This window comes from Quercus suber, unplaced genomic scaffold, assembly GCF_002906115.3.
Source record: "Quercus suber isolate HL8 unplaced genomic scaffold, Cork oak 2.0 scaffold_128, whole genome shotgun sequence".
Lineage (NCBI taxonomy): Eukaryota > Viridiplantae > Streptophyta > Magnoliopsida > Fagales > Fagaceae > Quercus > Quercus suber.
Window position 1 is genome coordinate 1,129,471 of NW_027069591.1, and position 139,467 is coordinate 1,268,937.

General features: G+C 34.5%; 8 protein-coding genes and 2 pseudogenes across 10 annotated transcripts in view; 6 read left to right on the forward strand and 4 right to left on the reverse strand.

The window, feature by feature from the left end:
* Positions 1–26,620: 26,620 nt before the first annotated feature.
* LOC112021868 (uncharacterized) lies at positions 26,621–33,925 on the reverse strand. 2 transcript variants are annotated; one of them, XM_024054443.2, is made up of 18 exons: positions 33,268–33,379; positions 32,825–32,912; positions 31,346–31,665; positions 31,022–31,099; positions 30,696–30,916; positions 30,276–30,368; positions 30,047–30,130; positions 29,710–29,826; positions 28,992–29,097; positions 28,838–28,900; positions 28,642–28,695; positions 28,343–28,400; positions 27,944–28,020; positions 27,676–27,746; positions 27,537–27,594; positions 27,374–27,433; positions 27,189–27,251; positions 26,621–27,050 (listed from the first exon to the last, which is right to left on the reverse strand). In XM_024054443.2, exons 3-18 carry the CDS (start codon positions 31,634–31,636, stop codon positions 26,928–26,930), a joined length of 1,617 nt encoding a protein of 538 aa, XP_023910211.2. In that variant the 5' UTR covers positions 31,637–31,665; positions 32,825–32,912; positions 33,268–33,379; the 3' UTR covers positions 26,621–26,927. The 2 variants fall into 2 exon arrangements, with proteins under 2 accessions (XP_023910211.2, XP_023910203.2); XM_024054435.2 differs by lacking the exon at positions 32,825–32,912 and having other exon boundaries at positions 33,268–33,925.
* A 4,379-nt stretch (positions 33,926–38,304) lies between these two features.
* Positions 38,305–39,853, forward strand: LOC112021612 (agglutinin-like; annotated as a pseudogene).
* Positions 39,854–42,952: 3,099 nt separating this feature from the next.
* LOC112021623 (agglutinin-like) lies at positions 42,953–50,745 on the forward strand (annotated as a pseudogene).
* A 2,116-nt stretch (positions 50,746–52,861) lies between these two features.
* Positions 52,862–60,732, reverse strand: LOC112021677 (glutathione S-transferase T3). Of its 2 annotated transcripts, none has more exons than XM_065776114.1 (7): positions 60,389–60,732; positions 57,229–57,356; positions 57,092–57,151; positions 55,640–55,744; positions 54,832–54,943; positions 53,709–54,166; positions 52,862–53,622 (listed from the first exon to the last, which is right to left on the reverse strand). In XM_065776114.1, the coding sequence occupies exons 1-7, from the start codon at positions 60,648–60,650 to the stop codon at positions 53,020–53,022; spliced, it is 1,728 nt and encodes a 575-aa protein (XP_065632186.1). In that variant the 5' UTR covers positions 60,651–60,732; the 3' UTR covers positions 52,862–53,019. The 2 variants fall into 2 exon arrangements, with proteins under 2 accessions (XP_065632186.1, XP_065632185.1); XM_065776113.1 differs by lacking the exon at positions 60,389–60,732 and adding an exon at positions 58,573–58,782 and having other exon boundaries at positions 57,229–57,340.
* A 27,640-nt stretch (positions 60,733–88,372) lies between these two features.
* On the reverse strand, positions 88,373–97,627 carry LOC112021561 (thymidylate kinase). The gene is made up of 5 exons (XM_065776087.1): positions 97,515–97,627; positions 96,796–97,152; positions 94,900–95,011; positions 94,764–94,823; positions 88,373–88,474 (listed from the first exon to the last, which is right to left on the reverse strand). Exons 2-5 carry the CDS (start codon positions 97,068–97,070, stop codon positions 88,373–88,375), a joined length of 549 nt encoding a protein of 182 aa, XP_065632159.1. The 5' UTR covers positions 97,071–97,152; positions 97,515–97,627.
* Positions 97,628–107,247: 9,620 nt separating this feature from the next.
* LOC112021917 (uncharacterized) lies at positions 107,248–110,956 on the forward strand. Its single transcript, XM_024054483.2, has 7 exons — positions 107,248–107,481; positions 107,570–107,677; positions 107,755–107,885; positions 108,221–108,321; positions 109,967–110,026; positions 110,356–110,534; positions 110,645–110,956. Exons 1-6 carry the CDS (start codon positions 107,262–107,264, stop codon positions 110,438–110,440), a joined length of 705 nt encoding a protein of 234 aa, XP_023910251.1. The 5' UTR covers positions 107,248–107,261; the 3' UTR covers positions 110,441–110,534; positions 110,645–110,956.
* A 1,725-nt stretch (positions 110,957–112,681) lies between these two features.
* Positions 112,682–114,865, reverse strand: LOC112021857 (uncharacterized). Its single transcript, XM_024054424.2, has 2 exons — positions 114,168–114,865; positions 112,682–113,437 (listed from the first exon to the last, which is right to left on the reverse strand). Exons 1-2 carry the CDS (start codon positions 114,547–114,549, stop codon positions 112,809–112,811), a joined length of 1,011 nt encoding a protein of 336 aa, XP_023910192.1. The 5' UTR covers positions 114,550–114,865; the 3' UTR covers positions 112,682–112,808.
* Positions 114,866–118,806: 3,941 nt separating this feature from the next.
* Positions 118,807–126,015, forward strand: LOC112021788 (DUF21 domain-containing protein At1g47330). The gene is made up of 12 exons (XM_024054355.2): positions 118,807–119,179; positions 119,931–120,007; positions 120,097–120,180; positions 120,488–120,601; positions 120,753–120,839; positions 121,049–121,188; positions 121,277–121,364; positions 123,566–123,639; positions 123,811–124,001; positions 124,639–124,835; positions 125,257–125,303; positions 125,624–126,015. Exons 1-12 carry the CDS (start codon positions 119,005–119,007, stop codon positions 125,742–125,744), a joined length of 1,395 nt encoding a protein of 464 aa, XP_023910123.2. The 5' UTR covers positions 118,807–119,004; the 3' UTR covers positions 125,745–126,015.
* A 1,528-nt stretch (positions 126,016–127,543) lies between these two features.
* LOC112021178 (probable methyltransferase PMT28) lies at positions 127,544–132,142 on the forward strand. Its single transcript, XM_065776115.1, has 6 exons — positions 127,544–128,906; positions 129,009–129,158; positions 129,804–130,074; positions 130,239–130,331; positions 131,375–131,549; positions 131,860–132,142. Exons 1-6 carry the CDS (start codon positions 128,031–128,033, stop codon positions 132,125–132,127), a joined length of 1,833 nt encoding a protein of 610 aa, XP_065632187.1. The 5' UTR covers positions 127,544–128,030; the 3' UTR covers positions 132,128–132,142.
* A 2,622-nt stretch (positions 132,143–134,764) lies between these two features.
* Positions 134,765–139,467, forward strand: part of LOC136068674 (probable methyltransferase PMT28) — an 11,119-nt gene continuing 6,416 nt past the window's right edge. Inside the window, exons 1-7 of the mRNA XM_065776116.1 lie at positions 134,765–135,680; positions 135,781–135,930; positions 136,575–136,845; positions 137,009–137,101; positions 138,135–138,309; positions 138,616–138,858; positions 139,123–139,317. Of these exons, the coding sequence (XP_065632188.1) occupies positions 134,805–135,680; positions 135,781–135,930; positions 136,575–136,845; positions 137,009–137,101; positions 138,135–138,309; positions 138,616–138,858; positions 139,123–139,317 (2,003 nt within the window). The 5' untranslated portion in view covers positions 134,765–134,804. The remainder of the gene's footprint in view (positions 135,681–135,780; positions 135,931–136,574; positions 136,846–137,008; positions 137,102–138,134; positions 138,310–138,615; positions 138,859–139,122; positions 139,318–139,467) is intronic.

Below are 139,467 nucleotides of genomic sequence, written 5' to 3' on the forward strand. Positions count from 1 at the left end.
GGAAATTGAGTGATGAAAAATGTGGAGCCAAACAGTCTCTTAGAGGGATTGAACAGACCCAAGCCCAGCTGCCGCCCTCTGCTGGAGACAGTCTTCAATCACACCATGCTTTCTTCTCCGAGCAACAGCCACTGCCATGGTGACCTCCCTCCTCCTCTCACATAGCCTCACCATTCCTTCCTCCTCCCATCTCAAGTATTACACTTCCTATGGTTGTGCAACCCAATTCCATTTTAGATTTGGTACCTTACCTCGTCTTTGATTAGGTCCACGTAAGATTTTTTTTTTTTTTTTTTTCTATGTCTCTATATGTTCTTAGATTGAGAATATGAAATTCAATGGTAGGAGAACAGATTTGGTTATGATGGATAAATCTAATTTTCAGAAAAAATAAAATAAAATTCCCAATTTCAATTTCACCGTAAATTTCTCTAGTCTCCTATTTGTAGTGGAACAATAAAAAATAAATAAAAAAAGGAGACCTCCATATGAACCTTTTGATTAACCAAATTGCAAGGCATGAAATGATTTTAACATGAATATATCAAGTGATTTAATGAAATGAGTTTTCTCCTTTTGGCATACCTTTAGGTGTTTACAGGAACAAGGAAACCATTTTTTTGTACTGACATGAAGGGTAATTTGATACTTAATACTAAGCCTGAATGAAAATTATAAGTTGCATTCCAAATTTTTAACCACTTACTGATTTTTTTTATGCTTATTATTCGTATACTCACCTTATTGGTAGTTGGGTGAGAGACTCATGGATCACAAGAAATTCATGGATCAAAAGGCATTGTCGCTAATCTTCACACTTAGACACTGATTATCTTATTATACAACTCCCATCACTTCTAAATATGTATTGAAATTTTAGAATAACTTCCTTGCTCTTGTTGTAGGGATGGACAACTTTGACTTTACAATCGCCCTTTACTATTAGGGGGAAGATTAGGAATAATCCATACAAATACGAAGAAAGGGAGGTAAAGATATATGAAGATAATAATTCTGATGAAATTTCACTTGTTGAGATATGGCTGCTACAAGTGAGACATCCAGAAGAATTACAAAGTTCCATAAGAATGCACAAGTGCATAAGTGAACGAAATTTCTTGTGGATAAATGTGCAAAAGTGAAGGTGCTTGTGGAGATAATTGTGTATTTGAAGTGGATTGAATGCTTAGATATTTTGAAACAGTTCTAGGGAATTTAAACATGTGGAATAGTGGAATTTAATATGATGCTTATTAGAAACTTTTATGTAGTTGGCTAGTCTCTTGTTCACCATGATTTCCTTATCTTGTAACCTTCGGCTAGATATTTACTACTCAGTAATGCTTATCTAATTTTATCAGTGGGTATGTAACTAACATGAAATGTGGACCCTATCTGGTGTCCATCAGATATGTAGTGGCTTCATCAAAACCTTTTAAAAGCTGATGTTACAATATGTATATATGACTTTTGGAGTGACTATAACTCTGTATACATGACTTTTAGGGAGATTTTTATTCGTTTCCATATTGTCTATGATGGTGGCGAACTTTTAACAATCATGATGGCTTCTCTATTGAATTAAGCTTCAATAAGTTTCTCATTCCATGAACTGCTAATTACAAATGCCACATGTATTAATGGTACAGGTATGCCTATGATAACAAATTGAAGCTGGAGTTAATTCAAGATGTTGAAAAATGGTCCATTATCAATTTACTTGAGATTATGATGCTCTACTCTTACTATGTCTACTGTATATCAGAAACTGCCCAAGCTAGAGAAACGTCTGATAAGCTTGAACCCTGGTGACAAGAATGCAATCAAAACAAAAATTGAAGTTACTCCATATATCAGCTCCATATCAAGAATATTATATAATTTGTGTTTCAGTTTGTCGCCGCACACTTTTCCATTTACAATAAGAATCTTTTTACGTAGTATAATAAAATTATTTTGCTATTGCTTTATATATTGAACTCTAGAGTTAGAGAAGGACCAAAATGATCCTTGAAAAAAAAAAATCAAGTAAACAATATTTAATTGCTTTAAGATGGACCAAATAAAATAAATATTATTACATATTTTGAAAATCTAACTATTGAATTGTATGTTTTTTACGCTCTTAATACATATGTCAAATTTTGTATCAATAAGATATTATTTACTATATGATACATATGCTTATATTTAATGCATGATTTTAAACTACAAAAACTAGCAATTTAAATAATTTATTGATGACATAGCTATTGATTTTTAATTTTCTATAAATTTTGCAAGCATTGAGGATATAAGAAGAAGATGTAATTTAATGGTAGATTTGTCAAAATTCACCTCTATTTAAAAGATATTGAGTAAGGTTATAATTTAAGGTTACAACAAATTTTGTAACTAAAATTTGAACTTTGTCCCAAAAAGAATCAATTTAAGGCCTAATTAGTCTAAAATGGACTAAAGAGGGACCAAAATTGACCAAGTGGACCAAATTAAACCAAGTGGAACAAATTGGACTAAAATAGACCTAATTGGACGGAATTGAACAAAATGGGGTAGAACACTTAAATAGTTGAATGTGCTAGAAAAATAGCATTGTTTGGTTTGGTTGGATAACGATTAACGATATAAAAGTTGATGAATTCCAAGGCTTTGGAGATGTTCACAGAAACTAGTGTTGATTGAATTGGTCCTTTCCTTCAAATTTGGTAAACTATTCTTTTATATATATATATATATATATATATTTGAGATCTACTAAATTATTATTACACGAGAAAGTTGCAAAAAAGAGCTGTCAATAAATCAAATTATTTATGAACAACTCGGGCTTAACTTGCAAAAAAAAACTTGTAATTTATATTTGTTTATTTGTTTAATCAAAAATATGATTTAACAAGATCCAATGAAGAGTTTTAAAAATTTAAATTCATATACATCTCTAAGCATAAGAATTGCATAATACGGAGGAGTCCAAATCTTCTATCCCACTTTTCCTGCTCCACTCTATACACTACCAATAAATACTTGCCACGTGTTCACCTAATTAATTAAATACTATCATTATTGACTTATTAATACTACAGTTATTAATTAATGGTGGTATTTAATTAATTAGGTGAACACATGGCAAGTATTTATTGGTGGAGTATAGAGTGGAGCAGGAAAAGTGGGATAGAAGATTTGGACTCAATAAGGAGCGAACGCCATAGATTGAAACTATCTAAAAAAAAAAAAACCTCCACACAAAAATATTAATTGCAAACTCCTTTAATATTATGCAATTATTATATCTAAGAATAATAATTGCATAATCAACTCCACAAAAAAATATAATTGCAAACCACACAAAAATATTAATTGCACTCTCCTGTAATATAAAGAAAATCTATTATCATCATTTAATGAAAAGAGGGTCAATCACTATTTAATAGGTCACAACAAGTCTCAAATTAGATAGAAATGTGAGCATTGAACAAGATGGTGCTAACCATCATTATTGCATAATTTATTATCACTTTTGCATAATTATCTATCTTTATAATAATTGCATAATCAACTCCAAACAAAAATTTATTTGCAAAATCACGTAATATAAAGAAAATTTATTATCATCTCTTAATGGATGAAACTAGTGTTGATTGAATTGGTCCTTTCCTTCAAATTTGGTAAACTATTCTTTTATATATATATATATATATATATATTTGAGATCTACTAAATTATTATTACACGAGAAAGTTGCAAAAAAGAGCTGTCAATAAATCAAATTATTTATGAACAACTCGGGCTTAACTTGCAAAAAAAAACTTGTAATTTATATTTGTTTATTTGTTTAATCAAAAATATGATTTAACAAGATCCAATGAAGAGTTTTAAAAATTTAAATTCATATACATCTCTAAGCATAAGAATTGCATAATACGGAGGAGTCCAAATCTTCTATCCCACTTTTCCTGCTCCACTCTATACACTACCAATAAATACTTGCCACGTGTTCACCTAATTAATTAAATACTATCATTATTGACTTATTAATACTACAGTTATTAATTAATGGTGGTATTTAATTAATTAGGTGAACACATGGCAAGTATTTATTGGTGGAGTATAGAGTGGAGCAGGAAAAGTGGGATAGAAGATTTGGACTCAATAAGGAGCGAACGCCATAGATTGAAACTATCTAAAAAAAAAAAAAAACCTCCACACAAAAATATTAATTGCAACCTCCTTTAATATTATGCAATTATTATATCTAAGAATAATAATTGCATAATCAACTCCACAAAAAAATATAATTGCAAACCACACAAAAATATTAATTGCACTCTCCTGTAATATAAAGAAAATCTATTATCATCATTTAATGAAAAGAGGGTCAATCACTATTTAATAGGTCACAACAAGTCTCAAATTAGATAGAAATGTGAGCATTGAACAAGATGGTGCTAACCATCATTATTGCATAATTTATTATCACTTTTGCATAATTATCTATCTTTATAATAATTGCATAATCAACTCCAAACAAAAATTTATTTGCAAAATCACGTAATATAAAGAAAATTTATTATCATCTCTTAATGGAAAGAGAGTCAATCATTATTTAAAACGCTAGAGAGCGATAGAGTCTCAAAATCATATAGAAAAGCGAGCATTGAACAAGATGGTGTTAACCCCTCAAAAATTGTTATGGCTGACCTTTATGATTGTCCTCGCTTTTCCCACCAAATGTATAAGGCTTCCAACATATGGAGAAAAGGTTTCTTCCAACTTGGTGCCTATTGAAAATGGGAAAATGTCTCTTTTTGAGAGGGTGAAATTTGGAATGTTGGCAAAAGGTCATGTTCCTCCATCTGCGCCTAACGAGCCCCCTTCTATGTTTGTTCCATCAAAGTTTGAGAATATAGATTTTGGGAGGATCAATTTTGAGATGTTGCCTTAAAAATGGTCATGTTCCTCCATTTGGGCCTAGCAAGGGAACGTCTGACCCTCCTCCACCTCATCATGGTTTGCCAAAAAATAGCCACTACCCTCCATCTAGGCCTAGCAAGGGAACGTCCGACCCTCCGCCCCCTCCTCATGGTTTTATTCCAATTAAGGACTAAGAATGTTGGATCTCTAAGAACTAAGCCTTTTATATGTCCACACAATAACTATTACCCAAATGTCACCTCTTGCTCAAACTCTGCATTCTTAGCACATACCATTATTTCTATGGTGTAATGAATTATAAACCATATTCTTAGTATTTGCTCTCTCTCTCTCTCTCTCTCTCTCTCTCTCTCTCTCTAAAAAATTCACAATATATTGCATCAAAGTAGTCAATACCATACTGGAGGCCATGGTAGTAAAAGAAATGAAATATTTTGGTGCAAAAATTGTACTTTACCATCCTAAACTATACCTTATATTATACTTTGCACCATAAACATTTCAAATACACGCGTTTTGCACCCTAAGCTATGACTCTTGTTACACTTTGCAACACAACATTAAGTTTGTTGTCAACTTGGATGAAAATTCAAAATTTATGGTGCAAAGTGTAATTAGAAGTATAGTTTAGGGTGGTAAAGTGTAATTTATCATTTGTTTTTAAAGGATTGGGAAGATTGGCAATCAGGTCTTTTCACGTGGTGCCATCTTTTTCCATCCAAGTTAACGGCAAACTTGATGTCAGGATGCAAAGTGTAACAAAGATCATCTTTCAAGGTGCAAAACTTGCATTCAAAAAGTTTAGGGTGCAAAGTGTAATAAATGTGTAGTTTAAGGTGATGAAGTGTAATTTCTCCTATTTTGGTACTGATTAATAATGATGTATCATTTTGGGGTTAGCTTAAACCTCATATATTGATTCATCTTAATTAAGGGTTTAGGCATTTGTTAGTGAAATTTATGCGTTTTTGGATGACCAAAACTCTTGGGAGTGTGACAAGATGTAAAAATAAGTAAATAAATAAAAACTAACACACCCGTAAACCACATCTCATCACACTCCTATAAGTTTGGTGATTAGAAAATGCAATAATTTCACTTACAAATGCATAAACCTTAAATTAAGATGAATCAAAAGGTTTTTTTTTAATAACAAAAAAAGTCTTTGAGCATGCACGTAGCACATGCAAAGAGGCTAGTGTCACTTAGGATCCATCTAAAGATTTGAAGTTACGCATACATAGTGTTCCTCTAAGTTTGGTGAACAATTCACATGTTAGTGATCCTTTTAATTTGGTGCACTGATTTTGTTATTCTTTTCCAACTTGGTTTTTGTTGGTTTTTGTTATCTTAAGCAGGAAATGAAGTGATGATTAAGGCCGTGATCCAATCCATCCCCACCTATTCCATGAATGTGTTTCGCTTGCCACTAGGTTTGATAAAAGATATAGAGTCTATGATCCGTAAATTTTGGTGGGGAAATCAAGACAATACAAGAAAAATGCAATGGGTGAAGTGAAGGACGCTTTGCTCCCCAAAATCTCTTGGAGGTATGGGGTTTCGTGATCTTTGACAATTTAATGATGCACTCCTTGGTAAACAGGTGTGGAGACTCTTCCATGAAAAAGATACTTTGCTTTATAAAGTGTTCAAGCCGAAATATTTTTCTTCGGGTTGTATCCTTGATGCTGAAACCAACCAAAGGAGCTCTTTTGCATGGAAAAGTATAATGCAAGCAAGGGATGTTATTTGTAAGGGTGCTAGATGGCGTGTTGGGGATGGCTCTTCAATAGATATCTGGAAGCATAGATGGTTGGACTCTTCAAGGGGCGGAAAAATCCTTTCTCCTAGGCAGGACTCGTCTTTGGCTGTAGTTAAGGATTTGTTTATCACTGGAACGAAGATGTGGAACTCTGACCTCATTGATCAGAATTTTTACCCTTGGGAGGCCGAAAGTATAAAGAGTATGCCTGTTAGTTTCCACACTGATAGGGATTTACTCATATGGCCGTGGACCCCGGATGGAGCATACTCTGTCAAGAGTGCTTACCGGTTTATGGCTAATGAATTGCTTTTATCCCAGGCTGGTTCGTCAAAACCAGAAGCTTCAAAAACCTTGTGGAATGGTATCTGGAAGCTCAAGGTCCCTAATAAAGTGAAGCACTTCATGTGGCGGGCGTCAAATAAGTGTCTTCCTACAAAGTTCAACCTCTGTGCACAGCATGGCCTTCATGATAACAGCTGCGGTCTATGCGACGAGTTTCCAGAAGATGTCATCCATTGTTTATGGTCATGTGACCATGCCAAGTGTATTTAGCTCTCGGATCAGGCTTTTCACTACCCACGTACAAGGAAGTTTAGAAGCTTTGGTGATTTGGTGTCCTTTGTGCTTTCGGAATTATCCTCATGTACTGCTGCGCTTTTTTCCGTGGTGTCTTGGTGTATATGGACTCGACGGAACAAGTTGAGAGAAAGGCAACCAGTGTGGGATGTTGGAGAGACTGTGAAGAAAGCGAGGGAGCTGTTGCAGGAGTTTAATGACGTGCAAGAGATTCCTACAAGGCTGGTTATTTTACGGGTGGAGGCGAGATGGAAGCCACCTGACGCTGGGGTTTTCAAGATCGGTCTGTGTTTGAAGACAGGGCGCTTGCTGGTCTGGGCTTTGTCATCCGTGACGAGTCTGGGCTGATCATTGCGGCCCTTAGTCAGAAAATACCTTGGCCAAGCTCGGTGGACATGGTTGAAGCTCTGGCAGCAAGGAGAGCTCTTGTTTTCGCCCAAGAGATAAGCATCTTCAAAGCTGAAGTAGAAGGTGATTCCTTGAAAATAATACAGACTTTAAATAATCCTAAGCCAAATAGAACTCAGCTGGGTCATATTATTAATGATATCCAAAGATTAAGGGATAGCATGCAGTTTTGTAACTTCATTCACACATGTACCGGGGGTAATAGGTTGGCCCACTCCCTTGCAAAGAGAGCAGTTTTAGCTGCTGATACGGATGTGTGGTTAGAAGAACTACCACAAGACTTGATTGATGTATACCAGTTTGATTTATCGTAATAAAGTTGACTTCATTCTTTCAGTTTCGAACTGTACCTTTCAGTTTCTCTTTCAATTTCAAGTTTTTGCTAATGTAATTAGATTTCTTGCTAATGGGGTAAACCAATTAATATGATTAGTAAAAAAAAAAAAAATGTTTTTAAAATCAACATTGCACGTAGCCGATATAAATATGCATATTTTAAAATTTAAACTAAAAAACTTAAACCGTATCATTTTTTTTTTTTGAAATCCAATTGAAGAATAATGCCAAATGCCTAGCTAAATGCCGCAGTTGAATTAGAGTTTGTTTATGATTTTCATTTAAGTTTGACTATTCTGATTCATTTTTATATCATTTTAATTTGTTTATTTGTGTCCCATTTTTTTTTTTAAAGTTTATTTGTGCTATTCAAAAGGTTGGATTCTTTGCAAGAACTTGATGTAAAATGCACACGGCTGAGGACTTTGTGATGTTGAAGCTGGGTGTACTGGCGGTATATAAAAGATGAATAATATTATAAGCATAAACTATTTTACAACATTTTTACAAATAGTTGATGTAAGCAATTTTTATTGGTTCTTATTTGAGCTCACTACTAACTTCATTTTTTTACTTACCAATAACCACTCATCGTGATAGGCCACAAACTGAATGACTCCTTGTAATTAAACCAATTAATTAATTAGCCAAGTTATTAATTAATCAATTTATCATGCAATTGTGTGGAAGCATAAACAAATCACCAAAAACTAAATATGCAGCGAAAATTAAATGACACGGTGATTTCTTTATGAATAGGGAAAAACCTCGCGGCAAAAACCCCACCAGGTGATTTTAAGGTCACTACTCCCGAAACTCCACTATTATCAAATCAAGCGGTTACAAGTAAAGGAATCCCAAGTACCTTACCAACCTACAGTTGAACCCTTACCCCAATACCCAATTGGACTTGATCTGTAGTGACAATTTCCACCTTTGATGCATGGCTCCCAAGTACGTGACTAACCAATGCGCGGATCCCAGTACGCGACTTCAAAACACTAACTAAGGAGGAGAGGTTGGCTGCAAAGTTCTTCAGTTCATCCTACACGATGAAGATCAGGAAGATACTTGGTCACAAAACCTTTTAGTGCAAATACACAGCAACTTCTTCAGAGAAGATGAACTAGGTCAAGAACTTCATCTTTGATCACAATTTGCTTGAACAGAGATTGCTCAATGCTTTTTCAACTTGTGTACCACTTGACGGCTTTTAAAACAATCTTTTTATATGTTTAGGGTTTGGAGAAAAGAATGCCTAAAAGCATATTCACAGATCCCAAGAAAATCAGATCAGAAAATCTAAAATTATAAATCTCGACAGATAGTAGGTGTCGAGGTAGCTATCGAGCAGGTGTCGAGCTTTAATAAATTTGCACTTCAGCTTGCTTTTTCTTGGACAGACTTGATGACTTCAACACTTGACCTTGAAACCTTGTTTCTTGACGTATTAAAAACACCTAGAACTACCCAATTACAAGTAGAGTGCGTTTTGTCAAAAGATTTAGCCAATTTACATAAATAAGTGACATATGTTCATGACAAGTGAGAACACATATGTCCTAACAATCTTCCCCTTTGGCAATCCGTGACAAAACCACAACAAACAAATGAACATATGAGAGAATTCATAAATCACTACACTCATATTTACTTGTTGAATACAATAAAATCTATCCTAACACAAACTCTTGAAAAATTTTGCAAGAAGAGAGTTTATGGCAAGTAGACTTTGACAACCTGTATTTCTGAAACACTTTAAACAAAATTCATCAAGGCATCTTGTGTGAAATAGAAATAATAGATTGCATACAAGTATAAAGAACATGTGTATAAAGATAGGGAAAAAACAACACATGGAGAGAGAGGTGAAAGAAACATACATCCATATATAGAGAAAATAAGTACAATGTATGTAAAACTAGTCAAAAGACCTCATATACAAGATCAATGTATCTATAAAAAATAGAAAAGAAAAGATACATCAAAAACTCACTACATCCCTCAAAAATATCAACACTCCCTCTATCAAAAATGTCCTATACTAACTCTCTCCCTAAGATGACTACTCTCATAACCCAAAACTACTCCCCCTCTTTGTCACGAGTGACAAAGGGTAGAGTGTCATGTAAACATCTCATCATTAGAGCTAGCATCTTCATCATCATCATCCTCAGTGTCTGAAACTGCTGGAGAAGCCGGTAAAGGAGTAGCCTCTGGAGCAAAACCACCCATGGTCGCCTGCCGTCGTGCAATATGACCAACACGAACATTCACCTGATACAACTCAGAAGAGAGCGTATCGAGGCGAGCATCCATGCGCTGCAGTTGCGCCATGATGTCTCCAAGAGATACATCGCCCGTAGAGGAAGAAAGAGCAGATGTAGGTGGAGCAGATCTGGATGGAGCTGAACGGGAGGGAGGAGTGAAATCTGTCTGTCGCGACCTAAACTGAGCCTCACTACATTTTACGATAGCGGCATCTATGGCACAGATGTGTGTAAAGTGGTCGGACGCAGGAAAAGGGATAGAAAAATGGCGTAAGATCCTCGTGATAGCGGGAGGAAAGATGAGCTTATCACGGGACGCCGAATCAAGATGAACATCTATGATAGAAAGAATAAAGTGAGAAGGAAAATCTATAGTAAGATGCTCAAGAAGAGATAACAAAAATCGAGCACGAGACTCGGTGATGGAGTTGTAGTAAGAGAGTGGATGGAGTACAAACGTCATCACCATGTTTAGGAATCTAGGACCTTTAGCAAAAGGTCTACATGATGTGTACTGATGCTCACCCTAATCAGCAGGGTGCTGACAAAAGGCAGAAATGAGCTCATCTTTGGACACAGTCCTCAAACGCTCACAGGAAGGATAGTCAGGAAACTCTATCCTAGGAACCCTAAGCACATCTGCAACGAGCTGCGGTATGACAGGGATGCGCGTACCTCAAATGCGAGTGAAAAAGAGAGGTACTGACCGATCTATCCCATGCATGTTGAAGTAAAACTCCTGAATCAGCACGAGAGGACAAGTGACCGGGACGTCACACAGTGACTTCCATCCCCTACTGTGAATGACAGAAGAAAGGTCAGTGTCAGCGAAGTTCGCCAAAATGACTTGGCGTTCCGAATGAACACCTCGTCGAGAAAAGTTCTCCGAAAATGCCTTGTGGGCATCTCCATCACGGAACCGAAGGTTAAGAGGAGCAGAATCAGAGGAAAAGGAAGCTCCAGAACGCAAAGGGTTCCGAGCCGGAGTAGATTTACATTTGGGTGCCATAGACACTACTAACGTAAAAGAATGAGAAAGAGATATAGAGGGAGACAATCAGAAAAGACCCAACACAGTTCACATATATCAAATATATTGAACAAGAAGTACGTATGCATGGGAATGCATGAACATGTGACATGCAAATTGAAAAACATCATAGGCTCAGCCCAATCCAATCCTACCAGCACACAAACATAGAGCACACATCTAAATGCATGTGAATATCATTCTAATGCACATGAAATGCAATGTATGACATTTTGAAAACATTTAAGTGAAAACCCAACCCAAAATTTCAAGAAAAACTCATTAATTTTGAAAAACCCCAAAAATTTCCAAAAATCTCAAAACCTAAGTTTCAAAACATGAAATGCATGAAAAGGGAAGGAAAATGAGATCTTACCAAGTGATTAGAAGCAAGGAAAGACCAAAAATCAAGTGGGTTTGAAGATTTGAGTGAGTAAAGGTTGTTTGGGAGAGGAACCGCCTCAGACAGATCGAGAGAGATCGAGTGAAATGAGAGAAAATCGCTACAAGAGCTTAAATAGACACCTCAGTAAATCTCGACAGCTGAGGTGTCGAGAGGTATCGAGGATGCTGTCGAGGAGGTGTCAAGGAAATGGCCGTCGACAGCTGCAGGTATCGAGAGGTGTCGAGGAATAAGAACCAGTTTCAAAGAACAGAAGCTCGATCGATCAATCAGGTATCGAGGAGGTATCGAGGAGACAGGAACTTTCTCGATCGATCCATCAGGTGTCGAAAAGGTGTCGAGATTGCGATAAGAAAAAGGCTTGAGAAGCTCGATAGATAACCAGGTATCGAGGAGGTGTCGAGCCAGCAAATAAAAGCAATTTTTCGAGAATTGAAAAACACAGCCATGAATGCAATCCAACAAACACCTCAACCATTGATTCAATCAACATATAAAGCTCTCAAAATCATCTCTCAACAAAGAATTAAACACATGGATCCTCAAAAAAACACACACACACACACACACTAAACAAGTCTAACCAATTTTATTTTTCAAAAATAAGTCAAGACAGTTTAGTGAGCATACATCAGCATATGTAAACACTTGTGATGGTCAAATCACATTGTACTTGCACATGTATCAAAAGTAGCAAAGAATATTGCGTGTTGTGTGTGAAAAATATTGCAAGATTGCATATATGTATACATGTTATGACGATCTAAGATATGAGAAAATAACTTTAACTCACACACAATCATAACTGTTTGATGGGGACTATCACCTTTGAGGTACATCCTATAACTCCCACATCTCCTAGAATACACGCTTGCAACCATATTTAAAGCATTTTTGATCTTTTTGCTTTTTATTTTCTTTGCATATTTTCTTTTATTTTTAGCATATCATACATGAGCATAAAAAGAGAGAAAAGAAATGCCCAAGATGTTAAGCTTTTGACATCGCACTTTTGCTATGTCGAAGCATACAAATATCTTTGACACTGCACTTTTGCTATGCCGAAACATACGGGTGTCTTTGACACTGCACTTTTGCTATGCCGAAGTATACAGGTGTCATATTATGATTGGTGGGCAACAGTGATGAGATGGTTATTTATGCCTTTCTCTTAGGATTTTCTAGTCCTACCCGTCAAAAAGAGTGATACGAGTGTTAAGTTTAGGAGATAACTTAATCTTACTCATCACAAACAAGAGCCACAAAACTCACTTGCTTAGTTGTGCATAAAGATGCTCATCTAAGTTACAAGAGATACAAAGTTTAGAAACTTTGTTTCAATGGCCATTCAAGGTACACAAGTACCAAAGTACACAAAACACACATTGTTTTTGTATTTTTTTATTTTTCAATTTTTTTTTATTTTTTTATTTTTATATTAAAAAAAAAGTAAACAAAACTGAAAGTAACCACACAAAAACATGTTAAAAAAAACAAAACATAAAACTAGACTGGCTCAAAAAATGCAAAACACACAAGTAATGCAACAAACAAGAAAAACAAGAAGGGAAAAGAAAGTGATGAAATTACTTAGAGTCATTTTTCTTCCACACCTTGGAAGAACCTTTCCTTTGATTGAACCCTTGAACCGGTGGTGAGGGGAAAGAATTGAAACCGTTCAAAGTTTGAAAGGAACATGAGGGTTTTTAGAAGATCTCCAAGAGGAGAAAGAGAGGATTGAAGCTGATTTTGGCTTCCAGATGCTATCATGCCGTTGCTCTATTGAGTGGCTATCCACTTATAACAATTTGGTCGAGTATGACCGACAGCTCCACAATGATGACAGAGATGCTGCTTCTTTTGTTTAGGCTTTTGAGAGTTAGCCTTCTTAGCCCTAGGGTTTTTAGCATCTTTCTTATCTTGCTTAGGGGGTGCTCCCAAGATAGATTTACCCTTGTCTAAGTTCTCACTAGCTAATTCAGTTTTAACATCAATGTTCTCAATTTCAGTGTCATTAGCAGGAGAAACAAAAACAGTATTACTAGTAGAAGCAGTATTAGAGAAAGAAAGACCATACCTTAAGCCTGTTTGATCCGAAGCAGATTTCTGATTGCTAAGCATCTCATCAAACTTTGCACTTGAAGTCCTCTCCAATTGAGCTCTGACTTGAGACAGCTCTGCTTCAAGCTTCTTGGTCTTCTCAGCCAAAAAGTTGTTCTAAAATCTCAGTGCTCCAATAGTTTGATATGCCTCATCAAACTTTGTGGACAACTCTTCACGATCAAGTTCTACATCACTGAGCTTCTTGGTGGCCAGCCTATACAATTTCTCATGCTTCTCAGAGAGCTTGTAAAGCTTTTCATAGGCTGAATGGATATCATCTTGATCATCCATTTTCTCAAATTTGGACTCCACCAGTTCTTCTTCTTCATCCACTTCTTCAACAATCCCTTCAGTAGGATTGACTGTGGCAGTGAAGGCATTTAAGATTCCGTCATCCTCATTGTCGGAATCATCTTTGGGCTCAGTGTCACTTAAAGTTGCAGCAAGTGCCTTATTCTTCCCAATGCTCTTGAGATATGTCAGGCATTCATGCTTCATGTGACCGAATCCATGACATCCAAAACACTTTGGTCCTGCAGGAACAATGTACTGACCGCCATCCTTATCATCCTTCTTCCCTTTGTCTTGACTCTTAAACTGAGAAGAACTGGATTGTCTGCTGTCCTTGTCGAAGTTCCTCCCATTGGCATTCTTCATAAACTTCTTGAACTGCCTTGTAATGTAGGACTTCATCTTGGAATCTTCATCATCGGAAGACTCATCTGTATTACAGCTTTTTGCCTTCAACGCCATGCTCTTGCCTTTACCCGTTTTGCCAATCCTAGATAGTCCTAGCTCGTAGGTCTGCAAGTTTCCAACCAGCTCAGTCAAAGGAATTTTGTCAATATCCTTTGATTCTTCTATTGCCGTAATCTTGGCATGGAATCTCTCAAGTAGAGATCTGAGAACCTTCCTTACAACCTTGGGTTCAGGGATGGTTTCCCCAAGATTGAAGGCTGAGTTCACTATGTCCTTGAGCTTGGCATAGAACTCGTCAAACGACTCATCCTCCTCCATCTTAATTTCTTCAAAGCTTGTAGTGAGCCTCTGAAGTTTTGAATCTTTGACAACCTTTGTTCCTTCATAGGTTGTCTGGAGGATGGTCCAAGCCTCCTTAGCAGTTTCAGTTGTGGATATCTTCTTAAACTCCTCATTAGTGACTGCGCTAAAGAGGGCATTTAACGCTCTATTGTTGAAGTTAGCCACCTTGATCTTTGCGTCATCCCAATCGGCCGGTTCTTCTTTTGGCTCAGTCCAGCCAATCTCTACAGCTTGCCACACCTTCTCATCTAAAGACTGCAAGAAAGCTCTCGTGCGTACTTTCCAGTATGTATAGTTAGTGCCATCAAATAAAAGAGATATAATTAATGACTGTCCTCTATCCATGACAAACAGGGGTCAATGGATCAACAAAGCAAAGATTAAACCTAATCAGAGTGTGCCTGCTCTGATACCACTTGATAGGCCACAAATTGAATGACCCCTTGTGAGTAAACCAATTAATTAATTAGCCAAGTTATTAATTAATCAATTTATCATGCAATTGCGTGGAAGCACAAACAAATCACCAAAAACTAAATATGCAGCAGAAATTAAATGACACGATGATTTCTTTACGAATGGGGAAAAACCTCGCGGCAAAAACCCCACCGGGTGATTTTCAAGTCACCACTCCCGAAACTCCACTATTATCAAATCAAGCGGTTACAAGTAAAGGAATCCCAAGTACCTTACCAACCTATAGCTGAACCCTTACCCCAATACCCAATTGGACTTAATCTGTAGTGACAATTTTCACCTTTGATGCACAGCTCCCAAGTACATGACTAACCAATGCGCAGATCCTAGTACGCGACTTCAAAACATCAACTAAGGAGGAGAGGTTGGCTGCAAAGTTCTTCAGTTCATCCTACACGATGAAGATCAGGAAGATGCTTGGTCATAAAACCCTTTGGTGCAAATACACAGCAACTTCTTCAGAGAAGATGAACTAGGTCAAGAACTTCGTTTTTTATCACAATTTGCTTGAACAGAGATTGTTCAATGCTTTTTCAACTTGTGTACCACTTGACGGCTCTGAAAACAATCCTTTTATATGTTTAGGGTTTAAAGAAAAGAAGACCCAAAAGCATATTCACGGATCCCAAGAAAATTATATCAAAAAATCTGAAATTATAAATCTCGATAGATAGCAAGTGTCGAGGTAGCTATCGAGCATGTGTCGAGATTTAATGAATTTGCACTTCAGCTTGCTTTTTCTTGGACAGACTTGATGACTTCAACACTTGACTTTGAAACCTTGTTTCTTGAAGTATTTAAAACACCTAGAACTACCTAATTACAAGTAGAGTTTGTTTTGTCAAAGGATTTAGCTAATTTACATAAATAAGTGATATATGTTCATGATAAGTGAGAACATATATGTCCTAACACATCGTATATATCAACAGTTTGAAAAAATTATTGTAAAATAATTTGTAACTCTATAATTTTCCATAAAAGATCGACATCGATCAATTTTTCATTATAATACATTCACATGGAGGAGGGAGACATAGATACTATTAATTAATACTCCTTTGTGTGTTTGAAGATCTATTATTTACGTGAACTTTATCCATGTCATATGGGTATGGGTAAGTTTTTAATAAATTACAACTTATTTATGTCTCTAGAAGCCAATATTTGTTTTTTTTTTTTTTTATTCGACAAAGTTTTTCTACAAAATTAGTTGTAGTAAATGGCTACAACTTCACTCAATATCATTTTATTGAATTTAAATCTTAACAAATACACCATTGGATTAAATTTTCTTCTTATATTCTCCATGAATGAAAAATTTGTAAATGATCAAAGATCAATAGTTATGTTATTAATTAAATGTTAAAAGTTCAAGTTTTTGTAGTATAAAATCATGCATAAAAAATAAGTTTATAGATCAAATAGTAAATAACATTCGATTGACATGAAATTTAGTATGCATGTTAAGAACATAAAGAACACACAATCCTATAGTCAGATTTTCAAAATATATAGCTATATTAATTTTTTTTAGTGGAAATTGTAATCATTGGTTACAACTTATAGCCAAACTTTGTCCTTTTTTAATTTTTCTTTAGATATAAAAGAGGTTATTGTTTATTGATGTTCATTTTTATTTTACTTTGAGCTAAATCTCATCACACTCCTAGAGAATTTGGTGGTCAGCAAACTCATAAATTACACAACAAACATACAAACCTAAATGGAGATATATGAACAATTTTGACAATAAAAAAAAAAAATTTAAAAAGCTTCTAAGTATATTTGAACGATGCAGGAACAACATTATTTGTATGAAATTGTTTCCAATTAAAAAAAAAATAGTCTTTTTAAATCTTGATAGAATAGTTTTTTTCATTTTGCAACTACTTATATTTTCATGGTATGGCAATATATCTATTCATCTCTTGGATATAAGTTTTAGACTACATCCTTATATTTAAGTAGAGACAAAACTAAAGGATAATCCGGTAAAAATGCAACTCTAACTTCTGTTGGAAATAAAGGAGAGATAATTCTTGAATTTTCTTTGGAAATTACACAATTTGATTTTACCAAAAGAGGTGACAGAAATGAGGTGTGAACCAAGTCACTGTCTTGAGACAAATCGTGTCGTTTATAGTATATCCAATGTAGTTAGACAAATAGTTTCTACACGTTGCCCCCAAGATACAACAACCCAGCCACCTTTGCCGATTATCCTTGCGAGCCTACACTACTCGTAGGATATAAACTCTCTATAGTACTTTTTTTTCCCAAAAAATTTTGTAAAAGATAAAATATTTTTGTGAGTAATAAGAAGCAATAAATGGTAAGTATTTAGGACAGTAAAAACAATTGTTTTTTTGAAAAGTCTACAGCTTTGTAATTCAAAAATAAAATGTGTGTATCTGAAACTTTTATTTCTTTCTATATATATAGAGCCAGACATGTTGCTTGTCCTTAGCCAAAAAATCAAAAGGGTTTGATATCAATTAAATAGTCATAAAGTTATTGAAATAAATATATATAATCAATAGCTTTCTTTATATAAATATATATATATAATATAATATAATATAATATAATATAACTGGATATCAAAAGTTGTCTTAGCCAAACTTTGTACGTTGAGAACAAAAAGAAAGGATCACAATGCCATGCATTTAATGCCCATTATTACAATACCTTTTCAAAGTTTCTAAATATATGTTACAAAAATTGCTAGTTGTTTGACCACTTTCCATTAAACCAAATAGTAAATATTTGTATATATATGGTAATTTAGTATATCATAAAATAATTCAGTAATAGCTGTACATTTAAGTACTGAAATATCTTCCATATATGACGTTATTATGTCATATTCAAATAAGAATGTTTGAATACAAAACATTTAGAATGGAAAGTGTATATTTGTAATAAAACCAAATATGCTGGCAATTATGGTATTAATATCACGTTAATGTTCATAAATTTCCTTATTAAAATCATTGACAAAAGCTATTCAAATTTTGAATTTCAAAATTTAGCAATTAATGTATTTGACATTAAGGGATAATTGATACACATAAATGAGTATTAAAATAAATATAATATTTTTTATAAAAATATCCAACAACTTCCACTAAAACATTGCCTATAAAATAAGACTACTCTCTGGTTAATTTTCAAATTGTTTTATCCCCTTATAAATTAGATTTTTAAAATAAAAATTATAAATATATATATATAATTAAATAAAATAAAAACAATTTTTTTCTATAAAATAGGACTACTAAAAAAAAAAGCCTCATCCCATGCGCAAAGCGTGTGTGATGAGACTAATTTTTTTTAAATATTATTTTTTAATATTTTGGATCCATAAGAGCCAACCCCCAAATTTAAACCTCGTCTCTTCTCACTTCCCAGTTCCCACTACATTTGTATCTCTTCTCCTTTTTCAAATTGAAAAGGTCAAAAAACCAAATTCTTTCACGTTCTGTTCACCCTCAAACGTAGCAGTCTTCTTTTTTTTTTTTTACACCACCAAAATTTCGGGAAACTACCCTAAAATTAAACAGTTACAAACTTATCATTTTTCTAGATTCTCTAATTTTAAGGTTTCTTTTTTTAGCAAAACTTAAAACAAGTAACTTTCCAAATTTTTAGCGCATTGAACTTTTCAAAACTTACTAATTACAAACTTTTAAAAGCTAATTATAAAATAAAAAATAAAAAATAACTTCTCATATATATCATCTATATATATACATATATATACATATATATATGTACATATTGTTTAAGAGCCTTCAAAGTTGTGAACGCTAAGTTTTGAGTATCTCAAAATACTCTCATACTCAGGTGTTTTAAAAAGTACTAGCCTAAGAGATAGAACCGTGCGCATTGAACAAGATGGTGGTAACCACTCAAAAATTGTTATGGCTGACCTTTGTGATTGTCGTCGCTCTTCCGACTGAGGGTAGAATGCTTTCAACGGATCAAGAAGCCAACTCGGTGCATGCTGAGAATGGAAAAAGGGTTGCTTTTGAGAGGCTGAGTTTTGGGACGTTGCAAAGAGGCCCTGTTCCTACATCTGGCCTAGCCCACGCACACCCTGGGCACCCACACTTCCCCATGCTCCTCTGGCTAAGCCTGATAGGGTTCCCAGGCCTCCCCTCCCAGTCCCTCTATTAATCATCCTTGAGAACCAAGCCTTTTATTAGCCCATACCATACCATAACTATTACTTAAATGTCACCTCTTGCTTCGACTCTGCAATGCCCGATGCGATGCCTACTCTACTATTTCTATGGTACAATATATTATAAAACTTCTTATTCTTTGTATTTGCACTCCAAGCACCTACTACTATTTGTATGGTGTAATATATTATAAACTCTTAATCTAAAGTTCAAATGCTATTCTAATAATAAATTGCCAAGATTATTATGAATCGGCAAGTTGCCAAGTTGTCTTTTGCCAGCTACCTGAGTTTTTCTTTCTCTTATTTTGTTAGGTAAGTTTGTGCAGTTGCTCATGTCTTAACCTAGAAAGNTGCCTACTCTACTATTTCTATGGTACAATATATTATAAAACTTCTTATTCTTTGTATTTGCACTCCAAGCACCTACTACTATTTGTATGGTGTAATATATTATAAACTCTTAATCTAAAGTTCAAATGCTATTCTAATAATAAATTGCCAAGATTATTATGAATCGGCAAGTTGCCAAGTTGTCTTTTGCCAGCTACCTGAGTTTTTCTTTCTCTTATTTTGTTAGGTAAGTTTGTGCAGTTGCTCATGTCTTAACCTAGAAAGCAAGAATTTATTTTCTATTGTTTGTTTGGATGGTGTCTATTCCATCATGCCCAAATAATGTCTTTGCCTGATTTACCAATATCTTGATAATATTTTGGATGATCTTTTTCTCAAAAAAAAAAAAAAAAAGACTTTTTGGGAGTGTTCAAGCGAAGATAGAATATTGCTATTATCTTTTACAAGATTATGAATCTTGCAATGGCTAGAGGCAAATAATTAGTGTCTTCTGTATATATATACTTCAAAAAGTACATAATTCAGACCTATGTCAATGGTAGGTTTATGGCTTGTTTGGAAGTTTAGAGAGGGAGGAGAGTAGAGGGGAGTAGAGGGAAGGGGAGTAGTGAGGAGGAGAGTAGAGGAGAATGATTCACCTCCACCTTATTTGGATGTTTTTAAAATTAGTAAGGGGGAATGGATTAATTAGTCATTTCTCTTGTGTAATTTTGTTAATATAATAAGGGTAAATTAGGTAATTTACTTGATCAATAGTTTATGTACTCTACTCCCCTCCAAATCTCTCCAATTTGGGGGAATTAAAATTGGGGGGCTAGAGGGAGTCCAAACCCCTCCAAACTCCTCCAAACCCTCCAAACTCCTCCAACCCTCCCCTCATCCTTTAAAAAACTTCCAAATAAGGTAATTGCATTACTCTCCCCTCCTCTACTCTCTCCTCCTTTTTTAAACATCCAAACATGCCATTAATAACAAGGAGAGTAGATTCCGTTTCAGCCCAAATAATGATACCCTGTGAATCATCTACAGTAATAACATGAATAATATTAGAAAATTTTCAAACCGCTGCCATGAAAAATCCAAGTTTTTTGGCTGAATATTGCTGAATCTTAAGTTTATTTGTGTTATGGGCACTGTTCCAAGTTATTTAGGAAAATGAGGAAAGAAAGTGAATTTCGGCAACGGTAGAGAAAGAGAAAAAGTGGGAGAAAGAAAATTTGTGCAATTATGGCAATGTCATTGCCGAAAATAGGAGGAAAAAATTCAATGGCATTACCACAATTGCACTGTATTACATTGATGAGTTTATCTTATGAACTTTTCCTCTCAGGTTGTTTTTCTTGATTGCCGAGATTTGCTTGCTAGCTGGCTCGGTTAGAAATGCCTACCACACAAAGTACAGAGGAATAATAGGTGGAGATTCTTTCTCCTGCTCAACCTTAAGAAAGGGAGTTTTTGGGGCAGGGCAGCATTCATTTTCTTCACTGCCATAGTCTTTTTACTATGTGGCAATGCCATTGAATTTTTTCCCCCCATTTTCGGCAATGGCATTACCACAATTGTACAAATTTTTTTCCCACCTATTTCGGCAATGTCATTGCCACAAATCCATTCCGCATTTTTTTTTTTTTTTGAGAAATGATATGTGCACACAATTTTTACAATATTTTTACAACAAATTCTAAGTAGCAGGTTGTTACTAGTTGTTATTGTTGGATTAAAAAGTAATCTCAGTGTTAAATTCAAATTTGAACTAATAATAACTAATCACCTGTAATTTGTTGTGAAAATATTGTAAAAATATTGTGAACGTAGCACTTTTTTTTTTAATTTCTCCCCAGATTTCGGCAAACACTATTTTTTTTTCCCTCCCATTTTTGGCAATGGCATTGCCACAATTGCCACAATTTTTTTTTCCTATTTCGGCAATGCCATTACCACAATTGGTTTCCCTTTGGGCACTCACACACTTCGAGTACTTCACACCCACTCGGTTAGCATGTTCGGGCAGCAGGAATTTCGGTAATACCATTGCTGAAATTCAAAATTTTCTCTCTCCCACTTTTTCTCTTTCTCTCTCATACTTTTATTAGAATTTCGGCAACACCGTTGCCGAAATTCACTCTCTTTCCTCAATTTCCTAAATAACTTGGAACAATGCCCAATCACAAATAAACTTGAGATTCAGCAATATTCAGCCAAAAGACTCTGAAAAATCCATTACGACAAATCAATGTCAAAAATAAATTTGATGCTTCGATTCGTCATAAAGCGGCTTGCACTGGAATTGTAATATTAGGGAGTAAATATTTCAATTGATTGGCAACGAGTTTAAAATTACCTTGTAAGAGCATTTCTATCTGGAAATTCTATCTTATTCTATTTTACCATCTCAAAAAGTTATTTTATCAATTATACCATACCATTTTACAATACACCTAACATCCTAATTTTTATTTTACAATATAATACATTAAAATAATATATCTACACAATAAAATAACATATTTCAAAACATAAATAAAAGCCAGAAATGAGACACGGAGAGAGAGAGAGAGAGAGAGAGAGAGAGACAAATATTGAGACGTGAGACAAAGAGTGGGAGGAGAGAGAAATGAATAAAAAAATATTATTTCCTTTTACGATTGTGCTACAGTACCATCACAAATTTGTGATGGTACAGTAACACAATTCTAAATTTTTTTAGGATACCAAACCAATACAAGGCCAAATGTTAGGGCCTTTTAGTACTTTAATGCTAAAATTTGCTTACATATGCCATTTGCAAGGTCAATTGTGAATGCTCTTAGCCATGTTGTATAGGATGATTGATTTGAAGCTATGTATTGTGGATGTCAGAGATATATCAGCCCCAGTAATCAAGGTCCAAGTCCAGTCATGCTTGGTGTGCAAGCCAAGACATATACTTAAGATTGAATTGGATAATTTCTTATGTCCTTATTTTAAGGAAAATCCCTATGTTACAATAAAAACAATAGGGCAAAATTTAGGTACAGTACTTAGGTGCTGTTCCTTAAGTTTACATTTTACGATTCCGCCATGTCGATTTTTTCTCATGGGATAGAAGTGTATTTTTTTAGTTAAGTAGCCACATGGATGAATCTTAAGAGAGGAACCTAAGGAACAGCACCTAAGATACTGTACCTAACTTTTGTTCAAAACAATAAATTATAAGGGGCTTAACTCTACATTAACTATAGTTAATAAACTTGCACTACAAGTATACATCTGCTTGCACACCAAGCATAACTAGGCTTGGGCCTTGATTATATGGGCTGATATATCTGTAATAGTGGTAACACAAGTAGATTTTAAGGGTCTGTTTGGTTGGAAGGGTGGAAAAATGGGAGGATAAAAAATGAAGAAAAGATAGAAAAGTATGAGGATGAAAAAAATTTAGTTTTCTCTCATATGTGTTTGGTTTGTTGAATGGAAAAATTGAGAGATAGAAAACTCATTTGTTTGGCTAAGAAAAAAAATTAGAGGATGGAAAATGAACTTGGTGTAAATTGTTTCATATGCCCTTATTAAAATTGTGTCCAATTAAAAAAAATAAACAAAAAATCAATCAAAAATAAATCCCACCAAGTTTATTAAAGCAAAAATCATGACCAATTAAAAATAAAATAAAAGCAAAGAATCCAAAAAAAAAAGAGGTGCCTACTTAAAAAAAGAAAAAGAGGCAGCACGTTACACAGAGATAGAAGACAAAAACAAATAAAAAAAATAAAAAATAAAAAAGACAAAGATTGACAAAGGCATTTAATATAACTATGTTAAAGAAGGGGGGTTAATTTTGTAAAAGTAATTGGATGAACTAACAGCTAAGTTTTCCCCGTGTTTTCTCTCTATTTTGAAGAGGCTTATCTTGTAGGTTCCAGTTAGCTCAACTGGTAAAGTCTCTAATGATTGAATAAAAGATTTAGGGTTCAATCTCCACCTATACCAAAAACTGATTGGTATAATAAAAAGCTATTATCAAGAGCGAATGTCATAGATTGAAACTTTCTCTATAAAAAAAAAAAATAAGCTTATTTTCAGTGGGTCAAGGGAGAAATCTATGGGCCCTACTAAAAATCCTTCCACTTTTCTCTTTTTACTAAACTACTCCAAAACCTAATTTCTCTCATTTCTTTTATATCCTTTCTTTTTTACCTCCAACCTTGAGAGAGAGAGAGAGAGCAATGATGGAATGATTGATATCTTTGAAAGCCTCTTAAGAATTTTTAGTGCTTAGATGAAAACTTGAACCAAAGCTGAAAACTAACATGCAATGATGGAATGATTGATATCTTTGAAAGCCTCTTAAGAATTTTTAGTACTTAGATGAAAACTTGAACCTTAGATGAAAACTTGAACCAAAGCTGAAAACATTTTCCGCCTTGTCGTTAGACAAACGATTGCATTTAATTATCCTTATCTATTATGCATTCAGGGATGAGGTGTTTTAAGTTCTTGTATGCTAGTGGTGATAGCATTTGAAGGAGAGAACAAAACAGTGAAATGATTAATGAAACATTCAGTAATGGATTTCCTATCTGATATCAATTGCCCTTCATCGTTCTTTAATAGGTCAATGAAATTCTTCTTTTTTCTTATGATGCTTCATAAATGGAAAAAAATATTGTATTTAACTCAGAACTAGTATGAAATGGATTAAGCTTGTGATGCACTAGACAAGTTAGGATCGTTTAATATTGCATTATTGCACCTATCTAGCACATGTCTGACTAACTACTATCTATAATATTGGGATCGTTTAAGGAAAGAATCATACAATATCCTCCAAACAATCACTCCCATGATACCAACTTCTTGTTTGTCAACCACCAATTTTATAGGAGCCCTTTAAGAAAGCAATCACATGATCTCCTCCATTAGTCACTCTCAAGTATAATTGATTGAAATTTTTTACCATTTTTTTATATGAGATAGAAATCTTTCTCTAACCTAATCTAAGTGTATATGTGTGTAAAGCTCCTTTTTAGAGACTTCAACCCCCACCCTTGGCCTCTCATCCCACAAAAACTTATACTTGTATGCTCTGTTTGGATTAAGGGAAAGTAGAGGGGAGTAAAGGGGAAGGAGGGAGAATAATTTAATTTACCATGTTTGGATTTTTTTAAGAGAAGAAGGAGAGGAATTTAGAGGGGTTTGGAGGGGTTTGGAGGAGTTCCAACTATTTCTAACCCCTTATTTTTAATTCCCCCGAGAGATTTGGAGGGAGAGTAGAGAACAGAAATTCTTGACAAAATAAATGAACTACCCAACGTGTGATTTTATGGAGTTAATAACATGCTATTTGTGAGTGGGTTTCGAATCTAAGGGCTCTTTTTACTTAAATTTTAAAGTTTTGAAGTGTTGCTCACAGCGTGTTTGATAAAATGTTAGAGTGAGTCTAGATTGTGAACTTGCATAAATTTTTATCTCAATGGTGATTGTAGTATAGTATGGATTTGTGTTTTTTTTGTTTATTTTTCTCTAAACACTTGCAATCCTGTTAGTTATTGATATATGGATGAGCTATTGTTGGTTTTTTTTTTTTTTTTTTTGGTTGTTGTTGTTGTTGTTGATAACAGGATGAGCTATTGTTGGTTAATCCTAAGGCTTTGTGATTGTGTATATTGTAAGTTTGATTTTGTGGTCAGGTCTTTTTTTTATAGCCTGGCATAAATGTGTACAACCCTCTTCGTATAATGCTGCAGATCGAGTTGTTCTAGTTTGTTTGGCTGACTTGGTACCAGCCTTTGGGTAGGATGATTGAAAATTTCTTCATCCTTGTTTTATATTTTACAGTGTTGTGGATGTTGCAATTTGCAAATAGACCAATATTGCAAGTCCATTTTCAAATAGGGATAAAATTGTCTATGTAAATATATTTAATCATTTCCTCTTTTCACATCCTAATTTTTAAAACATCCAAACAAGAGGAAGGGTCAATTATATCCTCTCCCCCTTAATTTTAAAAGCATCCAAACAAGATGGAAAATAGCCATCTGCTCTCCTCCCCCTCCAAACTTAGCAGTAGAGTGACAATCACGCCACCATTCTTATTAAGAAAATGAGACTTAATCACAATTTACCTTCATGGAAATATACAATAATTTCCTCCATTATTTGATTTATTTGTGTGTAATGTGAGATTAACCATACGCTTGTAAAACATACTCATACAATCAAATATCACAAGTTGATTCTTAAAAAAATATATATATCAAAAGTTGACTGACGTATTGTGTGATCAGGTAATTGATGAGGAGGGTTATATCGTACTCGGAGATACCTTAATGGAATGCTCTTGTTAATTGTTTATGGGTTTGACTCTTTGTCGAGACTAATGTGTATGGAAACAAATAGCTACTGCTGTGACTGTGAGGCACTATTAATTATGGTGCCACCGCAATGACCGCAATTTTTACTAGAATTTGAGCTTGAGTTGGGCTTCAATAGCTACCTCTCTCAACAACTCAATCCAAAAAAGAGCATTATGCCCAACATTATGGCCGAAGAGTGAATTTACTGGCACGGAACAATGAGGTCTGGAATGGCCAAGCTTGCCAGAACAGCTTGTAATGGGAGGGTTCAGGTGAAAACCCTCCCACCCTTGCAATGGGTGGAAGTGGAACCTAAAAAACACATCTTGAAAAGGAGTACTTCCAGGCTAAAAGGAACATTGTTAAGCTAAAAGCTCATACTTACTATGCGCGGAACCAAATGAAACAACTAACAAATCCTCTTTTATCAACTTCAATTAGTGCAAGAGTGTTTTATTTTTCTCTTCTTTTCTCCACCTCTAAAAAATGCACAAAAGATCTTACTACAGTAATTTGTTATTGGAAGATGATGCTTCACATCATATGTAGTTTAGCAACCAATACATGTACAAGTGAGAAAAAGAGGGGGGAGGGAGGACATTAAAACGGTCTTTGGTAAAGCACATTTTTAGGCTTACCAAGGCCAAATGATTAATCATGCTTTGTAACAAAAGCCACATAATGAATTTTCAGGGTGCGAACATGCATTCACCAGGGAATTATATCAAATTCGTGGGGCATGAAATCTTCACTTGGTCTGTAGTATTTATCTGGGGAACACAGGCCTAAGTTGGATACTTGGCTACTGTAAAGGCATGCAAATCTCTCAACCTGCATCATGCAAAACACAAGAAAGAAAAATAAAACTTAGATTATATCCCACAAGCCTTATGTTACCGTCCAGCAATTATGAAAAAGGTTTTACAAAACAATGGTCTAGACAACTGCCAGAAAATGGTACAATTTTACCTGATGCGCAAAGCGTGAGTTCTGATAACCAGTCTTCATGAGTTGTCCCCAGACTTTATGAAACTGTAATTATTCACAAACAAAAGATGTCACCAGAACTGATGCAAAGTCTAATTAATATACTCTGTACCAGAATAATAAAATGTAAAGTGTGAGAAAATAATCTCCTGAGAAAAGTTTTCTACCTTTTGGTGACATTCCCGTTGGCTCTGTTGATGAGTTAGTCGGACTTGCTCCCTTTGAGACTATCAAATTAAAAAATAATAATAATAAAAAATAAAAAAAATAAAAAAAAAACTATTAATAAATTTTACACAGTGATATCACTCGGCACTTAAATGGCCTAACCTCCAATTCATCTAGCTCTGAAGAAATCTTTTTCTCATCAACATTGACATCTTCAAACCTGAAAAAGGAATGCCAATACTATGTAAAATAGCTACAAAGCTAGTAAGCATGAGATATGACTGTCCACATAGATAATTACTTGAGAGACCACTTCAAACGATGTATTTTGTCCTCAATTTGGTCGCGCTGGTTCCTTAACAATCGTAGTTGCTGCACAAAACCAATGTAAATTACAATATGATTCCGATAAATACTAGCACGCTAAGTAGTTTATGTGACAGAACCTTTTGTCCCCACCTGCTTACCAATCATTTCATAAGCATACTTAATTAACTAATTCACTTGACAATTATAATGAACTGAACTTCTATTAAAAGTAAGCAAAAGATAAAATTTGCAACAAAAACCTTGCGGGTATCCCTTAATTCCCAAAGAAGTTCAACCTCCCTCTCAAGCTCTGGTACAACAAGCATTGTTCTCCATCCTGTTCACAAGAACACAAATCAACAACCAAACCAATGTACAAGATATAATCAATATTATACTAATCATTTTACAAATGGCCTAAAAGGACCTTGATATAGTATGATGGAAGCATCATTTAATATAAGATATTCAAGAACTTTGTACAACGTTAATAAAAGTAATGGTACAAATAATAAGCAAATGAGATTTAATAAAAACAATATCCACGCCATGTAAGGTTTCTCTTGCCGTGTAGAAAATCCACAATCCTACCTTTTTTTTGTTCAATTATTGAGAGAGAGAGAGAGAGATTTGAAAGGGAAAATAAGAACATATTATACCAAGAACCTTTTTGCTGCGTAAAATATCTCCATAGATATGATCCCCAACATAGAGAACCTGCAAAAAAGTAAAACACATTTGAACAAAGTACCTAGATGTACAAGAATCAAGAGTTAGCAAACAACAGCTTAATAACTGGCCTTAAGGATCAATAACTACTTGGAATGAAATCTATCAGATGTCCAAAGCTAAGGATTCCAATGATCAAATTTTAAAATATCAAAACAGTAACCAGTTTAATAGGTAAGTTTAACATTATTCCTTCTTGCCATCTATGCTCTACAGAACTACAGTTCACCTGTGAACTTGACCCAATTGAGAGTAGTTTGTGCAGATGACCAACACTGCCTCCCTGAAAATTATAAGCTATGATTCAATCTTCATTCAAATCATAAAAGAATACCAACAATTTATTAAAAAAAAAAAATCTGGCAGTGAAGTAACATTATTATATCAAAACAGCAGCCGAAGTAGATAGCAATGCACAAGAGAACCTGGAAAACTCTGCACATCTTATTTGGCCCCTTCAATGATAATGTTGGTGAAGAACTTCCAACCTTATTAATAAAAATATAAAATGAATGAACAAAAAGACCAAAATCAAAAAATCAAATGCTAGACAAGAACTGACAACACTGTTTTACTGACCTGAGCCATAGGGGAGCCATTATCAGTATTAACCAGCATCCCAGACTCAGGTTCAACTTCAAATAAATTCGCACGATTGTCGTCATGGAAAAATCCTGGCTTTGCACTGTAAGGATAATTGCCTCTATAAGGTTAGAAGCAGAAATACTAAGCAAATAAACAAAAAGCTGTACATGTAAAATAATATTTCAATAAATCAAAACCAAAGTCCATTGACTTGCTTCATATGATCAATTTCGATAATGATGGAATTTGTTTAGATCCAGTTGAATATTACAGGATACACGGACTTCTTGTTTTAGTTGTAGTTGCTTGCTTTTGATGCAAGTTAAAAACATGTTGTAACTTCATTACTAAATAGTGGCTTGACAAACAATATTTATCCAGGTATTGATGACTGTTGCATGCTCATTATATGGTTGTAAAAACTTAATATTCATTCTCTTATAATAATAAAAACTTAACATTCATTCAAGCCAGTACCAGACTAATTCAAAATTGTTACTTAAACCCTAAACTTGACTCCAAACTCAGTGACATGTTTAAGGGATGCAAAGATGTACATTTCAAGGAAGAGATCTTGTGAGCTATCAAAAACTTTAACAAAGAAAAGTAAAAATTGATTGCTAAAGAAATGCTTAAAGAACAATTAAGAAAAAAATAACTGAGATTAAACCAAACTAGAAAAGTGTGTAGTATGTTACAGTTTAAAATATACCTGCCAGTGATTACAACATCGAAGTACTGAAGCCAGTCGAAATTGATCGGGTTACTACCATTGACAGTACGGGATTCACATAGAAAATTCATTACAATGTTTGTATAGTCCCACAAACTGCAAGAGATAATCAAGATTCCTCATCATGTCACTTCAAACAATAAATGAAAAGTCTCATACTTATACAAGTATTTTAATTTTATGTCTTCTTTACTAAACTTCGTTAACCTCAAGCATAATTCCATTAAAAGACATCTGAAAAGTGAACTAATTCCTGATTGATGTGTGCTCTAGATATAACTATAATATTTGAAAAGGGTTAAGAGAAACAAAATACCTATTTGTCACCAAGAATGTAGCACGACCAGAATCTCTGAGCATTTTCAGCATTGGCACTATTGCGGTATCTTCATTGATATATCTAGTTGGGAATTTACCAAAAAAATAGTGAGAATATATTTAATTAACAATAGACATAAGCATCTAATAATTTGACTAAACAATTGATGACAGACTGAAAACTCATGAACAACCTTCACTACAAATTAGTATAGTTCCATCCTTACCTTTTAGGATCTTTTGCAACCATTTGCTTTAAAGTTCCATCACGATGGCACAAATCAACTGCAGCTCGCACATCTTTGTACATCCGAGAATAACTGGAAGAACAATTAATAGAACATTGGTATAGCACAAAGTAAATAAGTACATAATAATGAATATAGCTAAATAATAAAAGTAGTGGTCTATGCCAGCTCATATCAGTGAACAACCCCTGGCAACATTACATTTTAAAATTTTCACGTGTAATCCTAGTTGGATGAAGTTCAAAATATTTTCAATTGCGCTTTAATTCAAATCTTATAATGACTCGTGAATATGTAAGCATATGAAGATATTTGCCACCATATAATTAGTTATGACAAAAGGCATTAAGGAAGCCAAAACAAACCAAAATGAATAAGAAGAAGAAGCAATGCTCTTACTCAGCACCCGCTGGAACTTTTCCAGGATTATTGTCCCGGTAGTCAACCAGTTGAGCAAACAAGTAGGCTTCAGCTAGTGAAAAAAGGGTATCAATAAGAGCATAGTCAGGCTCGTCAAATGAATCCCGTATCAAAGTATTTCCATAAGTCCCAACTTTTTCTTCCTTCGACAGCTCCTTGAATCCATGGTAGGCTACTTTCACATACTTATGCCGATCCATCTGCATAAGGCACACACCAATTAATTCAAGAACTATATCCATGAAATCAAACAAAAAAATTACAAATGATACCTAAGCTAAATTAGGCAACAAAACAGGATTGACCTTCAAGATGTTGCCTCTCTTTTTATCAAGTACCAAGCCTCTGACCATGTATTTCCAATCAAATGACCAACCCAGCAACTGCAGAGGATCATTGTTCTTAATAAGCCAACCACATAGTGCAATTGTAAGAGTAAATAAGTAAATTTAATTTAGTAAAAGGTACGAAAGTAAAGAAGTAATGGACACATAACATATCAACATAAGAAAGATTTGCTAGATCAATTGAAACACATATTAACTAGGCATCATTTAAACTATTTATTATGCAAAACGCTATCAAATTTTGTCATGGAACTGTAAGCATAGATGAGAAAATAGACAAACCTCACAAGGGTATCCCAAATCATTCACCAATTTTTTTATCGTGCCTTCATAAGCAAGGGATTCAAAAGTCTCAGGCTTGTATTGTGCCAAAGTGTAATCCATATCAAACCCAACAGCAACGATGCTCTTCATGTTTAACGATCTGTTGCAAAAGATACGCTTTCCTATTTCAATCTTACGTCCACCTTCGGGAGATGACCATACACATGGTTTCTGACCTTGATCAATGTTTCCCAAATGAAGAAAAATTGATGATTGATCACCAACAACAGTCCCACGACTCTTGTTCATTGGATAACTGGCATGCAATTGGCTTGATCCTGAGTTTTTAGCAGGGGAAGGGGAGGAAGAATAAAAAAAAAATTAGCTTCTGATGGTGATTGAAAATATTATTAGTATGAAAGTTGGAACAACTCCTAGGCCAAGTAAGGATCAAATATTCAAACATCATGGGTGAGAATAGGGTAAGTAGATACATAATTTTGAGTGTGATCAGACAACCAAAAAACAGAATGACCAAGTTGCTTGTGATAGATTGATCGCATAAATCAAGACTGCATAATACATATGTTTTTCATATTTACATTGCTTATGACATTATGTCCATATATTTAAAGATGCTGTGCACCAAAATTCCAAAAATAGGCTTCTAACTAAAGCCATATTAACAAATTTCTCACTTCAAGAGCTATAAAAGACAAAATTAGGTTAATCTCATCTAAATCAAATTTCCCACACTTGCAAAAGGCCAAGAAATTTTAAAAAAATTCCTTCTGATTAATTCTGTATTGACATGTTCGTATGGATACCAACCACCTCATACGAAGAAAACCAATCACATTGTGTGAATATATGATAAAGAGTCATACAACAGAACTAATTAATTTAATCCACACTCTCTTTAAGCAGCTGGGTAGGTCTGCCTACTTCAATCTAAAGGTGGAAATGAACAGTTCTATGTCCTCATTTCCTGTAACTCACTTCTCATCTGGACACATTCTTTTCTTATACAAAGATGATTAGAACATAAAAACAAAAACAAAAAACCAATTCTTTAAATTCTTTTTGCAAAAAACAAAAACCTTGACAATTTTCTCACTCCAAGGGCTATTAAAAAATAACAAAATTCGGTGAATCTCATCTAAATCAAAATGACCACATAATGCATAGGCATTTTCATATGGATACCAACCGCCACATACAAAGAAAACCAATCATATTCTTTGAATACATGTTCCATAATACAACCTACCAGATTAATTTAATTCTCACTCTCTTTTTAAATTAATTTAATCTATCAACATCCTCATTTCCTAGTCACTCACTCCTTCCTCCTCCTCGTCCGACACATTCTTTTCTTATACAAAGATGATAATAAAAAAGAAAACACAAGAAACCAAAATTCTTGAAATTTTTTTTTTTCCCCACAAAACGAAAACCAAGAAAAAAAGACATACAAACAAACTTGACTGATCTTACCTGTGTTGTCCACTCAAAAAAGCACAAAGTGCACCAAGCTAAGTTCCAACTCTAGGAATAATCCTCCAAGCTAGGCTCCAAGAAACACCTAAAAAAACCAATTTTTTTTCTCAATTAAACAATCTAAATCAATCCTATAAACCTAATATTCTAAACCAATCCCACCAACATAACTCCAATAATTTTTTATTTTTCACCCATATTATGAAAAAAGAATCCCAGGAATTAAGAATCCAGTTCCACAAGACTTCGAAAACATTGATCATCAAAAACCTCAATAAACAAAAAAGCTTAAACCCTAGCTGGCTATCTATCTATCTACTACTAAGTAATAGCTAACTCACCAAACAAAAATCAACGCATTAATTGTGCATAAACAGCCAAACACGCAGCAAAACATACGAATACGAATAGTACAAAAAATACAAGTACGTAGTACGAACCTGAGGTGTGAAAACGTTTTCTTTTTCCAGGGGATAGAGCGGATTTGGAGAGGAATTGGGAGGAGAAAGTGAGGGAGGGAGAGGGAGAGGAAGGGAGGAAGGGAGAGAGGAAAGAGAGACAAAATGAAACGGAAACGGAAACGGAAACGGGGTTCCTGGAAATTCGCATGGTGGGAATTTATATAGGCATTGTGTTGTTGGGAATGGTGAGGAGGGAGTGGGAAAGACTAGAAATAAAAGAAGAGAGGAATATGATACTGATGGAAAAGATGAGATTGGGATTGGGATTGGGATTAGGATTGAGAATAAGAATGAGATACTATTTCTATTACTACAATAATAATTACATGAGGAAGAATAATAATAATAATAATTACAAGGAGTTGGAAAGTCGAACATTTGGTGGGAAAATGGGAAAGAGGAATTCTTGGGGGATTTAGGATTCCGATTCGTGTCCAGACTCTGGAATTGGAAAATCCATTTTGACGGAAGGGGAATCAAATTCCAGTACGAGTGTGGGAATATGCGATTCGTTTTCCGGGCTTGGGTTTTCGTTTCCTTTTTTTAATTAATTAAAAGAAAATTGTTCTCTCAGCGGGAAAACGTTGAAGGACAACTGGGAATTTGGTTTTCTTGGGGGTAATGGATTGCTCTGCCACGTGGGATGGTTTGGAAATTTTTATGAATGGTTCTTCTTTCTTTTCTGTTGTTATCTTTTCCGGTTTCATGCAAACAACCAAACAAATTAAAAGACTGGTTAGTGTGTAAAGTAAACTGGCGGGTAAACTAAACGTTTTCGTTTTCTTTAAAAATAATTGGGAGTAAAAAGATTAAAAAATAGAAAATAAAATTTTAATTTATAAATCTTGCGAACTGTTATACCTAAAATATTTTCACAACACTTTCACAAAAAATTATAAGTAGTTAGTTATTATTGGTTCTAATTTGAACTTATCACTAAAATTATTTTTTTTCCCCCACTAATAACAATCTATAACAATATGTTACTTAGAATTTGTTATGGATATAACATTTCTTTTTAAATTTAGAAGGATAATAAACTAAACTTACATTCTTTCTCAAAAAAAAAAAAAAAAATAAAAAAAAAAAAACTAAACTTACATTTTAAAAGTAACCAATTAAATTTTAGTTCATTTAATAGAATGATGCTATTTTTATATTTTAATATTGGTTGAGGGTTCGAGCCAGGGAGAAGGGGAATGTTGGGTCTCAATTTGAGCCTCGAAGGAGAGGGGTGGAGTGTTTATGTGGTAATATTTCTAATCAAGTTAGAAAAAAAAATAAAAAATAAAATAAAATAAAAAGAAAGAAGAGGATTGAGGGTTAATTTGCAATCTTCTCAAACTGTGATTTAAATTGTTACTTTGAAACTATAATGTTTTTAAATAGTTATAGTTAGGCTCTTAATTTTTTTTTTTTAAGAAAGAAGATAAGTATTGTTACCTTCCTACATTTTTTTAAGAAGAAGATAAGTATTGTTACCTTCTTAAATTTTTTAAGAAGAAGATAAGTATTGTTACCTTCCTAAATTATATAATGTTTAAAATGTAATTTTTTTCAAAAAAGTTTAACTTAGCATATTTAGTCTTCAAACCTTTATATGGCGTTTGGTATGGAGGAATCCACATTACTCCTAACATCCAAATTCTTGGGAATGTGATTCCTTACAATCTAGATGCCTAGGAATATAGTTATACCTATGTTTGGTTTCATTGAGAATCTCTTAAGATTCCTAAGAATGTGAGATGATAGTGTTTAGTTTATTCTCGTAGATCTTAAATGAATTATTTATTTTTCTCATTCTATTCTTATATTTGAATGTGAACTACCAAGTCCTTTAAAAAAAAAAAAATCTTCCTCTAAATAAATAATGAAAAAAAATATAAACTATTAATTATGACAAATTCATTAAAACTGTAGGCTAACATTTCAAAATGACAAGTACAATACAAAAATAACTATTTAAATTCTCAAATGTTTTATTCTTAATAATAATTTTTAAAACAGCTTAATCCATACTGGCAATAATGGATGGTCCCTTTTAAATTTTTTTTTTTCCCACACATGAAACCTAAATGGAATATATCAACAAAGTTGTCTATCCTGTTTATGTTGTTTTGGCCGGAAAAGATAAAGACAATGGAAAAGATATTGATGATTTGTTTTATATCTTATCTTAATTGCTTAAATGATAAGGAAAAATGGTTAAAATTGTTAATTTATAAAAAAATACAATTTCCTTTAAGTTTTGAAATCTGGATACCCACCTGTTTTAAAGGGAATCCACATTCCAACTGAAAGGGACTTAAAAAGTGAATCCAGATTCCCTTAGCATCTGATTCTCTAGCATGATTTGCAACCAAATATGAAAATCTTTAAACATTCTTGGGAATCCTAAAACATTACTCCGTACCAAATACCACATTAAGGCTTTAGTTTTTGTTTTAAAATTATCATTATACTTTAAAATATTTCACTTTAGTCCATATTGTTTCAAAAATGTTCTTAATGTGATTTGATTGATAGAAAATACTAACTTTGTAAATGAAATTCATACTACATCATAAGCAACATGTTATTTAAGTGACGTCAGTTCCATGAATTTCGTTTGGTAGATTAACATTTTTATTCATTTGATAATGATAACGGCATTTTTTTTTTTTCAAAACATTTCAAAGTATAATGACTGATTTGAAATAAAGGTCTTAGGTTTACGACAAAAATATGTGTATATATATATAAAAGATTTTTCTCTTTCAACTGGACTTTTATGGGTTCAAAAATACTTTCATTAATGAATGGTAACTTCATTTAGAAATATGGTCATAAATGTCAAATAAAAAATTTCATTTTGAATTCATAAAATAAATTACAATTATTGTTTATCTCTAAAGTTTATCATTTTTATTTGTTTGAAAAATAAAAAATATATATTTCTAAGTTATAACTTCAAATAGATGCAAATTATTAACCTTTACTTGAAAGAAAAAAAAAAAAATAAAAAAAAAAAAAAAAAAAAAAAAAAAAACATCTTAGCACGTACGTGAGCATGTGCTCAAAAGTTAGTATATATATAAAATTATAAATACATGTGCAATGCGTTGACAATTTACTATTTGTGCAATTGCTTTTATCAAATGTGAAATATATATATCATGTGGGTTGTGCAAATTCATCTTTATGAACCTACTTTCTATTTTATTAGATGGTGATCCATGTGATATTGGCACCTTTAAATTTTAAAGTGAGAGTGTGATTGAGTTGCAATGTTCCTTGATGAAAAATCAACGATTATAGTATGCAATATGCATAACTTGTATTACAAGATAAGAGAGAAATAAAATGATGATGATAGAATAAAACGTTGCTATTGGTGAGGCTTCAATCTGTCACTTCGAGGGACCAATTTGATGGGCATGCGTTTCATGATTCTTTAGGTACCTAAATCCTTTTTTGATACAGGTTCCTAAATCCTAACTTCCTATAAAGTTGTGGAATTTTATATTGTTATTCTTTCTCTATGTAGGCCACTAATATATATAGTCTATGAATGACCCAAGCCAAATTAGTGGAAATGATTCTTTTGCGGAGATTGATCAAGTGTCTATTAACGATTAACTTATTTTTATAGTTTTATAGCTTATTTTACCTATTCACATGGATCACCATCGAATATAATAAATTTAGTTCTTAAAGATGAATGTGCACAACCCACGTGATATGATAAAAGCAATTGGCCAATTGCACAAATTGTGACACGAATTTTTAAGTAATTTGTTCAACGCATTGCACATGTGTGAAATCGCTATTATAGTTTAAAATTTTTAAAAAGACGTCCTTACTCCTTATCAATATCAAATGTAAAATAAATAAATAAAAAATGTTGATCTATCAAATGAAATTCATAAAACAGAGGATGTTCTTTTACACTAGTGCATTTAATTGCTCTTCTATAAACATGATCAAATCATCAACTTACTCTTTTACTTAAAATTTGGTAAGTTAAAAATCACAACAAATTTTGCAATTTACTAAGATGATATTATGTTATTGTTGGTTTATAATAAAGTAATGTTTATAGTAGTCTCATATGAAAACTATACTACACTAATCATAATATATCATTTCAACAGTTGTGAAATTTAAAGGAATAAAGAAATAAGGATGTCATAAAAAGGAGATATAATTAAAGAGTATTTTTTTTTCCTCATTTTCTACTGTGTGTGGACTCTGTGAATTTGGACATACTGTGCTTTGATATTGATTGTGCTTCGATATTGATCACAAATATCTTTGTCTAAATGAAGCTCACTTGATGATTTTTTATGTAACTGGGATTTGATGACGCTTTCTTTTTCTTTTCTTTTTTTTCTTATCCAAACGGGAAGTCGCTTTCCTCAGTATAGACCACAAAATTTAAAATAAAATAAAAATAACACACACGGAGACAAAATTAAAAGGAAAAGGAAAAGAAAAAAGAAAAATAGGTTATAAATTATAGTAATAAATAAGGCCCAGTTTGTTCGTTTGTTTTTTAATTTCTGGTCAGCAAGCTCAATTAGAATACTTGGTTTCGGAATGGGCAATGATTTTACAGACTCAAGCCCGGCCCATCTTGTTTTCTATTTGCAGTAACTCTCACTCTCTATACTGTCATCAGATCAAATGACTGTTTAACATTTTGAGATTTGCGGCTATTGCTCTCCTCGAGATATAGAGTTCCAATTTCCAATAGACTCTACGGCTCAAATTAATTCCAGTTAAATAGAGGATTGGAGGAGTCACCTCTATCTACTATATATCATACTCGCAAGGATTCATGTTAACCCAATTCGTGTTCTAGTAAAAAGCCATTTCTAGATTCAGGAACTAACTGCATCTCTTCGAGTACCACAAATGTATGGTATATAGCTGAGAGTATCGTTGCTCTTATTATTATACTCAACTATTGTTATTGGCTATCGTTATATATATATATATTCGTCATTGTTGTTATATATCTGTATGTGTTGCAGCATGGAGGAGTGCATGAAGGTTGGGCAATGGGGAGGTAACGCTGGAAGCTACTGGAGCTTCAAAGCAAATAAAGGTGGGATCAGTGAGATAATAATTATTCATGGAAAGGTCATCGATTCAATTTCATTCAAAGTGACGATGGAGATGGTGCATTCGAGTATTCTGATAAGTATGGTGGCGATGGTGGCGATCGAACTGACAAGGTACATACGGATACTGCCCTTATAAAATTATTAACTCGGTTACAATCATGCATTTTAAATGAATGATGCGTCAATTGAAGCTCTCTTTTTTGTGTGTGTGAATTTATACGCAGATATTGCTCGACTGGCCTAGAGAGTACTTGAAATCAATCACCGGTACAACTGTGAAAGTTTGGGATTATACTGTAATCCAATCACTACGTTTTTATTCAAATAGAACCAAGTATGGACCTTATGGACATGAGAGAGGTGAATCATTTTCCTTCCCGATGGAGGGTGGCGTAATTGTTGGATTCCATGGTCGCTCGGGTGCTTTGCTTGACGCCATCGGTGTCTATGCAAAAACTTTTATACCATCTTGTGCTTTGAGCCCAGGCTTCCAAATGCACCAAAAGGTTTGGTTGTTTTAGCTTCTCAAACTCTATGTTTTATCCTAATAGGAAAAGTTAATGGATACTTGGCATTGGTTTAAGAAGTATTTTTACAATCTTTTTGTTGGAATAGAAAAAAAAATGAATTGATATTTGTAAAAGTTTTTTATATTAAAACTTTTTAAAAATGGTTCGTTAACAAATGACTTAAGAATATACATTAACATAACATTATTCTAATTTACTTGAGGACTCACTAAACAATGTTTATTCGTGACATTTGTTGTTCTTGTTTAATAGTTGGACAATAAGATGAATGTGGTTGTACCACGAGGACCAGGGCCTTGGGGTGGTCATGGTGGGAAGCAATGGGATGATGGAGTTTTTTTTTGCAATCCGTGAATTGCACTTGCATGTTGGGGATTCAGTGATTCATGCAATACATGTGTTGTATGAAAGCAGAGACGGGAAGCTTGTTTGGTCACAAAAGCATGGTGGATCTGGCAGTGATAAAATTCATAGGGTAAATAAATAAATAAATTATTATTATTATTATTATTATTAGATGGAAAGAGAAAATTCTTACCTTCTATGAAATTTCAGGAACCAAATCAAAACTCAAAAAATTTTGATGGACACAATTAAACATATACTACTACATTGTAGGGATCAAAAGTTTACTTTATTTTATTTGTTACTAATCCTATTTGTACTTTGGGTTGGCAGATAAAGCTTGATGAATCAAGGGATTTCTTGGTTGGCATTGTGGGATTTTATGGGCCTGTTAAAGGGAACGATAGCTTCGAAGCTTTGCGATCCATCACATTCTACACAAACAATGGCAAATATGGACCCTTTGGTGATGAGATTGGTAATGCTTTCACATCTAGTGTCACCACAGGAAAAATTGTTGGTTTCCATGGAAGAAGTGGTGTCTATTTAGATGCAATAGGAGTGCATATGGAATACTTTTGAACATGTTATTTTTAATTGGTTTTGAAGTGATGAGATGAATCGAGAAAAATCATCGATTGAAAGAAAGTGAGACTCTTGTCCTCCTTTTCTTTAAATTGGGGGATAATAGCAGTAACTAAAAGTCTTAATTTGTAATGTTTTTGAGTTATGATCTTTGTATTGTAGTTGTTTTGGGGTTGGCTGTAGTTGTGGTGTTGTTGTCCTGTTTGGTTGAGTTGAGTTTCTTATCTATTTTTACATTTATTTGAAATGAAATTGCTCATTCATCGGGGAAAAAAATGTTCATCTATTCAATCCTACAATTTTTTTTTTTTGAGAAGGATTCAATCCTACAATTGATTAATAGGTTTTCGGTTTTTACTCAAGATAGAGTTGATTTTTGGATCAAAGTTGATAATACCATGTAACAAAGGGAGCAATAATTTACTATATGTATATTTTAACAAAGGGGCGGCTGTGAATATGATTCAAACCTCCATTTATTTTTTTAGGTCTCTTTGGGTCAATTTTGATTTTGAGGGTGATAGATATAGTTTTGCACCTAAATTAAACTTTTAGAAGTATTTATAAATTATTTTTAAAATATTAAATTGGTGGAGGAGGGTCATACCCCTTGGTCTAAGAATATGTTCGGTACATACAACATGTAACACTTATATTTAACCACATAATGTAATTAATACGTGTGTAAGATACAACTTGTATTATAATTTAATTCGAGTTGTATTTTAAATCTCTTAAAACTTTGTTAATAAAATTTCATATATGGTTTGTATGATTTGAGTGAAAAAAGAAAGGATCATGGCAGCTGTAAAGAAAATGGAGGGTGATTATTATTTTCCTCTCTGTTTGGAAGGACAAAATATATAGTTCCTAATTCTGCTTAATAGAACAGCCACATAAAATAATTTTCCATTTGTTAGAGAAGAAAACTCAACAACAATAAAAATTCAGATTAAAAAGAAAAAAAAATCAGCTAAATGAAGAAAAAGAAAAAATAAGGGCAGGGAATTTTTTTTTTTTTTTTTTTTTTCCTTGTGCCCGCAAGAATTTTTCTCTTCAAAAGCTAAAGAAAAAAACTTGCCCTAACATGACAAGAAGGCACTACTGCCTGACTCTCGGGGCGGGGCGCTCCACATTATGGTGAGGGTGTTATAAACACCATGACCTTGAAAGAAATTTTATATATATATATATATTTTTTTTTTTTTTGAATTTTTTTTTTGTCCATCATAAATAAAAAATGAACACCCTAAATTTTTTTTAATATACTTTATCCATAATATTTTCATAACAAATTCAATGTAACAAGTTGTTAGTGATTGTTACTGTGAGCAAAAAAATAATTTTAGTGGTGGATTCAAATAAGAACCAATAAATAATTTACCACATAAGATTTGTTATGAAAATATTATGAAGGTAGAACTTCTCGAATTTTTTTAGTTGATTGATTTAAGGAATTTTGCCCAAAAAAATTAAAACTTGGCATTCCTTAACAATATCATTGGCCTTTTAAAGCAAAACGAAAAGGCTTAAAAAAAAAATTATTTATCTAAAATGTGGCGGAAAAAAGCCCAAAAACAAACTTACCACTTAAAAGTTAAAGAAAAACTTAGAGAGAGAGAGAGAGAGAGATTTAAAAGACAAAGTCATATGGCTGCCACTCCAAGAATCTTAAAATCTTATGGCAAGTTAATAGATAAAAGAGCAAATGTAATTGGACAATTACAAAGACTATCAAATTTAAACACGATTACAAAGACCAATAAGTTGGGTAACAACAAAAATAATGTCGTTGACACAACAAAAATGCAACAACAAAAATTTTTAGTTTAGTTAAATTGGTTAATAGAGTAATGCTATGGACACTATGAAAATTAAAGTATTAAAATTATTTTTAATAGAATTATAATGCTATGAACGCAACAAAAATATTACAACTACAAAAATTAAAGTTGAGTTTAATTGAATTTCAATAGAAAGAAATGGTAAAACTACATGTATTTTTGTGTGTGTCTTTTTTCTTTTCTTTTTTGTGACGTCAATATATTTAAGTTCTCTTTTTATTATTTTCTCAAAAAAAAAATTATTAAATCTTGTATAATTTAAGTTTCTTAAGGACTACCATAGAAAAAATTTCTAGATCCGCAGTTGCCTACTCTCAAGTTGCTACCTCCTTAAGCCTTAAGTTATACGACTGAGCACAAAAGCTTTTCCAATAGCAAAATGATCTTTAGTAAAAGTCTTTACTTTGTTCTCTTTTAAGATTATATGGCATGATCTTTAGTAAAAGTAGGTAATTACTTTGTTCTCTTTTAAGCTTATATGACCTGTATATTCTTTTTAAAGTTATACTTTTTAAAGTTCTACTTGATCTTTACTTTCTTTGTTTTTGGATGTAATTTTTAGCTGAAAGTTTATTTGCTTATTTGTTGAAAATTGGTTAAAATATAGTTAAACCTAGAAAGTTTAAAGATTCAAAAGCTTCTTTCACTCAATACTATGAACTTACTTGAGAGAAAAGTTAACAAATGCCCTAAAAGCGTTTGTTAGTGAACCCTTTTAGGAATGTTTTTATGGGGAAAAAAAACCATTAATGTTTTTATTTCTTTGCAATAACTCTATGCACTGTCATCAAATCAAATGACTGTAAACATTTTAAGATTTGCAGCTATATATTGCAAGATAATTATTAAATACTCCAAAAGTACCATAAAGTATCAACTTCCAATAGATTCTATGGCTCAAATTAATTCCAGTCATTTAAACTTGACTCCTCCAATCCTTAATGTAACTAATATATATATATATATATATATTGGCTCAAATTAATTCCAGTCATTTAAACTTGACTCCTCCAATCCTTAATGTAACTAATATATATATATATATATATAAAGGTAATTATTGGGTACTCCCAGAAAACCATAAATGCGTACTCTCTCCTCTCATATAACTGTAAGTCCTACTAATTAAATTTATGATAAGACTCACAATTAATGTGAGAGGGAAGAGTACGCATTTATGGTACTCTCAGAGTATTCAATAATTTTCCTATATATGCATAGAGAATTGGAGGAGTCACCTCTATCTACTATATATCATACTCGCAAGGATTCATGTTAACCCAATTCATGATCTAGCAAAAAGCCATTTCTAAATTCAGGAACTGCATCTCTTCGAGTACCACAAATGTATGGTACATAGCTGAGAGTATCGTTGCTCTTATTATTATACTCAACTATTGTTATTGGCTATCGTTAAATATATATATATATATATATTTGTCATTGTTGTTATATATCTGTATGTGTTGCAGCATGGAGGAGTGCATGAAGATTGGGCAATGGGGAGGAAACGCTGGAAGCTACTGGAAGTTCCAAGCAAATAAAGGTGGGATCAGTGAGATAACAATTATTCATGGAGAGGCCGTCGATTCAATTTCATTCAAAAGTGAAGATGGAGATGGTGCATTCGAGTATTCTGATAAGTATGGTGGCGATGGTGGCGATCGAACTGACAATGTACACACGGATACTGCCCTTATAAAATTATTAACTCAGTTACAATCATGCATTTTAAATGAATGATACGTCAAATGAAGCTCTCTTTTTTGTGTGTGTGAATTTATACGCAGATATTGCTCGACTGGCCGGCCTAGAGAGTATTTGACATCAATTACCGTACAATTGGGAATGTTTGGAATTATACTGTAATCAAATCACTACGTTTTTATTCAAATAGGACCAAGTATGGACCTTATGGAGATGAGAGAGGTGAATCATTCTCCTTCCCGATGGAGGGTGGCGTAATTGTTGGATTCCATGGTCGCTCGGGTGCTTTGCTTGACGCCATTGGTGTCTATGTAAAATCTTTTATACCATCTTGTGCTTTGAGCCCAGGCTTCACAATGCACCAAAAGGTTTGGTCGTTTTAGCTTCTCAAACTCTATGTTTTATCCTAATAGGAAAAGTTAATGGATACTTGGCATGTTTTTAGTAAGTATTTTTAGAATCTTTTTGTTGGAAAAGAAAAAAGGAATTGATATTTGTAGAAGCTTTTTATATTAAAACTTTTCTAAAATGGTTAGTTAACAAATGCCTTAATAACATACATTAACATAACCTTATTCTAATTTACTTGAAGACTCACTAAATAATGTTTATTCGTGACATTTATTGTTCTTGTTTAATAGTTGGACAATAAGATGAACGTGGTTGTGCCACAAGGACAAGGGCCTAGGGGTGGTCATGGTGGGAAGCAATGGGATGATGGAGTTTTTTCTGCAATCCGTGAATTGCACTTGCATGTTGGAGATTCAGTAATTCATGCAATACATGTGTTGTATGAAAGCAGAGACGGGAAGCTTGTTCGGTCGCCAAAGCATGGTGGATCTGGCAGTGATAAAATTCATAGGGTAAATAAATAAATTATTATTATTATTCAATTTAGTAAAAAATTGAATTTTTTAATTTTTTTGGTTCTGAAATTTATCAAATTAATTTGTTTATGTAATTAATTAAAAGTATGGTGTACGATTTTGACTTTTTGAGAGTAGCGTGTAAACATTATACAAAATGTTACAATACCATGTTACTTTGATTTGTCAATTGAGCTTTAGAACATTCAATAAAATTTTAATTTTCCAAATGAAAATTAGTTAAGCTAAATTATATTTTTTTTGTCCCTGAAATTTTGGGTAAGTTCGGTTTTGGTCTTTAAATTTTAAATAGCTAGTTTGAATTTTTAGTCTTTTCGCTTTTATAATTGGAATAATCTTATCCTTCCAGGGTCCATTTACGAGGTTGATTTGGTTTGGTTTCTTTAAAATATAAGATGAGTTTGAGTGGTACCTTAATTATATGGTTAGCTTAGATGGAAAGAGAAAATTCTTACCTTCTTTGGAATTTCAAGAACCAAATCAAAACTCAAAAAAATTTGATGGACAAAAATTAAACATATACTACTACATTGTAGGGATCAAAAGTTTACTTTACTTTTATTATTACTAATCCTATTTGTACTTTGGGTTGGCAGATAAAGCTTGATGAGTCAAGCTCAAGGGATTTCTTGGTTGGCATTGTGGGGTTTTATGGGCCTGTTAAAGGGAACGATAGCTTCGAAGCTTTGCGATCCATCACATTCTACACAAACAATGGCAAATATGGACCCTTTGGTGATGAGATTGGTAATGCTTTCACATCTAGTGTCACCACAGGAAAAGTTGTTGGTTTCCATGGAGGAAGTGGTGTCTATTTAGATGCAATAGGAGTGCACATGGAGTACTTCTGAACATGTTATTTTTAATTGGTTTTGAAGTGATGAGATGAATCGAGAAAAATCATCGATTGAAATATAGTGAGACTCTTGTCCTCTTTTTCTTTAAATTGGGGTATAATAGCAGTAGCTATAAAAGTCTTAAATTGTAATGTTTTTGAGTTATGATCTTTGTATTTTAGTTGTTTTGACCTTGAACTTCTATATTAATGTTTCAGACTCTTGTCCTCTCTTTCTTCAAACCTATGAGTTGTCCTTAATTAAATTGGTTTTAGCACCTGAGTTACCAGCCTAGCTTATGCTTATTAGTAAGCACCAAAATTTTGCAATGTAGCTAGGTATCATGAACAATTAGGGACCACTCTCTAATCAATTCTAGGATCAATTCAAGATCGTATCCTGGGAAAGCAAGCATCCTTTTCCCAATTACTAAGTACTCCATCTTCATGGATCTTAATTTTATTTAGCTATAAATAATTTATTGCTTTCTATTTTCTTCTTAATTCTTCTTCTATCACATTGGGTTTTTCTTTTTGACACTTTGGCCTACCGAATGAGTATACTTTTATTGAAGCTTGTATGATTTTTTTTTTTTTTTTTTTTAATCTTGGCTGAATATTAAATCAGGTTATTCAAGTCAAAATTTACAAAATAATATTATTAAAATTGGCACACTTTAAGATAATTTGGAATATAGACTTTTAAAAAAAATTAAGCGTTAAAATTGTGTTTTCAAAATACGATTTCACATAAATTGTGTTTTTTTAAGTATTGAAATTGTGTTTCTGAAACAAGATTTCGAGAGGAAAAAAGAAAATAAAAAAAGGAAGCTAAACTATAAAATAACTTTAAAATAGTGCCAATTCTGCTGCAAGCCTATTCAGTAATATAGGCATTAAAATAATTTTACAATATATATGTGTGTACATATATACGCACACACATCTGAAACACTAATATGACAAATAAAAACTAGTGAATTATTTTTCACTTTTTCAAAAAGTTGTTATAGTTGTTTTCCCTTAATTTATAAATCAATTAAAAAGTTATATCTATTATCTCATTTTATGTATAAAATTCTTCTAATTATAAAAATGTTTAGTACTGCCAAGTAAAAATTCAAAAGATAAAATTTCTAAAATAAATAAAATAAAATAAAATAAAATAAAATAAAATAAATAAATAAAAACTCAAAACTCATTTGACGTAGTTGCTTTCTTCCTAAGTAACTCCACTTGAAGGCCTCGAGGTTGGGATCAATTTTTGAGAGGGCTGTGAATATGTGTCAAACCTCCATTTATTTTTTTAGGTCTCTTTGGATCAATTTTAATTTTGAGGGTGATAGATATAGTTTTGCACCAAAATTAAACTTTTAGAAGTATTTATAAATTATTTTAAAAAATTAAATTGATGGAGGAGGTCAAACCCACTCTTGGTCTAAGAATCACTACAAAAAAGGGGAGCTATGAAACGCGGCTATAGACCCAAAAACGCGACTATTGGCTATGGCAGCGTTTCTTATAGCCGCGTTCACAAACAGGCAGCAATAGACCTATAGCTGCGTTTTTAGACACGTGGCTATTGAAAAAAAAATTATATATATATATATTATTTTTGAAATTTTTTTTTTGTCCATCATAAATAAAAAATGAACACGTTAAAATTTTTTTTAGAAATACTTTATCCACATATTTTCATAACAAATTCAATGTGACAAATTGTTATTACTGTTATTGTAAGTAAAAAAATAATTTAAGTGATGGATTCATATTGGAACCAATAAAAAATTTACCACATAAGATTTGTTATGAAAATATTATGGGCATATCATTTCTNTCTAATTAGGTAATGTTTTATAGTAAACTTTTATATTTATTATGATATATATATACACACACACACACATACATACATACATATATAATATATATTTATTTATAAATATAAAAAATACGACAAACCCGAAACGGTACACCGTATTGACCGTTGGTACCGAAATATATCGTTCTACTGGTCAAACTAGTACAACCTCTGGTACGAGATTAACTCCCTTGAAAAAAAGCCCAAAAACAAGCTTACCACTTACAAGTTAAAGAAAAGTTTTGAGAGAGAGAGAGAGAGAGAGAGAGAGAGAGAGAGAGAGAGAGAGAGAGAGGGATATTTAAAAGACAAAGTCATATGGCTGCCACTCCAAGAAACTTAAAATCTTATGGCAAGTTAAAAGATAAAAGAGCAAAGGCAATTGGACAATTACAAAGACTAATAAATTTAAACACAGTTACAAAGACCAATAAGTTGGGTAACAACAAAAATAATGTCATTGACACAACGAAAATGCAATAACAAAAATTTTGAGTTTAGTTAAATTGTTAATAGAGTAATGCTATGGACACTATGAAAATTAAAGTATTAAATAAATCTTTTTAATAGAATTATAAAGCTATGGATGCAACAAAAATATTACAACTACAAAAATTATAGTTGAGTTTAATTGAATTTCAATAGAAAGAAATGGTAAAACTAAAATGTATTTTTGTGTGTGTCTTTTTCTTTTTTTTTCTTTTTTAATGTCAATATATTCAAACTCTCTTTTTATTATTTTCTTAAAAAAAATTATTAAATTTTATATAATTTAAGTTTCTTAATGATCACCATAGAAAAAATTTCTAGAGCCTTACTACCTCCTTAAGCCTTTAAGTTATATGGCTGAGCACAAAAGCTTTTCCAATAGCAAAATGATCTTTAGTAAAAGTCGTTACTTTGTTCTCTTTTAAGACTATCTGGCATGATCTTTAGTAAAAGTAGGTAATTACTTTGTTCTCTTTAAAGCTTTTATATATGACCTGTATATTCTTTTTAAAGTTCTACTTGATCTTTACTTTGCTTGTGTTTGGATGTAGTTTTTTTTTTTTTTTGAAGGGGGAAACATCCTCATATCTTATTAAATGGAAATAGAATCAAGATACAATGCTTGTATTACAGGTGGATGTAGTTTTTAGTTGAAAGTTTATTTGCTTATTTGTTAAAATTAAAAGTGGTTAAAATATAGTTAAATTTAGAAAGTTTAAGGCTTTGAAAGCTTCTTTCACTCAATTCTTTAAACTTATTGAGGGAAAAGTTAACAAATGCTCTAAAGACATTTGTTAGTGAACCCTTTTAGAAATGTTTTTATGGGAGAAAAAAAAAATAATTAATATTTTGAAAGCTTTTCCTATTTTTCATAAAAATTTATCAAAATTTTTTTTTAAGATGGTTTATTAATGATTTCCTTAAAGACACACGTTAACATAACCTCCTACTTAATATGGCAAATACATAAGAAAATTAGTTAAAGTTAAAGGACAAGGTTTGTGATACAAGGAAATTTGATTGCACATGTATTCTACATTTACTTATCTTCACTGGTAATATAATTTTAAAGAAATGCTACTTCCATAATATTTTTACAATATTTTCACAACAATTTTAGTTGGCAGGTTATTACAGGCTTTTAACTTGAATCTACCATGGAAATTACTTTCTTACCTACTAGTAACAGCAAATAACAACCTACCACATAAAATTTGTTATAAAAATATTGTGAAAATATTATAGACGTTGCTTTTTTCATAACTCTATCATTCTAAAGCTATTACTATCAATTATGCGGCTTCTTCTCTACGTTTCCAAAGCCTTTATGGCCCAAATTAATTCCAATCTTTTAAAGTTCACCCCTCCAATCCTCAATATATATTTCCATCGCAAGGGAAATATGTTAACCCTATTCATGTGCTAGCAAAATACTACTACTAGCTATATTTTGTACCTTATCAGGAACTTCGAGTTCTGCAAACGATATGGTACATAGCTGACAACAGCATTACACTTACTACTTTTTTTACATGTTATTGTAATTGTGGTTACTATTTATATATGTGTAATTGTTGCGGAGCATGGAGGAGAACTTGAAGGTTGGGCCATGGGGAGGTGAAGGTGGAAAGAACAGTTGGAGCTTCAAGGCAAATAAAGGTGGGATCAGTGAGATAGTTATTATGCATGGATGGGCCATCGATGCCATCTCATTCAAAAGTGATGATAGATCTGGTACGTTCCAATATTCAGATAAGTTTGGTGGTAATGGCGGCAAAACTGAGAAGGTAAAAACTATCATGCTATAATTAAAAGATTTATGTGTACACGTATATTTTGGTGAAATATCATGCCTTGAAAGAATTGGTTTAGGCAAAAAGTCAAAACTCATTTCACATCGCTCAAATCTCTAACCTATATTTCATATCCCTATTTCTATCTTTCTCTTAACTCCATTAGACTTGTGTTTGGTTCTTGTTCTCGGGTGTAGTTCTCACCTTTAAAACTCAAATTTTCTACAATCACAAGATTTTTTATTTGAAATAATATTTTTGATAATCATGAATACATGTTATTCATGAAAATTATTACAGTTTGTGTATATATATATATATATATATTTCAAAACATTAATGATAGGTGCCTTCAAATGAAGCTGAATTTCTTTTCGTGCATTATGTGTAGATTATGATAGACTGGCCTAGAGAGTACTTGACATCCATTATCGGGACATATCAATCTGCCTGGCCATTTGGACCGGTTGTAATCAGATCACTACACATTATTACAAATGTGACAAAGTATGGACCTTATGGTACTGAGGCTAGTACGCCATTCTCTTTCCCAGCTGAGGGTGGTGAAATTGTTGGTTTCCATGGTCGTTCCGAATCTTTCGTTAACTCCATAGGTGTTTATGTCAAATCTCAGATTCCATTTTCTGCTTCAAACCCAGATTACACAATGCAACAAGAGGTTTGGACGTTATAGTTTCCCTAAGCTCATGTTTCTATTCTATCTTAATTACTCGAGGCATAAATTAAATTAATGATGTTTGACTCTGGGCCTTTGTTTTACTTGTTTAATATAGTTGGATAATAATACAATGAATGTGGATGTACCACGAGGAGTAGGGCCTGGGGGCGGTCATGGTGGGAAGCTATGGGGGATGATGGCGTCCCTTCCTCAATTCTCGAATTGCATTTGCTTGTAGGAGATTCAGTGGTTCATGCAATACAATTGTTTTATATAAGGTAAAGAAAGATTAATCATCTTCAAATTATCCCCAAAAAAAATTAATGAATTAGAAGTTTTATATGATTTTGAAATTAGGATGTAAACATTATACGAATATGTCAAGAATAATGAAATCGTGTAATCCAATTATGAGATTTAAACATTATACAATAAACAAACAAAGCATATTACTCTGTTTGTTTCGATAGAAACCTTGTGTCAAATAGTTGAAGTTAGAAGATTATTTTTCAATTCATTTAAGTTTGCTAATAAACATAGAAAAATGATGTACTTTTATATAAAATACTTGTCAGAAAATTAGTCATTTTCTTGAAAACATATTGTTGAAACAAATAGAGCATTACGTGTGCAGTGTTACTTTTCTATTTTGATAGAAAAAAAAATGAAGCATTAGCTAATCCTATTTTGAATTTTGGGTTGGCAGATAAAGCTTGATGCATCAACTAAATTCTTAGTTGGAATTATGGGATTTTATGGGCCTGTTAAAGGAAATGATGACTACGAAGCATTGCGTTCTATTACCTTATATACTAACAACGGGAGATATGGACCCTTTGGAGAGGAGATTGGTACTTCTTTCACCTCAAGTGCCTCTAGAGGAAAGGTAGTTGGTTTCCATGGAAGAAGTGGTTTTTATTTAGATGCAATTGGCGTTCATATGGAACCCTTCTGAACTTGTAGCTTGAGAATTGAACTTTTCCTGTAATATTTTATTTTTATAATGTGCTACTTTTTCTTTTCTTTTTTATTGGTTTTAAAGCGCTGAATTGAATTGTTAAAAATCTGAACATTCTTATTCTCCAAGTTGAACCAGGGTTTTTTTTTTTTTTTTTTTGGCTATTACGTTTTCAACTAAAATGTGACTCTATTGGATAAAATTGTATTAATTCAAATAAGACCTAAAGAAAGAAAGTGTTCACTTTTTTCTCTTCTAAAAATCGGAGGTTTCACCAAATTTGATGAGTGTTCTTTCTTAAACCTTTGTAAGGATAAAATTCTAGGTAAGTAGCAGAGATAGGATTTAACGCCAAAGTGACAAAGCATATCAATCTAAATTACTTTCTTTGTTTTTTCCCCTCTTTCTCTCCAAAAGCAATATGAAATCTGATGGTTTTAAAAACTGGATCAAACCAGCTAGTTCAACCTAGCCAAACAGGTCCGATCCAAGTCTGTAATTTCTTTTTGAAAATTAGATGAGAATATTTCACAATAGGAAAAGAAACCAACTACAGACCAATTAAAAGGACAAGTTAAGAGTATTCTCATCAAGGATCTCAAAAAATTTAGCATTTAACATCTCAAAAACTTACTTTATTTATTTTAACAACTCACTTTACAATACACCCAACATCAAACGTTTTATATTTTTTACCACTTCATTAATTAAAGATAGTGAGAGAGAGAGAAGAAAAGATAGTGAGAGAGAGTCAGTGAGAAGAAAAGAGGAATCGTGAGAGAGAGAAAAGATATTTTAATTAAAGTAGTATTAAAATATTATTATATTTATAAGATTTGAGCTACAGTGGACTGCTAAAATTTTTAACACTAACACCTTTGTTGTAGTGTGCTTTTTTATAATGAGATGCTAAAAAATAGCATTTTTAGCTTTTGAGAGCTTTAATATGAATGCTCTAATAGTAATAGGGGCAACACATCTCACTCCTTTTTTTTTTAAAAAAAAAAAATCCAAGAGGGTATGGAGGAGATGGGGATAAAACCCCAGGCATTACAAGATGCTGCCCAATATGCTAAATTATGGGCAAGAGAATTAGACAGTCTTGGGGAGAAGGAAAAAGACCAAGCAACAAAAGAGTTAAGATATTTCTAATATCATGTACTATAATAACAATCTCCTAATCTGGATGAACTTGGTTGACTACTTTCACTGTGAGCTGGAATCTCCTTCAAACAAAACGTAGTCTAGGACCTGAGGTTAGTCTGGACTCTTGCGTGCTTTATATGCAACTAGCATGGCTACTTTACATTCTGCCCATAGAATACTCCTTGATTTTTCAAGCCCTGTCCAAACATATAAAACTCTACCTTCTCAATTTCTGCAAACTACTGCCAAGAGGAGCAATTATCTCGGATGGTAGCATCAAAATTGAATTTCTATGGGAGGAGTGCAATATGGTGTGCTATTCAAATCCTTCCACTGCAAAGAGCCATGCTGATTGTTTTAGTGTGCTAATTCCATTGGATAAATTTCAACACCATTGTGCAGCAATGAATTCCTGGATCTTCGTATATTCCCATAAGACAGCAGCAAAGCGTGTAAAAGGAGGATTTGTTGGATTTTCCATTCCTAAGTATCTGGCTAGATATAAAATCATTTTATATCCAACTTCACATTGGATGAGAGTTTGTTGATGCAAAATTCAGAGGCCATAATAAGCTACGCTAAACAATCACTATTAGGAAGAAGAAGAAAAAAAAAACAAAACAAAACTTTTTTTAACGAGCAGAAGACTTGTAATTCATCCCATTTCCTAGTAGAGACAAAGAAACTTGTTCTCAATCGACTCTTGTTGAGCATTTATGCAATTATGTAGTCAATTGTAAAAACTAGTAATTCTAAATTTCATGGTCGTATTACTCATCGGTGTTAGTCTTGATTTTAATTTGTAATTTGACAATAAATTTCATTTTGCTCAACAAGACCTGTTAAAAGTACTTAAAAACAAAGTTCCCATACTCAATAGAGAGGCCCTAATACTTAACAAAAAACTACATATACTCTGCATTCTACAATGCCATGATTAGTTTGCCTAAACCAACAATAATGACTATTTACTTCTTCGATTTCGAAGAATATCCATTTGGCGTTGATGAAAATATTCTTGCTGTATTTGAGACAAGCTACTTGTATCCATCATTATAATTCTTTCCTCCTCTTTCAATTGTTCCATTTGAAGCTTTTCTTGCATAATACAAAGTCGCTCTTGTTCTTGCTCTTTCTTCATACGAATTCTCTTTTGTTCTTGCTCTTTCTTCACGAAATCTTGATCTTGCTCTTGAAGACATGTTTTCTCAAGAATTTCAATTTCCTTATCATTTGTTTTTTTCCCTTCTTCTATCCCATTCAATATCCCAGTAAATTTATAACTCATATTATCTTCATTCTTTCGTTTACTCACCCGTTCCTTTTCGACCCTCTTGTCTAGTGGTCTCTCCAAATTTGCAAAAGTATCATGTGAGACATTGTCTTGTCCAATATTTGTCAACTCTGGAGTAGAAGGAGAAGATGTTATTGCATTCCTAATTCTTTTAATTCTTTGCTTCTCACAATGCTCCAACCATTTTGGTTGACACCTCAACATATTCCAACAATGATCAAATTGAAACGGGGTTTTATGTGATTCTTGATACATACGTTTCGCCTTACCAATCTGAAAAATTAACAATAGAAAATAATTAGAATCATAAAACTGTTTGTGCATTGATGCATTGACACCACTTTCAATATAATCTATACCTTGTCATGTTCATTCAAACCACTTTGATGCATTGATTCAACCTGGGCCAAGTACCCACAAAACTTCTCGGTGCTATTCTGAATTGTTGACCAACGACTCGTTATAGATGTTGGAGTACGTTCAGAAATAAAGGTCTTGTTCTTGTGGAAGTACTCCCAAATCCTCCTCCAGTATGACTTGTGTTTTTGCTCATTCCCTTCCACTACATCCAAGCTAATATTTAGCCATGCCGATATAAGGAGAAGGTCTTCTTCTATGGTGAAGTTACTACCTCGTTTCTTAGCAGTGGGTTCCATTTCAACTTGGGGTGGAGACTCTTGGGTGGATATTTGAGCATGTAGATTCAAATTCTGACCCATTTTTTTTGGAGATTCCATCATGAATTTATTTTCAAGGTTAGACCCCCCCTGTAAGGGATTGGTGAAGCATGTGTCTCCATGCGTTTTTGAGTCTATCCCTACAGAAAATTATTCACCTAATGAATTCTGTTGGATAAGACGTGAAGTTTATTGCAAAGTAAATAACACTAGTGAAAGAGTTAATTGACGTGCAGAGAACTTGTGCCCTTATCTACCCTTTCTTAATATCATGTTTATGCTAATATGCTTACATTCAAAATCGGACTTCTCAGAAACTAGTATTAAAAACATAGACATGAAGTTATTTGTAAGAGATGATATTAAGGAATAACTGAATAAGGGTGGAGATGCTACTTTACTCTTCAATCCACAAAGACATAACTACAGGCTAAAACACAAAAAGAGAGAAGGATATCAACCACAACCAGAGACAAAGACAGAAACAACCAGATCAAAAACCAGAAAACTGAAATAGCATCAACCACACAAATTACCCATAGCAAAACACACACACTTTTTCAACCAAACCCATCTTCAGTTTAACCATCCTTACCAATTTAATATAAACTATATAATTCACATACCCCTTTGTCATTAAAACAAGGGCTGAAAGTGATTCCAAAACAGTGCCAGAATAATTAAGAACATGCCAAGATAATAAAAAAATACTTTGACCAGTATGCGGAGAAACATTTGCAGAATCTCAGAGGGAAAAGATAAAAGGTATGAAAATAGCAGAAGGTAGAAGGTAGGAAGGATTAACCTGACCAGAGGTTGGCTAGGGGTTTTCCCTTCTGGCATGCCATGACACATTCCAACACAAGCTCTTGCAGCTGTTTCTCAATGTCTTCTATGGGTTGGCAGGCATCAACTATCTTCAATGAATCAATGATACAAGGTCAAAAGTCAAAGCAATCCATAAATGATATTAGAGAGGAAACTAGACAAGTGAAATTCAAAACAAAACTTCAATTAACAGAAAGCCAAATTGACCAGGGGCAGACACTATGGGCAGCAACCATTGCACATCTAACAATGCCAGTCTTAAAAGAAACCGGAAAAACAAAAAACAAAATAAAACTCCACCCCTAAAAGTAAGAAACCAACAAACAAGTAACATAACTTCAAAATAGAGTATTCTTCTTATCTAATAGCTTCTTTTTGTTGATGCTTTCTCTGTCAATAAAAGATAAATAAATGAGCAAACTCCAGGAGCGAATTTGATGGGAATCAACAAACAGCATAACTTTAGATAGAATTAAGTGCTATTATTATCTAAAATATAATATTTCCACATTCTTTAAAATATAGACTTGAGGAAGTATTAAGATAATACGTACTGAAAATCAGTCAACATTCAATAACAAACTCTTTCTTACCTGTGTTACCAATGAGCAAGGCTGGAATATTTTTTTACTTCATGTTTAACAAAAGCTGAAATAGAATATGAAAATACTGCAAAATATAAACGGTTGTTTGAACGGTTTTTATTCCAAGTAGTAGCAGGCTTCTAGGTGTCCAACCAGATAGAATAGAGTCAGAACGTATCACCACATGAAACATAAAATTACCTTCCAGGAAGCATCATGGAGGACCTGATAGCATTGGGCAACTTTCCTCTGAAACTCAAGTTGCTCATATTTCTCAGCTCCATATCCTCCTCTCTCTGCAGCTTTCTGAGGAATTTCAAAAGACTTCTCAATCCTAAAATTATGTAAATCTGTATGTATGAACATCTTTGCATATTATGTGTATATACGCGCACATTATAGAAGGGTAGAGATTTATGAATGAAAGCATATGCAAGGGTAAATTAGTGAGCGTTTGTGTGTGTTTATCAAGTTTATCTTCCACCGGTATGAACAGAAGTAATATACACTCTATAATCGGTATAGCACGTATAATGGAGACAAAAATATTCTTTTTGTCCCTAAAATTCAGTTGTGTTCTATTATCGTACTTAAAGTTTAAAAACACAAATTTAAAATGTCCTTCATTTCATCCTTCTGTCCATTTTCAATAAGTTTTTTGTTAGCATGTCTAGCAAAATGCATATTTTAGGGATGGAAATAGAAACTAGACTATATTTCAGGGGCAAAATAAGTATAGTTTACGATCTACTTTTGTCTCTGAAATATCACCCAAGTTCTATTCGGTCCCTTCAATCAAACGCGTCGGCAAATGAACTTACAGTAGTGAATGGAGGAAAAAATGTAGATCATTTTAAATTTTCATCAATGGGCATAGTACTACTTTTAGAATTTGAAGGAAAAAAAAAATGGAACCCAGGCTATATTTTAGGGAAGAGAAAGTCTATAAACACAACAAATTTGACAAAAATTTCACACCCGGCTGATGTAGCAGATTGTTACTGATAGGTTAAAAGGTGATGTTTGTAGTGGGTTCAGATAAAAACCAACAAAAGCTTCTCAACTCAACTATTGTGAAAAATGTCGTCTCTATAGCATTGTTCTTTAAGGAAAAAAAATTAACCCATCATTAATTAAATTCACTCCCCCTCACAGACAACATCTTCCAATGCAAAAGCAATAAAAATTATCACAATGGCTCAATGGACGGTCATCCAATTTCACATAACCATTAGAGTCGGTTGATTTTGCTTCATAAATTCCCTGCATAAAAGGCTATACATATCCATCTTGCGTCTTCCCCCCTCCCCTTTTCTTCTTTTATCTTTTTTCAGATTCAGAGGGGTGAGGTGGTGTTGACAGCCCAGAATCTTTATGCACGTAAGAAACAATACCAGATCTGGAGCCAGCACCACATAAAGGGGTATGCATGTCTCAAATACAGGTTAGATAAAAATGAACATGCTGAAATCTTTCAACACAAGGCAAGCTACCTCTCAGGCAGGACAGTTTCATGCCTCAAACCTATGGAACTCAAAGAACTTATCAAAGAAAACAAAAATCCTACAGAACTCAAAGAAACACATGTTGATAATATTGCTGAAGTCTTTAGTGTTTACTTTATTTAGTTTCATATTAATAGCTACAACTTACCTCTGGCTGTATGTCAAGGTACAATACCAGATCTGGAGCCAGCAACCCAATCTCTGGTGCCTGCAAAAGACTTTGTTCTCAAAACATGATAGGAAACATAAAACTTCATCTTAAAACAGTCTGCACAATATCTTCACCTTACACCATTCATCGCCAAGTCCTTTGGCAGATGAGAAAGCCACCCCAGAATAAGAATAGCGGTCGACAATAAGGGTGGTTCCAGTCTTCAATTTAGTTTCCATCAATGATCTGAGTAAAGTCCAACCACAGTCAAAAGTGTGCTTGTACACATAGTCACTCAAGTTTTTGTCCCAATAAATAATGCTCAGAGGAAACATAAAAACCCAAGTACTCTTTCTTTTTAGAAGGTACAATGAAATCTATCCTGTCTACAATTGAATTTTTTTTCAGATTGAAGGTATCAATCATTCTTGCAAGAATACTAATAGTGGAATTATAGAATTCAACCTATTGCTACTTGATAACATAATATCATTTTGTACAAAATCATGGCTACACAGGTTAATTTTAAAGTTTCAAGTGCCTCTACTGCCCAACTAACCCCAGCATGACAAAACTGCAGACAACAACTCAAGCCACAAGATCATGACCATTGCCATGCATAACTACAGAAAAACTATCTTACGAATGCTCCCAGCTTAAAATGGCACATTCTTATTACATACATGCTGCATTGCAGACAGGTTAACACCAAGTGCCATGCCACATTCGAATGCACATAAATTTGTGACATCCAGTCCAAATGCTTAAGACCATAAAGGATATGAATAAAATGGGATCTGGATGATGTCTCAAAAACCATTATATCCAAATTTAGCCACCATGCCCGTATAGAAGACAACCACTTGAGCTAGAAGATCATGGTTTTACCACCTAAGCCACCATAAAAGCTATCTAAATTCATAGAAAGAATAAAAGCTATAAAATTTGATGTAGAGAATGAGATAGAAGCCAAAGTCCACTTATAAAGTGCCTTCAAAATTAGACTTCAGCTTTATCACAGGTAAAACCTTTACCATTGTTCCTTTCTCCATATGCATCACATTAAGCATTACATAATAGCTTTCCAAAGGATAATAAATCCATCACCAAGTTAGGTACTACTTAACCAAGACCAAACAAGCAATGGACCACAGACCACATTTCCTGGGCAATATCACAATAAGGAAAAAAATGTGACCCTAGCCCCATGTGGCTTATACAAACATAAAACTAATCCAAGATAATTATTCCCTTTCTCAAAGATTTATCTATTGTAAAAAATTTTGCTCATGTAGCACACCATGAATAAAATAAAATAACATTATATATTAAAGTCAAAGAACAATTAAAATCCAAATCAAACCCAAACTAGCTTCTAATTGTAGTCAAATTTTGTGCCAAGTGTTCATTTTAATTTTCTTAATTTTGGTGCCAAGTGAATCATTCATAATACTTAGCACAAAAATCAAGATGATCACCTCACTCACATAGGCAAGCCCACCTCATCATCACTATTGTTGAATGCTTCCGTGCATAAGCACGGATTTCAACCAAGGTTATCTTTGATACAGGTCAACAATCTGAAATTTAATGGAAAAAACAAAATTGCAACAAATCTCAAGTATCTCAACATCAGTATTTGGAAACATATGAAATATGTAGACATGCCCGGGAGTCAGAAACTTCTAATAATTCAAGGATACAAAATTTTTCAATTACATATTAACACTTCGCACAAGCCATACAGTTCAAGTATAATTGTTAAAAACTTTCTATAATATACACTGCATTACAATAGCTTCCCAAGTCAACTTGGATTTTACCATTCAATGCTACCATAGATATGACAGCATGCATCATTGTGAATGTAATGTATCTCAGTTCATACTTGTTAAAAAATAAATAAAAATATAAAAATATAAAAAAAGATATGACTATGTACGCGTTTGGATAGTGCTGAAAAGCACTAGCCGCGCGTCTGCGTTTTCTTTTCTTTTTTTTTTCTTTTTTTTCTATTTAAGCGCATTTCAGCACTGAAACACACTTTCAGTGGGTCCCGTGCACTGTTCACGGGACCCACAAACTTCTTTTTTCAGCAACTTTTTCATTAAAAATGGGTCTCACAACACTATTCACACATTTAAAAATTATTTTGCTGCAGTGTTTTCAGTTTTTAATTTTCAGCAAAATAAGTATTATCCAAACGGACCCTATATGCACTCTACTGCTTAGCTCCGTTTAATCAATAGCTTGTTGAATGAGAGAATTCAGTTAACTAAAAGTTACCACGTACAAAAGATCCACTTTTACTTGCAAAAGTTGATATATCATATACGCCATCAGAATATCAAATTACCAAAAACCATAAGCTCCATAACAGTTCCTAAACTTTTAAGTTTGTCCTTGCAAACTTATTGGCTATTCAGTTTCAAGCCAATTAACAACTTGTTTGTGACTGGTCACAGTCGTCTTGATGTTCTAAAATAGGCAACTCTTTTCCTCGGAAACAAAATGGTGGAGCAGATATATTCCTCCAGCATATAAATGTCTGTCTTTTTATTTAAATATGCAGATTGTTAAATGAAAATTCTAAAACTTTCAAGCTAAAAAAGTTTATCAAATGAACTCTCTTTTATATAAGTGAGAAATTTTATTCATATAGCAGCAGCACAAAAAAGAACACTGTTAGAATTATGATTAAATCTACTTTTTCCTAATAGCTAAAGCTTTTGGGACAGTGAGTTCAATCCCTATCTCCATTCCATCTCCTACTTAAAATGTTAAAAATCCCAGCATGTTAGTCCCCATTTATAAAGTAAGAGTTTAAGCCCACATGTAAGGGAGAGTGCTAGAATTATGATTACATGATTAAATTCACAATTTCCTAATTCCTTAAACTTTTGAGACAATTGGTAATTTAGCAAACACATTATAACACAAGTCAATGGGAAGTGTTTTAGGAAATCATATCAAAATATTAATGAAATTTAGCTATATCATATGATACTTCAAATAATTGGTTTAGATATGCAGATCGGCAATAAAGAAATTGCAATCAGGAAAAGTTAAAGAAACAAAGTAGAACATTGTTCCCAAGCAGGTTACCATCACCGTAGTCCACAAGAACCTTAAGGTTCATAACATTGTTAAGCATTGAAGGTTTGCATTGTACGTTTATTATCAAATTACAAGATTTGTTTCTCTTTCCCCTTTTAGATAGGCATAAGAAATAGAACAAGCAAGAAACTACCATCAGAGGAAACAAGGCATTTCAGCTTATAACCATAATTCCATGATTTGCACTAAAGAGAAGATGGATCGTGTGATCATCCAATTGTGATTTGTTGGAAAGGTAAGAAGATATCATTTGCCCAACATTTGTACTTCTGTCAGGAAACCTCCATAATTCAACTGAATGCCCCAGTCCCTCCAAGTATGTGAGTAGTCTACTAGACTGTGAAGTCTTCCCACTACGATCCAAGCCTTCTAGAACAACCAAGGCACCTCTTGACTCACTGTTGCAACCACTAACAATAGAATTGTTGGTATTTGCCATTTGAATCTGCCCAATAGGACACTTGTGAGGGAAATTTAATTGAGACTTCAATGACTTTCCAAAGGCTTGCACTCCAAAATTCCTAGAGAAACAAAGGGAATAAATCTCTCTATTATAGAGGCCCTAACTATAAGAAAAATATAGCACAATAATTTTAAAAAATCAAATTAAAAGTTTTTAATTATGGGGTATTAAAGAAAACAAAAACCTATACACAATTGAGCCTAATACACCTAGAGGCCAAGTGGGGTTTTTCATTGTGCAAAGCAGTTAAAACAACCATAAAACCCATGAATCAAAGTTGCATTTCTATTTTCCTCTACTTTCCAGCAACCAAATTAATATTCTGCATTTTCTACTATAGCTAACCAATTTCACTAAAAGATTTAAATAAAACCAAAAATAAAAAGGCTAAAGGGCACAAGTAAAGGATCCTTACTTACAAACCTGGAGAGTACGAATGGTAGGAAAGGATCATGTCCCTCCCAAACCTACAAACTGCAATCAGAAAAATACATGAATCAAACCACTCCATATCCAACATACCAAAACACACCAACGATACAAAAGAGACATTGATATAGTTCAATCAGTTAGCCCAACGTTAAAGTTAAAATCAATTGGCAATTGGCCAAACAGATTAAAGTTAAAATCAATTATCTATAAATGAAGTGTAATTTAGCAATTACCTCTTTCCAAAATTTGTACAAGACTAAGTGGAACTTAAAATCAATTGGCCTATATCTATCAATCTGTCTGATGACATAAAAACTAATCAGAGCACCCTGAAGCAACATGCAACACATTAAACTTATGTATAGAGTTTTTTCAGTGTGTTTTTGGATTATGCCAAAAGGAAGGCTTTCCACAACCAGAAGAACACAATGTGATCAACTTTATCTCACCTTCATTACGGCAAGAGAAAAGAAAAAAAATGGGGGAAAAAAAAAAGTGAAGGTTTAAAGAGTGAGATCCTCTTGTAGATTTGGATATTTGTAAGATGTGAGTTGATAAGAAGGCTGTGGGTTTGGTTAGCCTTACATTCTCAAAAGTTAGCACATAGGCCAAATTGGTCTTATGATTTACGAAAGCCAGCCTCACATCATGTGCTATAGAGGCTCTACAATTTCAAGTGCTCTGACCTGTAACCCCACAACCCAACAGTGGCATGCTCAATTAGAAAGAAACACATGAATAATAATTAAACTATATGTTGGTGAAAGCACCAAGCACACTTACGCACAAAGGCTTCCTAGAGCCTAGGCACAGAGCACAAGCTTGAGTCTAATTGAAGTAAATGGCACATTTTTCAAAAATAATGTAGTAAATTTGATAACAGTTATTGACAAACAATATGATAATCAACTAATCTAATAAAATTTAAACATTGCATATTATATAATTCTCTTTCTTTGTAAAACATTACAACTACGATATTTGATAGCCATGATTAAAATGAAATACATGGTTGAACCCAAATAAATACAAAGGCAAATACCAAAAATCACTAGACTGACAAATAATGACTAACATTGCATATTATATAATTCTCTTTCTTTGTAAAACATTACAACTACGATATTTGATAGCCATGATTAAAATGAAATACATGGTTGAACCCAAATAAATACAAAGGCAAATACCAAAAATCACTAGACTGACAAATAATGACGTCTATGCTTAACATAAGCAGAGAAATGCAATCCTCGTCTCATTAAGCATAAGATCATCATAATTGTCATCAAAAAATTTTGTAAGCCTCATCATATTCCCTGTCTGCTTCTTCTATATTAATATCATCTCTCTCAATAGGTTAACACAAGATTTTGCAACTCTCATCGTCTTCCTCGTCTGCTTCATCTAATTAATATCCTCTCACCCAATAGGAATATGTTGTAAACTAGAACTTGAACACCGTTGTTCTCCCTAGTGACCTCACTCTTGATCTCATGTTGAATCTTTCTCCTTCAACTCTAGTAGTTATAGTAAGTAACATTACCCCATGTCCAGTAAACGTCATCAAACACAGATAGTCTTCAGCACATTCATTGGGTTCTTATTCTATTCTCCAAGCAATCACTTGTTGCCATCATCAATATATTTCAAATAATTGGATCAATCATGTTAAAAAATGTGATCCCTTAGATGATTTTTTTTTTCCCTCTCTTATTTTAGAATTTATAATATGGTATACGCTTATGTGTTGTATCACACCATGAGATTGGTATTTATAAAACAAATCAACATCCCATATTAATAACATTCAGAATCAATTGTTTAATTTAATGAGTTACCTACCTTTTAAAATAAAAAAAGTGCGCTTTCTGAAATAAGCTTCCTTTAGGTGTAAATAATCCCTTTAAGTGCGCTTTTACCAACATTTTGTTAGCTTTTGTAGGCATCAAATGTCCCACTTAAGAAAATTAACTCAATATATATCTGCCCTTAAATTTTAATTCTTCCATCCAACATTCGATATAAAATATAGCCTACCCATCCTAATTATCACCCAACATAACCACATTTACCCACATGTGACTACAGCAAAGCATAGCCATAGCAATCATAGTGTGCACATGAACTATTCTAGAAAAGAAATCAAAGCAAATGCATTGCCATATGATAGCAATGCACTTTACTCAAAAAAAAAAAATCAACATTAATATAACTTACTATTTACTAAAGACACACCAGAACTTTCTATCATACATGTAGTAAGAAATTAGCACCAGCAGCAATTCAAGCTATTTCACTCACTCTATCAAAAGTAATATCAAGCCTGTACCTGAAAAACGTCAGCATATTTGTATGCTCCATCACCAGTGGACTTTTGAGTAAGAAAAAGTAAATAAATAAATAATGTCATACAAACAAGGAACAAAGTTCAGTGGAGAGGGGTACAAATCAGCAAAAGTTGATCCAATAGCATAGATTTTGCCTGTTAGTTTGCTCTAAACTTTGTGTGTTAATGAATCCCATGAAAATGGTGTGACAAAAGATTTTCTTGAGAGGTGTTTGGTCCGTTTTCTTTTATGTTTTTGTGTTAAAACGTGTTTTTCTAATGGCAAGGGGAGAGATGGGTAACAAAACCATGGGTATGCATTATTAAAATGAAGTCTAACCACATGTAAGCAAACTGCAATTACCCAATAAATAAATAACATCATCCAAACACAATAGTATTTAGCATCAACAACAGTCGCAACACAGTAGCAGTATACCGGCTATGTAAGGTATTAAGATTCAAATTTATTATATCATCTTTCTTTCTTTTTTTTACAGGTCAAGCCTTGGTGCAATTGCAAGTACCATCCACCAAAGGCAATAGGTTGCGGATTTGAGTCTAGAAATCAGTCTCTCTAATAAATTAGGTGTAGGGCCGCGTACCATGGCCTCTTTTAAACCCCGCAAATAAAAAATTTAGAGGTTTCTCAAGAATCGGAAAGTACTTTTCTTCATCCTTTACCCAACATATATCATACTTGTAAATAGAGTTTCAAGGAATTAGCTAAATAACCGATTTATCAGCGAGGTTTACAATTTGAAAGGCCTTGGCTGATTATTATAGAATTTTAAAAATAAAAATAAAATAAAATAAAACACACACATACAATTTTCGGTAAACCAATCCATTGTTACATAGCAAGTAAAGGTGAAAACAAAAACAAAAACAAAAACAAAAAAAACACACTCACTGTCAAGTAGTCGCAATGGAATCGAATATAAAGCAAAGAAACTCGTCCGTACACGACTTGTAGTTTTTGGTGGATGGGGATGCGGTGTGACGTGGTGAGAGGAGGAGAAGGCAGAAGGGTTTGCCTTCGACGGAGGAGAAGGGTGTTTTTTTTTTTTTTTAATTATGGATTTTAAGAATAGAGTGACACCGTTGAGCTACTAGGGTTTTGTTCTATTTTTTTTTATTTTGGGCTGGAGATCTTAAAAAATTATAGCGCGACAAATACGCGCCCAAAACATAATTTGTTGTAACGGTCAATAATATCTCCAAGGCACACGGCTTGCAAACTTTCCAAAAAAATAATAATAAATAAATGAATAAAATAAAAAGAAAGAAGAACAAGAAAAGATAAGAGGCCAAATTATAAAAATAAATGCTACACACATAACATTTTTACAATCAATTTTAAGTGATAAATTGTTACTGATAGGTAAAAAAATAATTTACATGATGGGTTCAAATTATAACTAATAACAATTTACAAGTAATTATTCTAATTACAATTGCACCTTAAACTTTGTCTAAAATTTAATTAGTTATAAAACCTCACACTTTCATTTAATTTATTTTTCTAACTTTTAATTTGTTCAATTTAGTTTTCGTGTTAGTCTAATCAACTTTGTTGATACAAAATTATGTCGTTTTGGGCCCTTAATAGCTCAATGTTTAATTATCAAAATAATATATTTGGAACACATTGGGATGGTAGATAGCAGTTAAAATTTAAAATTTCATCAATTATTTAAACATTTTCCAATAAAATTATTACTACAATTCAATAATTTGCTTAAATTATATTCCAAATTTCAAATTAATAAATAAATTATCAAAATATCAAAATCAATCAAATTAAAATAAAGGAATAAAATAAGTTTATGTACATCATAGATTGAGTTGGGTCAGATGTTTAAAAAAAAAAAAAAATCATCTCTATCCAATCCAATGTTCAAAATAAAATTTCATCCCAACCTAACCCAAGACATTGGATTGAGTCGATTTATTGAGTTCATGGATTTGATACACACCTTAGCCACTTGTTTTTTCCCACTTAATTTTTTTTAGTAAGGTTATAAGTTATAACCATAAGTGGTCATATGCAATTGTTATGACATAAGAGAGTATACATTGGGTGGCAAGGTTTTAAATCAAAATATTGGCTTCATTGCTAAGCAATGCCAAGCCACAATAGCCTTGTTTTTCACCTTTTAGTATTGTCCCCCTTAACCAATAGAAGGGCGATAGAGTTTGGTTACAAACTCGATTGTAGTTAATTGCTACAACTCCACATAATATTTATTAATTGGATATAAATTTTGACAGATTCACCATTGAACTACATTTTCTTCTTATATCCTTAATACTCACACAAATTTTAGAAGATTAAAGATTAATAATTATGTCATGAATCAAATATTTAAATTTCAAGTTTTTGTAATCTAAAATTATGTATAAAAAATAAGTTTATGAATCAAATAGTAAATAATATCCACTTGACACGAAATCTAACATACATATTAGAACCATAAATAACATGCAATTTAACATTGAATTGGTTAAGTTATTTCATTACAATACATTTTATTCTTGATAATAAATAAGTACAAAATGTTTTTCAGCCAATTTAAAATAAATAAATTCAAAATGTTTTTCAGCTAGTTCAATTGGGTCCAGATTAGTAGTTTTTTTTTTTTTTTTTTTTTAAATTTTTAAAATTAGAAAAAATCGTAAATATTATTGTTAACAAAATAGAAGACCAAGATCAATAATAGTCACACCAATTTCACATGAGAGTGAAACGGAATTTATTTAATTCATTCCATGTTAAACTTCATGGTCTTATGACTCAATCATGTTAGTCTTGATTTTAATTTATAATTTGCCAAGGAATTTAATTTTGCTCAACAAGACCTATTAAAACATATAAAGTACTTAACAAGTCATTATACTCATTAGGAAGGCCCCAATGCTTTACAACAAACTACATATACTCACTTAGTTAGCAAAAGAAACTACGTATACCCTGCATTTTACCATGACATGTTAGTTTGCCTAAACCAACGATAATGACCATTTACTCCTTCGACCTTCAAGAATTTCCATTTGGCATTGATGATAATATTCTTGTTGTATTTGAGACAAGCTACTCGTATCCATCATTATAATTCTTTACTCTTCTTTCAATTGTTCCATTCGAATCTTTTCTTGCATGATATGAAGTCGCTCTTGTTCTTGTTCTTGTTCTTGCACTTGCTCTTTCTTTATACAAATTCTCTTTTGTTCTTGTTCTTGCTTGATGCAATCTTGCTCTTGTTCTTTAAAACATTTTTTCTCAAGAATTTCAATTTCCTTATCATTTATGTTTTTCTCTTCTTCTATCTCATTCAATATCCCTTTTAGTTTCAAACTTGTATTATCATCGTTCTTTCGTTTACTCACCCATTCCTTTTTGACCTTCTTGTCTAGTGGTCTCTCCAAATCTACAAAGGTATCATGTGAGACATTGTCTTCTCCAATATTTATCAACTCTGGGGTAGGAGAAGATGGCATTGCATTTCTAATTCTTTTAATTCTTTGCCTCTCATTATGCTCTAACCATGTTGGTTGACACCTCAACATATTCCAACAATGTTCAAATTGGAACGAGATTTTATGTGATTCTTGATACATACGTTTCGCCTTACAAATCTGAAAAATCAACAATAGAAAATAATTAGAATTGTGAAACTATTTATGCATTGATGCATTGACACCACTTTCAATATAATGTATACCTTGTCATGTTCATTTAGACCACTTTGATGCATTGATTCAACCTGGGCCAAGCACCCACAAAACTTATCAGTGCCAAGTTGAATTGTTGACCACTGATTCATTAGAGATGTCGGACTATGTTCAGAAATAAAGGTCTTCTAGTTTTGGAAGAGGCCCCAAATCCTCCTCCAGTATGCCTTGTGTTTTTGCTCATTCCCTTGCACTGCATCCAAGCAAATAGTTAGCCATGCAGATAGAAGGAGAAGGTCTTCTTCTATGGTGAAGTTATTACCTCATTGTGATTTCTTAACAGTAGGTTCCATTTCAACTTGGGATGGTGACTCTTGGTAGGATACTTGAGCATGTGGATTCAAATGCTGACCCATTAGATTTGGAGATACCATCATAAATTTATTTTCAAGGTTAGACCCCCTCTGTAAGGGATTGGTGAAGCACGTGTCTCCTTGCATTTGCCAATCTATCCCTACAGAAAAATATTCATCTAATGAGCGCAGTTGGATAAGACATGAAGTTTAATATAAAGTAAATAACGGTTAGTACCAACACCAGTGAAAGAGTTAATCGATGTGTAGAGTACTTGTGCCTTTATCTATCCCTTCTTAATATAATGTATAAACTAACACGTTTCCATTTGAAATCTGGCTTCTCAGAAACTAGTATTTAAAAATATAGTCATGAAGTTATCCGTAAGAGATTATTTTAAGGAATAGCTGAATAAGGGTGGAGATGCTACTTTACTCTTCAATCCCCAAAGACAACTACAGGTAAAACTTAAAACACAAAAAGAGAGAAGGATATCAACCAAGAAACAACAGAAACATCATCAACCACAACCAGAGATAAAGACACCACCAACCAGATAAAAAAACAGAAAACTGAATTAGCATCAACAACACAAATTACCCATAGCAAAACACGCACGCACACACACACACACACATTCAACCAAAACCATGCCCAACCACACCCATAAACCATCAAAAACACATGCAGAGCCACGAAATCACCAAAACTCATCACCATTACCACCAATCAGCCACCAAATCCACAACCTGAGCCGATGCCTAAGTTTCATACCAAAATCCAATCAGCCACCAAACCCACAAGAAGTTGGGCCCCCAGGCCCCCAACCCAAGCTTCTCACTAGAACCCAATCACCACCAACCACTCAAAACTCACTACAGCCAACCCATCACATCAATTGGTCAAACCCCTGGAATCCACCACCTAAGCCTTCAAAACCAACCAAATCACCACCCAAAGTTTCCATCCCTTTTGAATTGCATAAAGCCAAACTACCATCCAAACTGCCACACCATAACCTCTATTGGCCCTTTCACTGGTGCCAAGTCATTGCAGTTTCTTGGTGGAACTCTTTGAAGAAGGAGGCGAGAGAGGGAGATCAGAATGAAAGAAGAAGAGAGAAATGGAGTGGCAACTGAAAATGGAGGAAAGAAGAAAAGGGAAAAGGTAAATACAAACATAACAAGTGGAGATCATACAAAATAATGAGAGAAATTATTTTTCTGATGCTAAAGAGCTAGTTGCATTTGGCCAACTACCGTAGCTTTTTATAAAATAGCTAGCTTAAGTTGGAGGAGAATCTTGGAGATGTTCCAACTCTGTAAGTACTCAGTTTCAATTTAGCAAACCTCAAAAGATATTATGATTGACAGATTTCAGATAGAACAATAAATTATTCTTCTTCAGTTTTTTCAACTAAGAATAATATTAGCAAGACATAATTACCTTCAAGCCAGTAGTGATTTTCAACTATGAAAAATGTTAGAAAGATATAATTATGTTCAAGCTAGTAGTGATTCTCATATTCAGTTAACTGTTTGCAAAATATACAATTTTTTCACAATTTTATATGAACTATAAAATTCACATACCTCCTTTGTCATTAAAATAGGGGCTGAAAGTGATTCCAAAACAGTGCCAGAATTATGCGGAGAAGCATTTGCAGAATCTCAGAGGGAAAAGATAAAAAGTATAAAAATAAACAAAAGGCAGGAAGGATTAACCTGACCAGAGATTGGCTAGGGGTTTGCCCTTCTGGCACATCATGACAGATTCCAACACAAGCTCTTGCAGCTGTTTCTCAATATCTTCTATGGGTTGGCAGGCATCAACTGTCTTCAATGAATCAATGATACAAGGTCAAAACTCAAAGCAATCCACAAATGATATTAGAGAGAAAACTAGACAAGTGAAATTCAAAATGAAACTTTATTAACAGAAAGCAAAATTGACCAGGGGAAGACACTGTGGGCAGCAAACATTGTATGTCAAACAATGCCAGTCTTTAAAAAAAATTTAAAAAAATAGAAGCCAAGAACAAAACAAAACAAAACAAAACTCCACTGGTAAAGGAGGAATAAACCAACAAACTACATAATTTCAAAATGGAATATTCACTATTATTATCTAATAGCCTCCTTTTCTTGTTGTTTTCTCTGTCAATAAAAGATAAATAAATGAGCAAACTCCCAGAGTGAAATAAATGGGAATCAAAGACCAGCATAACTTTAGATAGAATTAAATGCAATTACTATCTAAAACATTATATTTCCGCATTCCTTAAAATATAGAATGAAGGATAAAGATAATACATACTGAAAATCAATCAACATTCAATAACAGACTCTACTCCAACTTAGTTGTATCACCATTATTGAGCAAGGCTGGATTATTTTATTACTACATGTTTAACAAAAGCTGAAATATCACATGAAGCCATACTGCAAAATATAAACAGTTGTTTGAACGGTTTTATTCCAAGTAGTAGCAGGCTCCTAGAAGTATGTAAATCTATACATATGAATGTCTTTGTATATTAGGTGTATGTGCATGCACACTATAGAAGGGTAGAAATTTATGAACTTAAGTATGTGCAAGGATAATACAACTTGCCCTTGCAAATTACTTAAGAGAGTGTTGTGTATAGTATAACTTTCCCCAACCTCCCTGAAAAATTACAATGGCTTTTGAGTAGATTTTGTGGTGTGCCTTTGTGTTAAAACCTCATTCCCTCTCCTTTGTGTGTGTGTTTCTCAAAAAAAAAAAAAAAAAAAAAAAAAAAGTATATGCAAGGGTACATGAGCGTGTGTGTCTGTGTATATCAAGTTTATCTTCCACTAGTATGCACAGAAGTAATATGCTATCTCTATAATTGGTAAGGCACATATCATGTAGACAAAAATATTCTTTTAGTCTCTGAAATACGCTTGATGTTCTATCATCGTCCTTGAAGTTTAAAAACAAAATTTTAAAATTTCCTTCATTTCGTCCTTCTGTCCATTCATTTTCATTAAGTTTTTTTGTCAACATGTCTAGCAAAATGCATATTTTAGGGACAAAAATAGAGCCTAGACTATATTTCAGCCATGAAAAAAATATAGTTTAGGTTCTATTTTTGTCCCTGGAATATGACCCAAGTTCTATTTTGTCCCTTCAATTAGACACGTTTGCAAAAAAACATAACAGTAGTGAATGGAGGACAAAATGTAGATCACTTTAAACTTTCGGTAATGGGCCTAGAACTTGAACAATTTTAAGAACAAAAAGTAACCTGGTATACATTTTAGGGGAAAATATATATATATATATATATTTTGGTAAACATCAAAATGCATTAAAAACTAAAGAGAAAACACAGGTTCAGGACAAAGCCTGTTGAAGTACAAACCATTAGCATCAAAGTTAAAAAGATCAATAGTGTCCATAGGTGGACAATTGAACAAAAGGAAATCACTACTTTGCTCCACTCCGAGCCATGTGCAACCATCTGCACATCTATTAGCTTCCCAAAAGTAGTGCTTGATCTAGACTCGGGGAAGTTGTGCCATAAGGGACCTGCAATCATCCACCAAGGGGGATATGGCATTATTAGAGTAGTCTGAGTTAACCAGCAAATCAACTATAGATTTTGCATCTAGTTCTATTAGCACAGAAGAGAGATTAAGGTTGAGACATTGAAGTAGCCCATCCCTCAGACCCCATAGCTCCACAGTGAAGCTAGTGGTGATTCCAATCCTCCTTGCAAAACCACAAATCCATTCCCCCTTCTCATTTCTAATGAGTCCTCCACTACCCGCAACACATGGATTTCCTCTACAAGACCCGTCAGAGTTTAATTTGACCCAACCAATGTCAAGTTTCTCCCATCTCACTCTCCTTATAACGTGCTGGTATACCCCTTTAGGGGCTTTGGCACAATAATCAAACTCAATGGCTGTCCGATACACTTCAAACCCGAGTCTACGTTGAATGGGTTTGTTTTGAAAAACTATATTGTTCATGTGTTTCCAAAAAAGCCAAATAGCAAACAAAAAAGTTATGCTCCACTAGGGCTGGTTCGCACTCCTCTTGATTTTATAAGTACCATTCTTTTTTAGCCAAGTCTGTAAATCCTTGGAGAAGAATCCACTACTTATCTCATCGGCTCTTAGCTATAGCTAGAAGCTTTTAACTACCTCACAGTCTCTTAAAGCATGAAGAATGGATTCAGGAACTCTGTGACAAAGAGAGCAGGTAGGGTCGGTTGAGACACCTCTTCTGATAAGGCACTCCTTCACCCCAATGCTATTATGGCTACACAACCACACGAAGGATTGGATCTGAGGAAGAGCTTCAACTTTCCACACCCATTGTCCAGGAAATTGAGAGATATCGCTTAGTTGCTATGCTATACACACTTTTTAGCTCAAAGTCACCGTGATTAGAGCCTCTCTAGGCTAGCCTGTCTTCGCCTCTAGCAGCAATCAAAGTGGGGGTGGCCCTAATCTTTAGCATTAGATCATCTAGTAAATGAATGGACAATCTAGACCAGTCCCACCCATTCATGGAGACCACATCTTCGAATTTCAAATCTTCTTTCTCCCTGCCGAAGAGGGCCTTGGATCAGGTTTCTCAAGGAGCCTTCATTGGACCAAAAATCCAACCAAAATTTTAGATTACTATCCCTTCCTGGAATCCACTTAATGTCTTTCTCAAAAATGCCCACACCTCTTTTCATGGTTGCCCACACACTTGAGCAAGGAAGCTTGTTTTGATTCCTTGAATTGATTCTCTGCCTTGTACAATATGTACTTTTCAATACCTTAGCCAATAGAGTGTGCCCCTCTAAATGAAACCTCCAGTTCAACTTGGCAAGCAAGGATAGGTTTCCTCCTCTGGTTGTGTGTAAACAGAGCCCTCCCTCTCTCTTGGGCTTTATGATTTTATTTCACTCAACCCAGTGCATTTTTTTATTCACTTCCAAAGAGCCCTAAAGAAAATTGCGGTTGACCCTATCAATGTTATGCAGAATTTTGTTCGGCAAAGCATTGCATTGCATAACATATGCCGGAATCGTTGAAGAAGAAGCTTGGACAAGGATAGCTCTACCTGCAAAGGACATTAGACTGGCTTTCCACCCCGCCAACTTTTGCTTGACTCTATCCAGAACAAAGTCGAAGTCCTGCTTATTAGCTCCTCCATGATTAATGGGAAACCCGAGGTATTTCCCCAAGTTAGGAGTGGATTGAAATCCCAAGATATCACAAAGGATTCTAGGGTATCCCTGTCTACATTAGGAGAGAAGAAAACTCTGGATTTGCTTTCACTTATTGTTTGTCCCCACTTAGCATAGAAATCATCTAGCACGTCTCTTATAGCAACATAGTTTGTGCAGTAAGCTTTCACAAGAAGGACCAGGTCGTCCGCGAAAAAGAGATGAGAGAAAACTAAACCGCTCCTCGAAGCCTTGATCGGAATCCAGAGTTTATCATTACATTTTTCTTCAACAAGTTGACCTAGGACTTCCATGCACAAGATGAAGATGTAAGGAGATAGTAGGTCCCCTTGGCAGATCCCACGAGAGGGGTAAAAGGCCTCCAGTTTCCCTCCATTAAGTAGTACAGAAGTAGACATGGTTGAGATGCAGCTCATGATGAAACGCACAAGATCTTGATGAATATTAGACTTTAGAAGTGTTTCACGAATGAAGCTCCATTCGAGCTTGTCATATGCTTTTTCCAAATCCACCTTTATCACCATTTTGCCCACATTCCCTTTTTTCCTACCAATTGTAAGGATGATTTCCTGAACAATAATCACGTTGTCAACTCCCTTTCTACCTGGGACGAATATTGTTTGCACTGGAGAGACAAGCTTGTCGAGGAGCTGTCTAAGCCTTGCTACAATGATCTTTGTAACCATTTTATATACCGTATTGCAAAGCCCAATTGAGCGATAATTCCCAAGAGTTTTAGGCCCTTGGACTTTGGCTATGAGAGTAATATTTGTTTCATTTAAGTACTTGGGAATTCTCTTCTCTTGGAAAATAGTTTTTATTTCCTTCGTCACTGAGTCACCAACAATCAACCAAAAACGTTGAAAAAACCCGACGTCGAGGCCGTCTGGTCCTAGAGCTTTGATGGACCACATGGCTTTTTTAACCTCCTCTGTGGACACCAACTCATACAGGCAGTCCCTCTCGGTATCAGATAAGGATGCTTGCTAAGGGAATTTGGGCAAGAGATGCCAATTTGCCATAAGGTGACTAGTTGTATACAAGTCTTCAAACCCTTTTCGGACAAAATCCATGATCTAAGTCTTTCTTGGATCCAATCACCCACATTATTCTTCATGCAAGTAATTATGTTCCTTCTTCTCCTAACAAGCGTCAAGACAAGGAAAAAAGAAGTATTGTGATCTCCTAACAGCATGCAATTAACTCTAGATTTGAGAGCCTAAAGCTCCTGCTCCTGGTTCAAGACCTCATTGAGATCGCATTGGAGGCTCTTTTCCAGATCAACAAGGATTGGGGAAGGTCTCGCTGCTAGAGCTTTTTAACAGCCATTTAATCTGGCCATTAGCCTCCTTTTCTTAACGAAGATATTCGTGAAATGGTTAAGGTTCCAGTCAGTAGCATTCTTGGTAAACTTCTCCACTGCCTCAACAAGGTGAGTAGATTGAGCCCAGGCATCAGAGATTGCTCTTGGGAAAGATAGATCAGAGAGCCAAAAACTTTGGAATTTGAAAGGCCTCTTGAATCTCGTGAAATCTTGGTGGTAAAAATCAAGCACTACAAGGCAATGATCCGAGTGAACTCTGGTCAGGTGGACAACTCTAGCATTTAGATACATGGTGCACCAGCCTGGATTGACGAAGAACCTATCCAATCTTTCCAATATCAGTCTGGTAACTTCCCTTAAATTTGACCATGTGTACTAGGCCCTGAGAAGCCAAGTCCACCATATTACAAGCATCAAGGCACTCCTTAAACAGAAGTGAGCGGTTTATATTAATAGACCTACCCCCAAATTTTTCCCCATCTGCAAGAACTTTGTTAAAATCACTAGCAATAATCCAAGGTTTATTATGAAGTTTAGCTACATTTTTAAGGTTATTCCATAAAACCCATCTTTCATTGAATCGAGGGCTGGCATACACAGCAGAAACTAGAAAATCAAAGTTTGAGGGTCTCACCTTGACTGTGATGTGAATTTCTTGCTTCATTGTAGCTAGAGGAGAAACCATGACTCTATCATAGCTCCACAAAACCCATAAGCCACCCGTGTAGCCAATGGTGTCAATATGGATAGCCCCATCAAAAGGCAGCCTATCCGAGATTTCTTTAGCTCTCTTTCCACCTACTTGGGTCTCCATGATAATAAGAATGGATGGGTCGTGATTTTGGACCAATTCACAAACATGATTCTGGAAGTTGGGCTTTAAAGTGCCCCTGCAATTCCACGCTATGATATTCATGACTAAACAATGATCAAGGGTGGGGCACTCATTGAAGGGTGAAAGCAGTCTCGCTTCCTCCATCAAATTCCATCCGGTCTTCCTCATCAACTCTATTGTCTGCTCCAACCCCAGCATCATCGTTAGCTAGTGCTACAGCACCCCTATCTCATTCTCTCTGGCGATGATGTGGAGATTGAACACCAAAATTGGTTGAAACACTTGGAAGGATCTTTAACGCATGTCTGTTGCCCATGAAGGCGGTTGTGATGGGCTGATTCTCCAACATTGTTCTCGCCGTGAGACTCAACTCTAGCTCCACTTCGCACAACATCGAGGCTGGGTGGATCTGTGGAATGGTTTCCCAGACAATCCTTCTCACTTCCTCTGGTTCTGGGGTGTCGAACAGATGGCTCCACCATGGGTTTTCCATCAAACCCCTAATCGAGTCTATGAGTGGCAGGCAACCCGTCTTCATGCTCAGTGGCATTAAGGGGAATATCCATTTCCAAGCTTTTTGTAGCTTGTGATTGAACCATCCCAGGACTTGTGTTGTATTTGCTCAAATTTCCTCTATCACAATCGACGCAATTTCCACCACTTTTCCTTCTAATAGAATTGCCCACTTGGCCCCCGAGTTGACTCTTGAACTGGAACTTTCCATTTGGGATATCAGCTAGGTTCTTTGTGGTTAAAGACTCCTCACTCTTGGAATAGCTCACTGAGGTCTTCCTATCTTTTATATTGGCGCATACATTCATATCAATGCACGCCCTAGAACGGGCAATTACTTTCTTGCTTTTGATTGAGGCATCATTTATTAAATTCTCTCCCTCTCACTGATAACATCTTCCAAACGCAAAAGAAGTTTCAAAACAAATTATCACAATGGCTTAATGGATAGTCATTCGATTTCACAGAACCATTAGAGTTGGTTGATTTTGGTTCATGAATTCCCTGCATAAAAGGCTATACTTACCATCTCACTTTTTTCCCCCTCCCCTTTTCTTCTGTTATTTATTTTCAGATTCAGCTGGGTGAGGTGGTCTTGACAGCCTAGAATCTTTATGCACATAAGAAACAATACCAGATGTGGAGCCAACACCACATAAAGCGGTATGTGTGTCTCAAATATAGTTTAGATAAAAATGAACATGATGAAATCTTTCAACACATGGCACACCAGCTCTCAGGCAGGACAGCTCATGCCTTAAACCTATAGAACTCAAAGAACTTATCAAAGAAAAAAAAAATCCTACAAAACTCAAAGAAACACATGTTGATAATATGGCTGAAGTCCTTGATAATTACAAAAGTCAACAGAGTAGTAGCTACAACTTACCTCTGGCTGTATGTCAAGGTACAATACCAGATCTGGAGCCAGCAACCCAACCTCTGGTGCCTGCAAAAGACTTCTTCTCAAAACATGATAAAATGCATAAAAGTTCATTTATGAACAATCTGAACAATATCTTCACCTTACACCATTCAACACCAAGTCCTTTGGCAGATGAGAAAGCTACCCCAGAATAGGAATAGCGGTCGACAATAAGGGTGGTTCTAGTCTTCAATTTAGTTTCCATCAATGATCTGCACATGCACTATGGCTAACTGAGTAAAAGTCCAACCACAGTCAAAAGTGTTCTTGTGCACATAGTCACTAAAGTTTTTGTCCCAAGAAATAAAATGATCAGCAGAAACATAAAAACCAAGCCCTTTGCCATTCAGGCTTTAGAAATAAATAATATTTTTATTTCTTGTTTAGATTTTCTTTCTTTGGGGTCAATGTGCAAAGTTGAAACAAAAAAATAGAAGGAAAAGAAATATAATGGATTGTGTTGGTCAAAGGAATAGGGACCACCTATTATGTACTAATTATAGTTTTCATTTCTTATTCTTTATTTTGTTACTACCCTTTGTTATTTTTTGCTTACTATCACCAAAAGTCTCAAGAGAGAAAAATAAAACTAGGCAATAAGAGAGAGCAAGATGATGTCGCCATAAACACCCAGAAGAACTTGATTTCATTTCAAGCCACAACAGAAAGAGATCATTGATGAGCTTGTAAGTGCCAATTAGCAATAGAGGAAGCAACAGATCCATCCATTCCAGGCTTTGGACAACCATGTACCAGACGAGTACGAAAGAGATCCTTGACTTGTAGAAGTGCCAATGAGCTTCGAATGGCATCAATCTGGCTGTTTAGTGGCTGGAGTGCAGATTGAATCAAAGAGAGAAGATTGCATATGAAGATCTGAAGCATTGATATTTTTTTCCTATTCTTTTTTTTTTGGATTTTTTTTACAGTTGTGTCTCCATGTTGTCTTAACCTTATTAGAATAAAATTATTATTATTTTATTTTGGGACACACCACAGACACACGAGCAATAGTGTCCCTGGCATGTCTGTGTCCAACACACGTCCAGCATAGACATGTGGGACATTTTATTGTGTCAGTGTTTCCCATATGGCACATATCTACTATACACATTCTGCATCAAGTGCAGCCAAGATAACAATTCACAAATATTTGTGATATCACATTCTAAAACTCTTATGAAACCACATCCAGTCTGACCATAACTCAAGAAACCACACCGGAAACCTGGATGCTCAGAAATATAACTATATCCACCATTGATTTGATTGAAACATTAATAAGATTCCGGGTAATGGGAGATACCCATGTTTGGTTTATTCCAAGGAATGCTATAGGAATTATTTATTTTTCCAATATATACTTGGGTTTATAAATGCAATTTCAAGCGTGTTATCCATCACTTTTATGTGACTTCCTACAAATAAATAATATGAAACATAATGACCCTTTATTTTAGCCCTTTGAGAAAATAAAAATTTGACACGCGAAGGGTCAAACAAAAAACTGAATCAAGCATGAGGACCAAAATGAAAATTTTGAAACATGAAGGGACAAAATGAAAAAAGCCCCAAACTTTTAAGAGCCAAAAGTGTACTTTAGTCTAAAAGAAAAATAAAAGCTATCTCAAATTCATAGAATCAATAAAAGTGATGAAGTTTGATGTCAAGAATGAGATAGAAGCCGAAGTCCACTCTCAAAGTGCTTTCAAATTGGACTTTTAGCCTTGTCATAGGTAATGCCTTTATAATTGTTCCATTCTCCATATTCAAGAACCTTAAGGTTCATAACATTGTTAAGCATTGAAGGTTTGCATTGTATGTTTTATTATCAAATTCCAAGATTTGTTTCTCGTTTCCCTTTTAGGTAGGCATAAGAAATAGAACAAGCAAGAAACTAATATCAGAACAAACAAGGCATTTCAGCCTATAGCCAAAATTCCCCAAACCAGAACACATCAAATAGCATAAAAGTAACATAACAAACCTCTTCTCCCAACGATTTGCACTAAAGAGAAGATGGATCGTGTGATCATCCAATTGTGATTTGTTGGAAAGGTAAGAAGATATCATTTGCCCAACATTTGTACTTCTGTCAGGAAACCTCAATAATTCAGCTGAATGCCCCAATCCCTCCAAGTATGAGAGTAATCTACTAGACTGTGAAGTCTTCCCGCTACGATCCAAGCCTTCTAGAACAACCAAGGCACCTCTTGACTCACTGCTGCCACCACTAAGGAAACATCTTGGGTATTTACCATTTGAATCTACCTAATAGGATACTTGCGAGGAAATTTTAATTGAGACTTCAATGACTTTGCTAAGGCTTGCACTCCAAAATTCCTAGAGAAACAAATGGAATTATTCTCTCTATCATAGAGACCTTAAATAATATAAAAATATTAGTACAAAACTTAAGAAAATCAAATTATAAGTTTTTCACTATGGGGTATTAAAGAAAACAAAAACCTATTCCCAACTGAGCCTAATACACCAAGAGGCTAAGTGGGGTTTTTCATCGTGCAAAGTAGTTAAAACAACCATAAAACCCATGAATCAAAGTTGCAATGCTGCATTTCTCTATTGTCCTCTACTTTCTAGCAACCAAATTAATAGTCCTTATTTTCTACTATAGCCAACCAACTTCACTAAAGCATTTAATTAAAACCAAAAATAGAAAGAGTAAAGGAGTGGGGGATCCTTACTTACAAACCTGGAGAGTGTGAGATAGTAGGCATGGATCATGTCCCTCCCAAGCCTACAAACTGCAATTAGAAAATACATGAATCAAACAACTCCAGATCGAAATTACTAAAACACACCAAGGATACAGGAGATTGAAATGGATCCATCAATTAGCCCAACAAATTAAAGTTTAAAAAATCAATCGGCAGTTGGCCAAACAGATTAAAGTTAAAATCAATTATCTATAGATGAGGTGTAATTCCAAATGGCAATTACCTATTTCCAAAATTTATACAAGACTATGTGCAACTTAAAGTCAATTGGCCTGTATCTATCAATTCGTCTGATGACCTAATAACTAATTAGAGCACCCTGAGGCAACATGCAACAAATTAAATCTAATGTATAGAGTTTCTTCAGTGTGTTTTTGGATTGTGCCAAAAGAAAAGCTTTCCACGACCTGAAGCACACAATGTGATAAAATTCATCTCACCTTCATTATGGTAAGAAGAAACAAAAAAAGGGGGGAGGGGGGGAAGTGAAGGTGTTAAGAGTGAGACCCTCTCGTAGTTTTGGATATTTGTGAGATATGAGTTGATAATGAGGCTGTGGGGTTTGGTTAGCCTTACATTCCCAAAAGTTAGTGCAGTGCATAGGTCAAATTGGTCTTTATGATTTAAGAAAGTCAACCTCACATTATGTGCCATAGAGGCTCTACAATTTCAAGTGCTCTGACCCATAACCTCACACCCCAACATTGGCATGCTCAATTAGAAAGAAATACATGAATTATAATTAAACTATATGTTGGAGAGAGCACCATGGCATAGAGTGCAAGCATGAGCCTAATTGAAGTAAATGGCATGTTTTTCAAAAATAATTTAGTAGATATGAAAATAATTATTGACAAAAAATATAATAATCAAGCAATCAATTAATCTGATAAAAATTAAACACAACATATTATATAATCCTCTNGCCTCATCATATTCCCTGTCTGCTTCTTCTATATTAATATCCTCTCTCTCAATAGGTTAACACAAGATTTTGCAACTCTCATCATCTTCCTCGTCTGCTTCATCTAATTAATACCCTCTCACCCAATAGGAATATGTTGTAAACTAGAACTTGAACACCGTTGTTCTCCCTAGTGACCTCACTCTTGATCTCATGTTGAATCTTTCTCCTTCAACTCTAGTAGTTATAGTAAGTAACATTACCCCATGTCCAGTAAACATCATCAAACACAGATAGTCTTCAGCACATTCATTGGGTTCTTATTCTATTCTCCAAGCAATCACTTGTTGCCATCATCAATATATTTCAAATAATTGGATCAATCATGTTAAAAAATGTGATCCCTTAGATGATTTTTTTTTCCCTCTCTTATTTTAGAATTTATAATATGGTATACGCTTATGTGTTGTATCACACCATGAGATTGGTATTTATAAAACAAATCAACATCCCATATTAATAACATTCAGAATCAATTGTTTAATTTAATGAGTTACCTACCTTTTAAAATAAATAAATAAAAGTGCGCTTTCTGAAATAAGCTTCCTTTAGGTGTAAATAATCCCTTTAAGTGCGCTTCTACCAACATTTTGTTAGCTTTTGTAGGCATCAAATGTCCCACTTAAGAAAATTAACTCAATATATATCTGCCCTTAAATTTTAATTCTTCCATCCAACATTCGATATAAAATATAGCCTACCCAGCCTAATTATCACCCAACATAACCACATTTACCCATATGTGACTACAGCAAAGCATAGCCATAGGAATCATAGTGTGCACATGAACTATTCTAGAAGAGAAATCAAAGCAAATGCATTGCCATATGATAGCAATGCACTTTACTTAAAAAAAAAAAAAATCAACATTAATATAACTTACTATTTACTAAAGACACACCAGAACTTTCTATCATACATGTAGTAAGAAATTAGCACCAGCAGCAATTCAAGCTATTTCACTCACTCTATCAAAAGTAATATCAAGCCTGTAACTGAAAAACGTCAGCATATTTGTATGCTCCATCACCAGTGGACTTTTGAGTAAGAAAAAGTAAATAAATAAATAATGTCATACAAACAAGGAACAAAGTTCAGTGGAGAGGAATACAAATCAGCAAAAGTTGATCCAATAGCATAGATTTTGCCTGTTAGTTTGCTCTAAACTTTGAGTGTTAATGAATCCCCTGAAAATGGTGTGACAAAAGATTTTCTTGAGAGGTGTTTGGTCCGTTTTCTTTTATGTTTTTGTGTTAAAATGTGTTTTTCTAACGGCAAGGGGAGAGATGGGTAACAAAACCATGGGTATGCAATATTAAAACGAAGTCTAACCACATGTAAGCAAACTGCAATTACCCAATAAATAAATAACGTCATCCAAACACAATAGTATTTAGCATCAACAACAGTCGCAACACAGTAGCAGTATACCGGCTATGTAAGGTATTAAGATTCAAATTTATTATATCATCTTTCTTTCTTTGTTTTACAGGTCAAGCCTTGGTGCAATTGCAAGTACCATCCACCAAAGGCAATAGGTTGCAGATTTGAGTCTAGAAATCAGTCTCTCTAATAAATTAGGTGTAAGGCCGCGTACCATGACCTCTTTTAAACCCCACAAATAAAAAATTTAGATGTTTCTCAAGAATCGGAAAGTAATTTTCTTCATCCTTTACCAAAGATATATCATACTTGTAAATAGAGTTTCAAGGAATTAGCTAAATAACCGATTTATCAGCGAGGTTTACAATTTGAAAGGCCTTGGCTGATTATTATAGAATTTTAAAAATAAAATAAAATAAAACACACACATACAATTTTCGGTAAACCAATCCATTGTTACATAGCAAGTAAAGGTGAAAACAAAAACAAAAACAAAAACAAAAAAACACACTCACTGTCAAGTAGTCGCAATGGAATCGAATATAATGCAAAGAAACTCGTCCGTACACGACTTGTAGTTTTTGGTGGATGGGGATGCGGTGTAACGTGGTGAGAGGAGGAGAAGGCAGAAGGGTTTGCCTTCGACGGAGGAGAAGGGTGTTTTTTTTTTTTTTTAATTATGGATTTTAAGAATAGAGTGACACCGTTGAGCTACTAGGGTTTTGTTCTATTTTTTTTTATTTTGGGCTGGAGATCTTAAAAAATTATAGCGCGACAAATACGCGCCCAAAACATAATTTGTTGTAACGGTCAATAATATCTCCAAGGCACACGGCTTGCAAACTTTCCAAAAAAATAATAATAAATAAATGAATAAAATAAAAAGAAAGAAGAACAAGAAAAATAAGAGGCCAAATTATAAAAATAAATGCTACACACATAACATTTTTACAATCAATTTTAAGTGATAAATTGTTACTGATAGGTGAAAAAATAATTTACATGATGGGTTCAAATTATAACTAATAACAATTTACAGGTGATTATTCTTAATTACAAATTGCACATTTGCACCTTAAACTTTGTCTAAAATTTAATTTAGTTATAAAACTTCACACTTTCATTTAATTTATTTTTCTAACTTTTAATTTTGTTCAATTTAGTTTTCGTGCTAGTCTAATCAACTTTGTTTGATACAAAATTATGTCGTTTTGGGCCCTTAATAGCTCAATGTTTAATTATCAAAATAATATATTTGGAACACATTGGGGATGTTAGATAGCGTTAAAATTTAAAATTTCATCAATTATTTAAACATTTTTCCAATAAAATTATTACTACAATTCATATAATTTGCTTAAATTATATTCCAAAATTTCAAATTAATAAATAAATTATCAAAATATCAAAATCAATCAAATTAAAATAAAGGGCAATAAAATAAGTTTATGTACATCATAGATTGAGTTGGGTCAGATGTTTAAAAAAAAAAAAAAAATCATCTCTATCCAATCCAGTGTTCAAAATAAAATTTCATCCCAACCTAACCCAAGACATTGGATTGAGTCGATTTATTGAGTTCATGGATTTGATACACACCTTAGCCACTTGTTTTTTCCCACTTAATTTTTTTTAGTAAGGTTATAAGTTATAACCATAAGTGGTCATATGCAATTGTTATGACATAAGAGAGTATACATTGGGTGGCAAGGTTTTAAATCAAAATATTGGCTTCATTGCTAAGCAATGCCAAGCCACAATAGCCTTGTTTTTCACCTTTTAGTATTGTCCCCCTTAACCAATAGAAGGGCGACAGAGTTTGGTTACAAACTCGATTGTAGTCAATAGCTACAACTCCACATAATATTTATTAATTGGATATAAATTTTGACAAATTCACCATTGAATTACATTTTCTTCTTATATCCTTAATACTCACACAAATTTTAGAAGATCAAAGATTAATAATTATGTTTTGAATCAAATATTTAAATTTCAAGTTTTTGTAATCTAAAATTATGTATAAAAAATAAGTTTATGAATCAAATAGTAAATAATATCCACTTGACACGAAATCTAACATACGTATTAGAACCATAAATAACATGCAATTTAACATTGAATTGGTTAAGTTATTTCATTACAATACATTTTATTCCTGATAATAAATAAGTACAAAATGTTTTTCAGCCAATTTAAAATAAATAAATTCAAAAAAAAATTCAGCTAGTTCAATTAGGTCCAGATTAGTAGTTTTTTTTTTTTTTTAATTTTGAAAATTAGAAAAAATCGTAAATATTATTGTTAACAAAATAGAAGACCAAGATCAATAATAGTCTCATCAATGTCACATGAGAGTGAAACGGAATTTATTTAATTCATCCCATGTTAAACTTCATGGTCTTATGACTCAATCATGTTAGTCTTGATTTTAATTTATAATTTGCCAAGGAATTTAATTTTGCTCAACAAGACCTATTAAAACATATGAAGTACTTAACAAGTGGAGAAAATAGGTAATTAATTTTTTTTTCCTAACTATCTAGTTAATAATTAAGGTTTTGAAACTATATCTTTTACTAGCATTTTGAGTCTAAGAAACTTGATTTAGGGCCTATAAATCGAGTTTTTAAGACTCGATTTTTATCAGTTGTTCACGTTTGATGTGGCAATTTTTCCACGTGGCATCTACATGGAAATCGAGTTTTTAAGACTCGATTTACAAAGCAAAACAAAAAACAAATTAAGTCTCAAGTCTCTCAGCCATTCCCAAAAATACCCAAAAAAAAAAAAAAATCCAAGAACAGCACAGTCAGATCAGCCAATACAAAACATCCAACCAAATCTACCCAACAACCACCTAAAATCCAGATTAAAAAAAAAAAAAAAAAAAAAAAAAAATTGCCTGGGTCTGGCCACCGCGGCCTGGGCCACCGTGGCCTGGGCCAGCGCCGCCTGGGCGCTCGTGTCCTGGGCCCATGCCGCCTGGGCACGGCTGGGCAGCGCTGATCTGCACTCTTCTTCTTCTTCTTCCTCTCTCTCTCTCTCTCTCTCTCTCTCTCTCTCTCTCTCTCCGCGTTTCTGTATTTTGGGTCTATATTTTGTAATTATTTTTGTTATAAATCGAGTCTTAAAAACTCCATTTCCAGGTAGACGCCACGTGAAAAAAATGCCACATCAAATGTGAACAACTGATAAAAATCGAGTCCTAAAAACTCGATTTATAGGCCCTAAATCGAGTTTCTTAGACTCGAAATGCTAGTAAAAGATATAGTTTCAAAACCTTAACAATTAACTAGATAGTTAGGAAAAAAAAATTAATTACCTATTTTCTCCCTTAACAAGTCATTATACTCATTAGGAAGGCCCCAATGCTTTACAACAAACTACATATACTCACTTAGTTAGCAAAAGAAACTACATATACCCTGCATTTTACCATGACATGTTAGTTTGCCTAAACCAACAATAATGACTATTTACTCCTTCGACCTTCAAGAATTTCCATTTGGCGTTGATGATAATATTCTTGTTGTATTTGAGACAAGCTACTCGTATCCATCATTATAATTCTTTCCTCTTCTTTCAACTGTTCCATTTGAATCTTTTCTTGCATGATATGAAGTCGCTCTTGTTCTTGTTCTTGTTCTTGCACTTGCTCTTTCTTTATACAAATTCTCTTTTGTTCTTGTTCTTGCTTGATGCAATCTTGCTTTTGTTCTTTAAAACACGTTATCTCAAGAATTTCAATTTCCTTATCATTTATGTTTTTCTCTTCTTCTATCTCATTCAATATCCCTGTAAGTTTCAAACTTGTATTATCATCATTCTTTCATTTACTCACCCATTCCTTGTTGACCTTCTTGTCTAGTGGTCTCTCCAAATCTACAAAGGTATCATGTGAGACATCGTCTTCTCCAATATTCATCAACTCTGGGGTAGGAGAATATGGCATTGCATTTCTAATTCTTTTAATTCTTTGCCTCTCATTATGCTCCAACCATTTTGGTTGACACCTCAACATATTCCAACAATGGTCAAATTGGAACGAGGTTTTATGTGATTCTTGATACATACGTTTCGCCTTACAAATCTGAAAAATCAACAATAGAAAATAATTAAAATTGTGAAACTGTTTACGGATTGATGCATTGACACCACTTTCAATATAATGTATACATTGTCATGTTCATTTAGACCACTTTGATGTATTGATTCAACCTGGGCCAAGCACCCACAAAACTTATCAGTGCCAAGTTGAATTGTTGACCACCAATTCATTAGAGATGTCGGACTACGTTCAGAAATAAAGGTCTTCTTGTTTTGGAAGAGGTCCCAAATCCTCCTCCAGTATGCCTTGTGTTTTTGCTCATTCCCTTGCACTGCATCCAAGCAAATAGTTAGCCATGCAAATACAAGGAGAAGGTCTTCTTCTATGGTGAAGTTACTACCCCGTTGTGATTTCTTAACAGTAGGTTCCATTTCAACTTGCGATGGTGACTCTTGGTAGGATACTTGAGCATGTGGATTCAAATGCTGACCCATTAGATTTGGAGATACCATCATAAATTTATTTTCAGGGTTAGACCCCCTCTGTAAGGGATTGGTGAAGCACATGTCTCCTTGCATTTGCGAATCTATCCCTGCAGAAAAATATAAATCTAATGAGCGCAGTTGGATAAGACATGAAGTTTAATATAAAGTAAATAACAGTTAGTACCAACACCAGTGAAAGAGTTAATCGATGTGCAGAGTACTTGTGCCTTTATCTACCTCTTCTTAATATAATGTATAAACTAACATGTTTCCATTCGAAATCTGGCTTCTCAGAAACTAGTATTTAAAAATATAGTCATGAAGTTATCCGAAAGAGATTATTTTAAGGAATAGCTGAATAAGGGTGGAGATGCTACTTTACTCTTCAATCCCCAAAGACAACTACAGGTTAAAACTTAAAACACAAAAAGAGAGAAGGATATCAACTAAGAAACAACAGAAACATCATCAACCACAACCAGAGATAAAGACACCACCAACCAAATAAAAAAACAGAAAACTGAAGTAGCATCAACAACACAAATTACCCATAGCAAAACACGCGCACACACACACATTCAACCAAAACCATGCCCAACCACGCCCATAAACCATCAAAAACACATGCAGAGCCACGAAATCACCAAAACTCATCACCATTACCACCAATCAGCCACCAAATCCACAACATGAGCCGATGCCTAAGTTTCATACCAAAATCCAATCAGCCACCAAACCCACAAGAAGTTGGGCCCCCAGGCCCCCAACCCAAGCTTCTCACTAAAATCCAATCACCACCAACCACTCAAAACTCACTACAGCCAACCCATCACATCAATTGGTCAAACCCCTGGAATCCACCACCTAAGCCTTCAAAACCAACCAAATCACCACCCAAAGTTTCCATCCCTTTTGAATTGCATAAAGCCAAACTACCATCCAAACTGCCACACCATAACCTCTATTGGCCCTTTCACTGGTGCCAAGTCATTGTAGTTTCTTGGTGGAACTCTTTGAAGAAGGAGGCGAGAGAGGGAGATCAGAATGAAAGAAGAAGAGAGAAATGGAGTGGCAACTGAAAATGGAGGAAAGAAGAAAAGGGAAAAGGTAAATACAAACATAACAAGTGGAGATCATACAAAATAATGAGGGAAATTATTTTTCTGATGCTAAAGAGCTAGTTGCATTTGGCCAACTACCGTAGCTTTTTATAAAATAGCTAGCTTAAGTTGGAGGAGAATCTTGGAGATGTTCCAACTCTGTAAGTACTCAGTGTCAATTTAGCAGACCTCAAAAGATATTATGATTGACAGATTTTAGATAGAACAATAAATTCTTCTTCTTCAGTTTTTTCAACTAAGAATAATATTAGCAAGACATAATTACCTTCAAGCCAGTAGTGATTTTCAACTATGAAAAATATTAGAAAGATATAATTACGTTCAAGCCAGTAGTGATTCTCATATTCAGTAAATTGTTTGCAAAATATACAATTTTTTCACAGTTTTATATGAACTATAAAATTCACATACCTCCTTTGTCATTAAAATAGGGGCTGAAAGTGATTCCAAAACAGTGCCAGAATTATGCGGAGAAGCATTTGCAGAATCTCAAAGGGAAAAGATAAAAAGTATAAAAATAAACAAAAGGCAGGAAGGATTAACCTGACCAAAGATTGGCTAGGGGTTTGCCCTTCTGGCACGTCATGACACATTCCAACACAAGCTCTTACAGCTGTTTCTCAATATCTTCTATGGGTTGGCAGGCATCAACTATCTTCAATGAATCAATGATACAAGGTCAAAACTCAAAGCAATCCAGAAATGATATTAGAGAGAAAACTAGACAAGTGAAATTCAAAATGAAACTTTATTAACAGAAAGCAAAATTGACCAGGGGCAGACACTATGGGCAGCAAACATTGTATGTCAAACAATGCCAGTCTTTAAAAAAACAGAAGCCAAGAACAAAACAAAACTCCACTGGTAAAGGAGGAATAAACCAACAAACAACATAATTTCAAAATGGAATATTCACTATTATTATCTAATAGCCTCCTTTTCTTGTTGTTTTCTCTGTCAATAAAATATAAATAAATGAGCAAACTCCCAGAGTGAAATAAATGGGAATCAAAGACTAGCATAACTTTAGATAGTATTAAATGCAATTGCTATCTAAAACATTATATTTCCGCATTCCTTAAAATATAGAATGAAGGATAAAGATAATACACACTGAAAATCAATCAACATTCAATAACAGACTCTACTCCAACTTAGTTGTATCACCATTATTGAACAAGGCTGGATTATTTTATTACTACATGTTTAACAAAAGCTGAAATATCACATGAAGCCATACTGCAAAATATAAACAGTTGTTTGAACGATTTTATTCCAAGTAGTAGCAGGCTCCTAGGTGTCCCACCAGATAGAATAGAGTCAGAATGTATCACCACATGAAACATAAAATTACCCTCTAGGAGGCATCATGGAGGACCTGATAGCATTGAGAAACTTTCTTCTGAAACTCAAGCTGCTCATATCTCTCATCTCCATATCCTCCTCTCTCTGTAGCTTTCTGAAGATTTACAAAAAACTTCTTAGTCCTAGAAGTATGTAAATCTACACATATGAATGTCTTTGTATATTATGTGTATGTGCATGCGCACTATAGAAGGGTAGAAATTGATGAACTTAAGTATGTGCAAAGGTAATACAACTTGCCCTTGCAAATTGCTTAAGAGAGTGTTGTTTATAGTATAACTTTCCCTAACCTCCCTGAAAATTACAATGGCTTTTGAGTAGATTTTGTGGTGTGTTTTTGTGTTAAAACCTCATTCCCTCTCCTTTGTATGTGTGTTTCTCAAAAAAAAAAAAAAAAGGGTATATGCAAGGGTACATGAGCGTGTGTGTCTGTGTGTATATCAAGTTTATCTTCCACCAGTATGCACAGAAGTAATATGCTATCTCTATAATTGGTAAGGCACATATCATGTAGACAAAAATATTCTTTTAGTCTCTGAAATACGCTTGATGTTCTATCATCGTCCTTGAAGTTTAAAAACAAAATTTTAAAATTTCCTTCATTTCATCCTTCTGTCCATTCATTTTCATTAAGTTTTTTTTGTCAACATGTCTAGCAAAATGCATATTTTAGGGACAAAAATAGAGCCTAGACTATATTTCAGCCATGAAAAAAATATAGTTTAGGTTCTATTTTTGTCCCTGGAATATGACCTAAGTTCTATTTTGTCCCTTCAATTAGACACGTTTGCAAAAAAACATAGCAGTAGTGAATGGAGGACAAAATGTAGATCACTTTAAACTTTCGGTAATGGGCCTAGAACTTGAACAATTTTAAGAACAAAAAGTAACCTGGTATACATTTTAGGGGAAATATATATATATATATATATATTGGTAAACATCAAAATGCATTAAAAACTAAAGAGAAAACACAGGTTCAGGACAAAGCCTGTTGAAGTACAAACCATTAGCATCAAAGTTAAAAAGATCAATAGTGTCCATAGGTGGACAATTGAACAAAAGGAAATCACTACTTTGCTCCACTCCGAGCCATGTGCGACCATCTACACATCTATTAGCTTCCCAAAAGCAGTGCTTGATCTAGACTCGGGGAAGTTGTGCCTTAAGGGACCTGCAATCATCCACCAAGGGGGATATGGCATTATTAGAGTAGTTTGAGTTAACTAGCAAATCAACTATAGATTTTGTATCTAGTTCAATTAGCACAGAAGAGAGATTAAGGTTGAGATATTGAAGTAGCCCATCCCTCAAACCCCATAGCTCTGCAGCGAAGCAAGTGGTGATTCCAATCCTCCTTGCAAAACCACAAATCCATTCCCCCTTCTCATTTCTAATAAGTCCTCCACTACCCGCAACACATGGATTTCCTCTAGAAGACACATCAGAGTTTAATTTAACCCAACCAATGTCAAGTTTCTCCCATCTCACTCTCCTTATAACGTGCCGGTATACCCCTCTAGGGGCTTTGGCACAATAATCAAACTCAATGGCTGTCCGATACACTTCAAACCTGAGTCTACGTTGAATGGGTTTGTTTTGAAAAACTATATCGTTCATGTGTTTCCAGAAAAGCCAAATAGCAAACAAAAAAGTTGTGCTCCACTAGACTCCTCTTGATTTTATAAGTACCATTCTTTTTTAGCCAAGTCTGTAAATCCTTGGAGAAGAATCCACTACTTATCTCACCGGCTCTTAGCTATAGCTAGAAGCTTTTAACTACCTCACAGTCTCTTAAAGCATGAAGAATGGATTCAGGAACTCTGTGACAAAGAGAGCATGTAAGGTTGGTTGAGACACCTCTTCTGACAAGGCACTCCTTCACCCCAATGCTATTATGGCTACACAACCACCCGAAGGATTGGATCCGAGGAAGAGCTTCAACTTTCCACACCCATTGTCCAGGAAATTGAGAGATATCGCTCAGTTGCTATGCTATACACACTTTTTAGCTCAAAGTCATCGTGATTAGAGCCTCTCTAGGCTAGCCTGTCTTCGCCTCTAGCAGCAATCAAAGTGGGGGTGGCCCTAATTTAGCATTAGATCATCTAGTAAATGAATGGACAATCTAGACCAGTCCCACCCATTCATGGAGACCACATCTTCGAATTTCAAATCTTCTTTCTCCCTGCGGAAGAGGGCCTTGGATCACGTTTCTCAAGGAGCCTTCATTGGACCAACAATCCAACCAAAATTTTAGATTACTATCCCTTCCTGGAATCCACTTAATGTCTTTCTCAAAAATGACCACACCTCTTTTCATGGTTGCCCACACACTTAAGCAAGGAAGCTTGTTTTGATTCCTTGAATTGATTCTCTGCCTTGTACAATATGTACTTTTCAATACCTTAGCCCATAGAGTGTGCCCCTCTAAATGAAACCTCCAGTTCAACTTGGCAAGCAAGGATAGGTTTCTTCCTCTGGTTGTGTGCAAATCGAGCCCTCCCTCTCTCTTGGGCTTTATGATTTTATTTCACTCAACCTAGTGCATTTTTTTATCCACTTCCAAAGAGCCCCAAAGAAAATTACGGTTGACCCTATCAATGTTATCCAAAATTTTGTTCGGCAAAGCATTGCATTGCATAACATATACCGAAATCGTTGAAGAAGAGGCTTGGACAAGGATAGCTCTACCTGCAAAGGACATTAGACTGGCTTTCCACCCCGCCAACTTTTGCTTGACTCTATCCAGAACAAAGTTGAAGTCCTGCTTATTAGCTCCTCCATGATTAATGGGAAACCCGAGGTATTTCCCCAGGTTAGGAGTGGATTGAAATCCCAAGATATCACAAAGGGATTCTAGGGTATCCCTGTCTACATTAGGAGAGAAGAAAACTCTGGATTTGCTTTCACTTACTGTTTGTCCCGACTTAGCACAGAAATCATCTAGCACATCTCTTATAGCAACATAGTTTGTGCAGTAAGCTTTCACAAGAAGGACCAGGTCGTCCGCGAAAAAGAGATGAGAGAAAGCTAAACCGCTCCTCGAAGCCTTGATCAGAATCCAGAGTTTATCATTACATTTTTCTTCAACAAGTTGACCCAGGACTTCCATGCACAAGATGAAGATGTAGGGAGATAGTAGGTCCCCTTGGCGGATCCCACGAGAGGGGTAAAAGGCCTCCAGTTTCCCTCCATTAAATAGTACAAAAGTAGACATGGTTGAGATGCAGCTCATGATGAGACGCACAAGATCTCGATGAATATTAGACTTTAAAAGCGTTTCACGAATGAAGCTCCATTCGAGCTTATCATATGCTTTTTCCAAATCCACCTTTATCGCCATGTTGCCCACATTCCCTTTTTTCCTACCAATTGTGAGGATGATTTCCTGAACAATAATCGCATTGTCAACTCCCTTTCTACCTGGGACGAATGTTGTTTGCACTAGAGAGACAAGCTTGTCAAGGAGCTGTCTAAGCCTTGCTACAATGATCTTTGTAACCATTTTATATACCGTATTGCAAAGCCCAATCGAGCGATAATTCCTAAGAGTTTCAGGCCCCTGGACTTTGGCTATGAGAGTAATATTTGTTTATTTAAGTACTTGGGAATTATCTTCTCTTGGAAAATAGTTTTTATTTCCTTCGTCACTGAGTCACCAACAATCAACCAAAAAAGTTGAAAAAACCCGACGTGGAGGCCGTCTAGTCCTAGAGCTTTGATGGACCACATGGCTTTTTTAACCTCCTCTATGGACACCGACTCATACAGGCAGTCCCTCTCGGTATCAGATAAGGATGCTTGCCAAGGGGATTCGGGCAAGAGATGCCAATTTGCCATAAGGTGACCAGTTGTATAAAAGTCTTCAAAACCCTTTTCGAACAAAATCCATGATCTAAGTCTTTCTTGGATCCAATCGCCCACATTATTCTTTATGCAAGTAATTACGTTCCTTCTTCTCCTAGCAAGTGTCAAGACAAGGAAAAAAGAAGTATTGCGATCTCCTAACAACATCCAATTAACTCTAGACTTAAGAGCCCAAAGCTCCTGCTCCTGGTTCAAGACCTCATTGAGATCGCATGGGAGGCTCTTTTCTAGATCAACAAGGATTGGGGAAGGTCTCACTGCTAGACCTTTTTGACAACCATTTAATTTGGCCATTCGCCTCCTTTTCTTAACGAAGATATTCCCGAAATGTTTAAGGTTCTAGTCGGTAGCATTCTTGGTAAACTTCTCCACTGCCTCAACAAGGTGAGTAGATTGAGCCCAAGCACCAGAGACTGCTCTTGGGAAAGACATATCAGAGAGCCAAAAACTTTGGAATTTGAAAGGCCTCTTGAATCTCGTGAAACCTTGGTGGTAAAAATCAAGCAGTACAAGGCAATGATCCGAGTGAACTCTGGTCAGGTGGACAACTCTAGCATTTAGATACATGGTGCACCAGCTCGGATTGACGAAGAACCTATCCAATCTTTCCAATATCAGTCTGGTAACTTCCCTTAAATTTGACCATGTGTACTAGTCCCTAAGAAGCCCAAGTCCACCATATTACAAGCATTAAGGCACTCCTTAAACAGAAGCGAGCGGTTTATATTAACAGACCTACCCCCAAATTTTTCCCCATCTGCAAGAACTTTGTTAAAATCACTAGCAATAATCCAAGGTTTATTATGAAGTTTAGCTACATTTTTAAGGTTATTCCATAAAACCCATCTTTCATTGAATCTAGGGCTGGCATACACAGCAGAAACTAGAAAATCAAAGTTTGAGGGTCTCACATTAACTGTGATGTGAATTTCTAGCTTCATTGTAGCTAGAGGAGAAACCATGACTCTATCGGAGTTCCACAAAACCCATAAGCCACCCGTGTAGCCAATGGTGTCAGTATGGATAGCCCCATCAAAAGGCAACCTATCTGAGATTTCTTTAGCTCTCTTTCCACCTGCTCGGGTCTCCATGATAATAAGAATGGATGGGTCGTGATTTTGGACCAATTGTCAAACATGATTCTAGAAGTTGGGCTTTAAAGTGCCCCTACAATTCCACGCTATGATATTCATGACTAAACAATGATCAGGGGTGGGGCACTTATTGAAGGGTGAAAGCAGTCTCGCTTCCTCCATCAAATTCCATCCAGTCTTCCTCATCAACTCTATTGTCTGCTCCAACCCCAGCATCATCGTTAGCTAGTGCTACAGCACCCCTATCTCCTTCTCTCTGGCGATGATGTGGAGATTGAACACCAAAATTGGTTGAAACACTTGGAAGGATCTTTAACGCATGTCTGTTGCCCATGAAGGCGGTTGCAATGGGCTGATTCTCCAACATTCTTCTCGCTGTGAGACTCAACCCTAGCTCCACTTCGCACAACATCGAGGCTAGGTGGATTTGTGGAATGGTTTCCCCGACAATCCTTCTCACTTCCTCTGGTTCTGGGGTGTCAAACAGATGGTCCACCATGGGTTTTCCATCAAACCCCTAGTCGAGTCTGTGAGTGGCAGGCAACCCGTCTTTATACTCAGTGGCATTAAGAGGAATATCCATTTCCAAGCTTTCCGTAGCTTGTGATTGAACCATCCCAGGACTTGTGTTGGATTTGCTCGAATTTCCTCTATCACAATCGACGGAATTTCCACCACTTTTCCTTCTAATAGAATTGCCCACTTGGCCCCTAGGTTGACTCTTGAATTGGAACTTTCCATTTGGGATATCAGCTAGGTTCTTTGTGGTTAAAGACTCCTCACTCTTAGAATAGCTCACTGAGGTCTTCCTATCTTTTATATTGGCGCTTACATTCATATCAGTGCACGCCCTAGAACGGGCAATTACTTTCTTGCTTTTGATTGAGGCATCATTTATTAAATTCTCTCCCTTTCACTGATAACATCTTCCAAACGCAAGAGAAGTCTCAAAACAAATTATCACAATGGCTCAATGGATAGTCATCCGATTTTACAGAACCATTAAAGTTGGTTGATTTTGGTTCATGAATTCCCTGCATAAAAGGCTATACTTACCATCTCACTTTTTTCCCCCTCCCCTTTTCATCTGTTATTTATTTTCAGATTCAGCTGGGTGAGGTGGTCTTGATAGCCCATAATCTTTATGTACATAAGAAACAATACCAGATGTGGAGCCAACACCACATAAAGCGGTATGTGTGTCTCAAATACAGTTTAGATAAAAATGAACATGATGAAATCTTTCAACACATGGCACACCAGCTCTCAGGCAGGACAGTTCATGCCTTAAACCTATAGAACTCAAAGAACTTATCAAAGAAAACAAAAATCCTGCAGAACTCAAAGAAACACATGTTGATAATATGGTTGAAGTCTTTGATAATTACAAAAGTCAACAGAGTAGTAGCTACAACTTACCTCTGGCTGTATGTCAAGGTACAGTACCAGATCTGGAGCCAGCAACCCAACCTCTAGTGCCTGCAAAAGACTTCTTCTCAAAACATGATAAAATGCATAAAAGTTCATTTATGAACAGTCTGAACAATATCTTCACCTTACACCATTCAACACCAAGTCCTTTGGCAGATGAGAAAGCTACCCCAGAATAGAAATAGTGGTTGACAATAAGGGTGGTTCCAATCTTCAATTTAGTTTCCATCAATGATCTGCATATGCACTATGGCTAACTGAGTAAAAGTCCAACCACAGTCAAAAGTGTTCTTGTGCACATAGTCACTCAAGCTTTTGTCCCAAGAAATAAAATGATCAGCAGAAACATAAAAACCAAGCCCTCTGCCATTCAGGCTTTAGAAATAAATAATATTTTTATTTCTTGTTTAGATTTTCTTTCTTTGGGGTCAATGTGCAAAGTTGAAACAAAAAAATAGAAGGAAAATAAATATAATGGACTGTGTCGGTCAAAGGAATAGGGACCACCTATTATGTACTAATTATAGTTTTCATTTCTTATTCTTTATTTTGTTACTACCCTTTGTTATTTTTTGCTTACTATCACCAAAAGTCTCAAGAGAGAAAAATAAAACTAGGCAATAAGAGAGAGCAAGATGATGTTGCCATAAACACCCAGAAGAACTTGATTTCATTTCAAGCCACAATAGAAAGAGATCATTGATGAGCTTGTAGAAGTGCCAATTAGCAATAGAGGAAGCAACAGATCCATCCATTCCAGGCTTTGGACAACCATGTACCAGACGAGGACGAAAGAGATCCTTGATTTGTAGAAGTGCCGACGAGCTTCGAATGGCATCAATCTAGCTGTTCAGTGGCTAGAGTGCAGATTGAATCAGAGAGAGCAGATTGCATATGAAGATCTGAAGCATTGATATTTTTTTCCTATTCTTCCTTTTTTTTTTTTGGATTTTTTTACAGTTGTGTCTCCATGTTGTCTTGACCTTATTAGAATAAAATTATTATTATTTTATTTTGGGACACGCCACAGACACACGAGCAACAGTGTCCCTGGCATGTCTGTGTCCAACACACGTCCAACATAGACATGTGGGACATTTTGTTGTGTCGGTGTTTCCCATATGGCACATATCTACTATACACATTCTGCATCAAGTGCAGCCAAGATAACAATTCACAAATATTTGTGATATCACATTCTAAAACTCTTATGAAACCACATCCAGTCTGACCATAACTCAAGAAACCACACCGGAAACCTGGATGCTCGGAAATATAGCTATATCCACCCTTGATTTGATTGAAACATTAATAAGATTCTGGGTAATAGGAGATACCCATGTTTGGTTTATTCTAAGGAATGCTATAGGAATTATTTATTTTTCCAATATATACTTGGGTTTATAAATGCAATTTCAAGCGTGTTATCCATCACTTTTATGTGACTTCCTACAAATAAATAATATGAAACATAATGACCCTTTATTTTAGCCCTTTGAGAAAATAAAAATTTTGACACGTGAAGGGTCAAACAAAAAACTGAATCAAGCATGAAGGACCAAAATGAAAATTTTGAAACATGAAGGGACAAAATGAAAAAAGCCCCAAACTTTTAAGAGACAAAAGTGTACTTTAGTCTAAAAGAAAAATAAAAGGTATCTAAAATTCATAGAATCAATAAAAGTGATGAAATTTGATGTCAAGAATGAGATAGAAGCCGAAGTCCACTCTCAAAGTGCTTTCAAATTAGACTTTTAGCCTTGTCATAGGTAATGCCTTTATAATTGTTCCATTCTCCATATTCAAGAACCTTTAGGTTCATAACATTATTAAGCATTGAAGGTTTGCATTGTATGTTTTATTATCAAATTCCAAGATTTGTTTCTCGTTTCCCTTTTAGGTAGGCATAAGAAATAGAACAAGCAAGAAACTAGTATCAGAACAAACAAGGCATTTTAGCCTATAGCCAAAATTCCCCAAACCAGAACACATCAAACAGCATAAAAGTAACATAACAAACCTCTTCTCCCAATGATTTGCACTAAAGAGAAGATGGATCGTGTGATCATCCAATTGTGATTTGTTGGAAAGGTAAGAAGATATCATTTGCCCAACATCTGTACTTCTGTCAAGAAACCTCCATAATTCAGCTGAATGCCCCAATCCCTCCAAGTATGAGAGTAATCTACTAGACTGTGAAGTCTTCCCGCTACGATCCAAGCCTTCTAGAACAACCAAGGCACCTCTTGACTCACTGCTGCCACCACTAAGGATAGAATCTTGGGTATTTTCCATTTGAATCTGCCTAATAGGATACTTGCGAGGAAATTTTAATTGAGACTTCAATGACTTTGCCAAGGCTTGCACTCCAAAATTCCTAGAGAAATAAATGGAATTATTCTCTCTATCATAGAGACCCTAAATAATATAAAAATATTAGTACAAAACTTAAGAAAATCAAATTATAAGTTTTTCACTATGGGGTATTAAAGAAAACAAAAACCTATTCCCAACTGAGCCTAATACACCAAGAGGCTAAGTGGGGTTTTTCATCGTGCAAAGCAATTAAAACAACCATAAAACCCATGAATCAAAGTTGCAATGCTGCATTTCTCTATTGTCCTCTACTTTCTAGCAACCAAATTAATAGTCCTTATTTTCTACTATAGCCAACCAACTTCACTAAAGCATTTAATTAAAACCAAAAATAGAAAGAGTAAAGGAGTGGGGGATCCTTACTTACAAACCTGGAGAATGTGAGATAGTAGGCATGGATCATGTCCCTCCCAAGCCTACAAACTGCAATTAGAAAATACATGAATCAAACAACTCCAGATCGAAATTACTAAAACACACCAAGGATACAGGAGATTGAAATGGATCCATCAATTAACCCAACAGATTAAAGTTTAAAAATCAATCGGCAGTTGGCCAAACAGATTAAAGTTAAAATCAATTATCTATAGATGAGGTGTAATTCCAAATGGCAATTACCTATTTCCAAAATTTATACAAGACTAAGTGCAACTTAAAGTCAATTGGCATGTATCTATCAATCCATCTAATGACCTAATAACTAATTAGAGCACCTTGAGGCAACATGCAACAAATTAAATCTAATGTATAGAGTTTCTTTAGTGTGTTTTTGGATTGTGCCAAAAGAAAAGCTTTCCACGACCTAAAGCACATAATGTGATAAAATTCATCTCACCTTCATCATGGTAAGAAGAAACAAAAAAAGGGGGGAGGGGGGGGGGGGAAGTGAAGGTGTTAAGAGTGAGATCCTCTTGTAGTTTTGGATATTTGTGAGATATGAGTTGATAATGAGGCTGTGGCCTTACATTCCCAAAAGTTAGTGCAGTGCATAGGTCAAATTGGTCTTTATGATTTAAGAAAGTCAGCCTCACATCATGTGCCGTAGAGGCTTTACAATTTCAAGTGCTCTGACCCATAACCTCACACCCCAACATTGGCATGCTCAATTAGAAAGAAATACATGAATTATAATTAAACTATATGTTGGAGAGAGCACCATGGCATAGAGTGCATGCATGAGCCTAATTGAAGTAAATGGCATGTTTTTCAAAAATAATTTAGTAGATATGAAAATAATTATTGACAAAAAATATGATAATCAAGCAATCAATTAATCTGATAAAAATTAAACACAACATATTATATAATCCTCTTTCTTTGTAAAATATTACAATGTGATATTTGATAGCCATGATCAAAATGCAATACATGGTTGGTCAAAATAAATCCAAGGCAGCAAATACAAAAAGCACTAGAATGACAGATAATAAAGTCCATGCTTAACATAAACAAAGAAATGCAATCCTAGAGTATGTAAGGATCATCATTGTCATCGTAAGTTTTGTAATCCTCACCATCTTCCCTGTCTACTTCTTCTAACTTAATATCCTCTCCTCAATAGATTAACACAAGAATTTGTAACTCTCAGCACAGACACTTCATTTGGGGTGCCATACCCATGTCGTATTCGGTGTCATACCCGCCATGTCATGGTATAATCTTTCAGAAATTGCTCATATCTACATGTCATACCACTACCCATTCTCATGTCCATGCTTCCTAGATTTAATACCCTCTCACCAAATAGGAATATGTTCTGGTGACCTCACTCTTGATCTCATGTTGAATCTTTCTACTTCACTCTTCAGCACATTCATTCGGTTCTTCTTATTCTAGTCTCCCAAGCATAATTGTGAATAGGGTTTCAAGGTATTGGTTAAATAATCGATTTATCAGTTAGGTTTACAATTTGAAAGGCCTCAGTTTAATATTGTAAAAATATTTATTAGCAAACCAATCCATTGTCACATAGGTCAAGCTACTGTATTCTAAGTGGTTTAGAAAGGTAAAAGATAACCAAAAATAAATCAAACCTACACGGTCGAAAAAAATTATAAAACTTAGTAGAATCTAAAAATAGCATCCAATTTTAGAAATGAAATTCAAAAGAGTGAGCCACGACTACTCACTCTCAAGTAGTAGCAATGGAAGCGAATGCAGTGCAGAGAAGCTTGTCCTTGAAGTCCGCATCGGCGATTCGAACGACTTTCGTTTCTGGTGGATGAACTGCGGTGGTGCTGTGGTGGTGGGAGAGGGAGAGGGAAGAAGGGTTTGCCTTGGACGAAGGAGGAGAGGGTTTTTATTTTATTTTTGGAAGACTAAAGATAAGTGACAACGTGTTTGTGTTGAGCTGCTAGGGCCTTTTTTGGGGGGGGGGGGGGTGGATATTATAGCGTGACAAATGCGCGCCCAAAACATAATTTGTTGCAACGGTCAATAAATGGCCACTACGAATCTCGTGTGTGATGGATTTTTTTTTTGGTTGGGTTTAACTTTAAAATACAAAATTTTTTAGACCAATGCCGGCTACGACTACAATTTTTTGAATTTTCCTATAAAATATTTTAAAAATATCTAATTTATGCAGTAAAATACCTCTATTTTGAAACTATTTAGCAAAATATCTCAATTTTTGAAATTTAATTTTAACAAAATCGAGTTCCTTGTATATTTTTAAGTGAAACTCGGCAATAGCAATGTCAAGTTCCACTTAAATTTTCAAACAAATTTAAGTAGCAAAATATGCATAGAACCCGACATTGCTAAAGTCAAGTTTTAAAAACAGGTGCATTTTGCTAAATAGTTTCAAAATATAGGTATTTTACTGCATAATTTGTAAATTTCTTGCAAATGCTCATTTTTCCTATTATTTGTGCTTAGGAGACAAATTGGATATTTTTGAAAACTCTTACTAGTATTTGGTATTAGCCCAAATTTCATGTGTAATTTTTGTATTTTACCCCTTTCTTTTAAGTTAAATAATTTGTTTATTTGTTTTAGATATAAATTTGCTTTTTATTGACATGACAAAAAAAATTTGCTTTTTATAGGCTTTAACCAATAAACAAATTTATTGTTTTGGTATAAATTACATTATGCTTGAGAGTTGATAAAGGGAATGAATGGAATAAAATGCAATGAAGATATGGTGACCTATTTTTTTCGGCAAATTATACATTAAGGCTTTAAGCCCAATACTTATAGCTAGCCACAAACAACACATCCCATATCACAAGTCCATCAATGAAAAATGGTATCTAGCCCACTAAATTAGCATTTAATCCTTCTAACCCATGACCCAAGGCCATGGACAAAATTTAGTTTGCAACAAAGGGAGAGACAATATGACAAGTAAGAGAGTGATTTTTCATGGGTGGCGAACTTAATAGCAATCTCATGTTGGCTTGGAAAACATCAACCAAGAGATTAACTGAAGTCTATCAGGCGTGCATGGCTTTTCCCTTTTATTTCCTCTCAATTGTCCATTAATACAAGCTATCATCAATATATATATATATATAGGCAGAGACCTCGTGTGGAAGTACATGAGCTCCTACCATGTGGCGCTCTAATATTTCATTTAGCATTTTTAACTTTTTTTCATTAACTTTTTTTTTTTATAATTTTATTTAAAGATTGGCTATAGTTTAAAATTAAATTAAAATCAGTCCAAACTTTATGAAAAGCCTAAGTCCACTTATTATTTTACATATTATGACCCAAGCATGACCCATCCCCATTAATTTTTTCCCACATTCTCCAAAAATATTGGCTAGCATCATAAAATAGGACACACATTTTGAAAGACTCTCTCTACAATCTTCCTGATAAGACTTTTATTATTAAATGTCACATCAATTCGCTGTTTCCTCTTTCTATCGTGATATTGTATACTTTAATTAGCAAAAATAATTAAATAATTGTGAATTCATTTAGGCTACGTACATATACTCATATTCTTAATTATGTATATTCATAATAATTTTGGTTCTTTTTATTTTCTTCCTCTTAATGCCATGCTTTCACCTATTCTCTGACTTTTTAATAAAGTATATTTCCCTTTGAAGCTAAAACCAAGCGTTGCTTTCTCCAAAATAATATCCCAACTAAGTAATAGAGCTAAGTATACTATAACGCAAAGCAACCCTCTGGGCCAATGTAAGAAACATTATGAACCCATTCAAATCCTATGGTAGAAAGCTATGATTTGTCCAACAAACCAAAGGTGTCTCTATTGCAAATACCAAATCATACCCATTATAAGAATGGAATAATGGGGACCAAAGGGGACAATAGAACATAAGAGAATCAAAAAACACCAATGTATTTTGCTTCCTTCACATTTTCCCCCTCTTTATCTAACTCACATAGCTTTGGATTTATTTTATTTTTATGTTTAGACAGTGATTTTAGTTATGATTTTGTTGATTAATGATTAAATGGTTATCTTAGCTTGGTAATTTATTGATTTAAAATCTTAGTTATAATTTATTGAATTATGATTATGATATTAGTTATGATTTATTGATTTATAGATTTGTAATTAACAGGTGATTTATTGATTTATGATTAGTAGTTTATGATTGATTTGGACTGATTTGGCAATTGGGCCATGTAGGCAATATGCAGGCAAAAATAAATTTGGACTGATTTCAGTGATTCGGCTAATAAATTATAGGCTTAATGAATTGGACTGAATGCAGGCTTAGTTTAGGCAAAAAAAATCTGGGCTTAAATTTTTTTTTTTTTTTTTTTTTGAGGTTGGGCCACGGATTGGGCCCAATCTTAAACGGGGCCCGCGGGGGCTTAATGAATTGGACTGAATGCAGGCTTAGTTTAGGCAAAAAAAATCTGGGCTTGAATTTTTTTTTTTTGAGGTTGGGCCACGGATTGGGCCCAATCTTAAACGGGGCCTGGCTGGGGCGGGTCCGGGGCCCGGAAAAAACCCGGTACCCTAAACGGGCCGGGTTCGGGTTACGGGCCTTGCCCCGAGGTCGGGTTCGGGTATGAAAATATCCGGCCCGAACCCGACCCGTTGCCATTCCTAGCAAAATATGCATAGAACTCGACATTGCTAAAGTCAAGTTTTAAAAACAGGTGCATTTTGCTAAATAGTTTCAAAATATAGGTATTTTACTGCATAGTTTGTAAATTTCTTGCAAATGCTCATTTTTCCTGTTATTTGTGCTTAGGAGACAAATTGGATATTTTTGAAAACTCTTACTAGTATTTGGTATTAGCCCAAATTTCATGTGTAATTTTTGTATTTTACCCCTTTCTTTTAAGTTAAATAATTTGTTTATTTGTTTTAGATATAAATTTGCTTTTTATTGACATGGCAAAAAAAATTTGCTTTTTATAGGCTTTAACCAATAAACAAATTTATTGTTTTGGTATAAATTACATTATGCTTGAGAGTTGATAAAGGGAATGAATGGAATAAAATGCAATGAAGATATTGTGACCTATTTTTTTCGGCAAATTATACATTAAGGCTTTAAGCCCAATACTTATAGCTAGCCACAAACAACACATCCCATATCACAAGTCCATCAAAGAAAAATGGTATCTAGCCCACTAAATTAGCATTTAATCTTTCTAACCCATGACCCAAGGCCATGGACAAAATTTAGTTTGCAACAAAGGGAGAGACAATATGACAAGTAAGAGAGTGATTTTCCATGGGTGGCAAACTTAATAGCAATCTCATGTTGGCTTGGAAAACATCAACCAAGAGATTAACTGAAGTCTATCAGGCGTGCATGGCTTTTCCCTTTTATTTCCTCTCAATTGTCCATTAATACAAGCTATCATCAATATATATATATATATATATATAGGCAAAGACCTCTTGTGGAAGTACGTGAGCTCCTACCATGTGGCGCTCTAATATTTCATTTAGCATTTTTAACTTTTTTTCATTAACTTTTTTTATTTTTTTATTTAAAGATTGGCTATAGTTTAAAATTAAATTAAAATCAGTCCAAACTTTATAAAAAGCCCAAGTCCACTTATTATTTTATATATTATGACCCAAGCATGACCCATCCACATTAATTTTTTCCCACATTCTCCAAAAATATTGGCTAGCATCATAAAATAGGACACACATTTTGAAAGACTCTCTCTACAATCTTCCTGATAAGACTTTTATTATTAAGTGTCACATTAATTTGCTCTTTCCTCTTTCTATCGTGATATTGTACACTTTAATTAGCAAAAATAATTAAATAATTGTGAATTCATTTAGGCTACGTACATATACTCATATTCTTAATTATGTATATTCATAATAATTTTGGTTCTTTTTATTTTCTTCCTCTTAATGACATGCTTTCACCTATTCCCTGACTTTTTAATAAAGTATATTTCCCTTTGAAGCTAAAACCAAGCGTTGCTTTCTCCAAAATAATATCCCAACTAAGTAATAGAGCTAAGTATACTATAACTCAAAGCAACCCTCTGGGCCAATGTAAGAAACATTATGAACCCATTCAAATCCTATGGTAGAAAGCTATGATTTGTCCAACAAACCAAAGGTGTCTCTATTGCAAATACCAAATCATACCCATTATAAGAATGGAATAATGGGGACCAAAGGGGACAATAGAACATAAGAGAATCAAAAAACACCAATGTATTTTGCTTCCTTCACATTTTCCCCCTCTTTATCTAACTCACATAGCTTCCAAAAAACATCCCGTCAAGCATGCAGCCATGCACCATTAGGATTTCACTTTCTCCCTTCCAAACAAACTTTTCTCTTGCTTTATCACCTTATTATGTATGATATTGGTTTCCCTCCTTGCGGACTAAGTTTATGGTATGACAAGTTGAATGTTTTATTGCATATTTCATCTTATCAAGTTAAATGTGGACTTGTGAGGCAAGTACACTTACTGGTTTCAACATGTTTCTGATAGAAGCTTTTACATACTAAGATTTTGGTTTCGCTACCTTGAACGTGCGCCTGTGGACTAAACACTGCTCTGATTTTAACAATTTAAGCACCAACTTGCATAATTAGAGATCAAGAACTCATACGATGCAAAATATCTTATAGTGAGTTGCTTAATGAATCATACAACACCCCTGATTTCAGTGGCGGCTCCAATAATTTTTCCCAAGATGTTCCTTAAGAAGGGCATTTTTTGTAAATAATATCTTCTTATTTCATCATTATTATTAGGATGGTAAGATGATATCTTTTCTCATAGCCCAAGATCTGAAAGAAGATTTTATAAGTTAAAGTCAACACGAATTCGCTTAGAAGATGGAGATGAATCTTGCACAGGAGATGAATCTTGAGTACGTGGTTTTCTTATCAAATATTTGTCCATAATTCTAGTAAAAGAATAAATAATAAACTATAAGTTCATTTGAAATATTAATAAAATTATTAATTATTGTTGTTTAGTTGTTTCGTTAATTTGTTTGTCTTTTATAAACTATAATTTGTTATATTGTTGTTTCATTAATTATAAAATTATTAATTGTTGTTTAGCCTAACATAGTAATATAATTTAATTTGTCTGTCTTTTATAATGTATTGGTTAATTAAATTATTAATTATTGTTTATTAGTTGCTTCTCCCAATTAATTATTGGTTAATAACATGTTTGTTTATTAGTTGCACTGCTGCACTAGCACATAGCCACACACCCATGTGCATTTGCCCTAGCCCCATGCCCCCATCCACCTTCCAATTCAAAAGACAAGCCCCAATGTCCCATGGCCCCCAATCACAAGACTAAAGCCAATTAACTGTATCTCACCAAAATACACCAACACCAATACTAAAAGACAATTAATTTATCTCACCAACGCCAATGGATAGCTCCAAAAACTGGGCAAATATTAATAAAATTTTATAAAGCTAAGCAAATCAAAAGGCAAAAGCAACAAACAATCACAGTTCAAAGTTTGAGAGAGAGAGAGAGAGAGAGAGAGAGTGTGAGTGTGATTTCGTTTTTGAGTTTGATTGTTCAGTGTTCAGATAGAGAGCAGAGAGACTGAGACAGAGATGAAATACCTTAAGGTTGAGGGAGCAGGGAGGCTTGAGGCTGAGGGGCAGTGCCGTCGGGGCGAGGAAGACCGATCTCCGATCCGATGTGTTATGCAGTTCTGGAGCTCGAGTTTGAGGCCCGATCTGGCGATCTCCTTCTTTGTTCGTTGGTTGTTGTCATCCGTTCAGTGGCGGTGATCTCCTTCTCCATCCATTGGGTTAGGTTTTTTTCTCTAGGTTAGGTTTCTTTATTTCTTTCAACATCTATTAGTGTTTGGCCGCCCATTGGTTTTCGATTTTAGTATATTGGGTTTTGGTTTTTTTTTTTTTTTTTTAAATTTAAAATTTTTAATTTATTAGAATCCGTGAGTTTGCTACCTCTATAATCTGTTGGGCTTGTCGTGGGCTTGATGTTGGGCTTGCTGTTTGTTGTTTTTTTTTGAGAATCCGGGGGCTTGCCGCTTGCTCTGTTACTTTTTTTTTTTTTTTTTTCATATTTTAGTTCAAAATCTTTTTTGGGCTTTTTTTTTTTTTTGCTTGAAAGTAGAACAAATAATTATTTATTATTTTTTTTTATAATTTGAGGGTGTTCCTAATTTTTTTAAGGGTAAACAAATAATTTTTTTAATTATTATATATAATTTTTTTTTCAGGTCAAGGTATTCTTGGGAACACCCTAGGCTGAACATGGCTAGGGGCGGCCTAACAAACTTTGAGGCCTAAGGAAATATATTTAAATGGGGCCTTTTCGTTATTACTTAAATAATATTTAACTAGTTTTTAATATTTTTTTTTTTTTAATAACAATCCATTCTTTTTATCTTGTAATATGCTTTTTTTGGGGGGGGGGGGGAGGGGAAGAAATGCTAAAGCTATAAAAAATTTTACTACAAAAAACTTACAAATGATGTAGCAATGAATATTAGTAACACTTCAAGAAGATAATAAATAAGTAATTGAATGAATGATGTTAGAGATATTATAAATTTTACAACATAAGGCTTATAAAGACGTATCATCAATCACAAAAAGTAATTTAAAAATGTATTTAATAGGTTGTTGATGTCCCTAAGTCATATTAATTGCCAGATCAATTTATAAAAGTTTTGAAGTAAAATTTATAGTATTTATAGCATTTTCCTATCTAAATTATTTATTGTGATTAGTGATACATATTTGTAAGCCCTATATATTTAAAGCTGTATTTTCTCAAGCATTATTCAATTCTTTGGAACTTCTTAAAAGTAAAGGAAAAATGCAAAACTTTTTTTTTCTTATATCTCAAAAAAAAAAAATTTAAAAAAATATATTTCAATTTTTGCCCCAGAATTTGGGGCCTTTCTCTAGTAGGGGCTCTAGGCGATTGCCTAAATGGCCTAGGCCTAGGGCTGGCCCTGAACATGGCGCCGCCACTGCTTGACTTCTTCATTATGTCTGTCACTATTAAATGCCATCCATCGCAACATAATACCTTGGTATGTTCCATTGTTGGTACCAAATGCTTCCCACCTCTACTGAACTCTATATTGCTATTTTTTTTTTTTTATATATTATGAACATCATTAATTATTGCTTACTTGTTATACAACGAAAAAACATCTTCCAACTTGTAAAAGTTTTTAACCATACATAACGGGAGTGGTCAATGGGTGATCCATCGGCAAGAGTTTCAAACTTGACTCGTAAACAACTTAGGGTCCTTCGAGTATAATATATTAAAGCATGACATGTGTGCCAGCTACAAAAAATACCTGCGACATATTAAATCATCCATATTATTTATACAAATCACATAATTTATTAAAAAGTACGTATATATATTTTTTTTAAAGTGTTTCAACTTATGACATTCGCTCCTGATGATAATTTTTTATCATCAAATTAAGACATCAATCAATTTTGATATAGGCAGAGATTAAACCTCAAATGTCTAATTCAATTATTTTACTTGCTGATATAAAATGTGGAGTAAACTTTTACCCTTGTACATCTGCTCGGATTGAAAGTGTGATAGTGGCTAATTTGGTAATATCCAGAGCACACTGTGCAGTGTATATATAAACAGGGGCCTTGCATTCAATGCGTAAAACACGAAAGCATTAACCATGACGCCAGCTGTGCTCTCCGCCGTATCACAAACCAACTCATCCTCCACTCTCAACGGCCTCATACCGTTCCCTCCAAAACCCCAAAATTCAAAACAAAACATCTTTCTTAAGAACAAGATCTCACGCAGAGACATTGCTTCTCTCTCATTCTCACTCATCGCTCTCTCTCCTTTTCTCTCTCCAATCGCTCCTGCATCCGCGTTCTCCATTGGCATTTGTACGCACAACTCTTTTGCATTCATCGATTCCTATTTCTTTTTTCTGGTTATTGTTATCGAAACCCTAATTTCTTGTTTGGTACACAGCAGGACCGAAAGACTGGTTAAAAGAGCAAAAGAAGAAGTCCTCGAGGTTCATCTTGGCACCGATTGACGCTTCGCGAGAAATTCTTCGCTCTGTCTATCTCTCACTCAGTATGATTCTCTATTTCTCTTTGATTCTTTGGTGTTATTATTATTATTTTGGTTTGATTTGTTTGGTTTTTGAATAGCGGCTAGGGATTCTGAATATACTAACAAGGATTTAGAGGAAATTCAAGAGCTGTTGAGATCGGCCGCTAGGGATTGCGTTCCACAAGAGAGGAATTCGCTTGTTAGCTTTCAAGCCAGCACCGGAGTCGAGGTTCGATTTCTTTTTTGGTTGCTAAATATAGAGTTTAGATTACTGTGGTTTCGACGATACGGTTTTTTTATTGGTACGAATTCAAGTAATGCTTCGAAATTGTGAAATTTTCTAGATGTTGATGAATTTTGATGTCTAATGTGAAAAAAAAAAATTTTGAACAATGATTAGAGAAGTGATAAGAATGTGAGACTTTAAACTGATTATAACGAATACCTGTTATTCATATTTGTTCAAGTAAACTTAATGAAGGTAACCATGAAGATTGAATGAGGGATGAGAATTTGTGACCTTAAACTAGTTATAGTTATAGTTAAGATTTGTATCATGAGCAGGTTTGCACATTTCGACTGATTGTGAAGAATGCGGCTTCCTTGCTTGATAAGAAGGATCCTGTGAAGTTGGAAGCCGAAGCTATGCTAAATGATCTTATAAGGTAGCTATTGCTCTATTGTTTTGTGCATATGCTCCTGGCTTGTAAACCTATTATTGTGTAAAACATCTCTATGTATTTTTTAAGTTCTCAAGTCCGCTGCTACAACCATGTTTGGTAATTATTCACTTTAGGCTTTGTTTGAGAGTTTATAAGGGAATGGAATGGAATGGTCATTAAGGAATGGAAATGAATATAATGAAATAAAATGTATTTAAGCAAGGGAAATGAATAGAATGGAATTAAGTAATTTTGATTGGATGTTTGGGAGTAGCGTAGAGGGAATGGAATAAAAAGGAATGAATGTAAGTAATATTGTTTGGGAGTAACATTAAAGAAATGGAATAGAATCATTTTATGACAATATTACTATTAGACTTCTATTTTTTTTTTTTTTTAAAGTTGAATATATGGGGTATTTTGGGAGTTTTAGTAAAAAATTCATTAAATCTAATTTCATTTCCTTCCATTCTTCCCAATTTCGGGAGGAATGAAAAGTTGGGAAGAATGAAAATTTGAGGTTTTAAGGGAATAGAGAAGAATGAGTGTTCCTTCCTTATATGAAATGGAATGAAAATAAATGAAAATAATCATTTTAGAATATTCTTCCATTTCCTTATTTGAGAGTTTTAATAGAGGAAATGAAAAATTCATTTCCTTGTTTGAAAGTTTTAATAGAGGGAATGGAAAATCCATTTCCTTGTTTAGGAGTTTAAGTGAGAAGGAATGGAATGGATAAAAATAAACACTCATTCCTCTCTATTTCCTTAAAACCTCAAATTTTCATTCCCTCCGAAATTGAGAGGAATGGGAGGGAATGAAATTAGATTTAATGATTTTTTTACTAAAACTCTCAAAATACCTTTATATATTCAACTCTTTATTTTAAAATAAGGGTCTAATAGTAATATTGTCATAAAATGATTCCATTACATTCCCTCCATGCTGCTCCCAAACAAGATTACTTACATTCTATTCATTTTCATTCATTTATTTTAAAACATCCAATTAAGGTTACTTAATTCTATTCCATTCCATTCTTTTCCCTTACTTAAATACATTCCATTTTTTTCCATTCCCTTATGATCATTTCATTCCATTCAATTCCCTTCCCTTATGAACTCCCAAGCGGAGCCTAATTAAACTCTCAAACAAGAGAATGGACTCTTTATTCTCTCCGTTAAAACTCCTAAACAAGGGAAGGGAAGAATATTTTAAAATTATTATTTTCATTTATTTCCATTCCATTCCATTTCATTCCCTCCTCCCAAACGAGGGCTTAAACTCCCAAATAAGGAAATGGACTTTCCATTTCTCTATTAAAACTCCCAAACAAAAGGGAAGAATATTTTAAAATTATTCTTTTCATTTATTTCAATTCCATTCAATTCCATTCCCTCCTTCCAAACGAGGGCTTAGTAGCCTCCATCTGCGTATTGGAAAGGAGGTTAAAAGGGACTGATAATGACCATATTGCATAAGGAAAAAGAAGCCAGATTTAAGCATTGTAGAATATGTTTCTCCTTTTCCTCGATGTTTAAATTACCAAACAAATTAGTGACTTGACATTGTTTTTTTTTTTTTTTTGGCTAAAAGAATATATGGTCTATTTCCTTTGTTTCTTAATTTTTATAATTTTTTATTGCAGATCTTTCACTTCTCTTAATGGCCTAGCAAGTGAAACTGACATTCAACTTTCTTCCAATAGGTATGCCCTGCATATCAAGTGTACGAGAAACACGGAGTGTAGAGAATTGTTTGCATAAATTATTTGGTATCTCGTTGAACTGTTTCTCTAGTTTCCAAGCCAAATGATTGTTATCACCAGAAGGTGCTAAGTTTCTAAGCTGTCTAAGTGTCTCAATTCAAGTGTCTTACAAAGCATTAATCTCATAGACACATACGATGAAAGGATTCTAATCACTTTTTAACTTTCTTTAGAAATTTAAGTCTCCTAGAAACACGAATTTAAGTCTGAAAGTTGCCATAAGACATCTGGCTATCTTCTAATTTATCTATTTTCTTTTTCAACTGCAGAGAAAAGGTAGTAGTTGCTCTCATGGATACCATATCCGTCCTTGACAAGTTTGAGCAGGGAGTCAAAGAATGCCTTGAAGTTTGACAATCATTCTCTGATTAAATTATTCTAGTTTATATTGTGCTTAAAGGCTTTGCAGCTTTTATCTGTTGGACTTGGAACTTGGAAGATGATGAAAGTATGTCCATATTTTGACTCAATCTTTGTTTTCCTGTAGTTTTTTTCCTTTCCAATGTGTCCTTTCCCTTGATCTCAATGTTCATTGTTCATGACTATTTCTCTATGCAGGCAAGATTTTAGTAATGAAGTTTTATTATTGGAAGGAGGTTGATGTTTGTTTCATTAGCTTGGTTCAGCTGTTGAACTAAAGTTCTCTGGAATGGTTATTGTGGATGCATTCTCTTATCCCCACCCCTTGCCTTCCAAAAGAAAAAAAATATCTTCTGTTTATTGTACTTGAAGCTTTTTGTTACAAGTAAATGGAGATTGGAAGGTACTGGAATTGTGGAAGTTTATCCATTTTGACATGTTCTTAGCTGTATATTAATTGTTTATCTTTCTGTTTTGTTACCTTTTGTTATTATTATTATTTTTTTAATTTTTTTTTTCCAGTCTTTGGTAGTGGCAATATATTTGCAATCAAGTACTATTATTTGAAGGAATTCAGTGTTGATCATTTTTAGTGACTCTTCCTTGGTTTGTCTGTGGAATTCATGACAAAAGCACACATAGCTAACTTTCCTCAAATCAAAACCAGTGTGAAAAATTTAATTTTATATCATATCTCTAGACAAGTGTCAAATCCTACCCTGTTTCTACAAATTAAACCTTTACATAGTATCAGGATTTGTCATGATTTTTTTTTTTAATTTTGAATTTGCATGTGGTTGACCATGGATACAATTTCACATGCTACTAGAATTCTTTGCATTTATAATGAAGTCAACAATTTTTTGTTTTGGGAGTGTTGTGTGAAACAAAGGCTTTTCTATATGCAAAGCTTTGGTGAAAATATAACCACTTTCTTGGTAAGTTAATGAGGCGCGGCCTATAATATGGTAAGGATACAATCATCAATAAAAGTATGCTTGTTGTCTGTAAATTGTGGCACATAATATCAATGACGCGATTTAGCATTATTGCCTGTAACTCTTTCCAAAGGGATGCTTTGAAATCTCACCATTAAATGCCAGCCATCATATGCTACTGCAAATTTCCAATCTTCAGTATGGAATAATGTGCTCGCGATGTGTTATTTTGCCTTTATTATGTTTATACTTCATCTGAGATTTGACTACATATCAAGCATGGCCGAGTAAAGCTACAACTGTTTATACCTGATGTACACTGAATCTTTTGGATGATATTGCTTTTGCCTTTTGGTACTAACTTCATTGAGAAAAAAATTGTTATTTTTTCCAGATGGATTATACATTATACTGGCAGACATTTTTGTGAAAAATGGCTGTCATGGTTGATGAGTTAAATATGCACTTTTAAATGCTCAAGTATAGCTTGTCTCATGATTTGCAAACTATAAAATTAAGGTATTTTTCTGCCTGGTTGAGAGTCGTGCACTGCATCTCCTCTTGTCAACAAAAGAAGCTCACGCTAGGTTTCCTGTCTATTTTGATCAAGGACATGCAACTATAAGCTTTTAGAGGAGTTCCATTTCAGGTCAGTCATTCCTTTGAGTCCTTGACAGGAAGACAAGAATCCAAGCCCTATAGGTGCATTGATAGATCATTGACAATAATATCTCGGCTAATGACTTATTTTTTGGAGTGATTGATGGATGGTGCTAAGCATGTTGGCGTACTTATGTCAATCATATAGGCCATAGTGTTTGGACACAGTTTGAGTTCCCCATAACCTCTGCTTTGGGTGCGTATGAAAGGTTACAAATGGTTGTAATGGCGATGGGGCAGTGAAAACCGTTTTCTGGGTGGACCTTGTCTAAAAATTCTGCTTTGGTTCCCCTCTTAATGCAATTAGTGAAGAAGAAACCTTCATCAACTGCTTCAATGTGGGCATTCCCTTGTCTCTCCGCCCACACACCAAACCCAACCACCCCCCCACCCCCCGGGTTCATTCCTTTAGTTTTCCAGCTAAACCAGATGAAAACATTAAATAAAAGTAGTTCTAGTTGAATTTCATATTAATTTGAATTTGATATGCAAATGAACAGAACTATTAGAGATTTTTTCTAGAAAAAACGAATCTTTCTAATAGTTACTAGAAAAAACGAATCTTTATGCTTGAACATTTTTTCTCTTGATGTTTGAAATTGTAGTTAGTGATTTTCTAGAACAACATCAAACGGCAATCATGTTTTTTCATCCGATTATTTTTCAAATGCAATATGTACTGTTTAAGCAATACTACAAACAATGATGCCTACATCTATGCTATAAATGCTAGCTGTCTGTATTATTACTGATCTTTTGGCTCTCTAGAGAATGGTTTGATTGGGTGAACCAGAAGCCTGCACTAAATATAAGCGACAGCACGGTGTTCCATCATCTGGGTTGAGTTGTACGGATCTAGGCAAGCTGCGAAGCTTGTTAAACAGATTTAGTGGATCGTGCATTAGCCCAAAATGAGCATCTGGATCACCAATTTGTGAAAGCTCAACGTGAGAAAACCCAATAGATGGCAGGAGATGATCTGGCCAATCACTGTAGAAGTGGAAGACTGAACTTGAAAGCGTGGTTGATGGTTGGTTCATGAAATCTGCCAATAGGACTGTGGGGGTAAGGACACACTTCTCAGCTATGATCTTTAGTACCTGCATGGCATGGGGGTGGGACAGGTAGTATAGGATACCTTCAAGAATCCATATTGTGTTCTTCTCCGGTACAAACCCTGATATTTGAAGCTTTTCAAGCCAGTCATCATCCCTGATGTCAGCTGCCACTCTGCGCAGGGATTTTGCTTTCATCGTTAGATGCTGGCGTTCATATGTGGAATCCATTGCTGCCTGTAGAAGAGTTGTTTTCACTTGCAAGACTTCGGCAAAATCAACTTCAAAAACATCACTATCCTTCAAGCAGCTTAAACGGTACGCCCTTGCATCCATTCCTGAAGAAAAAGGACCCCCAAAAAAAAGATCATTTTCATTGTTTCATAATAATGAATGCAGCCCAACATTGAAGTTAAGAGTTTAAGTCGATCCTTATAATTTTTGGATTCGGAATGCCAGCCTTTATTTTGTTAAAATACCGCACTGCCTAGGATACAAGTTATCAAGGTGGTAACCTAAGACATTTGCTAGTTGTTTGGTACTGTAAATCTTTACAGTATCTTCTTTCTAGATTAGCCATGGTCCATACGTTGCATCAATTGGAATATTTAGGCTTACTGTGGTGTGCATATGCATGTGTTTATTATCATTAAAGATTTGTAAATCGTGGTTCTGCAGTTGGATTTGGTATGCAAACTGTTTGCTAGAGCGGCTCCTCCAGCCCCTCTTTTTCTTATTTTCTTTTATTTTTTATTTTTTTATTTTGAAATACAAATCTTCAGGAAGGGTGTGGTTTCAATCACCTGGTTTGCTTTAGACTTAGCAGGGTGAGCGTACAACACATAGGACAAGGCAGTGTAAATAATCACTCTTCTGGGGGTATGGATAATGAATTGTTAAAATGATTTGAACCATTATTCATTAAAAAAAAAAAACTCACATTTTACTTAGAAATATGACAATTTTAGGCTCTCTTTAGTTTCAACTGTATTAGTCTATATATATTACCTTGTAACAATTACATGCCGGTCAATCAAATGCAAGAACTGTGGTAGATCAATTACTAACCTGCACCAAGGATAACAACTTGGGCTTCTTTGCTATTGAAGGATTTAAGTGCAGCTTCAAGTTTTGAATCAAACCAAAGAGTTCGAACTGCAAGAATCACCCCAGAAACTTCTCGTGCATTATTGATGCGGTCTTTCTTTATCTTCTCATATAGGCTTTTAAGATATGACTCGCCTGCAAGCAAGCCTGCTAGTGGATCATGGATCAAATGCTTCCACAGGGCTCTTCCTGCTGCTGTTTGGCATGCTGAACGTTGGAGGGGATCCCATTTGTGTTCAATTGTGGCATGGACTTCACGAACAGTTTCAGTCGATAACAAGTCTGGAAGCTTTAGCTCGGACCACATTGGGTCTTCAGGTAAGGCATTTTCTTGATCTGACATGCCTTCAAATTACACTACTACCTGGAGATTGATAGGATCGATAGAAAGGTAGTGAAGGAGATAATGCATGCTTTATAAGTCATAGACTTAAATGAGAAAAATGGTAGTAGAGATAAGAAAACAGAGCCACACACAAAATTAACGCTTGAGAAAAACAGGTCTATCGTATCCTGCTTCTTTGCCCTTATTGAAAAGGAAGGTAACAATGTAGTCCACGACTACCACAATTAATTATGCCTCCCTTTCCGTCTCTAGCATCGAAAAGTACCTATAATGGCTCCACCAAACATGACATTTTATCAAATGTGAGTGGCTCTCAACTTAAATAACTACCCCTCCACTCTCGTATGTATATTGTTTGGAAAATGCTGGAACTATAAAAAATGGCACAACTTTGTGCCACAACTCACCATGTGGCGAGTTGTGATTGGTGAAGGTGTGTCCCCACATGGCCCATAGACACTCTTCACCAGTCACAACTTGCCACGTGACGAGTTGTGATACAAAGTTGTACAATATTTAGTGGTCCTAGCACAACTCATATTGTCTAGCACTAGGTGCTCCGTAGCTTTTTGGTTGCATGTGATAGGTGCGCAATCCGTAGCCAAAAAAAAAAAAAAAAAAAAATGAGAAATATGCAATGTGCGTTTGTGAATTTGAGATTTTTAGGTAATTTTGTCCTTTTTTTTTGTGGTAAATTCCATCAGCATACTTGAGATTTAGACTAATATCAATCATATCCAAGATTTTTCAAAACTAATCAATTTGGTCTCTAAAATGCTAAAATTAACTTAGTCCATAAACACTGTTAGGCTACTTAGTCATTTTTCTCAATTATCTTAAGGACTAAGTTGGCTTTAGGAATCAAATTGGTTAGTTTTGAAAAGTTTTGGACCTAATTGACATTAGTTTAAATCTCAACGTATGTTAATGGAATTTATCTTTTTTTTTTAAAAAAAATTATTTATTTAAATTGTAACCATTCATGGTTAAAGGAAGGGTTACTTTGTCAACAAATAAATGGAAATCAAAATAATGATTGTCAATACTTGCTTAAATATTAATGATATACTAAAATGTGAATCATTCATTTAATTTTGAAGGATTAGGCTTTTAAGATTTTTCATAATACAATTATCTTTAAAAAAAAAAAAACCTCTAGAGTCTTAATCCGCTTATCTATATATCTCACTAATGGAGAAACGCTTATTATTCACGGCCACAAGTGGGGATAGGTATTTTTGTCGAGTAGTAGGGGTTTTTGATTGCTCTCAATTTTCTTCCCCTCCACCCGTCCCCAGCCCCTAGTCCTCACGAATACCTCACATCCCAATTTCCTCATTCGGTACACACCACTACAAATCTGTGGGCATTAGGTGGAAGCTGTGAACACTTGATGTCCGCACAATGTGGGTAGTGTGTCTTAAGTGCGTAGTGTGTATTAAGTGTGAACATTAGGAGTGAGAAATAATAATTTTTTTAGTTTATTATTTCTAGTTCTAATTTAAATATCTTTTTTTTTTAGAGATAGGTAAAGTATATTCCTATTTTTTAAAAGTGGAATTTTTTATTCCTTGAAAATTGTATATTATCTTTGAACAAGAGTTATTAAAAATAGTATTCTAATATGAAATAAAAATAATTATTTCTTTACTTTAATGCTATCTTAAAACCAAAATGTGAAGTAAATTGAAAATGGAATGGAGGGGATATTTGGAATGTTACAAGTTACATGGAATTTTGCTCTCAACTTGTGCGTGGAAATGGAATGGAAGTGATATTTGGAATGTTACAATTTTCATGGAATTTAGCTGTTCTACTTGTGTGTTATACGCACATCAATTGTTGGTCCCGCTTTGTGGAAATGGTAAATCCTCATTCCTCACATGCTATATGGATGTTTTCTTTTTTTGTCCAATGACGCCTTGAGGCAATGGTCTCCACTTCAAATAGCACTCAAATAATTTCGGCCTTTGTGTTGTTTTATGGATTTTCTAAACTTTGGTCATGTACTGCTTGGGACCGTTTTCTTAAGAATTAGGAAGTTAATGAGTAAGGAGTTTTTTTTTTTTTTTTTTTTAATCCTTCAATTACTCAAAGCTTTGAAACTTCTATGCCCCTCCCCCCCAATTTGAATTGCAATTGATTACTAAATCAAAACAATAATCAAGATTTACAAAAACTTATTCATGGCAGTAATTGGCTTCATAGATAATTGACACTGGTTTGATTTTTTATATTATTTATTTATAGGATACTGGTTTAATTTTTTTTTTTTTTTAAGAATACGAAATATTTTAACACACATACGGGGAAAGGGAAGAAGGTCTTAAAGAAACTTATAGTGGTGTATATCTAAAATGACCTAATTCTTAAATATACAACACATACTTTAAACCTCTTTAACTTACACTCATTTTCTAATGTGAGATTAACCCACTATTTTTTCATTTGAAGATACTGGTTTAATTGATGCTGGTTTTTGTTTTCACAAGGAAAGATTATTAGTTAGCTTACGTTTAACTCTTTAAAATTTATACTTTTACTCCAACTTTTTTTTCTTTCAATCAAGTAAAAGTAAATAAACTACTCAAACTTAGCTAAATAATTACTCCACTAATTGGACAATGGCAAACCTCATTGGCATTGATTGAGATTTTCTAGGGTTTTAAGGATAATTCTTAAAATATTAATTGTAGGGTTAGGATTTGTGGCCCAAGCCCAAAAATAATAAATTTGTAGAGTGTGGATGATAGAGCTAGGTTGACTGTGGAGCTTATAATGGTTGATCACAACGTCCCAGTATAAACTAGCATGAAAATACACGTAAAGATCAAGTAAGTTCAAGTCCAAAGAGACTTATGGTGAATTGAATATATGTTACAATTCTTAGGGTTACAGTAAGACCTCACTTTTCTCTTTTTCCTTCTTTTTATTTTTTATTTTATTTTATTTATTTATTTTTTCAAGTAAGTTCAAGTCCGAAGAGACTTATGGTGAATTGAATACAGATTAAAATTCTTAGGGTTACAGTAAGACCTCACTTTTCTCTTTTTCCTTCTTTTTCCTTTTTTTCCCCCCCCTCCTATTAGAGCCCTTCTTCTTTATATAGCATGCTCCCCCATCATTCCCATTGTCCACTTGTTCTTTATCTAGCTCCCTACTTGAGTGCATGTCATGTCATGTATCTCCCTCAGCTTTTTGTAAGTGGCGGTAGCTGAAGTTATACTGTTCAGGAGTCTTCTCCACATAAATGCGGCCAGAAAATTTGCTGCAGTGCATTTAATACGGTGGTGACAGCTTTTCTTTTTAGATATTTCTCAATTCCTCTTATCTCCAGGCATGTCCAAAACTTATCTAGACTGCTGAAGTCACTAGTAAACTCATTCGAACCCCTCAGATATTTATATGACCCAAAATCTTTATATCTGAGGATAATGATTTCTTCGGAACATTGATGCTCTCTTCGGATGCAGTTTCTTCGTCCCCATGTATCCTTCTTTTACGCGAAGTACCCCTCGACAATTTTAGCCTTTTCAGATATATAATAACCTTCACATTGGGTTTTAGGCCCACTACGTATGGTTGAGCTTTTCCCCCCACATTAATAATTTATGCTTAAATAAATAGTTTAACTTTTGCAAATGTAATAAGTATTTAAACCAATATTAACTAAAATTATATTAAGTTTTATATCTAAGAACCACGTTAACTAACATTATGCTAAGAATTTAAGAATTTGTTTTCTAAATAAAGAATTTAAGATCTTTTTTTTTTTTCTTTTTTTTGGATAGGAAGAATTTAAGATCTTAATTCAACATATATTTACTACTATTTAGATTTGATTGCATTTATATCTCCCATATATCCGTTTTTGTTTCTTAAACACTTGATTAATCCACCGTCGCCAAAACGGATGAATATGCTATTATTAGCATTTAAACGTAGGTATCCAGCTAGATTAGATTCAATGCATTAAATGCACTGAACTGTTGAGATGATAACATATGTTCAGTTTTAGACACGTGTCACCATTTTTATTAATTAGCTGTAATATTGAGTCTATTTTGGGGCCCACTGTACACAAGGCATAAAATTCAAGATTCTAAAGATATTCCCATCCGACGGCTGATATTGATGTTCAAACCAAAGCAAATTCGATGACTTCAAGTGGGTCCAGAAGACTCTTCTTGTAGGCTTATGATTGGAGACACAAAAATAGGGAGTATAAATGTTAAAACTCAGTGTCAGCGTATTACACGCAAGAAAAGTATACTGACAAACAATTGGACACACGATCAATCTGTCCAATTTTAGGATGATCAAACCAAATAAATTGGAAAGTGTGAAAAAGTGAAACACAAAACACAAAAAAAGTGACTTATACGAACCTGCACGGTTGCAGATCTTCTTCAAACTGAGAGATAAAACAAACAGTGAGAAAGAGAGAGAGAGATGGGAAACTTGGCGTGTTGTGGGAGTGAGTTCTGGTTGTATGTGTTGGTGATAGTAGGACTGGTGGCCTTTGCTGGGCTCATGGCTGGTCTCACCCTGGGTCTCATGTCTTTGGGCCTCGTCGACCTTGAGGTTCTCATCAAGTCAGGTCGTCCTCAGGATCGTTTACACGCCGGTACTGTTTTTCTGTCTCTCACTCTTTTTTTTTTTTTTTTAATATTTTTTTAGGTGGATCACTTTTTTGAGCTGAAAATGAAAAACCCAATAGGGGCATATAGTTAAAGTTAGTGATAAAGAAATGTACTTTTGCCCTTAATTTGTATTAATCCGAAGACCCGGTTGGTTCCTGTGTTAATTGATGATATAATGGATTGTTGGTGCGGATAATTTTACGCTATTTGCTTCCTAAGGCTTTGGAAATTTTAACTCCTTTTAAGAATTGAGATTATTATTTGTGGATGTTTTAGTAGTGTCGTTATGGGATCAATGGGAGAACTTGTTGTTTATGTTATGAATTATGTAATTCATGTTTTGGACAACTAGATTTTCTGTTGGAAATGTTAGAATATTTGGTTAAGTGATTATATTCACCATTTCGAGCTCAAATTTTTGAGACAATTGGTAACCTATAGTGGTAAAAATTAAGATTCCCACGTGTTAGGTCTTACTTATTAAGGGGAGTTTGCACCCACACATGTTAGAACATTTGTGAAGTGCTTAAATTCACTATTTTTTAACAGTTTAAACTTTTAAAACAATCAGTAATTTATCAGGAACTGCCTTCCCGGAATAAGATTTCAGCTTGCATATCTTTTTCTTTATTTTTTCATTTGGTGGCTGAGCTGACTCACCGAGTTCAAGTTTCACATGGATTGTGCTGAAGGAAGCTAAGTTGTAAGTGATGTGTTTTAATTTTTTGCTTTCAGCTAAGATATTTCCAGTGGTAAAGAATCAGCATCTTTTACTATGTACACTATTGATTGGAAACGCATTAGCAATGGAGGTAACTTTGTGGTTCTGGAGGTAGCTGATAAATATATGGTAAAAAAAAAATAAATGTTCTTTTCATATTATCTTTTCTCTCCTCTGCAGGCTCTTCCCATATTCTTGGACAAGCTTGTGCCTCCATGGGCAGCGATTCTGATATCAGTGACTCTCATCCTTGCGTTTGGTGAGGTAGTTTATTACCAGTATGGGAGTAAATTGTTCTATAAGAAAATTCTAAAGCTACTACCAATTTTACTACAAAAAGCTCACAAACTAATGTGACAATGTATGTAATTGGGGCCTTATCAACAATCTAATAAATAAATAAATTTCTTAATTACATTTTTTTTTTTTTTTGTGTTTTTAAATTGCTAACATGTCAGTTTTTAAGACTGATTAGTAAAATTTGAAATAGGAATTGCATCACTTTGGTTCTGTAATGTAGTCTACTTGCACAAATGATTCTGGATTTATTTGCTTGTATGTTTCATTACAGATAATTCCACAAGCAGTATGTACTCGCTATGGCTTGACAGTCGGAGCAACAATGGCCCCACTCGTCCGTGTTCTTCTTTGGCTGTTCTTGCCTATTTCTTATCCAATTAGTAAGGTAGAATGAATGTAGATGATCATATGAAAGTTATATGTTTATAAACTGTGTTTTGTGCAAGTTGGGTTGGATATTTGATTTAGTTGTGAAGAAAATAATAACTTTATATTATTTGTTTTCTTTTCAATTAACACTATTATATTAAGTCCAGATGTTGGATTGGATGTTGGGTAAGGGACATGCTGTCCTGCTACGGAGAGCAGAGCTGAAAACTTTTGTGAATTTTCATGGCAATGAGGTATTATTTTGAACTTTAGAGTCTCTGCAATTTAAGCCTTAAAGATATTCTGCATTAGGCATGCAGAAACCTTCTCATTGGAATTTTATGAAAGATGTTTATGGCCAGAGAAATATCATCCTAATGGCATATGTTTTGATGCTCTGGACTAGCTCCCATTCCCCCTGGTTCTCTGATGTAAAATGGTACACATATGTTTTGTTGTTTAGGCTGGGAAAGGCGGGGATTTAACACATGATGAGACTACAATTATCACTGGGGCACTTGAATTGACTGAAAAGACTGCAAGAGATGCCATGACTCCCATAACGAATGCATTTTCCCTTGATCTGGATGCAAATCTTAATTTGTGGGTTCTGGATTCTTGTTTTGTTCTCTCCATCATGTTTTGTGCACTTCGTGTGCTTTAACCCCCAACGTCTATCTCCATTATGCAGGGAGACTTTGAATGACATAATGACAAGGGGTCATAGTAGAGTTCCGGTTTATGCTGGAAAACCAACAAACATAATTGGACTTGTCCTGGTAATTCATTTCTTTCTGTTATTGTGATACTTTTTCTGGATTATTGATATCAATGATTCCACACACACACACACACACACACACACACATATTTTATCAGTTTGTACCATGCTCAGATGATCGTATCTCCCAGCAGATGGTGAAAACTATTCATAGAAGCTTTTTTCTTCTATTTATATTTTAATGAGAGCTAGTTAATGGGTAAATTCAATGAGATGGTAGCCTGATAATCCACCATTGATTTTGTGTCCTGTTTTGTTGGACATACATAGTTAAAACTGTTGAGTAATGAAAATTTTTGAAAAGCAAAGAGAAAGTTGCTGCCAATTTCAGCAGCCTTAATGGTTCTTTCTGTATCTGAGTAAAATGTGCATGGTAGGTGGGGGGATGTGGTGGTATCTGCATACCAGAATCCAGACTGGGATTAAGTAATGTTAAGTTCAATTGAGTTGTTGTATTATGGTATCTTATATTAACTATTATATCTCTCAACTGTATGTATGTTATATGAAATATCTGTAATACTAACACAGCTTTACTTATTTGAAATTATTGTTTCCTAAAGTAATTAGTTATTTGACAAATAAGGTGCATGCCTCACTTTATGTTGCTCAGATGTTAATCATATGAATTTTAGTCTTTGACGCCATTTTACCTAGAATGCAGGCATTGTGGCACAGGGGTATTCCACTTACCTTGAAATGTGGTGTGATGGGGGCACTCATTTAGATCTTACCCAGATGGCTTAGTTAGAAGTTAGAATAATAGAAGGTTATTTGATCTCTATGTTCACAGTATTCTCAACATAGCCTTAGTCCCAAATTTTTGGGGTCAGCTATGGATACTCAACAAATTAGTTAAGGTCTGCCACATGTATTATTTTTCTCTATTCTATTCTATCTGAAGTCATACTCTCTGTTACTTCCCTATTTGACATGTCCTTTTTTTTATTATTTCTACTAATGTTCTTTTTGGCCCACCTCTACCATTTTCCGTTCTCTCAACTTGGATAAACTCATTCTTTTTTAATGGTGCATTAATTGCCCTCCTTTAAACATGACCAAACCATCTCAAGCGACTTTCTCTCATCTTTTCATCAATAGAGTTTAACCCCTATCATTAAGTAGATTTCCTCATTTTGAATCCTATATTTTTGTGTGTTCCATTTATCCATCTTAAAATTTTCATTTTAGCTACACTCATTTTATGGATATGTTGCTTCTTAACAACCCTACATTTGGTACCATAGACTAGCTACCATAGAGCATAGCTAGTCGTATAGCAGTTTTGTAAAATTTCACTTAAACTTAAAAGGTATTTTATGATCACACAATACTCCTGCAATACTTCTGATGCACTTCTTCACTCCATCCACCTTGCTATTATCCTATGATTCACATCCTCTTCATTCTCTTCATCTTTATGAATTATTAATCCAAGATATCAAAAAACATTTTATGATCACACAATACTCCAGATGCACTTCTCCACTTAGTCCACCTTGCTATTATCCTATGATTCACATCCTCTTCACTCTCTCCATCTTTTTACGAATTATTATTCCAAGATATCAAAAGCTCTTGCTCTTGCTCCTTAGTATCTCCTGACCATCTATTCTTATTGCCCCTTATCCTCTGTTTCTACTTTTGCTAAACTTACATTTCATGTATTCTGTTTTAGTCCTGCTCAATCGAGAGCCTTTAGATTCTGGAGTGTCATGCCAAATTTCTAACTTGGCATTAATTCCACTTCTAGATTCATCCACTAAAATTGTATTATCTGCAAAAAAGTTACACCAAGGGACTTCCTGTTGAATTGATTTAGTGAGCTCATCCATTACTAGTGAAAGATATATGAGCTTAATGTGGATCCTTGATGCAAACCTATAGTGATAGGAAACTCACTTGTAATTCCTCCATTTGTTCTCACACTAGCGCTCCGTCATACATATCATTGATGCAAACATAGTGCCTTTCAAGCAAGATGAAAATTCTTGGATCAACAATCTTACTGTTTTGCATCCTTTTTTTTTTTTTTTTTTGTTTGTTTGTTTGATAAGCAACTAAAGTTTTCCACATCTTGGAGCAATAATCCTGGATCTCAGTACACAAGGATATTAGTGAACTGTAGTAATTCTTATCTGATGCCTTTAATTCTTGATTGTATCCACTTGAACTTAATTCCATTTCTAACATGTGCAGGTTAAAAATCTCTTGACAGTTGATCCAAAAGTTACAGTTTCCTTGAGAAAAATGATAATCCGGAAAATTCCTCGGTAGGATAATACATCAATTTTAAATTTATGTATAGATGGGAGAGGACATGTTTTCCTGTGGTAATGATACCCTAAAGTGTAATTTGCATAGGTGGCTTCCTTGCAATTGTTGAATTGGCTTTATATATACATTCCTGATATTCTTGTCTTACTTTCTGACCCATCCTTCAGGGTATCAGAAGACATGCCTCTGTACGATATTCTAAATGAATTTCAGAAGGGTCACAGCCACATTGCTGTTGTGTATAAGGATCTAAATGAGAAAAAAGATACATCAAAGAAAGGTAAAGAGAGTGAACAACTTGAGTTTAAGGATAGCTGTAGAAAGCACAGAGGCAGTTCTAAGGCATCACCAGATCAAGGTGAGGATTTAGGAAGCAGGAATAGAAGGATGCCGTACATATTTTATCCTATTTTTGTAACAGCAACTTTCTTGCGTTTCAGGTCTTTTTGAACCATAAATCAAATGTTTGATAATTTAATTTACCATATTATCCTACTGATAGTGGTGTAACGGCTGTATTTCTTAATGGGTGTAGGTGTCCCATCTTTCCATGTGATTTTATGATTAATGAACTTTTTCTTCCCTTAAATTGTTCCTGATTTCTCATGTCCCAATTTTGTACCCCTTTTTTTCCTGATTAGTGATGTCTCCACCTTATTTACAATTCCAATACCTTATTGGTTCCTGAAATATATGAATCCTGGAATTGCAGCAGGTGTCTCTGCTTTATTTATTTATTTATTTATTTATTTTAAATACTAATATTTCCATTCCACAACTCATGTTTGTGTCATTTTCTCCATGTGGTTAATTAATATGCCCCAGTTGATGATTTGATTATGACTGATTATGCCACAACTCATGGTGCTTTTATCATTTGTAAAAAATATATTGTGATTGAAATGGCCTTATATATTTGTCACACCTCGTGCCTTAATTTTCTCCATCTGTTTCTTTTGAACAATTTATGATTAATCTGCTTTATGTAAAACCAGAAAATCTTGATGTTAGTCCCACTTCTGCTACCCAAGATTTGGGGGCAGAATCAAAAGCTACTGCCTATAAAAAGCGACATAGAGGTTGTTCGTATTGCATTCTGGACATTGAAAATCTTCCAATTCCAGAGCTCCCGTCCAATGAAGAGGTCGTTGGTGTAATTACCATGGAGGATGTCATTGAAGAACTTCTTCAGGTAATGTTTTCTTATTAAAAGAAAAAATGTTTTCTTCAGTACAAAATCATGACCATATAAACTTAAGGAACAGATCAGTGGGCTTGGGACCAACCATCCTCTGGTCCTGCTTATGTGTTGTTTTAGACAGCTTTCCCATGACAAGGATGATGATGACTATGATGGTTATTGTAAATGAAATGCATGCCCATATTTTATAGGGATTGTTGATGGACCAATTCTCTTCAATTTACTTTTCTAAAAAGGTTAGAAGGGATACATGGTTGAGCCCAATTCTCAAGGATGCTTTTAGTTAATTAAAGAAATATTGGGTATAAGTAACTGATCTGCTTCTGTAGAACAACCCCTCTTAAAGTGTGGGGTTTTCTATTTGAATTTTGTTTTATATGGTGATCTCAATTTAAATGTTTGCCTGTGTCAGGAGGAAATATTGGATGAAACCGATGAATATGTCAACATCCATAACAGGTAAAATATAACCATTTTGTTGCATTATTTGGTTCTATTGCCTGCATATATATGTGAAGCCTGCAACTTATCTTTCCACCAAAAATGATGAAAGGGTGAACATCGGTATTGTTCAGTTTGTTTCACTTTTCAATAATCACAAGTGTCTTGACAAGGGTTCTTTTGCTAAGCTGGCAGGACAGGGGACTGCCTAGTCCGTTGCTTCTCAGCAAATTGAAGAACACATTTGTTCCTTGATTTGCCATGATGTATTTAGTGCTTGAACCAAATAAGAAATTGTTTATGAACCTCATAAATGGCATTATTGCTTGTGAATGCAGGATAAAGGTCAACATGCATGCATCTCAAGAAAAAGCTCCTGAGTTGAATTCGCCACAGCCCTCCCCCACCAGCACTCCAATCCCAAACTCCCCACCAACCACAACAAACCAAGTTTCTTAAGTGGACTCATTGAGGATTGGTTCGTAATGGGAACATAGATTTACTTAGAAAACACAAGTTGGGAATTTGTTACTTGGCAGGAACAGTGGCTTACCCAACTTGAATTTTTTTAGTTAGACTGCCTGGAATTATGTAATGTAATTATATAGAAAGAGATGCTCGTCAGTTAGATGTTCTGTTTAAGTTGATGGTGGCTTTTTGTATTTAAAATCAAACTGAATTACTGAAGACATAAGCTAAATTTATCAAACTGTAAATCAGTTCCATTTAACGCAGCCATTCACACGAGAAAAGAGAGGAAACAAAATATGATTTTAACTGTCAAGAATAAGGTATCAGTTATAACAAACAAAAGTTCAAAGACAAATGGAGCTTTGTGTGAATGACTATATAAAGAGTAGGGGATCAACAGAGATGGAAGGAGTACTTAAAAAGTCACTTTTCTATTCTAATGAACCCAAATTCGTATACACCCTCGATTAAGTTCTCTACTCTTTCCTTATAGTTTTTGCCTTTTATTTATATTTGGGAAAAATATACTGGAATTTCTATTTTGAGCCCAATGCTACTTAACTTATAAGAATTCAACAAGTTTTATGTAAATTTAATCTTTTTTTAGAAACTTATGTAAATTTAATCACGTTTAGCAGTTTACTCCCAACTACCAAATCAAGCACAATATATTGGTAAAGTAACAAAGCAATCTGGTAATGAAGTCATAAAAGAATGGAAATTTTCTTTACAATGAAGGAAAAAAAAAAAAAAAACCGCTCTGAGCATAATGTACCCTAACAAAACAATTCACATAAACGAAAGAGTTTACAAACTAATAATAAAACCTTTGGGTTTAGATTCTATTGACTTAGTAGACAACTCATTGATATCACCATAGCAACTCCAAAACTTTTGGACTTCTTCTATATGAACCCCTTCACAAACAACACACTTGCTTCACTTTAGATCTCGGAGATTATGTTGCACACCTTGATACAAAGGCTGAAACTTCTGTTGAAATTGATAGAGTTTCAATTTTTTGGACAAACAAATTACTCCATTGAGGTTTGACCTACTCTCTTAGTCACACGAACAACCTTTAGTGGTTGAATTTTGCTTTCTTAAAGTTTGGATTAAGGGTGTGTTTGGATATCATTTATTTGCTGAAAATTGAAAATACTGTAGTAAAATAATTTTTAAATGTGTGAATAGTACCGTTGGACTCATTTTTAATGAAAATTTTGCTTAAAAAAAAGGTTTGTGGGTCTTGTGAACAGTGCACGGGACCCACTGACAGATGCAATTTTCAATCTTTGGGCGTGATTTTTGGCTATTGTAGCGTGGGTCCCACGGACAAACAAATGTCATACGTAAGATGTGACTTTGTAAACGCTATCCAAACGATAACTAAAATGAAATCATTAGAACTTATTTTAGATGGAATCCTAACGGTTTAATTTTAGTCCACCTATAGAGGAAAAATTAATAGACTAATTGTGATTAGGTGTATCACCCAGATATAAATTATAATACTCATTTTTACTAACAAATTCAACATAAAACACATCAGAGTCGCACATCATTGACTCATAGTACCTCTTAAGCTTCAAACGCGGGTCATTTGCCGTTGGCCCTTTCCGCTAATAGCGCTGTCTACCCACATGTCCCGATTCTCCGAGGTGACAAAAAAGGTTCTTCCAAGGGACAATGTAATCCCAACAGTTCCTCAGCTTTTGCAATATACTTAAAAAAAAAAAAAAACTATTTTTGTTTTATTTATTTAGATTTTTATTATTGTATTGTGAATACAACACACACTGCACTCACTCAGTCACTGCTCACATATTGCCATTCCTTTTGTCACTTTCCTGTTCTGAAAAAGAAATTTCTCCAAACTTTCAAGGTGGTACTCGATAGGTGACATTACTTCAAATGTAAATTTTAGCTGAAACCTCATTGTCTATTGCAATTTTTCTTATCTGGGGTACTTCTAAATTCTATTCCACTATTTTTTTCTAAGATCTTTTATATTTTAAAGTCTCTTCTTTGATTCATGACTTTCCCATTTGTGCACTCAGTTTTTCTTGCCTTAGTTGAAAACCCAAGTTGAACTTTGTCTTCCTATTTATGATTCTTAAATTCTTTGCCTTTTATCTTACTTTAAGAATCGAGATCATTGAATCTTATTTTCATTTTGGGTCTGATTTGAATACTTTTGGGTATGGTATAGATTTCCTTGTTTGATTTACATACTAAGGGGTTAGAGAGAGAGAGAGAGAGAGAGAGAGAGAGATGGCAATAGCTCGGTTTGGTCGCCAAGCAAAACGCCCACATGGGTTCTGTTTGAAGATGACAGCAGTGGCTGTATTGGGTCTGTGTTTCATCTTTGTGTGGTCTATGTTTTCTTCTACTTCCTCCTCTGTGGTCTCTCAAAGGGAAAGTTTTGATGAAATAGCTGAACCTGTATCGACCAACACTAAGCCAAGTAATTCAGGGACTCAATCTAAGAAGAAACAAGTGGAAAATCATGAATCTAGTAAAGAAGATAAGAAGGTGAAGGTTGAATCTGATTTGGATCGGAAAGATGATAAAAGGGTTAATGGGTCTGTGGCTTTGGTTGTTGAGGAGGAGCATAAGTCTGGGAAGAAGGATGAGAAAGAAGTAGCAAAGGAGAAGAGAGAGAAAGGTAAAAAGTTACCTCAGGGAGTTGCTAAAAAGAATGATGAGCCAAAGCAATCTGAGGCTGAAGATTCACAGAAAGAAAGAGAAGAACAAGGAGAAGAGGACGTCTTGGATGGTGAGGATGGGATAGACATTGATGGTGAAGATAATGGGGACAAAGAAGGAGACAGTGATTTGGCCGAGTCAGTGGATCAGGAATCTGAGGAGAAGTTGGAAGATGGGGTTGGTGAATCAAGGAATAGGGGAAGGAAGAGAAAGATAAAAGGTCCATTGTTTGATCCAAAAGCACATTATATTTGGAAATTGTGTAGTACAAGGAGCAAGCATAATTATATGCCTTGTATTGATATTGAAAGTGGCACGGCAAAGCTGCAGAGCTATCGGCATACAGAGAGGAGTTGCCCAAGAACATCTTTGATGTGTCTTGTTCCGCTTCCTCATGATGGTTATGGGATGCCAGTGCGTTGGCCTGAGAGCAAATTGAAGGTATATTCAGGCGTTTAGTATGATATAGTTTGTGTATTTAGTTATATAGAGAGGTAAGTTTGCCTGATGCTTCCTCATGGTAATGTTCTTCTCTTAGTGTAGATACTGCACAAGAATGTGGCCCATCCCAAACTTGCAGCATTTGTTAAGAAACACAGTTGGGTGGTGGAGTCTGGAGATTATCTTACTTTTCCTCAAAACCAATCTGAGTTCAAGGGTGGAGTTCTTCACTACCTTGAGTCCATTGAAGAGGTGAGTTTTTCCCGTTCCAAAGGTCTTGATTTTTTTGAATTAATTGTTGAGAATATTAGTGATTTTGCTGATATATAAAAGATAAGAAATAGATATAACCCCGACCACCCACTACTGCTACCGCTATTGCAATACAGGATACCCCACGATTTTTGCTTTTACCATTGCAGCTCTCGCCTCTCTGTGATGTCTACGGACCATGCCCATGCCCACCTCCAGCACCCCAACCACCGCTGCCCACCATCTTGTTTTATATGACAATGACAATGCAATGCACAAACAAATTGTATGCGCCTAGTTATTTAGAATGTAAAGAATATTATAATTTCCCTACCAAGATTCATGTTTAACATGATATATGATTATGAGTTTATGATGAGTCCACACAAATATATAGCATTGTGCTAATGATGTTTCCTTGATAAAAACTCCAGTACTCACTAATTGCAATGGACAAATTAAGATACTTTGAAACACTAATCCACTTATATATGGCATTAAGTTTCTTTCTGCTCAGCTGCGTGGAATCTGCAAGTCATTATTATTTCTTATATCCCTTGCTCTCTGCACTTTATGAGTAAATGTTAGAACCATAGTTTCATCCTTAGTGTATTTAGCCTTTGAAATTTGATTGGCATATGATAGATGGTGCCAGACATTGAATGGGGAAAGAATATCCGTCTGGTACTGGACATCGGATGTACGGATTCAAGCTTTTCAGCTTCTCTTCTTGATAAGGAGGTACTAGCATTGTCACTAGGCTTGAAGGATGACCTAGTGGACGTAGCCCAGGTTGCCCTTGAGCGTGGTTTTCCTGCTATAGTTAGCCCTTTAGGAACTAGAAGGCTTCCTTTTCCTAGTACTGCGTTTGATGCTATTCATTGTGGCGGGTGCGGCTTGTCTTGGCATTCTAATGGTTTGTCTTTCATTACCTTTTTCTCTTTCTTTCCAATTTTTGTCTCTTTTTTTTTTTTTTTTGCCTTTATTTATTTATTAAATTTTCTTCATTTTTTATTTATTAAGCTTCATTTCTTTTATCAAATTACTAGCTGAGCTTTCTTGTTATTTTTTTGCTTTCAGGGGGTAAGCTCCTTCTAGAGATGAATCGGATTTTAAGGCCCGGTGGATACTTTATTTTGTCAACTAAACATGAAAGCATTGAAGAAGAAGAAGGTTGGCATATAAGAGTGGTTTCCTTGGACACTATGATGTTGTTTGTTTCTTCTTAACACGTGTATCTCTCCTAAAAATGTTAGTGTCATTTATATCACTTTTATAATTGATTTTATTCTTTAGGCTATCATCCATTTGAGAGGATTAGATGGATGACTAGAATTTATAAGCAACCGACGTACTGATGCATGTGTGCAATGGGTTTGAGTACCCAGCCATTCGTAGTATCCCATGTGTATTGAGTTGAACCTAGAACTACTCTCATTCTAAATGATGCAGCCAACTAAGGTTGCACGTACCTCTACTTTTCCACATTTTAATCATTTCTCCCTTGTCAGTGGCAATTAAGTATGCCTTCTAGAATGGTGCATATGGTCCACCACCTTACCCACTATTTTGCAATAGGTTTTATATGCTAGTCATATTTTGTTAGTCTTATCTGGCGGGAACAGAATTCGAGAAGCTTTGAGGATCGCGAACGGTCCATTCTTAAGTCTTTTTTCTTTTTTACTCTTCTCGAATGGTGTTTGGTTTTACCTTCTTTTTCTTGTATTTCCCTTCCTGTGTTGCTTGATCATTGTACTTTGGTTTCTTGATGTTTTTGCCTCTTTCATACATTTCCTATGTACGGGGCTGTGTTCTTTCAATAAAGTTTTTATGTTACTTATCAAAAAAAAAAAAAAAAAATTTTGCTAGTCAAGGGGGTATGCTTCACAGGCTTTGTACTTAAAAAGAAGTGGCCAGATGCATATACTTGTTATTACATAATGGTAGATCACTACTAGGTTTTAACTTGTTAAGTGGGATAAAGGGTGGTGAACTTCTTGGAACTTGGGAAGTCTTATCCTGCTGTTCTGGGGTCAGTTTATGGATCCTATATTCCTATTCTAAATCAATGCCTACCAATCTGCTATTTTGTTTCTTCTTGCCACACGTGCAAGAACTGGTTATATTTATTTGGTTTCTGCATAATCTATTGAAGTATTATATTTATACCTATATAAAAAAAGTATTATATTTACTAAACAGTCTTCTCATTCCAGCCATGTCCAGATTAACAGCATCTATCTGTTGGAATATTCTGGCTCATAAAACTGAAGAAGTCAGTGAAGTTGGTGTCAAAATATATCAGAAGCCTGAATCAAATGGTATATATGAATTGAGAAGGAAGAAAAATCCACCGCTATGCAAGGAAAATGAAAATCCAGATGCAGCCTGGTATGCCAAGATGAGCTTGCTTTACTAAATTTATTGTCCTGTTTTGTATTGTTATTTTGAAATATAGATTTGAAACAAGTGATAGCCATTATCAGTGTGGGATACCTACAATTCCATTTTAGGAAAAAAAGGTAGAATCAACATTCTGACTGAAAAATGATGGATACACCTTATCATTATATGTTTACTAGCTTTGAGAAACTGTCCTTTTTTTTTTCCCCTCTTTTTAAATTTTTTTTTTTTCTTTACATGTTTTCTTTATCAGTTTTATACCCATTTACTTGGTAACTGCAATATTTTCTTTGAACAGGCATGTTCCTATAAAGACTTGCTTGCACACCATTCCATCTGCAATTGAACAACATGGGACAGAGTGGCCTGAGGAATGGCCTAAGAGGCTTGACACTTATCCTGACTGGTTGAATGACAAAGAAAGAGTGATTGAAGACACGAAACACTGGAAAGCTATTGTTGACAAGTCTTATCTCACTGGAGTTGGTATTGACTGGTCAAATATACGGAATGTGATGGACATGAAAGCCATCTATGGAGGGTATGCAACCAGAAGAATTGAATAATTAATTTCCCTTTGATTTTTTGTACTGCTTGTTTGTATAAGTTTCTAGTGTTAAAGGGTCAGAAGATGTACAAAATGTATGCATTTTCTTTTTGCTTAGACATCGCTTTTTTTAATGAAAATATCTATTACCTAAAAAAAAAAAAAAAAAAACGTTCTCTGATAAAATTGTCATTAATGATTTCCAATGTTGTGTAATAAAATATATTAATTTAACATTTGAATTTCAAGAAATATTTTGTATTGTTAAAAACTTTAGTGTAATATCATTGTTGGTCTAATGGATTCAGATGTCTTATAGAGTTATAGTACCCTCTTGGATTGCGTTTTTGGTCCCCGTTTGGTGTTTATACATTGTTTAGTGGGTCCTGTGCGCTGTTCACGAGACCCACAAACCTCTTTTTTCAACAAAACTTTCATTAAAAATGGGTCTCACAGCACTATTCATACATTTAAAAATTATTTTGCTAAAAGTTTTTAGTTTTCAGCAAAATAAGCGGTATCCAAACGGACCCGTATTCATCATCTTGCAAATAATAGCTTTTATTTCACTTTCAAGTATGTTTTCCTATTGCTTGATAGTCTTGTAGGTCTTTGGATGTCATGATGCCATTATGCCCCTTTACTTTTGGCTGCTTTTGCTGTTATTATAGGTGTTCTTTAAACCACCGCCCAGTAGTCCATTCTGTAATTATCCAAGCTAGTGTTTGAACTTTCAGACGTACTTTCTTTACTGGTGATGTTTGTCTTCCCACTTACATGCTATTTTTCAGGTGTAATAAACCTGTATCCATTGTTGTTGAGATGGATCGTATTCTGCGGCCTGGAGGTTGGACTATTATACGTGATAAGGTCGAGATATTGGACCCATTGGAGGGAATATTAAGAAGTTTGCACTGGGAGATCCGAATGACTTATGCTCAGGACAAGGAGGGCATCTTATGTGCGCAAAAAACCTTGTGGCGACCTTAAAATCTCTATCTGTGCGACTTGTGACAGTATGGCCACAAATTCTACTAGAAAATGTTTGGTCCTCTTTTACAAGAGAACAAGGTGAAAGCTTTTCGGCTCCCTTTTGTAATCCCCCCAAAAAAACATATACTGGTTCTTCATTTTTGGTGCGAAGTATACTGATTCTTGATTGTGTTAACACGGATACTAATTGGACTCTGCAATGTAAAGAGGAAAGAAAGTGAGAAGGGGGGGAGAGAGAGAGAGAGAGAGGAGAGGGGGGGCAGGGTTGGAGATTCTATTGACTTAGTAGACAACTCATTGATATCACCATAGCAACTCCAAAACCTTTGGACTTCTTCTATATGAACCCCTTCACAAACAACACGCTTCACTTTAGATCTCGGAGATTATGTTGCACACCTTGATACAAAGGCTGAAACTTCTGTTGAAATTGATAGAGTTTCAATTTTTTGGACAAACAAATTACTCCATTGAGGTTTGACCTACTCTCTTAGTCACACGAACAACCTTTAGTGGTTGAATTTTGCTTTCTTAAAGTTTGGATTAAGCGTGTGTTTGGATATCATTTATTTGCTGAAAATTGAAAATACTGTAGTAAAATAATTTTTAAATGTGTGAATAGTACCGTGGGACTCATTTTTAATGAAAATTTTGCTTAAAAAAAAGGTTTGTGGGTCTTGTGAACAGTGCACGGGACCCACTGACAATGCAATTTTCAACCTTTGGGCGTGATTTTTGGCTATTGTAGCGTGGGTCCCACGGACAAACAAATGCCATACGTAAGATGTGACTTTGTAAACGCTATCCAAACGATAACTAAAATGAAATCATTAGAACCTATTTTAGATGGAATCCTAACGGTTTAATTTTAGTCCACCTATAGAGGAAAAATTAATAGACTAATTATAATTAGGGTATCACCCAGATATAAATTATAATACTCATTTTTACTAACAAATTCAACATAAAACACATCAGAGTCGCACATCATTGACTCATAGTACCTCTTAAGCTTCAAACGCGGGTCATTTGCCGTTGGCCCTTTCCGCTAATAGCGCTGTCTACCCACATGTCCCGATTCTCCGAGGTGACAAAAAAGGTTCTTCCAAGGGACAATGTAATCCCAACAGTTCCTCAGCTTTTGCAATATACTTAAAAAAAAAAAAAACCATTTTTGTTTTATTTATTTAGATTTTTATTATTGTATTGTGAATACAACACACACTGCACTCACTCACTCACTGCTCACATATTGCTATTCCTTTTGTCACTTTCCTGTTCTGAAAAAGAAATTTCTCCAAACTTTCAAGGTGGTACTCGATAGGTGACATTACTTCAAATGTAAATTTGAGCTGAAACCTCGTTGTCTATTGCAATTTTTCTTATCTGGGGTACTTCTAAATTCTATTCTACTATTTTTTTCTAAGATCTTTTATATTTTAAAGTCTCTTCTTTGATTCATGACTTTCCCATTTGTGCACTCAGTTTTTCTTGCCTTAGTTGAAAACCCAAGTTGAACTTGTCTTCCTATTTATGATTCTTAAATTCTTTGCCTTTTATCTTACTTTAAGAATCGAGATCATTGAATCTTATTTTCATTTTGGGTCTGATTTGAATACTTTGGGTATGGTATAGATTTCCTTGTTTGATTTACATACTAAGGGGTTAGAGAGAGAGAGAGAGGGAGAGAGAGAGAGAGAGAGATGGCAATAGCTCGGTTTGGTCGCCAAGCAAAACGCCCACATGGGTTCTGTTTGAAGATGACAGCAGTGGCTGTATTGGGCCTGTGTTTCATCTTTGTGTGGTCTATGTTTTCTTCTACTTCCTCCTCTGTGGTCTCTCAAAGGGAAAGTTTTGATGACATAGCTGAACCTGTATCGACCAACACTAAGCCAAGTAATTCAGGGACTCAATCTAAGAAGAAACAAGTGGAAAATCATGAATCTAGTAAAGAAGATAAGAAGGTGAAGGTTGAATCTGATTTGGATCGGAAAGATGATAAAAGGGTTAATGGGTCTGTGGCTTTGGTTGTTAAGGAGGAGCATAAGTCTGGGAAGAAGGATGAGAAAGAAGTAGCAAAGGAGAAGAGAGAGAAAGGTAAAAAGTTACCTCAGGGAGTTGCTAAAAAGAATGATGAGCCAAAGCAATCTGAGGCTGAAGATTCACAGAAAGAAAGAGAAGAACAAGGAGAAGAGGACGTCTTGGATGGTGAGGATGGGATAGACATTGATGGTGAAGATAATGGGGACAAAGAAGGAGACAGTGATTTGGCCGAGTCAGTGGATCAGGAATCTGAGGAGAAGTTGGAAGATGGGGTTGGTGAATCAAGGAATAAGGGAAGGAAGAGAAAGATAAAAGGTCCATTGTTTGATCCAAAAGCACATTATATTTGGAAATTGTGTAGTACAAGGAGCAAGCATAATTATATGCCTTGTATTGATATTGAAAGTGGCACGGCAAAGCTGCAGAGCTATCGGCATACAGAGAGGAGTTGCCCAAGAACATCTCTGATGTGTCTTGTTCCGCTTCCTCATGATGGTTATGGGATGCCAGTGCGTTGGCCTGAGAGCAAATTGAAGGTATATTCAGGCGTTTAGTATGATATAGTTTGTGTATTTAGTTATATAGAGAGGTAAGTTTGCCTGATGCTTCCTCATGGTAATGTTCTCTCTTAGTGAGATACTGCACAAGAATGTGGCCCATCCAAAACTTGCAGCATTTGTTAAGAAACACAGTTGGGTGGTGAAGTCTGGAGAGTATCTTACTTTTCCTCAAAACCAATCTGAGTTCAAGGGTGGAGTTCTTCACTACCTTGAGTCCATTGAAGAGGTGAGTTTTTCCCGTTCCAAAGGTCTTGATTTTTTTGAATTAATTCTTGAGAATATTAGTGATTTTGCTGATATATAAAAGATAAGAAATAGATATAACCCCGACCACCCACTACTGCTACCGCTATTGCAATACAGGATACCCCACGATTTTTGCTTTTACCATTGCAGCTCTCGCCTCTCTGTGATGTCTACGGACCATGCCCATGCCCACCTCCAGCACCCCAACCACCGCTGCCCACCATCTTATTTTATATGACAATGACAATGCAATGCACAAACAAATTGTATGCACCTAGTATTTAGAATGTAAAGAATATTATAATTTCCCTACCAAGATTCATGTTTAACATGATATATGATTATGAGTTTATGATGAGGCCACACAAATATATAGCATTGTGCTAATGATGTTTCCTTGATAAAAACTCCAGTACTCACTAATTGCAATGGACAAATTAAGATACTTTGAAACACTAATCCACTTATATATGGCATTAAGTTTCTGTCTGCTCAGCTGCGTGGAATCTGCAAGTCATTATTATTTCTTATATCCCTTGCTCTCTGCACTTTATGAGTAAATGTTAGAACCATAGTTTCATCCTTAGTGTATTTAGCCTTTGAAATTTGATTGGCATATGATAGATGGTGCCAGACATTGAATGGGGAAAGAATATCCGTCTGGTACTGGACATCGGATGTACGGATTCAAGCTTTTCAGCTTCTCTTCTTGATAAGGAGGTACTAGCATTGTCACTAGGCTTGAAGGATGACCTAGTGGACGTAGCCCAGGTTGCCCTTGAGCGTGGTTTTCCTGCTATAGTTAGCCCTTTAGGAACTAGAAGGCTTCCTTTTCCTAGTACTGCATTTGATGCTATTCATTGTGGCGGGTGCGGCTTGTCTTGGCATTCTAATGGTTTGTCTTTCATTACCTTTTTCTCTTTCTTTCCAATTTTTGACTCTTTTTTTTTTTTTTTTGCCTTTATTTATTAATTAAATTTTCTTCATTTTTTATTTATTAAGCTTCATTTCTTTTATCAAATTACTAGCTGAGCTTTCTTGTTATTTTTTGCTTTCAGGGGGTAAGCTCCTTCTAGAGATGAATCGGATTTTAAGGCCCGGTGGATACTTTATTTTGTCAACTAAACATGAAAGCATTGAAGAAGAAGAAGGTTGGCATATAAGAGTGGTTTCCTTGGACACTATGATGTTGTTTGTTTCTTCTTAACAAATGTATCTCTCCTAAAAATGTTAGTGTCATTTATATCACTTTTATAATTGATTTTATTCTTTAGGCTATCATCCATTTGAGAGGATTAGATGGATGACTAGAATTTATAAGCAACCGACGTACTGATGCATGTGTGCAATGGGTTTGAGTACCCAGCCATTCGTAGTATCCCACATATATTGAGTTGAACCTAGGACTTCTCTCATTCTAAATGATGCAGCCAACTAAGGTTGCACGTACCTCTACTTTTCCACTTTTTTATCATTTCTCCCTTGTCAGTGGCAATTAAGTATGCCTTCTAGAATGGTGCATATGGTCCACCACCTTACCCACTATTTTGCAATAGGTTTTATATGCTAGTCATATTTTGTTAGTCTTACCTGGCGGGAATGGAATTCGAGAAGCTTTGAGGATCGCGAACGGTCCATTCTTAAGTCTTTTTTCTTTTTTACTCTTCTCGAATGGTGTTTGGTTTTACCTTCTTTTTCTTGTATTTCCCTTCCTGGTTGCTTGATCATTGTACTTTGGTTTCTTGATGTTTTTGCCTCTTTCATACATTTCCTATGTACGGGGCTGTGTTCTTTCAATAAACTTTTTATGTTACTTATCAAAAAAAAAAAAAAATGCTAGTCAAGGGGGTATGCTTCACAGGCTTTGGACTTAAAAGAAGTGGCCAGATGCATATACGTTATTACATAATGGTAGATCACTACTAGGTTTTAACTTGTTAAGTGGGATAAAGGGTGGTGAACTTCTTGGAACTTGGGAAGTCTTATCCTGCTGTTCTGGGGTCAGTTTATGGATCCTATATTCCTATTCTAAATCAATGCCTACCAATCTGCTATTTTGTTTCTTCTTGCCACATTTGCAAGAACTGGTTATATTTATTTGGTTTCTGCATAATCTATTGAAGTATTATATTTATACCTATATAAAAAAAGTATTATATTTACTAAACAGTCTTCTCATTCCAGCCATGTCCAGATTAACAGCATCTATCTGTTGGAATATTCTGGCTCATAAAACTGAAGAAGTCAGTGAAGTTGGTGTCAAAATATATCAGAAGCCTGAATCAAATGGTATATATGAATTGAGAAGGAAGAAAAATCCACTGCTATGCAAGGAAAATGAAAATCCAGATGCAGCCTGGTATGCCAAGATGAGCTTGCTTTACTAAATTTATTGTCCTGTTTTGTATTGTTATTTTGAAATATAGATTTGAAACAAGTGATAGCCATTATCAGTGTGGGAAACCTACAATTCCATTTTAGGAAAAAAGGTAGAATCAACATTCTGACTGAAAAATGATGGATACACCTTATCATTATATGTTTACTAGCTTTGAGAAACTGTCCTTTTTTTTCCCCTCTTTTAAAATTTTTTTTTTTCTTTACATGTTTTCATTATCAGTTTTATACCCATTTACTTGGTAACTGCAATATTTTCTTTGAACAGGCATGTTCCTATAAAGACTTGCTTGCACACCATTCCATCTGCAATTGAACAACATGGGACAGAGTGGCCTGAGGAATGGCCTAAGAGGCTTGACACTTATCCTGACTGGTTGAATGACAAAGAAAGAGTGATTGAAGACACGAAACACTGGAAAGCTATTGTTGACAAGTCTTATCTCACTGGAGTTGGTATTGACTGGTCAAATATACGGAATGTGATGGACATGAAAGCCATCTATGGAGGGTATGCAACCAGAAGAATTGAATAATTAATTTCCCTTTGATTTTTTGTACTGCTTGTTTGTATAAGTTTCTAGTGTTAAAGGGTCAGAAGATGTACAAAATGTATGCATTTTCTTTTTGCTTAGACACAGTCCTGTCTCCTTCTGGTTTTATGGGCTTTTTTTATTCTTTTTTTTTTTTTGTTATTATTATTATTATTATTTTTAATATTGAACTCCATAAAATATACCAAATAGTAGATTAATAATGTGCATGTGATGTACAGATTTGCCGCAGCTCTCTCTCAACAGAAGGTTTGGGTGATGAATGTAGTCCCAGTCCATGCACCTGATACACTTCCTTTCATTTATGAGCGTGGGCTTGTTGGCGTCTACCATGATTGGTGTGAGTCTTTTGGTACTTACCCAAGATCGTATGATCTTTTGCATGCTGATCATCTCTTCTCGCGGCTCAAGAACAGGTTAGTTACAGACTTTATGTGAATTTATCTGTAGATTGCAACTTATTTTAATTTATATTAATTTTCTTGGTAAGGATATATGTTATTAGGGTGTCATGAAGACAAGTTTGCAATCTAATTTTGCTTTACCCATTAAGTTTAGTGCAGTCT

Excerpts from the sequence above, each read along its gene's own strand:
- LOC112021868 (XM_024054435.2), bottom strand. The coding sequence starts at position 33,436 with ATGCGAATTTCCAGGAACCCCGTTTCCGTTTCCGTTTCCGTTTCATTT. Across the intron at positions 30,131-30,275 it reads GTTGCAAAAGATCCTAAAAG|ATATATCAATGAAGATACCG; the intron begins GTAAGGATGGAA and ends ATTCCCAACTAG. Across the intron at positions 28,696-28,837 it reads AGATGTGCAGAGTTTTCCAG|GGAGGCAGTGTTGGTCATCT; the intron begins GTTCTCTTGTGC and ends TATAATTTTCAG.
- LOC112021677 (XM_065776114.1), bottom strand. The coding sequence starts at position 60,650 with ATGGCAAATACCAACAATTCTATTGTTAGTGGTTGCAACAGTGAGTCA. Across the intron at positions 54,167-54,831 it reads CCTAGCCAACCTCTGGTCAG|GGATAGACTCAAAAACGCAT; the intron begins GTTAATCCTTCC and ends AATTTTCTGTAG. Across the intron at positions 53,623-53,708 it reads GTTTGAATGAACATGACAAG|ATTGGTAAGGCGAAACGTAT; the intron begins GTATAGATTATA and ends TTAATTTTTCAG.
- LOC112021561 (XM_065776087.1), bottom strand. The coding sequence starts at position 97,070 with ATGGAAAATACCCAAGATTCTATCCTTAGTGGTGGCAGCAGTGAGTCA. Across the intron at positions 95,012-96,795 it reads GCAAATCATTGGGAGAAGAG|ATCATTGATGGAAACTAAAT; the intron begins GTTTGTTATGTT and ends GTGCATATGCAG. Across the intron at positions 88,475-94,763 it reads ACCTTGACATACAGCCAGAG|AAAGCTACAGAGAGAGGAGG; the intron begins GTAAGTTGTAGC and ends GTAAATCTTCAG.
- LOC112021917 (XM_024054483.2), top strand. The coding sequence starts at position 107,262 with ATGACGCCAGCTGTGCTCTCCGCCGTATCACAAACCAACTCATCCTCC. Across the intron at positions 107,886-108,220 it reads AAGCCAGCACCGGAGTCGAG|GTTTGCACATTTCGACTGAT; the intron begins GTTCGATTTCTT and ends TATCATGAGCAG. Across the intron at positions 110,027-110,355 it reads ATTCAACTTTCTTCCAATAG|AGAAAAGGTAGTAGTTGCTC; the intron begins GTATGCCCTGCA and ends TTTCAACTGCAG.
- LOC112021857 (XM_024054424.2), bottom strand. The coding sequence starts at position 114,549 with ATGTCAGATCAAGAAAATGCCTTACCTGAAGACCCAATGTGGTCCGAG. Across the intron at positions 113,438-114,167 it reads AGTTGTTATCCTTGGTGCAG|GAATGGATGCAAGGGCGTAC; the intron begins GTTAGTAATTGA and ends CTTTTTCTTCAG.
- LOC112021788 (XM_024054355.2), top strand. The coding sequence starts at position 119,005 with ATGGGAAACTTGGCGTGTTGTGGGAGTGAGTTCTGGTTGTATGTGTTG. Across the intron at positions 119,180-119,930 it reads TCAGGATCGTTTACACGCCG|CTAAGATATTTCCAGTGGTA; the intron begins GTACTGTTTTTC and ends TTTTGCTTTCAG. Across the intron at positions 120,181-120,487 it reads TCATCCTTGCGTTTGGTGAG|ATAATTCCACAAGCAGTATG; the intron begins GTAGTTTATTAC and ends GTTTCATTACAG.
- LOC112021178 (XM_065776115.1), top strand. The coding sequence starts at position 128,031 with ATGGCAATAGCTCGGTTTGGTCGCCAAGCAAAACGCCCACATGGGTTC. Across the intron at positions 128,907-129,008 it reads GGCCTGAGAGCAAATTGAAG|ATACTGCACAAGAATGTGGC; the intron begins GTATATTCAGGC and ends CTCTTAGTGTAG. Across the intron at positions 129,159-129,803 it reads ACCTTGAGTCCATTGAAGAG|ATGGTGCCAGACATTGAATG; the intron begins GTGAGTTTTTCC and ends GGCATATGATAG.